General features: G+C 43.3%; 3 protein-coding genes across 3 annotated transcripts in view; 2 read left to right on the forward strand and 1 right to left on the reverse strand.

Moving 5' to 3' along the window:
* Positions 1-29,709: 29,709 nt before the first annotated feature.
* LOC126997559 (uncharacterized) lies at positions 29,710-90,406 on the forward strand. The gene is made up of 9 exons (XM_050858727.1): positions 29,710-29,934; positions 47,231-47,524; positions 47,936-48,119; positions 65,356-65,560; positions 83,627-83,878; positions 84,011-84,758; positions 84,896-85,135; positions 85,277-85,507; positions 85,623-90,406. Exons 2-9 carry the CDS (start codon positions 47,237-47,239, stop codon positions 85,857-85,859), a joined length of 2,385 nt encoding a protein of 794 aa, XP_050714684.1. The 5' UTR covers positions 29,710-29,934; positions 47,231-47,236; the 3' UTR covers positions 85,860-90,406.
* Positions 90,407-122,894: 32,488 nt separating this feature from the next.
* LOC126997562 (uncharacterized) lies at positions 122,895-133,385 on the forward strand. Its single transcript, XM_050858732.1, has 4 exons — positions 122,895-123,033; positions 127,967-128,087; positions 132,022-132,265; positions 132,887-133,385. The coding sequence occupies exons 1-4, from the start codon at positions 123,028-123,030 to the stop codon at positions 132,915-132,917; spliced, it is 402 nt and encodes a 133-aa protein (XP_050714689.1). The 5' UTR covers positions 122,895-123,027; the 3' UTR covers positions 132,918-133,385.
* Positions 133,386-133,738: 353 nt separating this feature from the next.
* Positions 133,739-144,179, reverse strand: part of LOC126997560 (haloalkane dehalogenase-like) — a 15,094-nt gene continuing 4,653 nt past the window's right edge. Inside the window, exons 2-5 of the mRNA XM_050858728.1 lie at positions 139,265-139,353; positions 137,083-137,296; positions 136,679-136,902; positions 133,739-136,359 (exon numbers count right to left, since the gene is read on the reverse strand). Of these exons, the coding sequence (XP_050714685.1) occupies positions 135,745-136,359; positions 136,679-136,902; positions 137,083-137,296 (1,053 nt within the window). The 5' untranslated portion in view covers positions 139,265-139,353 and the 3' untranslated portion in view covers positions 133,739-135,744. The remainder of the gene's footprint in view (positions 136,360-136,678; positions 136,903-137,082; positions 137,297-139,264; positions 139,354-144,179) is intronic.

Consider the following 144,179-nt stretch of genomic DNA (forward strand, 5'->3'; position numbering starts at 1 on the left):
GTTAAAAGCAGAGAACGAGAAGAAGTTAAAAAGCACTACGAGAAAGAAGAGAACAGGAGATAAGAAAAAGTACAATGAGGAAAAGGAGAAACCGAAGAGGAGATAAAGATGGGTAGAAACTGAGAACGAGGAGAAGTTAAAAAAGCACTACGAGAAAGAAGAGATAAAGGAGATAAGGAAGGTTAGAAGCGAATTATGAAGGGGATTAATAATGTCAAGAGGAAGTAAGGAGAAAAATACCGTAACACATAAAACTAATAGGAAGTGGAGATGAAAATGAATAAAAAAGAAGATGAGGTCACTGAGTAAATTTCACGGGCAGGAGAGAAAACTGGTGGAGGAGAGCAAACCGTGAGCAGAGAAGACGCTGGTAATGCAAGCAGAGAAACGAACAGAGAGACAGACAGAGAGGCTGGCGGACATGAAGACAGGCAGGTAAGCGAAAACGTAAGAAAGGTGAGGAAAGACTGATGGAAAGAAAACAAATGTGGGCTCAGTCAAGCAGCCAGACCAACAATTTGCAAACAGCCAGGCAAAGAGGTGAGTAAGCAAGTTCCCCTGACAAATAAGGGAAAGAAATGGCATAATGCACCCCTCACACTGCCAGGTAAGTTGAAAGGTAAGGAAGGCGAGGAAAGACTGATGGAAAGAAAACAAATGAGGGTTCAGTCAAGCAGCCGGACCAACAATTTGCAAACAGGCAGGCAAAGAGGTGAGTAAACAAGTTCCCCTGACAAATAAAGGGAAAAATGGTATAATGAACCCCACACTCAGCCACACATCAGCTTCAGAGTCCACAGCCTTTTTTCCTTACTTATCACCAAAGAAACAGCGGACACCCAGCAGCCTTCACACCCATTTTTTGACCCAACTGCCGTGGCGAGGATACTGTTAGGAAAGGAGTACAAAATAAAGCAACCAATTCAGACTTTGAAGCAAGAACACACAAAAAAGAATTAACAGGGAAGAGTGTGAGAGAATTACCTGAAACTGCCACACACAGTCACACAGCAGCGCACGAGTCCAAAGCATTCTTCTTCCATTCACCAAAGAAATGTTAGAACCCAGTAGCAGCTTTTTCACGTCGTTTTTTCCACCTTACTTCAACGGCGAGGATACTGGTTAGGAAAGGAGTGCAAATTTAAAGAAACCAATCCTAATTTTGGAGTCCACCGGTTTTTGTTCTATTCACCCAAGAAATATAAGACCCCAGTAGCACCCTTTTTATGTCGTTTTTCCACCTTACTTCAGCAACAAAGATACGGGTTGGAAAAGGAGTTAGAAAATAAAGAAAACAATCCTAACTTTGGAGCCACAAAACGCAAGAAAATTAAGATGAGAAGAACGTAAGAGAATTAACTGAAGACTTATGTAAAAAAAAAAGAAGAAAATGCTGATAAAGAAGAAAAGAAGAATAATGAAAAACTGGAAGAAGCAGATATTTTGTTGCTGGCATTTTCTTTTTTTTCTCCTATTATAAGCAACATACATCGGGGGTTACCTTATCTTTTACTTTTCACATAGGCTTTGGTCTGTGTCTTTATCACCGTAAACAAAATATACTAAAAAACACACATTATATTTCCATCCTTCACAACGTCACGCCAAACAAGGAGTACAAAGTTGTTCAAGGAATGAGGAAGACAGGGAAAGAGAAGAGATGGATGGCTGAAAAAGGAGAAAACTGGCTAAGGAAATGAATAGAAAATAAGTGACTGGAATACATCTGAAACTAAACGAGGAGAAACGACGATGGTGAACAAAAAGACAGAGAAAACATGCACAAATAAAATGAGGAAGCCAGGGAAAAAGAGAAGAGATGGATGGTTTAAAAAAAGGCGAAAACTGGCAAAGGAAATTAAGAAAATGAGTGACTGGAATACATCTGAAACTAAAAGAGAGAAGAACCGACGATGATGAACACAAGAAAATAAAATGAGAAAGAAGGAAATAAAGAAGAGATGGAGGTTGAAAAATAAAAGTCGAAAACTGGCTATAAGGAAATGAAAAAAAAAGAATGATTGGAATACATCTGAAACTGAAAGAGGAGAAACGATGATGGTGAACACAAAGACAAGGAAAACAAGCGCAAATAAAATGAAGAAGACAGGGGGAAAAAAAGAGATGAAGGATGAAATAAAAGGCGAAAACTGGCTAAGAAAATGAAAAAAATGAGTAACTACAAGACATCTGAAACTAAACGAGGAGAAACAACGATGAAAACAAGGAAAACAAGCACAAATAAATGAAGCAGAAGAGTAAAAAAATATGAGGGAGGTAAATAAAATAAAGAAAACAAAATATAAACGAAAAAACACATGCTATTTCCATCCTTCACAAATGTCACGAAATACGAGGGGGATCAAACTTCAGAGACCATCCGTGGCCTTCAATTACTGTGTCTCCGTCAATATACTCCCCGAGGGTCCGCGCACGCCGTCGCTGTTGCCCCGTTCAAGCTATTCTCTCGCACACTTAGCGGTGATTTCGGTAATTGGGTTTCCGCCGGCAACTTTAAACTACTATGAAGCGAGTATTAGGTCACCTCGAAAGCTAGATTGGGTTTGCCTGTTTTTGGCGTTTTTCTATAACCTCTCCCATTTTCTTTAGACCGCTTAAGAGTATTTTTCTCGTCTAATGGATCGCATGAGACGTGACTCGATTTGTGGGCCTGAATTAGAGGGAAGTTTAGTGCCGCAGCTTATGAGAGGGAGGCCTTTACTACCTAGCTATTTGCAGAAAGACGTAAAAAACAGCGACTTAAGAGAGGAAACACTCCTACCAATACATCAAGACCTGAAAAATCACGAAAATCTGCAGAAACAAACAAACAAAAAACAAGAAACAATAACCCGGCCGTCAAAGAAATGGAAAAAGGTTCTGGGAAAGGCATTTGGTCAGGCAGGTGGGTGACCGGGCAGGTACGAATTCATCAAAATCAGAAAGAAATCACAAAAGTCTGCAGAAACACAAAATACACCGACCTAAAAAGCAATAAGAGGGAATAAAAGGGAATTAAAGAAGGGAATAGAAGGGAAAAGCATCTAGGAAAGGCATTAGGGCCAGCAGGTGCGTGACCCGGTAGGTTCTAATAAATGAAAACATGAAAAATCGCTAAAATCTGCCAACACACACAAAAAAACATCAACCTAAGAAGCAATAAAAGGAAATCAAAGGGAAGTAAAAAAGGGAATAGAAGGGAAAGGCATTAGGGCAGGTTCTTTTAGATTAAAACATGAAAAATCGCTAAAATCTGCAGAAACACACACACAAAAAAACGTCAACCTAAGAAGCAATAAGAGAGAATAAAAATGTACTGAAAAAAGGGAATAACAGGAATGAGCATCTAGGAAAGGCATTAGGGCAGGCAGGTGGGTGACCCGGCAGGTACCAGTACATCAAACCCTGAAAAATCGCAAAGACATGGAACACGAGACTCCGCGGTAATGAAATCCGAGTTCCCGTTGTGCTTTCGTCGCCGCTGCCCGGGAGGCGGCGAACCAATAACTTATAAACAGGGAACAAAACACGAGTACCGCAATCATCATCTTCGTGACCCAAGCGCCGGCCAAGCCTCTGAATGCGGTATTAACGTTGGGTATACACGGGAAGTTTCTTGTAATGATGACTGGCGGACGGCGGACGTGTGTGTCTAATCGCGGGATAGGGAAGCCGATAGCCCGTGATGCAGCTTTTTCGCCTCCTCGTAATTGCTGTCGCGACGCCGCACTACAAGATTTTATTGCGAGAAAAATGATACCGTGTTCCCCCGATGCCGATGCGATGTACGGTACATAGAAAAAGCCTGAAGGAGGTTCGGAGGATGAGGTGAGCGCCTTGAGAGAACTGAATAGATAGTACACAAAGAGGATCAAAGGCATAATGGGTACTGAAAAATGGTATGATGGAGGAGCCACAGAACAGAAGAGCGTGAAATAGAGACGGCAATTGAAGGACGAGAAGGAAGAGGTTTGGTATGAGGAACTAAGAGGAGAAGGTAAAGAAAAAGTAGAATGAAGAAAAGAAGAAAAAGAAGGAATATCACAAGGGAGGTTAAGGGAAGATCAAAAATAAAGGAGTGGTAAAAATTTGCAAGTAAAAGGAATTCAAAGGAAGGAGTAGGAAGTAAAAGAGGTAAATAAAGACTGAAGGCGAGAACTGGAATGAGGAAATTGATGAAGAGTGGGCGAAGCGAAGACCGCAATGTTGTTCAAGTAATGCGGAAAAGAAGAAAAAAAGAGAGGAATGGTTGAAAAAGTCGAACACTGGCGCAAGTAAATGAAAAAAAACTGAGTAACTGAAAGACATCCGACATTGAAATCAGAGAAATGATGATATGAAAGACGAAGACGAGGAAAACAAGCACAAATAAATGAAGTAGAAATAGGAGAAGATGAGGGAGGTAAATAAAGCAAATAAAACAACAATGGTGAAAAGAATGAGAAGTAGTTTGTGGAGAAGAAAATAGAAATAACAAAAAGGAAAACATGAAACCAGATGAAATAAAACGACATTGAAGAGAATTTGAAACAGCTGCAGTGACTAAAGGAGGAAATGAGAGGAGGAAAAACAAAGAAAGAACAGGAAAAAAGAAAATAACGAAAGATGAAAGGAAAGAGAAGAAAATAGAAATAAAAAAAGGAAAACATGAAACGAGATGAAAAGAAGCGACACTAAAGAGAATATATTAACAATTGCAGTGACATAAGTAGGAAATGAGAGGAGGAAAAAGAAAGAAAGAACAGGAAAAAAGAAAACGAAAAAGGAAAAGAAAGACAAAAAAGATACGGACAAAGAAATAAAATAATGCAAATGATGTGAAAAAAAGATAACAAAAAAAAAGGAAAAATAGATCAGATGCAAAGGACCTTTTTTCATCCTGTTAACTAAGCTGGCAACACTTATATACCTGTAATTTACCTAATGGAAAACCGCAACACAGAAACACACGGACGACCATAAACAGAATAGGAGAGAGGAGAGCCTAAGAGGACGAAGAGTGGAGCAAAAAAAGTACAAAGAGGAATAGGAGATAAAGATGGGTAGAAGCGGAGATCGAGGAGAAGTTAAAAAAAGCACTACGAGAAAGAAGAGAAAAGGAGATAGAGAAGGTTAGAAGCAAATTATGAAGGGGAGGAATAATGTCAAGAGGAAGTAAGGAGAAAAATAACGAAACACATAAAACTATTAGGAAGTGGAGATTAAAAAAACAACAACAACATCGAGCAAGAAGAACGGCAAAAAAGCAAACAAAAAAAAAAAAAGCACCCGGAAGCCTATTTTATGAGCGCTATTTTATTTTGTTAATAGAAATGCCATCTTAATGTTTATGTGATAATGTATTGTACTCTTTTAATTATTCTTATTTGAGTCCTGACATACGAGGAACTTGATAGCCACCTTGTTTGGCTCCTAGAAACCTTATCTCTCTTGATGCGCCAGGAACTTGATATATTCCTTGCTTAACCCTAAAAACCTTATCACTTTAGAGCAAGATTAAGAAGATTTGTTTCCATATAGTTTACAGCGCAACACAAGAACACAGAACCAAGCATTTACTAGGGGCTTCATTTTATTAGCAAGATTAATAATACTTTTTTCGCCATATAGCATTCATAGCGCAACACAAGACCACAAGAACGCCGGGCCAAGCATTTAAGAGGGGCTTCACTTTTTTTTAGCAATATTAATAAGACTTTTTTTCCCCATATTTATAGTTCATAGCACAGCACAAGAACAGAAGAACGCCGAGCCAAGCAAATAAAGAGGGGCTTCATTTTTATTAGCAAGATTGATAAGACATTTTTTTCCCCATATATATAGTTCATAGCGCAACACAAGAACACAAAACCAAGCATTTAAGAGGAGCTTCCCTTTTTTTTTGCAAGATTAATAATACTTTTTTCCCCATACAGTTCATAGCACAGCACAAGAACAGAAGAACGCCGAGCCAAGCAAATAAAGAGGGGCTTCATTTTTATTAGCAAGATTGATAAGACATTTTTTTCCCCATATATATAGTTCATAGCGCGGCACAAGAACACGAGCATCCAGGACCAAGCGTGTGAGAGGGGCTTCATTTTTTTTAGCAAGATTAATAAGACTTTTTCACACATACTTCAAAGCAGAAAACACCGAACCAAGCATTTAAGAGGGGCTTCACTTTTTTTAACAAGATTAATAAGACTTTTTTTCCCCATATAGTTCATAGCGCGGCACAAGACCACGAGCATCGCGGACCAAGCCTGTGAGAGAGGGGCTTCATTTCACGCGTCTTGGCCCGGAGCCGCAAAAAGACAAACAATCCTAACTTATCTCTCCAACGCAGCGCCGAAGAAACAAGCGGAAAAAAAAAAATTAGGTTCGGTATCACGAGGAACACGGAAACAGCTGGATACTGAGTAATTGGGAGCTAAGGATGCGAAGCGATCTTAAGTACCTACCGGTGTGACAGATACGCGTTACATTGATGGGACTTGACGGCGTGAGTTTCGTGAGCGGTGTGTTACGCATTTAAACGTGATATTGGTGGTGGTGTTGTTGGTGGTGGTGACGGTAAAAAAAGTGAAGGTCGAGGAAAAAAGTAAAGGAATGTTCATGAAAAGCCCTATTATATATGATTTGCTATAATATGATACTGAAATAAGATCGCCTCCTCTTCCTTCTCCTCCTCGTCCTCCAACTTCTTCTTCTTCTTCTTCTTTTTTCTTCTTCTTCTTTTTCTTCTTCTTCTTTTTCTTTTTCTTCTTCTTCTTCTTTTTCTTCTTCTTTTTCTTTTTCTTCTTCTTCTTCTTCTTCTTCTTTTTATTTTTCTTCTTCTCTCCTCCTCCTCCTCCTTCTCCTCTTCTTCTTCCTAATTGTACTTGAGTGTCTCTCCCTCTTATTCTTTTTCTAACATCCATCTTCCTTGAACTGAGCAGGAAATAATAAGAACAGCAACGGAGCCGAGACGGGCCATAGAGAATGTGACATATAAGCAGGAAGAGGAAAAAAAGGATGACTGAGATGAAATAACTCGCTTACACACACACACACACACACACACACACACACACACACACACACACACACAAATGATGCAGGCAGGCAGGCAGGCACGCAATCACGCACGCACGTATGCACACACGATAATACACGCAAGCTGTCCCATTTTTTACAGATTTACGAAAATATACCAAATTTCGGAATTAAGTGACAGTAACCCGTCTCTCTCTCTCTCTCTCTCTCTCTCTCTCTCTCTCTTTAATAGGTGGGAAAGGAGGGCGGGTGGATGACAGAGGTTGAGTCCGGAGCAAGCAAGAGGTGAAAGAGTGGATTGGTGGTTGGAAGCAGCGGGATCGTAATGGAGAAGCTGGTGGAAGGCGAGGCAGGAGAGGAAAATCCAGAGCACACGTGTTTCTATGTCTGTCTGTCTCTCCCCCTCCCCCACTCTCTCTCAGTTACACCTTAATTATCTTTAGTAACAGTAGAGGTCACAGTTTTAAGCTCTCCGTAATTTGTCTCTTTCTTGCTTGTTTTCTTTTTCGTTATATTTTCTAAGCCGTTGTTTCTTTCCTGATTGTAAGCTTTCCGTAATTTGTCTCTTTCTTGCTTGTTTTCTTTTTCGTCATAATTTCAAAGTCGTTATCTCTTTCCTGATTGTTACGTCATAATGTCAAAGTCAATGAGTTTTTTTAATTATATTTTCGGAATGTTAATTACCTGGTCTTCGTAACACTGCCTGCACGTGCTGCTCTGATTGGGTTACCTGTACGTACAAGCATCAAATCACCAGGTGAGCGGAGTTAAAAAGAATGAAAAAGAGGAAACATCACATTTTTTTCCACTTCTTTGCTCTTACATCATCATTTACTTCTTGTTATCTCATTATTCGACGTCTTACTGTCTCTCCTCATCCTCTTCTCATTCTTGTTTCTCATTTTCCTCCTCTTCTTTCTTTCTGTTTCTGTTTCTCATTCCTCTCCTCTTCTTCTTCTTGTCTCTGTTTCTCTTTCTCCTCCTCCTCCTCTTTCTCCTGCTTCTGTTTCTCATTCCTCTCCTCTTCTTCTTGTCTATGTTTCTCATTCTCCTCCTCCTCCTCTTTCTCCTGTCTCTATTTCTCACTCTCCTCATCTTCTTTTCTTTTCTGTCTCTATTCCTCATTCTCCTCCTCCTCTTCTTCCTGCTGTCTCTGTTTGTCATTTCTCTCCTCCTCTTCTTCCTGCTGTCTCTGTTTGTCATTTCTCTCCTCCTCTTCTTCCTGCTGTTTCTGTTTCTCATTCTTCTCCTCCTCTTCTTCCTGCTGTTTCTCTTCATCTTTCTCCTCCTCTTTCTTCTCCACCTCCTCCTTCATCTCCTTCTCACGGAACACCTCCTCACACCCTATTCACACCTACTAAGGCCTTTCATCTCCCTAATAAAGCCAGATGTAATGATAATAATACGACATTGATGGATCATGTGAGTGTGTGTTTGTGTTTGTGTGTGTGTGTGTGTGTGTGTGTGTGTGTGTGTGTGTGTGTAGGTGGGTAGGCAGGTAGTCTTCGCCACAACTCATCTCACCTGCGGACGAGAAATCAAGGTGAATCACTCCTAGTTCGACCTCTTCCTTATCTTACTCTCTCCCTTCCTTTCTCCCTTCCTTTCCTTCTGTTTCTTCTCTTCCCCTCTCTCTTTCGTTCTCCCATCCTCCTCCCGTTCTTCTCTTCCTCTTTCCATTCCGTTCTCTCCCTTTCTTCGCTTTCTCTCTCTCACTTTCTTTCCTTCTGTCTTTTCCTCTCTCCCTTCCTTTTTTTCTCTTCCTACTCCTCTCTCCCTTTCCTTCCTCTCTACCTATTCCTCTCTCTTCCTTCCTTCTCATCCTCACTCCCTTCCTCCCTTGGTCTGCTCTCATTTGACACAACGACCTCCTGACACACAAACTTTCTAAAACATTGACATCAATCGCATCAACCCTTTGAGAGAGAAATGAATAGATAGTTAAATAGATATAGAGTACCACTTATTGTATATCTAGGTTGAGAATTGATTAAGAGGAAGTGACATTGAAAGATACAAACCAAATAAGGGGGCTCAATATTTTTTGCCTCCCAAGTATAAGCAACAGGGCCACGAACAACAAGAAAAAAAAATAGCACAGAGTAATCGATTTCCTTAACAAGATTGGGCTAAAAAACATCCCAGAAGAAAGTAAATACGAATGAGACAGAGAGAGAAGATAACACCCATATTAGTGAAACAAGAAAAAAAATAGCACAGAGTAATCGATTTCCTTAACAAGATTGGGATAAAAAACGTCCCAGAAGAAAGTGAATACGAATGAGAGAGAGAGAGAGAGAGAGAGAGAGAGAGAGAGAGAGAGAGAGAGAGAGAGAGAGAGAGAGAGAGAGAGAGAGAGAGAGAGAGAGAGAGAGAGAGAGAGAGAGAGAGAGAGAGAGAGAGAGAGAGAGAGAGAGAGAGAGAGAGAGAGAGAGAGAGAGAGAGAGAATCACACCCATATTAGTAAACAAGAAAAAAGAATAGCCCAGAGTAAACGATTTCCCTAACAAGATTGGGCTAAAAAATGTACCAGAAGAAGGTAAATACGAATGAGAGAGAAAATAACCCCCATATTAGTGAAACAAGACAAAAAGAATAGCCCAGAGTAATCGATTTCCCTAACAAGTTTGAATTAAAAAAACGTCACAGCAGAAGGTAAATACGAAGGTAAATAAGAATGAGAAAAGATAACACCCATATAAGTGAAACAAGAAAAAAAAAGAGCCTAGAGTAATCGATTTCCTTAACACGTTTAGGCTGAAAAATCGTCCCACCAGAAGGTAAATACGAATGAGAGAGAGGAAATAACACCCATATTACTGAGAATTACCTATAACCTAATACATAACTGAGCTTATATTCCAGAGAGGAGTACAGAAGCAGCTAAAGTAAAATACATCACTAAACTCTCGCATTACAGACATACCAATAATCAAGAACAAACTGACACTTCTTGATTAATAGAGTTTCATTCCTAGCATACCACAGGAGCGTTATCAATACACGACCGTTGCACCGTGATCGAAAAAAACACCCATGAAAAACCGTTTAGCTTTCTCTGTGGCTCTGTTAAAGGTCTCAGAAACACAGATGGATGGATGGAAGTACCGCGGGAGGCTTACGGTAACCAGAGGGAAACAATTCGAGCGACGTGATGCGACATTTTTCCTCATCTTACCTGAGAATTTGAAGATGAGAGGAGGCTGAGGTTACGTTAGTGGGTGGTGGAGGTGGGAGGGGTGGAAGAAGGCAGATGGAGGAGGTGCAAGTGGAAGTGACGATGAGAGGAGGGGGAGGTGGAAAAGGTAGAGGAAGGGAGATGGAGGTGTGGAAGAGACAAGAGGATGCTGAGTGGGTAGTGGAGATGGAAGTGGTAGAGGAAGGGAGATTGAAGTGGAAGGAGGGGTTTGGAGTGGTAGAGGAAGGGGGTGGAAGAGATACTAAAGGGAGGGGTTGTGGAGGTGACGTAACATGTGTAAGGTAGGAGGTGACGGTGAGGTGGGGTACCAAGTGTGTGGTGAGGTGTGTCATGCTCTGGATCGCGCACCTGAAGAGCCAAACGGTCCTCGGGTTGTCTCCTTCGGGCCGGGAATTAACCACCATTACGAGTGTTTCCCAGGCCCTTCCGAGGTGCCGTACGTTGACCGCCAGCCTCCCTCCCTTAGAGATTAATCTGTGGCTGTCTATCTATTTGTCTGTATGTCTGTCTGTATCAGTTCATGTTTCAGTTCATCCGTTCGCCTGTTTCCTCTTTTTCTGGTGAGGCTTTTAGAATGAGACAATTGATATACTATTAAAACTTTTCAAGACATTTTTCTTTCCTGTTCCAATAATGAAAAGCGTGTACGAGTGTGTGAGTGTGTGTGTGTGTGTGTGTGTGTGTGTGTGTGTGTGTGTGTGTGTGTGTGTGTGTGTGTGTGTGTGTGTGTGTGTGAGCGCGCAAACGTGAGTGAGTGCATGTGTTTGTGATTGCACGTGCGAGTTTGTGCATGTATGTTTGAGTTTTTGTGTGTGTGTGTGTGTGTGTGTGTGTGTGTGTGTGTGTGTGTGTGTGTGTGTGTGTGTGTGTGTGTGTGTGTGTGTGTGTGGGGGGGGGGGTGTGCTTGCTCCACAAAATAAGACTAGAAAGGCAATCGCACAGCTGTAACTTCAATCCACCAAATCAATTAACACTTAACAACATAAAAAAAAAAAACGATACTCCAGGATATAAAACAAATTCAACCTGCCATTCGTCCTTCTCATGGTAGCTACACATCACTTGGCTTTCCCTCCCTTTCCTGTCGACACCTAAAACAAAACACAATCCCCTAAAACGAAAGCACAAACATCGGACTCTTTCGACAACATAAATATTCATCGTCAAAACCTTCGGGCGTCACATAAATCATTCGTGAGTCGTGACCTATTTCTGAATGCCTATAAATCGTGGGTCTCAATAGCTTATACTTGGACCCTCAAGACGATCTATAACCTATCTCTATAAGGTAAGCAGGGCCAGGAAGTCACCTCAGTAAATCAGGCTCAGAAAGGAATAGGTATAGAAAGAGATAGAAAGATAGATATGTGGGGAAATAGATATAGATGGACACAGAGATAGATAGATACGCATATAGATAGACAATTAGATAGGTAGATAGACAGATAGATAGATAAATACAGAAAGCCTTATACGAACACACATCAGGTTCCTTTGTATCTTTCTCATTTAAAGTAACTAAAGAAAGATCGATACATATAAGAAGGGACCTTTACCTTATACGCCGACGATGATTAGATAAAAATATTACATAGCGAAACAAGACCAGGCAATAAAGGTGTACAAAGGAAGGCAGTTTGTTATTCCCTTTAGCATCACTGTGTTAGGAGACAATATTAATGGGCCAAAAAAATGAACAAAAAAGAAAGAACAGGGAATACGTAAGATAGGCCTCTCTACCACACACACTCACACTCACACACACACACACACACACACACACACACATACACTCTAGATCGTGACTTCCCATCGTCACTATCATCATTATCGAAATTAGTAACACATTAATCTTAGGTGTGTGCGTGTGCGAGAGAGAGAGAGAGAGAGAGAGAGAGAGAGAGAGAGAGAGAGAGAGAGAGAGAGAGAGAGAGAGAGAGAGAGAGAGAGAGAGAGAGAGAGAGAGAGAGAGAGAGAGAGAGAGAGAGAGAGAGAGAGAGAGAGAGAGAGAGAGAGAGAGAGAGAGAGAGAGAGAGAGAGAGAGAGAGAGAGAGAGAGAGAGAGAGAGAGAGAGATGCTAAAATTTTCCTCCTTGGTTTAATCGTAATATTTAACAGGAGGAGGAGGAGGAGGAGGAGGAGGAGGACCGGATGAGAGGATAGAAGAAAATATGTCCCACGAAACCAGTATTTCAAGCAGCGTTCACAGACTCCCTCCCTCCTCCTCCCTCTCCCTTCCCTCCACCTCTCCCTCCTTTCCTCTCCGTCTTGCACCTCTCACCCGGGCACCCAAGCCTCTACACCACCTCCAAAGCAACGTTTCAGGGGCAACTAAAGGATATTACTTGATTTACGGAACCTCAAGAAATTTAACCCAAGTCTCTATCGGTATTAGGATGTGTTGATTGGTGGGTTAACTTCTGCTGTGATTTGGTTGGTGTTTGGTACTTACACACACACACACACACACACACACACACACACACACACACACACACACACACACACACACACACTTCAGAGGAACATTTGGAAGGTTACCATTCTGCGCTGGAAAAGATTAAAACCTCACTGAGACAATTCCTCCGCCTCCCTATATGGCGTTACCTGGCGGCCCACCTGACGCTATGCCATGTAAATAATGAGCAACAGACACACCTGCAAACCTGCCTCACGGGTCCAGCACAGGTGCTTGCCTTCGTGAGGAACTAAAAGGAAAAAGGAAATGGCCGTCTCTCCAAATAAGTCGTGTTTATGAGAATACTGTAAGCACCTGCGCCGTCTCTTCCTGTGATGTGATAGCGTTTTGTTGTCTTGAGTCGGTGTTTATAGTCGTGTGTTGTCAAATGTGCTGTGCTGTGGGTTTATCAGGAAAAGGAATGCGACTTGATAATAGCTAATGAGATATAATGAGGTCTCTTACACGCGAACAAAAACTAATGACCGATGTAACGATGAAAAATACAAAAAGCAAAATAACACGATACTTCAATGCCCTTTTTACTTCCTTGTGTTACGTTAGTTTGTGACCTGCGCTTTTTTTTTTACAGTAAAGGAAGTAGCTCAAGGGCAAAAAACAAATAATAATAAAATAAAAGATCCCGCAAATCACTGCCCCTATAAAACGAGTTAAGAAGAGTAGCCAAAAGAGAGGTCAAAATCGGGGTTATGTGAATGGGCACTTTCTCGGAGTTCACGCACAAAGCACACGGTTGGGTTACCTGTTTAAGAATAACTGTACTAATGATAAAAGTCGTAAAGAGATATTCACATTAGTCACTTGAAGGGAAGGAGGAAAAATAAATAAGGAATCTCAACCCAACGCTGCCGGAGGTGACATTCTGCCATGCCGGGAAATGTAAACAATGAGTGGAAATATTACAAGATGTGTGTGTGTGTGTGTGTGTGTGTGTGTGTGTGTGTGTGTGTGTGTGTGTGTGTGTGTGTGTGTGTGTGTGTGTGTGTGTGTGTGTGTGTGTGTGTGTGTGTGTGTGTGTGTGTGTTTGCTTTGGAAAATTAAAATACGTGGACTCATAAAACATACAAGACAAAAAGATGTGTTTAGCCGTGGCATGGTGTGGTATCTGTGTGCGTGTGTGCGTGTGTGCGTGTGTGAGGGTCGAGAGGGGTGGGGTAGAAGGGGGGGAGGAGAGGCAGGGTGATACTTGGGTCGTGGGGTGCCGTGAACGAGATCAACCCACGGGAGGGAAGAGTTAAGGAAGGCGTCAAGGTTGTTATTTATCGGGCGTCGGGGAGGCGTTCTCACGAGGCTGAATCTGAATGACGGAACACCTCCCCTCCTCCTCCTCCTCCTCCTCCTCCTCCTGCTCCTCCTTTTCCTTCTCCTGTTTCTTTATTCTCCTGATTCCTACTTCGATCTCTCCTTCTCCGAGTCTATATTTTACATCGCACATCGATTTCCTGATTTTCTACTTTTCTACTCTCCCATTCTCCCAATTTTTATCCTCCTATTGTTACACTGCTTCGTTTACACCTTCTCATCATTATCCTTTTTTTCCCTTCTCCCTCTCCTTGTTTCTTTCTTTTCTTCTCCTTATACGTCGACTACCGCTATATCCTTCATTTCCTCCTTAATTCCCTTTCCTTCTCTCTCTCTCTCTCTCACACACACACACACACAGACACACACACACACACATCCGCTACCACTACCAATACCGAACACAAACTAATCATTTCTCAATCATCGCTTCACCCTCTCGCCTCTTCCTTACTCCCCTCTTAATTCTCTTCCACTTCGACCCTTCCTTCAGGTCTGGGGGCCAATGAAGCGTGGTAGGCGGACAAAAAACCATCACTCATCACGACGTCATGCAAACAAACCCATTCATCTCTCCGTGTTATTTTGAGCCTGACTTTCTATGCCATAACTGTGAGGGCGGGAGAAGGAGGAGGAGGACCAGGAGGAGAAGTGGGGCGGGTCAGAGAGAGAAGAGGTCAAGGGTCATAGATTGCGTGGTAGTCCCGTTGGCCGCTAGAGTTTAGATTGACCCAGCACAGGACGGGAACACAATGGGATCTGACCGCGGGTGTGGCGACCGTCGGTAGGCAAAGGAAGTCAAAGAATGGATGAAAAGGAGAGAAAAAGGAGAGCGAGGTACAGATAGATGAACGGACGGCAGTGTGTATGTGTGTGTGACGTAGGAAGGAATGCATGATAAGATTGAGAGAAAAGGAGAATGAGGAAGTAACGAACGGATTGTGTGTGTTTATGTGTGACTGCGTGTTTGTGTGTGGGGGGAGGGGGGAAGGGGCGGACTCAGGAATACGTGGAATAGCCTAGAGGAAGAGGAAATGTGCGCAAGAGGGAAAAGACGATAAAAAGACATGAAATACAAAGAAGGAAGACGAAGGTAAACGAAATGAGGAGGGAAAAGGTGGATGGTGGAAATGGGAAGAAAAGAAAAACCGCGAAAAATACAGATAAAAGTTAATACATAAAACACATTCTTAAGCTGTTTCTACCTCCATTAAGCACAAACACCATAAACACTTTATAAGTAATTCATTTGTAGTGGTTCTAAATAACTCTCCTTTCCATTTTAGATTATCCGTGGAGTGAAAGGTAGATAGACAAGAATGAAGTGACGGATGCTGTGTTTCTAAGCAATAAACAACAAAAACAAGATAAAACAACAACCAAGAGAGAAAGATAATGAAAAAAAGTTAAAAAAGATACTAATAAAACCGTGAAAGAAGGGAAAACCAAGAGAGGGAGAAAAAATATAAGCGCACGACAGCCTTTTTAAGCGCCAACAAGATATCATGAGAACAGTTATGTATGTGCTTCTGACCCCAGGAAACACCGGTGATGGGAAGTAATGTCAGCACCCCAAAGATTCCGCGAACTGGCCGGCCATACACGGAAACATAACTGTCACGATTCCTCAGAGCATTGTTACCCTGGGCAGACTTTATCGAGACAGACCAAACCCACACCCATCGTTAGTTCGAGTCACGCCGCCGCTATCAACAGAGGCAGACATATAAGGGAAATCAAGTGCCTACAAATTTGGAAGCGAGAGGACTAATCCGTGTGTAAAAGACCAAATGTAAGGTAGTTTGAAGGGGAATGTATGAGGATGTGGAGAGTTTTTGGAGTTTAATTGTGGGACGTCGCTGTGACACGCTTGTTTAGCTACTCCACAATTTTGTTCCGATGTGGGTTCAAGACAGTTTTCTCAGCCACTTGTGTTATCTTACTTAAAAAAGGTAAAAGAATAGTGTTAAAGAAATTCAGCGGTAAAGTAAACAGAGAAAATGAGGAAAGGCAAGCATGAAAAAAATGTGATCAAAGGTAAAAATAGTGAAATGAAAAAGATACAAAGGAATTCGAGGAAACTAGTAATATTTTTTCTCTTCTCCCCCCACACACGCACACGCACGCACACACACACACACACACACACACACACACACACACACACACACGCATACACCGTTCCTTCGTACACCCAGGCATACGGACAGACGGACGGACGGACGGACGGATGGTGACCCAACAAGAAAGAAGGAACCAACATTTCTTTTTTCCTCCTTTCTCATTTTTTCTTCTCTCCCGACACCACACTGCAGCCCCCGCAGCGCCGTGCCCTTCCCCGCGGTGCCCTGCCCTGCCCTGCCCTGCCCTGGCCTTACTTCCCGTCCACTCCGCTAAACCAATACCCGGACGACGGTATGTGTTACTCGACTTTTACAAGATTCCGCAACGACCCCAGTACCCCTTCACCTCACCCCCACCCAGTACTCCCTCACCCCATCCACCCCCAACACCCTTCCTCCACCCAGCCCCCACCTCCACCATGCCCTTATCCCCTCCATTTCCCACACTCTCACACCCACCACTCCTCCACTCCAGCCACCCACACCCCACTTCACCCCACCCACACCCCTTCCACTCCATCACCCTCCACACCATACCAAAATCCTCGAGAGAAAGCTGAGGAAGGGAAACTCTTTTACCTTTCGGCTAATTAAATGAACTTTTTTTTGCAATCAGTCTATCTTGTTTGCCTCTATGTAGATGAGGATGAGAAGGCTTTTACTAATTAATGGTACAATGTTAAGCAAATTTGGTTTCTCCTAGGCCGTATATTCGGGGAGAAAGATTCTGGACACATCTGAGTTAAAATTCCTCGGAGGATTTAAACACTGATCACTGGATACACACACGCTGAAGAAAAAATAACTGTTTGCAACTGTGTGTGCGTCGGTGTTTGTGCGTGTGTGTGTGTGTGTGCAAGCAAGCATAATGTGCGTGGTGCATGTGTGGTTGTTCAATTCGAAGAGTTAATATTCACGGCAGGAAATGCATCGCTGGCCGCGGCTCTCCAGGTGTGGGAACTCGTGACTATTACGAAAACTCAGGTATCGTCTAAAAGCTATTGGTATATTGTTATTCAAGGTGTAGGGAATAGCTATTAATCCTGCTATCGTATCGTCTAAAACCTATTGGTATATTGCTATTCAAGGTGTAGGGAATAGCTATTAATCCTGCTATCGTATCGTCTAAAACCTATTGGTATATTGCTATTCAAGGTGTAGGGAATAGCTATTAATCCTGCTAATATTGTTCTCACACTGATAAATCACGCTAAGTTGTCCCTTCTTTAACTGCATGCCTGACTTCTCCCTTTTTACCTGCTTCTATAATTATATCTATTTGCCTCCCTTCCATCCCTCCTCCCCTCGGCAAAGCGTCTCATTCTCGCCTTGTTTATGTGTTTGGGTGATGCGTGCACGATCTGTGATGCGATACTCTTTATTCCGTTGGTGCATCAACATATCCATAACGGTCTTCATCCCTTGCGCCTGAGGCAAAGGACCCACCACCTAGGAACACCTTACCTTCCTCAAAGTTTCCCAAAAATGGCACCTTGAACTCGTTTGCGTATCCCGTCATAACACACACACCAAACACTTCACTCGCCGGGGCTGGGAAAATATTCGTTTTTGTGCCGCCCTAATCGTTATGGATGATATGCCGACGCACCGACGGAAAAAGGAGCAAACCATCACAGATCTTGCACGCATCAGCCAAACACATAAACAAGGCGAGAAAGAGACGCTTGGCCGAGAGGAGGATGGATGGAAGGGAGGCAAACAGATACACAGAAGCAGAGAAAAATTCAGGAAGGCAGGCATGCAGCGGAGGAAGGGACAAATAGAGAGACAGACAGAGAGATGGACAGGCAGATAACCAGAGATATATAAGCAGGTGAGAAGACAGTCGGACAAGCAGGAAGAAGGACAGGTAGGCATAATAAAACCCGGTGTGAAGTAAAGCAGACCCCCCCCCCCCCCTCTTACGCACACAGACGAGAGTTAGATGAATCTTTACCTGACGTTATGTAATTAGCGGTGACGGAGGTGACCGGAGGGACCGACAGCGAGAGGAGGAGGAAGGAGAGAGAGAAAGAGAGAGGGAGAGAGTGACGCAAGCTCCAGATGTCCGTGTCGTCAGTAAACACAAAGCCACGTACACAACAAGACTCTCCTTATGGTCCTTCGTAATAATCCATAAAAGAACGTAACGGGGCGTCTCTCTCTCTCTCTCTCTCTCTCTCTCTCTCTCTCTCTCTCTCTCTCTCTCTCTCTCTCTCTCTCTCTCTCTCTCTCTCTCTCTCTCTCTCTCTCTCTCTCTTTGCGTTGCTGTGTGTACATACGCGTGTGAGTAATTTCAATGTCGGTCTTCGGACAATATTTGGCGCGTACCTGCCCGGGCGGAAGTGGTTTGCTGACACAGGTAAACAGATCAGGTGTGTGAGGGGGGGCGGAGGTCACGGCTTGGGAAATGGAGACGGTAAAGAGTAGGTAGGTGAAGGGGACGATGGGAATAATGAAGGAAAGGTGGTTGGTGGTTTATAGAGAGGGTAAGGAAGGAAGGTTTGAGAAAGGTAAAGAGATGAAGGTGAAAGGGACGATGAGAATAAGGAAGGGACGGGGAGATGATGGAATTGGCAAGGAAGGTCAGAGTAAAGGGAAGTGAAAAGGACGAAGTGAATAAGGAAGGGAAGGCGATTAATGGAGATGCTAAGAAAGGATGGGACTGATAAAGGTAAGGAGTAAGAATGTAAAAAAGGTATAAAGAAGGAAGGGGTTGATAGAAATGGTATAAAAGTAAGATGTTGAGAAAAGGGTTAAAGCTGGGAAGATAAAGAAGAGTAGGGGACTGACCGATTGATGTATGCATGGTGAGGGTAAGGAACGATGGGGTTGAGGAAGGGGTATGGGACGGAAAACATGGAAGAGTAGGGGATTGACTGATGGGTATCCGCATTGACAAAGGGAAAAGGCAAAGGAAAAGGGACACAGAAAAGAGGCAACAAAAAATATGCTTCTTACTGTACAGAATGTCACCACCAACAGCAAAAGAACACAACTAAGAAAAGGAGGAAGGAAAAAGAGGCGGCTATGAACAGCTGGATCTCAAGAGGCTGGGAATGATAAAAAGAACGAAGGAAACAAAGAAGGGTGTTGATAGAGATGGTAAGGAGGAAGAAGAAAGGCTTGAGAAATGAGGTATGGGACGGAAAATATAGAAGAGTAAGAGATTGACTGATGGAAAGTTGGAAAGTTTCGTTTAGTCGGCGCAACATCTGTGGTCATATCCCGCAGAGAGAGAGAAGGGGAAGGGATTATAGGAGGGAAAAGAACCCAGGAGACGGGACACAACCCCCGATTAATACCTGGTACCCATTCACTGCTGGATGGAAGGGGCGTAGGGTATCGGAAAAGGAAAAAGGCAAACGGAAATGGAGATGGTAAAGATAAAGGGAGTGAAAAGGACGAAGGGAATAAGGAAGAGAAGGTGATTGATGAAGAGGGTAAGGAAGGATGAGGTTGAGAAAGAGAGTGTAGAGGGAATATAAAGAGAAGTATGGATTTCACTGATAGATATATGCATTACCAGGACGGGAAGGCAAAGGGAAATGGAGATGGTAAAGAGAAAGGAGATGAAAAGAATGATAGGAATAAGGAAGGGAAGGTGATTGATGGAGAGGGTAAGGAAGGATGAGGTTGAGAAAGGGGGTGTGGAGGAAATATAAAGAGAAGTATGGATTTCACTGATGGATATATGCATTACCAGGACGGGAAGGGAAAGGGAAAGGAGATAAAAAGGATGATAGGAATAAGGAATGGAAGGTGATTGATGGAGAGAGTAAGGAAAGAAGGGGTTGAGGAAGGGGGCATAGGAGGAAAAAAAAGAAGAGTAGGGATTTCACTGATGGATTTACAAAGGGAACAGACAAAGAAAAATGGAAACGATAAAGATAAGGGAACAGAAAAGGACGGAGGGGAAAAAGAAAGTAAAAGGAGGTTGATGGAGAGGGTAATGGAAGAAGGGGTTGGCAGAGAAGGTAAGGGAGGGAAAATAAAGAAAAATAAGGTTCGTCTGATCATTAAAAGAGCGGGAAGGCAAAAGGGAACGAGTCATTAAATATAATTGTAATCATTGATAGAGGACGAGACGAATAACGGAAGGGAGAAAGAAGGTGAATAAAATAAAGGAATAAGATAATAAACAAAGCAAAAACTCAATCAACCGTGTCCGTAAAAAAATAAAGAAAATAGTCGTTTAAACGCAACCTGAGAAAATAAAAGTGAATAAACAATAAACATGAAAGCCAATATCTTAAAACAAATGCAAGAATTGAAGCATAAAAAAAAACACTGAACTTGACCTGAACATAAAAATTCCGTGGATGAAGAAAACGCAGAACGAAATTAAATGTGTGTGTGTGTGTGTGTGTGTGTGTGTGTGTGTGTGTGTGTGTGTGTGTGTGTGTGTGTGTGTGTGTGTGTGTGTGTGTGTGTGTGTGTGTAAGTTTGTTAGACATGATCTCCTCTTTCTAGAACCATGCTATTAAAACAACGTGTGTGAGTGTGTGTGTGTGTGCGTGTGTGTGTGTGTATTGAGAAACGGTACAGCTTCGTGACAATAATTGACCGTGAACGCCATCTCCATTGTCAACAGCAGGAACCTTTACCCAGCACCGCCCAAACACGCCTCAATCCCTTCATCTTTTCATCCCCTTTACCTGAAATACGTCAATGCTGGATCCGTTACTTCCTTTTCCTCCTTCTAATTCATGAAGTTTACCCCCCTTTTTGCTTCCCGTTCATTCGTGACACCGACAGCCCTTCCTTCAACCCAATGCAGCTACCCTTTACAGCCCTTATGATACCTCTTTTACGGCTTGTCTAATACTGGAAATACAAACGTCACCCCTAATAGCTTTTAACCCTATTCATCTTACCTTAATGTACCTGTAATGCACCTTTTACCCTTATATAATACTTGAAATACATAACGCCATTTCGATGTCTAGTTTGTAACCTTTGGACACTTTATATAACCCGTATTTTACCACCTTCATTTTCTTAACTTTGTCTTTCTTTATCTTCTTTCTTTATCTGTCCTTCACAATACATCATTATTTTAACTTTCCATTACAAGCATCTATACTATTCATCCCCTCCTTCTTCTTCTAACATCATTTATAAACCGTCATCACATCTATACCACCATCGTTTTAACCTTCCATCTAATCTATCCCTACAATAGCACATCAGTCCCTTCTTCTTCTCTCATCATCATCATCATCATTATCATCCACTAGTCAGCATCACATCCACATCCTTTCACCCTCACCTGCATCCACACCACGATTGACGCATATTTTCTGGACCCTTTTTTTATACCATCTACAGGACTGCACATTCTCCAGTCCTTTGCCCCGTCCACACCACGCCGCTTTCCACTCCGTCCCCTTCCATTATCCGACCCTCCTCCACTATACGACCTCCCCCCCTCTTCCTCCTCCTCCTCCTCTATTATCATCTTATCGTCACCTCTTCCCATCCTGAAAACAAGGCAGGCATCTTCCGAACACGTCATTAGTGTCGCCTTGTCGTGATGGTGGCGAGAGATGTCATCGAGATATTCCGACACACACACACACACACACACACACACACACACACACGTAAAAGAGTCGTCTCCCTCTCCGATTACCGACCCTAGCATGCCGCGGAACCATATGGGAGGAAGGAAAGTGGAGTTGTGGTCAGGAAGGGAACGCGAGGGGACAGAACGATTCGTGGTATGTAGGAAGAGTGAGTGCTGTTATGTAGATCGTTTTGTCTGGGAAGGCGAAAGGGCGAAAGGGATGGAATAGACTCTTAGGGAGGGAGAGAGGGAGGACGCAGATGGTAGTAAGGACGGAGGGAAAATAAGAGTGCTGTAGTGGTTAATAGGAAGTATTTAGACGGTTAAGGAGGGAGAGAGAGTGGAAAACCGAAGATAGTAATAAGTACAGGAATAAAAAGGAGGAAGTATTGTAATAGTCGTTGGGGAATAATAAATGCATGTAGCTAATAATGTATGATAGAGGGAAAGGAAAGGAATAAACTGGGAGAGAGTGAATGGAAGTAAACAGTCAAACGTATAGATCGTAAATTAAGAAGAATATATGGCAATAAGATGTATGGCACAAGGAAGGACTGTAAAAATAATGTAGAAATATGTTGATTGTGATACTGAAGGGCGTGTAGGGGAAAGGAAATGGCTGGGGCTTTGAAGAATGGGTAAAAGAGGAGAGAAAGAAAGGAGAGAGGGAAAAAATATTACCGTTTTTTTGTTGTTTGTTCTTGTGCGTCGTGTTTGTTCGGTAATGGAGAAGGATAAAAAGAAAGCAAGAGAAGGAGACAGGGGAGGGAAGAGAAGGAGAAATAATAGAAATGAGAGTGAGGAGCTTGAAGAGAACGAAGAGGAGGAGAAATAAAAAGAAGAGTAACGAAGGAAATGAGAAGAGAAGAAAAGAATCAAAAGGAGCAAGAAAATTATGAATAATGGAGAGGAGGATAAAGAGGAGGATAAAGAGGAAACCAAGAGGGAAGAGAAAGAGGAGCTTGAAGAGGACGATGTGGAGGAGAAATAGAGAGAAGAGTAACGAAGGAAATGAGAAGAAAAGAAAAGAATTAAGAGGAGCAAGAAAATTACGAATAACGGAGAGGAGGATAAAGAGGAGGATAAAGAGGAAATCAAATGGGAAGAGAGTGAGGAGCTTGAAGAGAACGAAGAGTAGGAAAAACAGAAAGGAAAGTAACGAAGGAGATGAGAAACGAGGAGAATTAAGAGGAGGAGGGAGGAAAAGATGAATAAAGGAGAGGAGGATTAAGAGGAAATCAATAGGGAAGAGAGGAAGGAGGATCTTAAAGACAAAAAACGAGTATAATGATGACGATGATAGAGTAAATAATAATAAAAAAACCTTACTTTACATCATCTCCCCCTTTACAAATGCTCTATATAGAAAAATCAATCTTGTAATCTTAGTTCTATACATTTACTACTATACAGTACTTGGAAAGAGAGATAGTCCCTTTAATAACTTACTTTACATCATCTCTCCCCCTTTACAAATGCTCTATATAGAAAAATCAAACTTGTAATCTTAGTGCTATATATTTACTACCATACAGTACTTGGAAAGAGAGATAGTCCCTTTAATGCTCCCCTCCTGCTCTCAAGACTGTACGCCAATATAAACTCCGTGAACTCGCCTTTGTTTCGGGAGTTTTAATGAGAACATGTATTATTTATAGAAGCTTCATGCACAGCGGCACAAACAACACACACACGCACACACACATACACACAACCCCCCCTCCCCCACCACCACCGCCACACTTGTTGATTCAGTAAAAAATGGGAAACGTAAATAAACACTATTGTTCTAACATATTCTTTCTACTTGGGGGATGAATGAGAAGAATTAGCAGCCGTGAACTTGAAAGAGAGAATAAAAAAAGGGGAAAGCAAAACACGGAAGTACGTATATATATCCTATTCCCTTCCATGTCTCTCATTGGTCCCTCTTTCAGATTCAAGCTCGTATTTTCAAACGCCCCGCCGCCTCAGATCCCCCTGTTTGAAAAGCCTCTCGTAGAAGTTACTGGGATTTCCATGGATTGTTTTGTGATTCTAGAGATAGCTTTACACGACTTCGGCCTCTTGAACGGGAGTAAACACCCTTGAAAACCCGGTTAATCTTGAAGCCTCTCGTAGAAATTGCTAGGATTTTCATGGACTTTCGTGATCCTAGAGACAAGTTTTAACGAACTTCCGCATCTTGAACAGAAGTAAACACCCTTGAAAATCCGTTTAATCTTCTCTGTGGCCTTGGGAAATAGCCGGTATGGGAGCCCGATAGGTTTAAGAATATGGACCGAAGAACGATTTGAGTCACAGGCAACAAAAAATATGCTTCAATGACAGACTAGCGTTCTTGTTCTATGGAATGTCACCAGCAGCAGCAAAAGAGCACAACTTAGACCAGGAGGGAGGAAAAAAGAGGCGGCTATGGACAGTTGAATCTCAAGAGGCTGGGAATGAAACGCAGGTTGATATGGAGATGGGAAGATTATGTTAATGAAGAGAGCGAGAGACAGGAAGATTTTTTTAGCCTGTTCTCTTGCACGGCTGCCCAAGAGTGGCGGAGAGTGAGAGTGAACGTCCGCCCGTCATCTGTCATTCTTTCATTTTTATTTTTTTGTTTCCCCTAATTATATATTTTTTTGTACTATTATTTAAATTACGCATCATATTCCCACAATTACTTCTCTTATTTCTTTTTTCCATTGGTTTGTTTCATCTGCCTCTTGTATCCATTATTCTAATTATTCTTTCACTGATGGTCTGTTCAACTTTTCGCTTTCTTAATATTACTTTACTTATGTGTCTGTCAACCCTGCTCTTACTTCCTTTTGCATGTATTGGTAACTGTTCTCCATCTCTTAATCCAGTGCACAGTTTAGTTTCTTCATATTCCTGCTGGTTATCATTTTTCTCAGCCATATTACACGTTATTTTCCTCGCTAATCCTCAGTTTTTCATCCACCATAATTATTTTTTACTTTTTTCTTTACTGTTCTTTCTGTTTCCTCTTCATGCACATATTCCAGGCTGTATCTTCTTCGTGTCCTCTTTCTTTTTTACTCTTTTCTTTAGTTCTCTTTCTGTCTCCTCTTCATGCACACATTCCAGGCTATATTCTTCTTTATTTCCTCTTTTTCTTGTTCTTTTTGTATTACTTTACTTTCTCGGTAACTTTATATACTCCTAATGCATTCCCTTCATCGTCGTTTCAACCTCTCACTGAACGGATTTGTCTTATTCTTCTTCCTGTCCACGTACCAACCGACATGCCTGGTTCTCATCCCTTCTCGCTCTCTCCAATCTTTGTCTTTCATTTAATATCTCAATCAGTATGTTTTTCCCTTATTCCCTTTCTGCCACGTCGATTTCGCCTCTTTCTCCCATAACCTGTCGTCTTGTCCACGTACCAACCGACATGCCAGGTTCTCATCCCTCCTCGCTTTCTCCAGTCTTAGTCATTCCTTTTTCTCACGTTGTTCTCGCTTTTTTCTCCCATAACCTGTCGCTTCCTGTTTCCCGTTCGCTAACCTCCTCCTCCTCCTCCTTCTTCTCCTTATCCTCCATCTCTTCCCTGTCTCCTGTCTTTGCTCCTCCAGCCATCTATAAACTTATCTTCCTCTCTCCTTAATTTTCTGGTTAATCAATTGCATATCAAAACCATTCAATCATGCAAGTTTTTCCTGGCGTAAACCCCAGCAGAAGTTAAAGCACTTAATACCCTGTTGATAGCCAGTCGCTCCGCCCTTCGTACATCGCCACACATCTCTTTATTAACTCTTATTATGACATATTTCTCCTCGTTTTAGCGTGTCATAATCCTATTAGCGAGACCGGGTAAAAACGTGAGAGCTGGGGGCTTCGGAAAATTGGTCCGGATTTATGAACGATTCCTCCTGAAAAACTATGGCCGTAGGGTGTGTTCGTTCATGCAGGCTTCTCTTGGTGGCCGCGGGATATTCATGACTTTGCTGTTTTGCGAGAAGTGCGTGGCGATGTTTCTTGGAAGGCCTCGGTTTTGGTTTGTTTTTTACCGGTTTTTGTTAATTTTTAGTGATGTTAAGTTCATTTTCAGTGATTTTTAGTTAATTTTCATTGAGTTTTAGCTCGTTTTCAGTGTTTTTAGTTAATTTCCAGTGGTTTTTAGTTCATTTTTATTGGTTTTTAGTTAATTTCAGTGGTTTTTAGTTCATTTTACTGGTTTTTAGTTAATTTCAATGGTTTTTAGTTAATTTCAGTGGTCTTTAGTTCATTTTTAGTGATGCTAAGCTCATTTTTTGTGTTTTTTAATTAATTTTCATTGGTTTTCAGTTCATTTGTAGTGGATTTTAGTTCATTTAAGTGGTTTTCAGTTCATTTTCAGTGGTTTTTAATTTCATTTGTAGTGGTTTTGCCCCGCTTCCAAGCTTCATTCTGCTCTCTTTCATCTCCCTTCCTTCTTAACGACCTGCCTTTCTTTCTATGCAACCGAATCACTGCTGAAATTAACTAACTATATTTTTTTTCACATCAAATTCTATATCCTTCGAGAATCATAAACCGTATTCACACCCCTCATTTCCTTTCTGCCTTCACATCTTCCACGAGCGCGGTTATTATCTTCTTTTTATTTCTTCTTATTACGTTCGTGTTCCCTCCAGCCCCCATTTCCGCCAGTTAGCCCTCCTCTCTTTTTTGTTAGTAATTATTGAAAATTCTAAAGCGTCTGTTCTTCCTCCGTTACCTTTCAGAGATTAGATAAGACTTAAATGAGGTGAGCGAAATGGAAGGGTGGAGGTAGAGGGAAACACGGTGGATGGAAGATTGAAGGAATGGAAGAAAAGGAGGAAGAGAATGAATTGGAGATTGAATAGAGGAAGAGATGAGCGGTGTAAGAGGATGAAGAAGCAATGGAAGAAAAGAAAAGATAAAGAAGAAATAAGGAACACCGAATAAGGTAGAAAGAAGGAAAGGAAGAAAGTGAGGAAGGAAATGAACTGGAGATATAGGAGAGAAAGATAACAAGTGTAAGAAGAAAATGAAGAAACAAAGGATAAAAAAATAGAGGTCATGAATATAGTACAAGGAAAAACACAACACATGGAGACAGGGAAAGGGAGGGTGAAAAAGAAACGGAAGGAAAAAACAGGAGGATGAAAGGAAGATGGGAAGTGGGAGAATATAAGTAGAAGGGGAGGGTAGTAGAGGAGAGAGGGAAGGAGGGAGACAAGGGAAGGGAGGGAGAGAAACAGAGGGAGAAACAGAGGGAAGGAGGGAGGGAGGGAGTAATAATAAGCCGCTCACTCGTCGCCTTCGCTTGCATCGGTGGTGAATAAACTTCGGCCCGGAAATGACTACAGAACCGTTACTTATCCTTGGCAGTGACGCTCTCTCAGTCCACGGCCTTGTCCTTCCTCCTCCCACGTCCCCGGCCTTGCCTCCTCCTCCTCCTCCTGCTGCTGCTCCGTCTCCTCCATGTCATCGTCCCTGTTTGCATTTCACCTTATCTCTCTCCTTCTCCTCCTCCTTTTCCTCCTCCTTCTGTGTCTTTTATGTCCTTTTCTTCTTCTGCCACTATTTCATTATCTTCCGTTCTTCTCCTCCTCCTCCTCCTCTTCCTCCTCCTCCTTCTCCTGTGTCTTCTATGTCCCTTTCTTCTTCCGTCACTGTTTCATTCTCTTCCTTTCTGCTTTATATTCGTTTTTCGTTCCTCTCTTATTTTTTCTGGCCGTCACTTATTCACTCCTCCTTTTTTAGATTTTTTTTTGCTTTTCGTTTGTCCTATCTGACTTTACTCTTTCCCCTCTCTCTCTCTCTCTCTCTCTCTCTCTCTCTCTCTCTCTCTCTCTCTCTCTCTCTCTCTCTCTCTCTCTCTCTCTCTCTCTCTCTCTCTCTCTCTCTCTCTCTCTCTCTCTCTCTCGTTATTTCCCTTATTTGCCTTTTCAACACTTTCTTCGTCGCCTGTCGCTGTCCTTGTCCTTCACTGCTGCTTTACTTTATTTTCTTTATCTCTCTTACTATCTTTAAATTTCTTGCATTGACACTCCCTTTCCCCCTCCCATCCTTCTCTCTCTCTCTCTCTCTCTCTCTCTCTCTCTCTCTCTCTCTCTCTCTCTCTCTCTCTCTCTCTCTCTCTCTCTCTCTCTCTCTCTCTCTCTCTCTCTCTCTCTCTCTCTCTCTCTCTCTCTCTCTCTCTCGCGTCCTTCATTTTTCGTACTCCTTCCCATTTTCTCCCTTTTCTTTTCATGTTCTGCCTGTCTCCTCTGCTCTCCTTCTCCTTTGCTTTCTCTCCTTTTTCCCCTTTCCCTGGTTTTCCCCTCCGTTGTGTTAGTCCTCATTTTTCACCATTATCCTTCTTTCTTCTCTTTAGTCGGTCTTAACGGTGATGATGTTCCTACTATCGCATCGACAGTTTCATTTCCTTCTCTCGTATCCTCGTCAGCTTTTCTTTTCTATTTATTTATATTTTTTTAATTGTCCTCTTCCCAAAATCGACCGAATAATGTACTAAATTGCTATGAATCACTGATTATGTTCGTTTTTTCGCTTTCTTTTTCTTTTTCATTTGTTTATCTATTATTATCTATTACTATCAATTGTGTTATTAATACCGCTGTCATGATACATACGCTCATAAGAATCATTATTACTATTATAAATTCAAAAATATTATCATAATGATTTAATAATTATCAATATTATCCTTACTATAATCATAATAATCATCGTTGTTAATTTTTTTTCCCGTTTCCTACTATTGACACTTTCTTACTCTCCTCACCCCGTTTCTATCGTCTCATGTTGTATATTTAAATTTATATTCTTTTACTGCACATATCCTGCGCCTTCACTTCCCCCTGTCAACATCCGTCCCGCCTTCTCTGTATTTAGTGCTGTCATAAAAGCTCAGCATCGTCAGCATGTGAATGAAATATATTTGAGAGTCAGCGTAAGACAGGCCATGACGATGTAAGGCAACATAATTATTTGCTTATATACTTGTAACTTTCATAATAGTAACTCAGACGAAGCTTCGCATGTACGTGTGCGGAGTATGGTGTGGTGTGGTGTGGTGGTGGTGTGTGTGTGTGTGTGTGTGCGCCTGTGCCTCTACTGGCCTCGAGGCACCCGATGTTCTCCTCCCGGCTGCTGGGAGGAGAATGACGAGGCGGCGGCTGGCGGGCTGCTTGTTGAGGCCGCGTGAGGTAGAGTTGCGGGATGTCACATTAACGATCTTCTTTTATCCTGCCTATATCCTTTTGTTGTTCCCTCAGGGCTTCATGCAGACGGGAAGGTCGTAATGAGCGCCGGTGGTTAGAGGGGGGGCAGCAGACGGCCAGCGGTGTTGTAAACGAAGGTAATTCTTGGAGTAAATGAACGTGAGTCACCCTTCCTGCCCCGACGTGCGACCGCTAGCTTCCTTCTCGGGGTGAACGGCCCACGCGTGACACCGGGAACCGTACATAGAGGCTTTCCCGAGGCCCGAAGTACTGGAAAAATCACTCTTATCACCCGCTCACGGCTCAAGAAACGACGGCGCGGTTGCTGGAAGGCGGAAAACCCCGCCTAGCACCGAGGAGCCTTGGCCTTCCCGCTCCCGCCTCTACGGTAGCCGCGCAAACGTCAGCGAGGTGAGATAAGAGCTCCACAAGGGCCATCTTCACCAGGGGCGGCATTACGGGCGAAGATCCTGATGGCGAGCACAAGGAAATCACTCTTACTTAGGGAGTGGTCAGGCGGTGCAGATAAGGTTAGGAGTTCTATCTTCTTACAGGTTCCGATCATCCTTAGGGCCAGGCTTCCCCTCCCGCACGATGGAGTTCACGTAATGCTGAGCTCCGAGGAAGACCGGCGTGGAAGCCTGACTCACGTTACGGCGGAGGAGGCGCTGCATGTCCCTCTAGACTCGAGGCGCACGTGTGATGGGAGGGGGAGGTGCCGCGGCCACCGAGTTCGTTCGTTCGTCAGTGCCTGAAGGTGGTGGTGGTGGTGGTGGTGGTGGGTGGGGGCGTCGCCGAAGACGTTATGAGGCACCGAGTTGAGTCAGAGAGCTTCAGTTGAGTGTGCAGTGCCGAGGTGGAAGGAACTGGCAGGCACACGGCTCTCCCCCTCGACCCTCGTCCTGTGTTGCGCCTCCTTTGCGGACTTAGTTCCTCCCTCGATCACTCCTTGCAGCAGTGCCAAGACCCAGTGACTCGTGTGTGAGACAGAGACAGAGAGAGAGACAGAGTGTGCCAAGAGTGCCTGTAGCCAGTGACACGTGAACCGTTTTGGAAGAGGTAAGAAAGAGTAACAATCTGAGCCTTTATAGTGAATGTGGAGTTAACATGTAATAGTTTTTTTTCTCAACTTCATGATTTTTTTTTTATTGTCCTCTGCGCCTCGTGACACGGAGAATACTGTGATGCCCCGACGCACACTTCCGCCCTTGGCTTGGCTTCGGTTACTTGTGGGTCCCGTGTTTTGTCATTGCGGTTCTCCTCCCGTGGTGACTTTAACGATCTTGTAAATACCGAGCCATTTTCATCCTGGCTTAAAATTGGCCTTCCTTGGATAATGACGTGAGGTCGCCGGGATGCTAGCGGTCACATAAACTAACTTCCAAAGAATAACCAAAATGTCTGCTAAATATCTGCATTTTGACATAATATGAGACTTATAACGGTATGAACTTCAAACGGTAAAACTGGACAAAATAAACCAAGGACCGCGTGTCAAAGAATCATATACAGACGAAGGTTTCCACGCATCCGATCCTCTTCACGGCCAACAAAACGGCGGTTCTCATCCTTACACCGTGACATAATAACGGGAAAAAAGACCTCCATTTCCTGCCCGTAGCATCTCCAAGCACGCGACGCTTTCTCACTAGAACGCCGAAGCTTACGTAGGCAGGAGACCGCATGTTTGTTGTAGGATAACCAGCCAAATATGAGGAGCCAGGTATGAGGAAAAAACTGCGAAAAGACCTGCAACTTCCTCTTAAGGCGAAACTAAAGACAAAGTATACGCTGATAGCTACACGTACTTATGGCAGACGAGACCGCCGCATTAGCATTAAGAACCCTCATTACACTCACACGCACGGTTTGAGGGCACACGTGAGGGAACGGGTTTGTGGGGCAGGCAGAGCAAGACAGAGACGGGCAGGGACGGGCGGGGCGGGGTGGGTCGGCGGCGGCGGGGATCCATTGAGCCGCGAGTCTGGGCCACTGGGTGCTGGAAGGCCACTTGACTCTGACCTCTCGCGACCGGTCTGTGAGTCAGCTTCTTGACCTACGCCAGTGTCTGTCTGCTTCACGAGGAGGGAGGGAGGCGAGAGGTGAAGAATGGGAAGGGAGATGACTAAGCGAGGGGTAAGACGCAATGACGGGGCAGTAAGGTAGAAAGAGGAAGGGAAGTATGAGGTAATGAATGGGAAGGAAAGAGAACGACGGAGGTGTAGGTGATGGGAAGGATGGAGAGCTAGGTGAGAGAAAAGGAATAAGAGAAGAGGAAGAGAGAGAGGAGCTGGGCTAGGTGTGAGGGCGGACGGAAGAAGAGAAAACGAGGAAAAAATTAGGAGAGACAGAACCCGTGTGAAACAAGGAAAAGATTTTGAGTATGAAGAGTAGCGGTAAAAGAGAAAACGAGAACTTGTTAACGGACTGAATATAATAAAATGGCAAACGTCTTAAATAGGCAGAAAAGAACGTAAAAAAAGTAATAAAGTTGTAGAAATGGATAGTATAAAAGCCGTTCAAAAAGGGAATAGAGACAGTGAGCTAAAAAAAAAAAAAAAAAGCAAGTAAGAAAGAAAACGGATTCAGAAACTTCAGAGGTTGGCGCTCAAAGTTCACAACCCAGAGACCACAAGTTCAATCCCCGGACGAAATTGAAACTATCATTCTTTTAACCTTTCCTTTTATATATATCTAACAATTCTAAGGTACCGGGTATAAGTCAGATGTTGGAGCCGTCATTATAGGAAGGCGACGCCCTCTCACACGTACTCCGTCACCTCACTCGCCTGTAACGGCCGAGCATAAGAGGGATTGGCTCTGAGGGGACGGATCTTTCGTTTACAGAGCACCCAAGTTTATAGGTTTAGCATCGGCTGTCTTCCTGTTTGAGTCCCGTTACCCAAAGCAATCGGGCCTTTAAACCAGTATCTTTAAACTTGTGTCTGTTTAAACCTGTGTCCCTTTAACCCTGTGTCTCCAGGCCTGCATGTATGTCACTGACTCCGTGCGTATCGGTTTACTCGGTCCTGTGGCCACTCCTTCGTCCGCTATGTCAACAATGCCTTTTAGAAGACTGTGATTTCACCTTGTATATTTGGAAGCAGCAGGAGGAGGAGGAGGAGGAGGGGTAGGAGGTAGAGGAAGAGGAAGGGACGGGGGTGAGGCTGAAGAAGAGAGAGGGGTGAGGAGGAGACGGAGGCATAAAGCTACTGAATAAACTTATCACGTCCAAAAACTTGCATCTGGCTGGATGTCCCGTTCACTTGACCACTGCAGGAATGAGGCGAGTGAGAGGGGAAGAAGGTAGGGGGAAAGAGGAAGGGGGAAGCAGAGAGGGAAAAAAGGAAAGGTTAACCGCTGAAGGCACGGTAAGAAGGCAGGAAATGAAGCAAAAGATTTAAACAATTTTTTTTTTTTAATCTTAAGAGAAGGTGGAAGAATATACACACAAAGAATGTTCCAAAGTACTGCACGCATTAAAGATTGTTTATGTTAACAAATCATTTCTTAAATAAAATCAACCTCAAAATATTCTTTTAAAGTAATATTTGGAGACATTATAAAGAAGACTTGCCGGCAGGCACTTGTATAAGAAACAAGAACTTCTTTTTCACCGTCTTTCCTCTATAACTAAGTGGATGGGAAGTTCAAGTAACGTGGGAAACAAAGAGAACATGTGATAAAGTAATGAAGATTGATGCATGAGGCAAATATGTCACCTTTAATGAAAAGCAAACACCGGAGAAGGAAAAGATTCCAACTGAATGTAAATGAAACCTTATTAGGAGGCGGGACAACAAAATTGTAAAGATAATTAAACGAGACTTCAACAAGATGGTTGATATATATATATATATATATATATATATATATATATATATATATATATATATATATATATATATATATATATATATATATATATATATATATATATATATATATATATATATATATATATATATATATATATATATATATATATATATATATATATATATATATATATATATATATATATATATATATATATATATATATACTGATCTATCTGCCACTGTGTATTTCTACATGCAGGTGTGTGTGTGTATGTGTGTGTGTACGTGTGTGTGTGTGCGCGCGTGCGCGCTCGTGTGTTTGTGGGCGCGCGCGCTTGTGCCTGTGTGTGTGTGGTCAGGTGACTCGCCGCGAGCCTCCCTCCTCGCCTCCCTCTGAACACACACTCCTAAAGTTCCTTCACACGGTACAAATCCTTACTCATTAGTCCTATTTTCTTCCTGATCAATGCTTGTTACTGTTTTTTTTTTTTTTATTTATATCCTCCCTCTCTACATTTCCAGATAACCGTAACCGGTTTTCTTTCAAATAGAATTGTCGCTCACAGAAAAAAATAACATCGTTTAATCCCTTTCCATTTTTCTTCGTTTTCGCCAATACGATTCCCTTTACCTTGCATGTTTCCTGCTCGCTCACTCGCGTCCTGCCGCTACCATTGCTTTTACTTGCTTTGGCTTCATTTCACCTGTTTTTTCGTCTCACTCATGACCTGACTCTTTTTACTGCTCTTTGTTTTTTGTTTTCTATCTCACGCTCTTTCTGCTATTTTCTTCTTCTCCAGCTCCAGTTCCTTCAGCTCCCCTCCTCCTCCCTTCCTCCTCCTCCTAATTCTCTTTCCCGTCGCTTCGTCCAACACTCCACCACGTAACGCCTCCTCCCGCAGCCTCCAGGTGGCAACTCCTCTGCTCACGTGCAAACAGAATTACCTTGATCGTAATTTATATTAAGTAACAGTTAATTCATTGCCGATAAATATTAAAAGAAAATCTTCCACTGACGATAAATCTAAAATAACAATAAAAAGAAAATGGAAAATTGTATCCTACTAATGTGATTACACTCTAAAAAAAAAAAAAATAAGGAATAATAGTAGTAATAATAATAATAATAATAATAATAATAATAATAATAATAATAATAATAATAATAATAATAATAATAATAATAATGCAAAATAGCAATACTAAAAATAATAACATCAATAAGAAGAAAACAACAAATAAAAACATGAATAAGAATAAGATTAATGACAAAAACAACGAAATAATATATAAAAAATAATGATAACCCAAAATTTATATAAGTGGATCCTGGAGAGAAGAAAACGGAGAAGGCAAAGGAGGAGGAGGAAAAGAAAAAAAGAGGAGAAACAAAAGAAAAAGGAGGAAGGGGAGAAAAACTGAGAAATGTTAATTTTTATACAATAGAAAAATACTGTTACTCGCGAGGTGAGCGTGAATGGTGTGTGTGTGTGTGTGTGTGTGTGTGTGTGTGTGTGTTGAGCCAGAGGTCACACGAACACACACACACACACACACACACACACACACACACACACAGTCACCATCTACACCTATACTCTCACTCACAACTAGCACCATCGCCACCATAATATCAACCACAATAAAAAATACATCACCTAAAACAATACTATTCACCATTCTCATCACGACAATCACCATTACGAGAATATCAACTCCTACATCGACATTCCCCATCACCACCATTTCCATCACTATCGTCACCACCATCACCACACAACGATCTCAAAGGATTCGTATTACCGTTACCAAGGAAAAAAAAGGACGCAGCAAAACCACACTTGTACTGGCGTTCCCAAGCAGAGGTGTGGAAGAGGAGGAGGAGGAGGAGGACGGTGAGGAGGGGGAGGGGAAAGAGGAAGAAGAAGAGGTGGAGGAAGATGATGATGATTTAATGCCTGTGATATGTTAGGTTTAAACGTCTTGGGGGACGGAAGAGAAGAGAGGAGAGGAGAGAGAGAGAGAAGAGAAGAGGTGCGGTGGTGTGTACGCTCGCCTCAAACGAAACATCCCGGGTTCGATTCCAGCGCGAAGTGGAGACAGATGAGTAGTTTACAGTAATCCGCCCCTCTAATTCACCCAACGATATATAAATTACGGGTGCGTGGGTGTGTGGTTTCAGCCGTACCCAGAGATCTGTCACCTGAGTTCCACGGTCCTTCAGAGAGGGTACTGGCTAGCGATAAAGTCCTAGGTTAATGACACACTCGCGGAGAGACGGCGCGTGACTTTCTTGGGCTTAGACTCACGTATTTGAGAGGGAGCTTTGTGGGTTGCTGGCTTGCCTATCGGTCATCTCACTCACGTATCGTTGTAATGATAGGCTTCGGAGGGCGGGAAAAATGGGCCATCATCACCATGGGAAAAATGGGCCTTCGACACTCTTCTCTAATCATAATCTTTTTCTTCATCTTCTTTATCTTTTTTTCTTCCTTTCTTCTTCCTCTTCCTCTTTTTCCTCTTTTTCTTCCTTTCCTTCTTCCTCTTCATCTTTTTTCTTCCTCTCTTCTTCCTCTTCTTTTTCCTCTTTTTCTTCCTTTCCTTCTTCCTCTTCTTCTTCTTCCTCTTCCTCTTCTTTTTCCTGCTCCTTCTCCTCCTCTTCTTCATTAACATCATCATGATCTCTTTTTTTCCTGTTTTTCATTTAATTTATTATATCAACAAATAGAGTCCATTATTCACATCCTTTTATTTTCCAGTATTTTTTTTATTTTCCATTTCTCCCTTCATTCTGCTTTGGAGAACTTCACAAGCTCCTCTCAATTTTCTTTTTCATTCTTAATCACTTCTCTAACTCCTCTCATTTTCCTTTTCATTCGTAAGCACTTCACTAGCTGCTCTCATTCTCAAGCACTTCACAAACTCCTATCATTTACTTTCTCATTCCCTCTTCTCTTCTCGCTCTCTCCTCCGTCATCCCGCCCTTCATCGCTCTCCCACCCTCTGCGTCGAGCCAGCGGGGGTTCTCAGCGGGGACAATCATCGCTCCGTTAAAACTGTAAAATGTTTCGGCCTCTCTCCGATTTGCCCCGGTGGTTTTTACTCTCACTCCAAGAAGGTGGAGAAGGAATCAATTTTCTAGCGCTTCCTATTTCTTTTTTTTATTTACAGACTTTAGATTTCATTGAGTTTTAAGTCTGAATTTTCGAGGTATAAAATTCAAGGGCTTTATCTTTTTGGTAAGATATATATTTCATTTTTTTGTCATTCTCCACATTAGTTTGATATGAATGTGATTTACTCCTAAACTAATTTCAAACTTCCTGTGAGACGTTTTTCATCACATGACTTGCGATCCGTAATGTTAAAACTCTCACTCTCGCTCCCTTACAACGTCAGTAAAGTCCATTCGTTTTACTTCATGTTTAACAGACACAGGTGGAACTAAGATCACCAGAGCATTGATGTTTAAGCTGCCAGAACATAAAATACTCATCGGTACACGTATGACATTCTTCTATTAGCATTCCTCTGGTAGTGCGTGGGAACCAGCCTTCAGATCTATGCACCGAAAATGTGAAAAAAATAATAAACTAAGACATTCAAAGCAATAGTATCTACATTGCACGCCCATAAAATCACTCCTTGGTACACGATAACATATTTTTTTTATTAGCATGCTTCTGATAGTGCGCAGGAACCAGCCTTCAGATCTATGCACCGGAAATGTGAAAAAAATAATAAACTAAGACATTCAAAGCAATAGTATCTACACTGCACGCCCATAAAATTACTCCTTGGTACACGATAACATTTTTTTTTTATTAGTATTCTTCTGACAGTGCGCGGGAACCAGCCTTCAGGTCTATGCACCGAGAACAAATGGGCAAAATAAAAAATGAAGCTGCTTCCTCACCTGTTCGTCGCCACCCACAGCTTGTCATTAAAGTGTCAACACGTCAAGCTTGCAATGTGTTCACAGTTACGTTAATCTAAGCCTTGCAGTAGAACCTGACTGGCAAAGCTCCCCCTCCCACTCCCCTCCCCACCTTCCTCCACCTTCTAGCTCCCCTTTCCCCCTTCCCCCTCCGCCAAAACTAACATTCATCATCCGGAATAAATGTAACCTTCCTGCTCTAGATGGCTATTATGAATTGACAGTCACTCCTTTTTTTCAGTAATTATAATCTAAGTAGGTAAAATCATGTTCTCGCTCTCACTCACTCTCGCTGTCTTTGCTTATCATTCTTTCTTTCTTTCTTTCTTCTCTTCTTTGTGTCTGTCCTTCATCCTCTCTTTCACTCTCGCTCTCTTTACTTTTCTTTCTTTCCCTCTTCCGTTTTTTGTCTATCTTTCATTCTTTTCTTTACTCTCTCTCTCTCTCTCTCTCTCTCTCTCTCTCTCTCTCTCTCTCTCTCTCTCTCTCTCTCTCTCTCTCTCTCTCTCTCTCTCTCTCTCTCTCTCTCTCTCTCAGGTCGTGGGGGTCCCTGGCAGGCACCTCACAGGTTAATTGATTTTATTTTTATTGTGATGGATCAACGTGGTATGCGAGACAGTCTTCCCACACCACCTGACCCCCCCTCCACCACCCCATCCACCTCCCTCCACCCCCTCCACCACCACCAGTCTCAATCATTGCCTTCAGCGGTGGAAAATAATGCAGTGTAATTTTTTACGTTAAGATGGAGGAGCCTGGAGGGTGGAGTAGGTAGAGTTAGACAAGGTGGAGTAAGGGGAGGGAGGGGTGGAGTAGGAGTTAGACGAGGTGGGGTAGGTGGAGTGAGCTGAGGAGGAGGAGGAGGAGGATGTGGTTGGTGACGGTGGTGGGCGCGGGTGGAGAAGTGGATCATGGGTGGTGAGGTATGGCAGGGGTGGAAGATGATGCATTGAGGGTGGAGAGGAAGGGGCGGAGGTGGACGGGGAAGTAAAGAAAGGGGTGTTTAGTCTTTGTGGATGGGTGGGTGGATGGGTGGATGCATGTGAGGGTGTCTGAATGGGTGGCTGACTAGCGAGTGTTGTGGCTGGGTGATTGTATGGTTTGCTGAGTGGCTGTGCTGTATGACTGACTGTATATATAACTAGCTAACTTGATGGCTGGCTGTCTGGCGGTCTGTCTTGTATGGTTGGATGGCTACATGTCGGTGATGTGACGCTCCGGCACTGAAGGTTGTTGTTGCCTTACTTAACGAGGAAACGGAAAGGGAAATCGAAACCCGGAAACCAAAAGGACCTGATATCTTCTCGTTTTTTTTCCCTATTTATTCAAACGCTCTATCCGAATTAATATCACTTTCATTTATTTCCTCTCTACTTGCTTTTATCTATGGAAATGATACGGTTTCCTCTGCTATTGTATCCGTTATTGTTGTTGCCTTACTGAACGAGGAAACGGAAAGGGAAATTAGAACCCGGAGACCAAAGGAACCTGATATCTTCTCGTTTTTTCTCCTATTTATTCAAACGCTCTATCCGAATTAATATCACCTTCATTTATTTCCTCTCTACTTGCTTTCATCTCTGGAAATGATACTGTTTCCTCTGCTAACTGTACCGTGATATTTTCAAAGGACGGTTTCATAATACTCTTAATGGAAAGTATTGAATATTTTTGGTGATGAACGTTATAAATGCACTATAATCTACACCACGCCATTAAAGTAAAATTATAAAGCTACGTATTATTAATGAAAGTTCTTTATAAGGGTCGTATTATGAGACATTTCGCAGCCCAAGAACACGTATTTGACAAGGCTTTCGTAGGAGTTGTGGGCATTTCCAGGGGTAGTTTTATGACCCTGGTGGTAGAGTTTCATCCTTCCTCTGTACCATGAGCATAAAAAGAACACTCATTAGAACCTGACTGATCCCCCCTTCGACCTTTAGATATAGCTGATGTGAATATGCAAAGTGTCTTGCAATACCAGCCTTGATATATTTGCTATGTCTGAATAACCTCTACATGAATGCTTTAGTTTACGTCTCATACCAATGGGCAGAATAGATAATAAGTGTCATGAGCCAAAGATTTGTATCCGTCATTAACATGCAAATCAGAACAGCAAACAATACCATTATGCCAACCAGACAAAGCGTTTCACAAGCTCCCACGACTCATCTTATTAATCAGGCTGGCACGGCGCCCAGAATGTAGATTGATACTTTTTCCCACCCTGTAAGAAAAGCCAGACACCTGGAGGCAGAGACGGCGAGAAGAGTCTGTCCTCACTACCAAACAAGGCAGTGACGATGGACGTGATAATTACGACGACTTTTTTTCCCTCTCTCTCCAGCACACTCTCGTTATTTTCAGCTTCCATTTTTTTTTCATTTTCTCCTCCGTGAAATTTCGAACACCTGTCTCTCTCTCTCTCTCTCTCTCTCTCTCTCTCTCTCTCTCCCTGTCGCCCTGTCTCCCTGCCTGTCAACCTGCCCACCTACCTTTCTACAAAACCTACCTCCTTTCTGTCTACCTGTCTACGTGTTTTGCCTACCTTCCTGTCTTCCAACCTACCTCTCTGCTTCTTTACTTTTCAACCTCTCTGCTTTCTTATTTTCCCTTCTACCTGTCTACCTGCTTTCCTCCTTGTTTTTGTACCTGCTTACCTCCCTGTATTCTAACCTACCTCACTGCTTCTCTACCTTTCAACCTCTCTGCTTTCTTATATTCCCTTCTACCTGTCTACCTGCTTTCCTGCTTGTCTACGTACCTGCTTACCTCCCTGCATTCTAATCTCCCTCACTGCTTCTCTGCCTTTCAACCTCTGCTTTCTTACCTGCTTTTTCCTGTCTACCTGCTTTCAATAATTCATCTTCTTACACGAACTCATCACTCCTCGCCCTCCTCCATCACACTGCTTCATTTATGGCCTCTTTGCTAGTCTCATTAATTCGTGGTTTGCTCCTAATGACATCCATCCCCTGTATTATTATCTCGCCAATCTACATCTTTTTTTGGGGTTCCAGCGGCTTGCATTACGAAAATTGATACCCCGGGGTGTTACTGGGGGTTGTTCTTCTTCCTGTCTCGTATGATCCTCAACGTCTTATGACCTGATATGCAACTGCACCATCTTTCTTCTCTTCCTCCTCTTCTACTTCTTCCTCCTCCTCCTACTCCTACTCTTATTGCTTCTGGTCTTTCACTTCCTCCCCGTCCCTTCCTTCTCCCTTCTAACTGTGCTTCTTTTCGCTATCTTTCTGCAAGGTCGAAGCCATACTGTACCGTGCATATAATAGTGGCTTCTCCGAGGAGGGGAGGAGAGGAGCCTTGCGTGCCTATCCTCAGACACCTAACTGTAGAGCGCCGCGGAAGGGGAGGATACGGAAGGGAAGCGGAGGGGCGACCGGGAAGAGGAAGGAGGGAAAAAGAAAGATGATAATGCGGTTGGTTGCTATAGGGAGGCGGCTGCGAGTGAAGAGAGGAGCTGGAGATGAAAAATTACGAGTTATGGGAAGAGGGAAGCGATGATGAAGGGTTATGAGAAAGGTGAGAAGGAAGTGGCGATAAGACGGATTAGAAGGAGGAGGAAGTGAAGGGAGAGGAAGATAAAGAAATGGTGGTTGAAGAGGAGACAGTAAAAGAATGAGGAGGTGGGAAAATAAGGAAAAAACAACGAGTATCAGAGTAGTGAAGGAAATAGAGCTGAGGGAAAATAAATTATAATGAAAAGAAGGAAAAAATCGAGTATCAGAGTAGTGAAAGAAATAGTTAAGGGAGAAGAAATCATAATGGAAGAAGGAAAAAATCGAGTATCAGAGTAGGGAAAGAAAGTGTTAAGGGAGAAGAAATCATAGTGGAAAAAGGAAGAAAACGAGTATCAGAATAGTGAAAGAAATAGAGTTAAGGGAGGAGAAATCATAATGGAAAAAGGAAGAAAACGAGTATCAGAATAGTGAGTGAAGGGAGGAGAAATCATAATGGAAAAAGGAAGAAAACGAGTATCAGAGTAGTGAAAGAAATAGAGTTAAGGGAGGAGAAATCATAATGGAAAAAGGAAGAAAACGAGTATCAGAGTAGTGAAAGAAATAGAGTTAAGGGAGGAGAAATCATAATGGAAAAAGGAAGAAAACGAGTATCAGAATAGTGAAAGAAATAGAGTTCAGGGAGAAGAAATCATCATGAAAAAAATGACTAATATGGTGTTTGAAGAGGAGAGTGCACGGGAGTATGAGGTTGAGAAATATTTTAAAAAGAACAACGAATACTAGAGGAATAGAGGAAGAAAGAGAGGCAAAGGAGAATAAAGCATAATGGGGAAGAATGATAACTACAGGAAGTGTGAAATAAATTAATAACAAAACGTATAAGAAAGCAGGGAATAAATTTACACTGAAATAAAATAAGTAATGAATCCAACTGTTAGACTTTTACGACCGTCATCAAATTATAATCTAGTTGACCCTTCAAAGGAAAAGACTGATACGTTTTCTTACTTAGTCTTTTTCGCATTTTTCTACTTTACAGTTTTGAAATCTTCCGTCAAAGCACATGTATACGTTTACCCTTACGAACGGTAGTAATAAAAGTGTAATTTCGTTATAGTGGAGACAATGGTAATGATGGAGGTGACAATGATGCCTCTCTCTCTAATGTAATGCATCCTTAATAAATACGTCTATTGTGTGATGCTAAGTACGACTATCTTCCTTTTATCATCCCAATTACATTATCACAATCATTTTCAACTTCTTTTTCTCGCTCCTCCACTTTGTCTTTCCCTCTTCCTCTCTGTCTATCTTACCTTCTTCCTGTATTTACTTATTAACTCATTTCCTCTTTCCTTTATATTTATTTCCACCCTTACATCTATTTGACTGTCCGCCTCTTTGTTTGTTTCCGTCTGCCTGTCTTTCTAAATCTTGTCAGTCGTTCTTTCTACAAACAGTAAGAGATTAAGACCCACAGCTACGAAATTACATGAAGCCGATAACGATGCGCACTCTATTTCATGATCAATTTCTTCTATATATATATTATCCTCCTTACTTAATACACGACTCCTTGTACTTCTTCCTATCCTCTGTCTCCTCCTTCTGCCTCTGTTTACACATTTAAGGGAGTCTAAAACCGAGCATTCATGTAAATTCCTTGACCAAAAACAGGCGGAAGAACCAAAGCAGTGTGACCAGGGAGGGAGGGAAGGGAGGTGGGAAAGGAGGGATAGAGAGGGAAGGAGGGAGGAAAGGAATGAGAGCGGTGAACGGAAAAACGCGAAGAAAATGGTTTGTGGAGAAAATGAAAGAATGAGGCGGAGAAAAACAAGGGGAAAAGGGAGGAAAAAATGGTGATGAAAGAGAGAAGGGGAGAGAGAAGGGGAGGAGGGGAGGAGTAGGAGGGAGTGGAGAAGAAGGAGGAAGAAGAGATACAAGGAACGGGGCTGCGGAAGAACTCTCTCCACCTTCCGGAAGCCGAATGTCCTTCCTCGTCCTTGCGCTTCCTCCTCCTCCTCCTCTTCCTCCTCCTCCTCCTCCTCCTCCTCCTCCTCCTCCTCTTCCTTGCCGTGGTTGGAAGGAGGGGGAGTAAGAAGAGGAGCAAAGGGAGATAGAGGAGGAAGAAGAAGAAGAAGAAGAAAGGGAGAAGACAAACATAGGATGGCCACGGGACAATAGAAGACTCACGACTCCTCTTCCTCCTCCTCCTCCTCCTCCTCCTCCTCCTCCTCCTCCTCCTCCATGTTTGCTGTTCTTTGCGGTTGCCGACGCTTCACAGTTTTCTAAATTACTTCTTAAGCGGTGCTGCTTCCTGCTTCCCCGGTGTGTGTGTGTGTGTGTGTGTGTGTGTGTGTGTGTACGGAGACAAGAAGTGTACACGTAACAAGACGCACACCAGTCACGGTTTCCCTTATCGTTAGTTTGACCTCAGGATCGAGTGTCCTGACCTTGACCTCGCTTGCTCCCTTCCCCCCCCCCACCTCCCCCCCACATCACCACCACACACCAGCTATCTTGGTTTCAAACGTGAGAAGCCAAATCGTTGTAAGAAACAAGGCAAGAAAGATAATATAGGTTTCTTAAGTGTCTAAGTTCATGGTACTTATTATTTATATATTCATTTCAGCCGCAATATGATCCATGATACGAGGGTTTAAATATTTCAAACCTGGCATCTTGTTCTTTGTCTCTCGCGTTATGTTAGCTATTTATATTTCTTTCCGTGATTCTAAGTTATTGACGTTACCTCAAATACATGTTTTAATCAAGGGGAGAATCAACCTTTTCTGTTTCAATCTCATTTATTTTTGGGGGGGAGGCCACAGGAATATCTTTGTTAATGTTTTTTCCCTTTTATTTTCGGTCATTCTCGGTTGCATTTTTTTCCTCTCCGCCGCGTTTGACCAAAAAGGCAAGAAAACACGGATACAGAGGCGAGGGAATGCGCCTCAAAGTCCGCCGACCCGAGTGGCTGTAAAGAAAAAGAAAGAAAAATGAAAAAATGACGAGGAAGCGCGTGCAAAGGTAGACGAATTGCACAAACACACGAACACACACACAAAAAATATGTAAAATAATAAATAAAATAAAATAAAATAAAATAAATAAATAAATAAATAGAAAATATGCATAATGGAGTGAGAGAATACACTGACCCTTTCAGTCTCTCTTATCTTTACATTATTCTTCTAAGTCTCGCCAAAGAAGGAAGATGATGATGATGATGATGATGACGATGAAGCAGAAGATAACTATAAATAAAACGAATAGAAATAAAACAATACCTCTCTCACTCTCTCAAACACACACACACACACACACACACACACACACACACACACACACACACACACACAAACGCGTAAAAAATCATGACCTCTGCCCTCCTGCAAGGCATCCCACCGCAGTCGGACGCGGATAACACACTCGCCTTGCCTCAGTATCGCCCGCGGCCCAGAGGAACATTTTTCTTGCGACATCTGTGACGGCATCTGTTGAACGTGTAGCTCCCCTCACACTTATCCGTCCCTTGTCTGCAGATGTAGTAGTAGTGGTAGTAATGGTAATGGTAGTGGTTGTAGTAGTAGTGTGGTAGTAGTCGTAGAAGTTAGGTTAGTTGATAAAAGACCGTTAATATATGAGTGAATGCAGGAAAGAGAGGATAATTAGATATAGGAATAATATGAAAGACAAGAAAATAGGTGAGTATAGAAGAAAACAATAACGAAGACGAATATGAAAAGAGAAAAAGAGAAAGAAAGAAGGAAGGTGAGATGATGGACAACAAGGTCAAAAATCGCATAAGAATATAAAAAAAAGATAAGAAAAAGGAAATACTAATGATATGTGTGTGTGAGACAGGACAAAGGAAACTGAATGTATATGTTTCCGTGATAAAGTTTGAAGATAGCTTGAAATATCACCACAGCCACCACCGCCACCACTATCACCACCACCATCATCACCACCCTCACCACCACCACCACCACCACTATCACCACCACCACCACCAATATCACCCCCTCCCCCTCCAACTCCTATCACCACCACGAAACTGATAACATACTACGAGATAATGACAAAACGACGAAGACCCTTAATTAAAACAGACAATTGGCAGACTAATTTACTTTTTTTGCATTTATTAGTCATTATGTCCATCTCCTTACCTCATTCCCTTCAAATCTTTACCCTCATTTTTTTTTTAACGGCAGAGGAAACAGTTCAGAGGCAAAAACAAAATTAAGACAAAAAAAGCCCGCTAATCATTGCTCCTATAAAAAGAAGTATGGAGGAGTTGCCTAAAGAGAGGGCAATTTCGGCCCACCCAAAAAATCCATTCCTTATAATTTCCTGGTCATCCCCTTAAGACATTCCTCTCCGGTTGTTCCTTCCAATTAGTCTCCTACAGTCATTCTCCTTCTCAAGTCACTACAATCAAACTAATCAAACCATTCCCCTCAAATCCTTTCTCTAAAACCATTTCCAACGATCTCTTTATTATTTTATCAGACACTTCTCTTAATTAATCTTTCCACTCAAGTCATCCCCCTTGGTCATTTCCTTTAAAGATCATTGTCCTCAATTAGTTTTTTTTATTCCTCCCTTAATCAAACCATTCCCCTCAAATTATTCCCAACGATCTCTTCTTTTTATTAGACACTTCTCTTAATTAGTCTTTCCACTCAACTCATTCTCTTTGGTCATTTCCTTTAAAGATCATTGTCCTCAAGTATTTTTTTTATCCCTCACTTCCCTCTAGTCATTACGTAAGGGAGTAGTCATTAGACCGTTCATTTCCGCCAGTCATTAAATAGCCGTTTCACAACCTCATATTCTTCTTATTCTTTCTAACTGCAACAAAAGACATGTATTTCCCTTCTTCTCACTTCTCTAGCTTAGTCATTTTCTGTCTTCATTTTCCTCTCTTCCATCTGTTCATAATTTGTCACCAAGCAATTATCTTCCCTGCCACTTACTTTCCTCTTCATCTCGTCTGCTCTTAACCTTTCGCCACGCCTTTAACTGTAGTCATTCTGTTCTTTCACTTTCATCTCTTTGTCTCTTCTGTTTTACTTTCCAAACAGTCACCAAGCAATCACTGACTCTCCCACTTACTTTCCTCCTCATTCGTCCGCTTCAAACTCCTTGTCACACCATTATCTACCCTTCATTACGCCGTGGAAGTAACCTAACCCAACCTACCCTACCCTTACCCTACCCTACCTTACAGTAACCTACCCTTATCTAACCTAACCTAAACAAAGCTAAGCCAACCTAACCTAACCTAGCCTTCCTCCATAACCTCGTTTGATCGAAAGCCCTCCTCACACCCTAACTCTTCCCTTTATTATACCGTAGCCCTAACCTAACCTAACTTAATCTTCCCTCCTTATTTGTCTGCTCCAAGCCCTTCGTTACACCCTAACACTCCCCTTGTTACGTCGTGGAAGTAATCTAACTTAACCGTTCTTCGTCATCTCGTCTGCTCCAAACCTCTCTTCACACTCTAACCTTCCCCTCGTTGCGTCGTGGCAGTAACCTAACCAAACCGTCCTTCGTCATCTCGTCTGCTCCAAATCTCTCTTCACACTCTAACCTTCCCCTTGTTACGGCGTGGCAGTCATCTACGCTCCCCACCTCCCTTCTCTTCGCATTACGTCCCTTAGGCGAATGAAACCAAGCCGAAGATTACCCATTACGTTGTCTTGGGAGGGCGTCGAGCAAGGTCACTGCTAAAATATATCGCTGATGCTCAACATAACAGAACGAAAAACTGGATAGGCGAGGAAAATCGAGGTTCTTCTTATCTTGTGGTTGAGAATTACGGGTTTAAAAATGGATGAATTAAAAGCTCGACAGATGTGTTTTATTTTGGATGTAATTACAGATGTTTTTTCTTAGCTTTTCCGGTGTTTTTATCTCGCGCTTTTCAAACTGGCCGTCAACAAAGACTAAGAAAGGCTAAAAAATCATATAAGTGTATTGTGTAAGCCTTCTAACTCCTTTTGATAGCTGTTTTTCACTTTGATTAAGCTTCCTAACTCCTTGGGACGCCTGTTTTCCACCTATAAGTATTTCGTTTAAGCTGCCTAACTCCTTGTGATGGCTGTTTTTTCACCTATAAGTATTTTGTTAAAGCTTCCTAACTCTTTTTATGGCTATTTTTCCTCTTTTTAATCTGTTTCGCCTTTTTGCTGCCCCGTAAGAGCGACTAAGCATTCCTCTCTTGTAAAAAACCGCCTCGAGCCCAAGTTTAGGTGCAAGTGAATGAACCTCAAGTAGGAAGTGTACGTTGGGAGGTATCCCTCTACGTGCTTTTACTTCTGTCCCTTGTTTGTCTTCTCCTCCTCCTTCTCCTTCTCTCCCTCCCTCTCCACCAACACCACCTCCTCCCCTTCTTCCTCCTCCTCCTCCTCCTTCTCCTGGTTATGAGACGAATCAGGACCTAGGCACGGCTGGTTAATGAGAGGGAGAAGGGAAGAGAGTGAGACGTGATGGATTCTCTCTCCCTCTCTTTCTCACTCTCTCTCTTTCTCTTTTTCTCTCTCTATTTATTTATCTACCCGTTCCCTCCTGCTCACTTTCCCTTGCCTCCTCCCTCCCTCCATTCCATCTTCCACCATTCATCTGTCCTCCCCCTTCCACCACTCTTCCTCTTAATGTTAGTCTTATAATAATTAATCTCACTCGCGTATAATTATCTCGCAGTCTTCTTGCACCAGTCACGCACACTTTCCCTTTACAACTGGTGTGCGTTTTCTTATTCAATTCAGGCTGTTGAATAAAAAGTGGATGTTTCTATGTCTGTTTCGTTTTGTTTTACTGTATTAGCGCTTGATATATTTGAAACTCTACGAAAACAAACAAATTTAATCCCTGTTTTTATAATTAAGTGATTTTTTTTGTATGTGCACTTATTCTTATTTCTCAGACTTCTTTTTTACCTGTCACTGACCTTACTGAATCATTTGTGCGGAGAGCAAAAAATAATAATAACAAAAACGTCGCACACAAAAGAATATTCGACTGTCCCAAAAAGCCCCGACGTGAGGCCTTAAGTAGCACCTCCCCTCACGCACTTCCTTCCTCTCCTCCCCCAGCGCCGCATGTTCGTGGTCGTCAGGATGTTGCCCTTCACCGTCGCCCCCTACCTGGCCTGCCTCCTCGTCCTGCTGGCGCCCACCCTCGCCCAGGAGACCGAAGTGCCCCCGCGAGTAACCCCGGACCAGTCAGAGCCAGAGCAGCCCCCCGTCCTCCTCTCCCAGCCTGCATCAGCCCCGCCCGTCCAGACCCCCCGGCCGATCCAGCCCGCCCCTCCGCCTGTCCCTACTTTCATCGACACCTCAGATTTCGAGTCCACTAGCCTGCAGGTCACCGCGTGTCCACCTGAGCAGGTAAGAGAGGTTAAAGGACTGGACTTTCCTCCTTATGTGATTAATTAAGGTCGCATAATCAATTGCAGTTGATTGATCAGATAAATAATTGTGTATTGATTTATCGGAGTATTGCGATGATCCACTTTTCTTGTACTACATAAGCTTTTCTTTATTGATTTTTATTTTGCTGAAGTATTTATCCTGATTGAGAAACTTAAATTCCATACTGACTTCCTATACTTAAAATTCAGTAAGGTTTAATCAGTTTTCTTTCTGAATCAATAACTTTCTTTGTATATTTCGATAACAAGTGTAAAGGATTCAGCCCCCTGCTTTTGCATCCTTATCAATATTAGAAAAGTTAGAGCTTATGTTATCCCCACGATCACCACGCACGCACCCCACCACCGCCTCTCCTCCTTCACTCAGATTTACTTCGAGCTGGTGACCGGCTACGTGTACTCCGCGCCCGCCGACATGCTCGACTCGCAGCCCGGCACTCTCATGCTAACCGACTGCATCGACATGTGCCGCAGAAACCGCTCCTGCATGGCTGTCAACTACGAGACGGGGCTGTGTGTGCTCTTCTCCTCCAACGCCGACATGTACCCCGGTGAGTAGAGTCGCCACTAAAACCTAAAACTACCCGCTACTTTGTGTACGGCAGAGAAAAGCCTAAACGATAGCTAGCGAGAAAATAAGACGCTTTCAAGATAGGAGAATCGATACACCCATGGTCTTAAGTTAGCTAATTCTTTCTTGGCATCTTCCTCCGTTTTATTTTGAGGTAGCGTGTTGCTGGGAGTTTTTCTTTATATTTTTGTTTAGTTTTTGGTCCGCCTCTCTTACTACAAAAAAGGGGGATGTGGTTTGTTCGTCCTTGGGAGAAATGGCAGCCGCTGGGGATGGCTCGAGGGAGGGAATAACTTACACGCTTATTGACGGTAATGATGTGGCCGCCAGGGAGTCTCGAGTGTTGTGGCGGAAGGTTACACTTGAAAGTACCATAATGAGGTACTATTAGCCAAAATGGTAGGGTTTGGAATGCTCTTTTTTTCTTTTCCCTTAGAATACTGAGTGATAAATGCAAGGGAAGTTTATAGTTTTTAGGATAGGGCTGAATTATGCTTAAATATCTCGTCATATACTAGTAGGAAAAAAGGGCTGTGGCTAAGACGCGTTATTTTACTTAAGATGACGAATTAACTATCCACATCTAAGAGAGAAAAAATATACTTATAATGTATCCCGTAATTGACCCCTCTTTCGGCCACTTCTTCGGATTCATTACAGGAGCAGCGAGTAGCGGGCCTTTTTTTATGATCATTTTTTGTGCCCTTGTGCTGTCTCCGCTGTAAAAAAAAATTAGTGGCTGACAAAGACCACAGTTTAGTTTCAGACGCTTGATGTTTTTCACCTTAGAACGAACAGCTTACGCACCAACATGTCTAAAAAGGCAGAGCGGAATAATGGGAAAATAATGAGACCACGAGGTTACAAATTTACGTGCTACAAGTGTGAGGCGGGACAGCTGCTTGCGAGTTATGGCACAGGAATTATGGCTGATGAGGTTCACGTACAGCCTTAGTGAGTTACGAGGTGAGGGTCGCGAGTCGAGCTGCGAAGGAGGCATGACGAAGTGGTGGCCTCTGATGGCGCTGCGGTTAAGTGTTACTGCCTTTGCTTCTCGCCAACGTCAGCTTGTTTAAACCTCGCCTTAGTAAGTATTAGCGATTATGTGGACAGTTTGGCTTTTTAATTCCACTTCTGGGACGGAGTTAAAAGTGTTAGACGTCGTGTTAGTATTTATTAGTCTAGGTGAGCAGTTTAGTTTTTCAATACCACTTCTGGGACGGAATTGGAAGTGCTAGACGTCGTACTAACATTTATTAAGCTAGTTGGACAGTTTTGTTTTTTTCAATCTAAATTCTGGGACGGAGATAAAAGTGTTAGATTCTCAAAGTTAAGTCGACATATCACACTCAGTTGTAAAAATTGATATGAAGAAAATCAACAAAATCAACTGCCCACGCATTGAACACGGGTAAATAAAAGCCCAAATCAGCAATGTCAATGTTAAAATAGACTACGACGTTTAAAAAATCATCTCCATCCGCTCCCTATCCCCAGGCTCACTCTTTCCCCCCTCCTCCTTCTTCCCTCCCGGCTCCTACCTATCTTCTGCATCCTATTCCCCAGACTCTCCCCCACCCCATCCCTTACCTAACTCCCTAACCCATTATCTCCTCCTCCTCCTTCTGCTCCGTCTCCTTCTTCTCCTCCTCTCCCTCTTCTGCCTTCTCCTTCACACAGGTCTTGGTCACGACACGACATGTTAAGTGATTTTCCTCGTTTTTTCATTCGCTGCGAGGAGAATTGAGTGTTACAAAGACGCGAAAAGAGTAGACGAGAAGAGAAGAGGAACCGGATGAAAAAATGCAATGGTTCGTTCTTTAAACACTTCAGGAGTTCGTATTGAAGTTCTTGTTGCTACTGAGTTGATGGTGACGTTTGGTGTTGCTTGTGTTTCTTCTTTACTGTTTCGGCATTTAATTTCTTACGTAACTATTTTATTTCTTTGTCATCGTTTGCTCAACCTGAAGTCGTAGCCTATTCCTTGTATTTTTTCCCTTTTTTTTAATCTATTTCATGCTCTCTTCTCTTCTCTTCTCTTCTCTCTCTCTCTCTCTCTCTCTCTCTCTCTCTCTCTCTCTCTCTCTCTCTCTCTCTCTCTCATCCGTGACCCCCCCCCCCCCTCTTCCCCGGGCCAACACAGCAACCCCTTCTCATCCTGCACGCCTCAGTTCTCCCCGAGCTGTCAACACTTCTCCATCAACCCTTTCATTCCCGCCCTCCTCACTCCTCCTTCCTTTGCACTGCCATTCCCAGCCTCCTCCTTTGCCTCTTCGTGCACCTCTTCTTAACCCTGGTGAGGTATCGCGGTCCCAAAGAGCAACTGCCATTAAATTCTCCCCCTAAAAAAATCATTGACCGATTTTTATTTGTCACGAAAGATTAATTCAAAGCTTCCCAAATATTAGGTGAGATGTTGGTGAACGTTGAGTGAATCTTAATTTTTAACTATTTATTCTACATAATACTAACCTATAGAAAATGGCACGTAAAAAGTATATCGAAATACCCAACGAATCGTGAGTTTCTTGAGTCTGAAATCCTCGTCTAGAAGGATGAAGGTCTTGTGTGTGTAAGTTTCGGGTTCCTGTTCCTCATAGAAGTACAGTTGGTTACGGCATTCTCTTAAGTTCTGTCAAGTTAGCAAAGGGTTTGGCTACGTTGCCTATTAGTCTCAGTAACATATATATAATACACAAGCCAATATATCAATAAATACAAATTTTTAACGTAAAGAATACATTACTTACTTGGTACTGTGATCCACCTCCTCTTCCTACTTTCCTTTCTTCTTTTCCTTTTCTCTCTTCACTGTTCTTTTATTCCTGATCTCTTCACGCTCGCGAAACAAACGCACGCAAAAAACACACACCAAAACAAACGTAATTTAAATACATTCCACATCGGCGCTCCAAAGACGAAATCGGATTTAGTTAAGCGAGGCCTGGGGGAAGGAGGTTGTTGGCTCGGGGTGTAACAAGAGTGGCAAGACGAATGAGTACTCACCCGCCCGTCACGCTGCATGTTGATCTTGGCTCCTCGTCCAAACGTTGACGAGGAGAGCAAACCGCACCACACACACGGCCCGACGAGCCACTGGAAAATAAAGAAGCTTAGGTTTTATGTCCACCGTGTTTGCTGGAGCGGTGGGAGGCGTGTGACAGTCGAAACAAGAGAAACAAAAGCGAGGTGAGAAAAAATTGTAAACATCCAACACTTAACGTTATGCGACAGACGACAGTTACTTAAACAATGCAGATCTTCGTCCGCGGCGTCCACTCAAGTGCACTGTGGCAAGTGACAAATGAAACAAGAGATACAAGAGCAACTTAGGAGTAAAAAGAATAAAGAACAAAAGCCGCAGTGTACTTGAGAGACAACATTTGAAAACAACAATGCAGGTTTAGTGTTAACTGGAGTGCTTGGTGACAAATGGTAAATGTAATGCAGGATAGAAACAAGAAATGATTAAAAAGGAGGATAAACATGTAACAAGAAACACAATATGAAGAATTAACAGAAAATGAGGTAAACAATCGTAATATCAATAAGAGAAAACCAAACAATCGATGCGGTTCGACTTAACACAGAAACGTAGAAAGAAAAACACACAAAGCCTTCCGTAGACTGACATAAGCCCATAAAAAAAATCACGGAAATAACCTGCAAATAAAAACGGGCCATAAAGAGCCGTCAACGCAAGGACCACTGAACGCTAGACGAGTAAGGACCGCATGAAAAAAAAGACAAAAAAAAAATAGACTTCTTTACATCCGGGTTCCGTTGTTACTTTTACGACGCCAACCAGAAACACGCTTTTAATCGAAGGTGAGTCACGAGTATCGAACCAGCACGAAAGAGCAACGAAGAAGACATGAAAAGAAAAGTACGAAACAGTGGAGTGGGAACGAGAGGCGATGGAGGAGGGTGAAGGAGAGGATGAAGAGGTCGAGGAGAAAGAGGAAGGGGAAGCGGAAGACTGATAAGAGGTTCAGAATGAGGTAGAGGTGGAGTGTGGAGGAGAATACGAAAAACCGGCGGAAGTGCAATAGGATGATGACATGAAGGAGGAAGTGGAGGATTGAAAAGTGGAGAAGATGGCGGAAGTGGAAAATGATGAAGGGTTGGAGAAGGAGGAGGTGGAGGTGGAGTAATAGCTGTGGATGGACGGAAGAAAGAGGAAGAGGAAGATTAAGAAAGTGGAGAGAGAAGATGAAGGTAGTGGAAGAGAGAGGAAATAAGGAGAGAGCGAGAGGAAGGAAGGATTCACTCAGAAGGAAGAGCAGGAAGGAAAAATATATGTCCTCCATTTACTTCGGTTTTAAGAGCTTCAAACTATATCATTTAGCAGTTTTTCTTTCTTCCTTTCTTCCTTCACCTCTCCCAAACACTTTTACCTCCATTTCCTTTTCCTGACACTCAACATATCGCATCCCTTCCTCTCACTTTCCTTCTCTTTTTCTCTCCCTCCTCGACTTTGTGGGTCCGTCAACTAGAAATAAAAGGCTTCCGCTCTAAAGCTTTTTTTTTCGGGGCGCAAGGAACGTGATCAAAAATAATGGTTTCTTTGATCTGCAGTGTAATCGTTTGTCTGTCTGCGTCTGTATCCCTAAGCTTCTTTCGCCTCGTTTCTCTCTCTCTCTCTCTCTCTCTCTCTCTCTCTCTCAGTACAGGATTCAATTTAACCTTTCAGTCTCTTCTTCTCAAACACTTCAGACCTTTCTTGTCCTTTCTTTGTAACCTCTTCCTCCTTTTCCTTTTCTTTCTTTGTAACCACTTCCTCCTTTTCCTTTTCATTCTTTTTAATTTCTCTCTGGACACTCTCAAACTCCATAACTTGCTTCTTACCCTACACATTTTGCCTCTTATTAGCTTGCTTTCATTATCCTTTTCTTACCTTTTACATACTTCCACTGCATTACCTCTCTTTTTTAGCCTCTCGTTCTGTTTTCCTTCGTTTGAGCAGCGTAGAGTGATCTTTTTAATTGTTGTTTTGATTTTTTGCCATTCAGCTGCCTCCCTTGCTGTAAAAACCCTTCTCAAGCAGCCCGTTCACAAGTCCTTCACCTGAACATACCTAATCTGGAAGGGCGACCACCTCTCCTCGACTACCCCCTCCCTCGGTGATGCGTTCTCCGGCAAGAAGCGCATCTGTCGCCTCTTTTTCCTCGCGAGCTATTGTGTGTTTCTTTTTATCGTCCTTTCTCCCGGGAGTGCTGAGCGAGGCATGACGATGGGCTGGTGAAGTGAAGATTTGGGCGATTCGCGGAGGAGGAGGAGAATGTGTGTGTGTGTGTGGAAGGGCAGGACACGTGAAGGGAAATAGAGGTTGTAAAAGTGAAACAGAAAAAGACGATAGAGGGTTGCAGCTGATGATATTGATGATGATGATGGTGTGAAGAAGACTCTGTGGTTCTCTCTCTCTCTCTCTCTCTCTCTCTCTCTCTCTCTCTCTCTCTCTCTCTCTCTCTCTCTCTCTCTCTCTCTCTCTCAACTACAAAAGGTAATAATACAGCGAGAGAGAGAGAGAGAGAGAGAGAGAGAGAGAGAGAGAGAGAGAGAGAGAGAGAGAGAGAGAGAGAGAGAGAGGTGAAGGGGGGGGGGGGGTAGAATTACCGTTATGAGCTATGACAGACGGCAGCGGATGGAGGCAGTAACCATCTGCTTGATAGGAGGAGGAGGAGGAGGAGGAGGAGGAGGAGGAGGAGGAGGAGGAGAAAGAGGAGGAGGAGGTAGAAGATGAGGAAGTGGAAGAGTTGAAAAAAACGAAGTACCAGTAGACAGAAAAAGGGAAAATATATGAAGAAAAGAATAGGACATGGGAAAATATGAAGATAATGAGCATGGGATGAGAAGACTTGTTATGCAGAAGTATGGACAGGCAGGAGGAAGAAGAAGAAGAAGAAGAAGAAGAAGAAGAAGAAGAAGAAGAAGAAGAAGAAGAAGAAGAAGAAGAGACGTAAATAGGAGGAGTACGAGGAGGGGAACAAGAAAGAGTAACAGAATGAAAGAAGAACGAGGAAGGAGAATGTACAAGAAGTGAAGAAGAGGGACGCAAAAAGGAAACAAACGAAAAGAGAAGAGGAGGAAAAAGAAACAGTAAGGAGAAGAAGAGTTACAATGGAGATGAACAGTGGATAGTGGGAGTGGTGGTGGTGATGGTGGTGGTGGTGGCGGTGGAGAGGTGCAAACACATACTTAAGAAGACTTAGAGGAGAGGATGATACTTGAGAATGTATACAATGGACTTAGGAAGGGGAGATGAAAGACGAGGAGGAGGAGGAGGAGGAGGACGAACAGAAGAAGAAGGAGGAGAAGAGGGGAAGGAAGAGGGTAATAAAAGAGGAACACATGTAACTACTTAGGTGCGCAATGTGTATATAGAGAGAGATAACAAGAAGTGACTCTGGACAATGAAGAAAGGATAGCGAAAGAGAATGGGAAGTAACGAGACGGAGGTAGACGGCGCAACGAAGAATGGGAGGAAGGAAAGAAAGAGAGAGCAAGGTTGACGCCCGCATAGTATAATAGGTCCATACATATGATAATGAAGGTTATTAGCGACGATAAAGACGGCTTGCGGCGGGTGTAGCGGTAGCAATGGAGGGTGGCAGGGAGAACGTCAGTAGAGGTGTGTATGCTAAACAGCGCGCGTGCTATAATGAGGTGGTGCAGTAACGGCTTGTATGATGATGTAAGATGATAGTGATTCGATGATGGGACTAGAAATATATACGTGTTGATGAGTCTAGTGCCAAGCGAATCTAAATATCGGGAATAATGTTACTAAATTATTCATACTTAAAGCTAAAAGGCAGCAATTAATTAAGATGTGTTTGTTACATTAGAGTAGAAATATATACGTAGTGATAGGTCCAGTGCTAAACGAACCTAAACATATGCAATAATGTTACTAAATAATTCACACTTACTGATAAAAAGGCAGTTATTAATAAAGATGTGCTTGTTAACTTAGAATATATAACTTAAAAAGAAAAAGAAACTAGAAGCACTTTAAAGATTATTGATATATAATTAATATCTGAAGATCGGAATGAACACGTTAATTAATAAAAGTATGAGAAATATCTATAAAAAGTAAAATGAAATAAAGGTTCTGGTTGTCTATGGCAGAAAGCACATTGCCTCAAAGATCATTCAATATATTTCCCTGCGTGTAGAAAAGTCTATGACAATCACCAATTTCCATATAAGTTATTAAGACACTTGAAAAGAAAAAAAAAAAGGCAGAACAAATTGTGACATCCCCGAACAAATGGGTTACAAATCCTTTATCACGCCTGGCATCTTCATTTTCCGATTTCCTTTTTCACGAGTCTTTCTTCTTTCATGTCTTCTCTAATGCGTTACTCTTTTCTCTTCCCAACCGATTATCTCCTACAACCAAAACTCTCATTAACCCAAAAATTCTTCCTTTCCAACCACCATCTTCATTTTTTACTCCTTGGTTCCTCTTGCTGTCTTTCTTGATGCCTCACTCCCTTTCTTCCTCCACTCCCTTCGCCTCCATTACACCCAGAACAGATCACGTCATACAACGAAGAAACTCATTAGCGTAAATGTCTCTCCCGCAGAGCATTTTAATTTCTTTTCCTTCGGCTTCCTTCATACTTTTGTTCAATGGGTAGCTTCTCTTTTTATCTCCAAGTCATGACACTCACGACAGATCATCTATTTCTGGTAAATACTTCGTTAGTGATAAAGTTTTTCGTCTCTTCCACATCATTGCTTCTCTTTCTTCACTTTCTTCTCTTCTCTAATATTTCTTCTCTTTCCTCGTTCTTATTACACTCGTGGTAATAAACAAGCAAAATCTCAATAACTTAAACGTCTTCTCTACAGCATCTTCATTTCCCCTCTCAAGTATCCTTAACGTGATGGCTTTCTTAATGTGGTCTTCACTTTCTTCTCTAATATCTCTTCTCTCTCCTCGTTCTCATTACACTCGAGGCAGATTATCATAAACAAGCAAAAACCTAAATAGCTTAAACGTCTTTCTTCTCGTCTCTAGATCATCTTCACATCCCCTCTCATGTATCCTTAATGTGATGGCTTTCTTAATGTGTCACTCCAGGCCGTCTCCTCATTACACTCCAGGCATCATCTCTAACAACGAAAACTCCCATTACTTTACATTATTTTTAGCTTTCTACATATTTTTCCACTACATTTCCCTTAATGTCTTCCCTGCTGAGACGCTCTCCCCTTCTTCCCTTTCTCGTTGACACTCACAACGGATCATCTCACTCACCCTAAAAAAATCATTAACCTAACCTTCGCACGTTTCCCTTACCCCGCTGTCTCTCTCGCTTGTCATCGTTATTCCACACGCGACCAGGTTCAACGCTTCATTGTCGGCTTCCTGGTGAAAAGGAGAAGCTTCCCTCTTACTTTGCGTCACGTCTTGCGGCTTAATCTTGGTGGAGGCGAGGCGTACGGCGGGTGAGCAAAACACATGGAGACTCAGCGTGAAATGACACTAATACTAGAGGCTGAATGCTCGGCGACGAAGATAAATGACGGAGAAGAAGGATTGAAGCACGATGATGAGGAATGCGGATAGATAGATGGAGAGAGAGACAGACTGAGAGAAAGGGAGAGAGAGAAGAGTGGTTGAGGGTTGGGAGGAGGGAGAAACGGCAAAGGGAGGCTCAAACAGGTTTTTAACATAGAGCAGAGGGCAAGGAAACGATATAATGGTAGGGGAAATGAAGGTTAATTCGACACATAAGGAATTTTCATCCAATTTCGAGATAAAAGAACACGTTAAGCATCCCACTCCCGATAAGATTATAATCAATAGTATCGCTTAGTTTCCTTGTTTTATATCTGAACCCTGCATATTACTGAGGCTTTAACGGGTGAAGGGCAGAGCAGGCAACACGCAAGGGGTGAAAGAACATTACATAACATTACATAACAGTGCACCTCCAACAAAGAGAAGGGCAAAGACCCGGATGCTGCTTGGAAAATGAGGGAATGAAAAAAAAGAACAGAGAAAAGTTAACAATTGAAGAATAAAAAAGGAAAAAGAAGACATTATTTAATTCATGTTTTATAAAGCGATCATTCTTGTGTAAATAAAACTTTTTCCTTCACATCTTCTTGAAAGCACATTTTGCCTCTCATTTTTGTAATCTTAAACATTTTTTTATCATTTTTCTTTTCTTAGTCATACACACAAAAAAATATTACGTTACTTTTCATATCTCACGAAATAGTGTCCTCGATTCACTGTCTCTCGTAGAAACTATCATCCTCGAAATTTATCTACTGTTTCCCTACTATTCCTATCTCTTATCCAGTACTACGCTCTTAATATTCATCTCTTAACGCGTAAACTTTGTCCCTCACTCTCTTATCACTACTCTCTACGTCTTTTTTTTCCATCTCTACATCTCTTTTCATCAACTAATTCACTTCTAATACCACGCTTTTAAAACCTCAATTTCCCCTCACTTCCAACGTACACCACAAACCAATGTATTCAAACCCTTATCACAACTATTACCTTCCACCTCAAACCACTACATTCCTAAGACCACCCTTTCAGGACTGACATTTCGCTTCCTTTCAAGTCAGACCAACAGCAATCAGATCCTCAGCGCAGGAAGTCGTTAGAGCCTCAAACCGTACTTAATGTTGGGTCGTCTATGACCAGACCGAGACGAGGAGCCTTTGAGCCGCCAGCCATCCGGGATCGTCTTTAGAGCCAAATGGGAGAGCACAAAAAAACACCAACTTTAGAGAACAACCACGCCGCACAACACGTCACTTAATCCTTCCTCTGTAACTGTGCTGTCCTTTTCCTCCTCCCCCCCTCCCCCCCTCCTCCTCCTCCTCTTCCTCCTCTCGTTAGTCACCTGCAGCCCCGGACCCTCGCAATTTCGGACGAGCTGATTATCCGGTGATTTCCGTTCGCCATTAAAATCTCCGCAAACAAAGGGATTTAGCGAACCGGAGTCAGGAAGAGGAACAGACGGACTAGGAGGAGAATGAAGAAGAATAGTAGGAAGAGGAGGAGGAGGAGGAGGAGGAATGGAAGGAAGGCTATGAAGAGGAAAAGGAAGAAGAGATGTTTAGGGACTACGTGAGGGAGAAAAAGGCAACTCGTGCGGTGAATTAAAGTTTCGTTGGAAGGTTTCCGTTTCCTCGCTAAATGAGTCGTTCTTAAGTAATTTTCAACGACATTTTTCCCCTTTTTCTTGCTGTTTTTTCTCCTTTATGCTATTTTATCATTTCGTATAGGTTATTCGTTTCCTTTTAACCTTCTTTCCTTTCATACTGCGGTGATATTTCCTTTGTTTCACTGTTAGCTTCGTCCTTTTTCCTCTCTTTTCTTTGTTGCTTTTCATTTCAATTTCCACACATTCATTTATTGCTAATCGGGTTTTTATTTCCTCATTTTTCTTTATTGTTTCACTGTTATCTTCGTCCTTTTTCCTTTCTTTTCTTTGCTGTTTTTTTTCCGCGGTATATCATTTTATTATTTCATTTTCATCTCATCTTCCACACATTCATTTATTCTTAATCGGGTTTTTATTTCCTCATATTTCTTTATTGTTTCACTGTTATCTTCGTCCTTTTTCCTTTCTTTTCTTTGCTTTTTCTTCCCGCTGTATATCATTTTATTATTTCATTTTCATCTCATCTTCCACACATTCATTTATTCTTAATCGAGTTTTTATTTCCTCACTTTTCTTTATTGTTTCACTGTTATCTTCGTCCTTTTTCCTTTCTTTTCTTTGCTTTTTCTTCCCGCTGTATATCATTTTATTATTTCATTTTCATCTCATCTTCCACACATTCATTTATTCTTAATCGAGTTTTTATTTCCTCATATTTCTTTATTTTCTCTTAACTCTTCGAACAAAGGCCGCGGTCACTGATACATTCTTCGTGTGGCCTCATGATGTTTTTTGAGAGCCCAGTCTTTCTTCTTTACCTTTATTTTTATTTCCTGAATTTAAACTCATTTCTCTCAACTCTCCGAACAAAGGCAACGGAGGTTATTTTCGCATCGTGTCCTTAAGAATTTTCCTCGCTCTTTTTTTCCTCTCTCTTCCTTCTTTGGTCGTTGAGGTCATGGACAGTCTTGAGGTCCTGGCTGGCTGGTCGTCGTGATGGCTCTCTTCCTTTCTTCCGGCATTCCTTCGATCTTCTTTCTTCCTTCTCTTTTCCCCTTTTTTATCTCCCTTCTTCATTAACTCCTTCCGCTGGCCTTTGTATTTTTATCATTATTGTCATTATTGGTATTACTGCTGTCATCTGGTCTTCTCGTTCCGTCTCGTAATTCATAACAAAAAAAAAATATATGTGGTGTGGACGCTAAAGGTTGTTGAATATTATATATGGAGCGTTCAATTGCAGGGCAGCACGTAGACACACACAAAAACAACAAATTTCATGGCTCGTTTCAGTTAAATTGTCTGAAAATGGTGCAAATCTTGTGTTTTAGGTTTAAAAGGCGTATCTATCTATTATGCATATTGTATAAAAAACTCATGGTTGATATGGTTTCTCCCTTCTGACTGCACCGCTGGTATGTTCGCCCCCCCCTTTCTCTCTCTCTCTCTCAAACACTTGCTTATATCTTTTTTTTTCCAATGCACGGATGCCTGCGAGCCACTAATATCCTCCTGCTTCAAAGGGCTAATCATGTGCAAGTCTCGTATTTCACAGCTTATTCCATTAACAAAGGCCTGGCAGCATCGCTCTTATTTTTCAAGCCTAAGAGCTAAAGTGTATCAGAGAACACCTAGGAATGCAATAAAATGAAAGTAATATCGAGTTGACAGAAAAAAACATTACTTTCGTATTAAAAAAGGTTATACCATCAGCCCCCGCACTGGTAAATTCTCTAGATAAATGTACAGATGGATCGCTATACACTTACAAGGGAAAGATCGTACATAGAATAAGAAGAATAAGATAAATGGCTATAAACAGACAAACAAATAAGATGCAAAAAAGTACCAAGAGGTTAATGCCCGGTGGAGACAAATATAATAACCTTAAAGTAAAAAAAAACAGCGGGTAGCAATTTTTACGACGAAGGAGTGTGAAATAAAAAAAAATAAAAAAAAACGCGGCCGTGATAATCTTGTTTAGGAGTCGTGGATGGCCCCGTGGGATGAGGAACCGAGAGCCTGAGAGCCGAGCAGACGCCAGACGGTCAACACTCTTTGGGGGGCGAGTGAGCGCGGCAGAACAATTTGCATAATGATCACTGTCGGAAGGAAGCGACGCACTGAGAACGATATTCGAAATTCCAATGAGATTTTAGAGGAAATGGTTATTGCATGTATATAGAATTATTTACTTAGTGTTGATTTATATAAAACATTCAGTGCGTGTGACAAATGATAATGTTGTGCCCAAAAGATTCAGAAAAAAATATTAAACAAAATATCTTAGAAAAATGCGACTGGTAATTTCAACGCGACAATATAAAGTAAGCAACAAGTGACTTCAACGCGGCAGTATAAAGTAAGCAACTATTTCGACACAAAGGACGATACATATTTCTCTTTATTTAATCCACTCATGAATCAATAGCTTTTGTTCTTAAGTTCAATACTCTCCTAAGCTCACACGCACGCACGCGCATACCCACACGCAAACACACACGCGCAGGAGTCAGGAGCGTGATCAGACCATGGTAAATTGCAGGCGAGTAAACCCTTGACCGAGGTGACAAGCTGGCGATAATCATTCTTGTCCTCCTCGTTTTCTTTTTCTTATCCCCAACTCTCGGCCATTAATCTCAGGACACGGATCCCCTGTCAGCTTGGTGTTCTTTTTGGTAATTTACTGCATTTTATGAGCCTCGGGAAGACGTGCGTGCCGGCAACTCGGACATAGCTTTTACATCGCGGTTTTGGATGTATATATATCTTCTAAGCGCGTGCGGGCGAAGATTTATGCTGTCACGGGAATGGTTTGAGGTTTTACAGGTTGAATATGTGAATCGCTCGTGGGTTGTGGTCCTTTTACGTGCACTGGAATGGTGGAATGACGATGATAAATAGGACCAAGGTGTTTTTCAGGAAATTTTATGTAATGTTTCTAGTTATCACGGAAATGGCTTGAGGTTTTACAGGTTGAATATCTGAATTGCTCGTGGGTTGTTGTCCTTTTACTTACACTGGAATGGAATAAAATGCTGAAGAGTATTTTTTTAGATTTTTTTATAGTGTTTCTAGTTATCAGAGGAGTAGCTTGAGGTTTTGCAGGTTAAATATATAAGTCGCTCGTGAGTTTTTTGTCCTTTTTTGACACAGGAATTATGGAATGACGCCAATAAGCAGGATGATGGTAATATTTTTAGGCGATATCTGATAGTGTTTTCATAGTTACCATATACTTACTGCTGGCTTACAAAGGATATATCAACTTGAAATGTTAAAATATAATAAAAAACACGAATATCTCACGAAAAAAAACTTCCACACGCTGAAAATAAAACAGAACTCCACTAAATTCTCCGCGCAAGAAAAATATGATACACATTTTTAGTGATACCATAAAAATAAATATATCACGGAGGAAATGAAGAAGCCATTACGAGGAGGAAAACGTCTATGCTTCCTTGTATCCTCACGTCTTTCTTCTTTTCCTTCCTCTTTCTCCTCCTGCAACTAGTTTCCCATTTTATCCTGACGACCACCTGGAGCTGCCTGACAGATGGGCTTTCAGGTGTCAGTGGCTTGGACGTGACTAGCGGAGAAGCGCCGACGGAGGCACAAACAGGCGATCAGTGACGGCGAGATTAAGATGTAACAGCTAATGGTTGCCGTGAAGAAAGGGAGGAGGTGTGAAGTAAAAATATATATAAAAAAGATTAGGAGAGAATGAGTCAGAGGGAGAACACATACTCGTACAACTTTTTACTATCCTTTTCGCAGTTCTGTTTGTCTTTTATCGTCCTCGACTGGTTCGTTTCATGACTTTGGGGAAGACAAGAACTGGTCCCAAAAGCGGTTTACGTAAATATATACATTAGACCCGGGTAAAAATCTCGTCTCGGCCAAAATACATGAACTTAAGAGAATTAACAAAAGACTGATATGGTTTATTAAGAATTAACAAAATACAGATATATGGTTTACTGAAAGGCGATGATTCGAGAACATGTGGTGAAGGAAACACATAAAAAATTACGAATGGAAAAAGAAAAAAAGATGAGATGAGATACAAGGGAAGGGGGGAGGAAGAGTCGAGGAGGAAGAGGAGGAGAGGAGGAGGAAGAGGGGGAGAGAAGGAGGAACAGGAGGCAAGGAGGAGGGGCATGGCGAATCGCTACGTTCTTCCCGCATTCCAGGCAAGGTGATCCAAGGTTGAGGGGATGAAAAAGACAAAGAAAAAGTAAGACATGAAACCAAAATTGGAAAGGTGAAGAGAGGGGAGAGAGTCACTTAAGAAAACAGTGAGAACCAGAAGAGTGACTTGGAAGCCTTAGGAAAAATTAGTGAGGATGGGCATAGATAATAAAGATAGATAAATTTAGATAGATAGAGTAGAAAAAATCGACCAACAGACGGACATAGAGACCAAAGAAAGACAGACACCACAAATAAAATTACTTACACATTAATAGAAAACCGAACACTCACACACATACACACAAACACACACACACACACACACACACACACACACGCAGGTGCAGTATGACAAAGAAGAAGAACTCGCAACAGAACTACATAAGACCCAGGCATCCGCTAGAGGAGGGAGGGAAGGAAGGGAGAAGGGCGGAGGGGGCACAGGACAGACCCCCCCCACCCACCCACCCCACACACACACACACGCTCGCTCGCTCGCACGGCCACCAGATCACAGCACACTCGCCCCCTTCGGCTACCGCGGGTGATATAGAGCCGTTCGGACCACAAGAACCTGTGGAATGACATTGAAGTGATCATGATGTGCTAATTTCACACCTGGATGAGCTCGACTGGTCCTTGAGGCTACCTGAGCGGCCTCCAGAGACACACGAAGAAACACAGCAGTCAGCACGAGCGATTTGGCAGGGCTCTGACTGATGGGGAGCCTGCACGTCATGGCTTAAGGGGGAAACGTGTCTCGAGTGATATTTCTTGTTACTTGAGTTGTCATCGGAAAGGTTATGATACTGAGCAGAGGCGAAAGAGTCACTGAGCATTAATTTTATCTCGTTACGGTTTTGTTTTCAGTCCGCATTTAATATCTTACGAGCTTTGTTGAAATTTATGTATGTCTGGTGCAACGTTAAAGGCAAAAAGATCAGGGAAGTCACTTAAATAATAATTCGACATCATTACCTTTTGTTTTTATTTCAATCTGCAATTATTATCTTATGAGTAGTGTTGAAATTTGCGGCTAACTGGTACAGAGTTATGGATTAAAAGGTCAACTAGCCTCTTTGAGTTTATGATATCATCGCCTAAGCACTAAATTATTGATGAAAAATATATATGGAAAGCTTTAAGTAATCATGACCGTATTTGTGTTTCGGATCTGAAAACATCTGACAGTTTTACGAATTAGGACGACTTTTCAACATCTGGAGGGGCGTTGAAGTTCACAGGGTCCGAATTCCGGGAGAAGTTACGTTACATAATGGAAATGGGAAGATAATGTTGCCTCATTGTCTCACGCGCCGCAAGGAAGAAGGGAACGAAAAGAAGCGCATCCGAAGGGGGAGGAAAGGGAGATAACAGAGCAAAAAGAGAGCGAGAGAAAGAGAAGAGAACACATCAAAGCGGGGTACAGACGCCACCCTCAACCCAGATTCTATCACACAACAAAGAAAGGAAAGGAAAGAAAAGAAAGGCAAAGAGAAGACAATAGATGAGAAAGAGAAAACAAGAGAAGAAAAACAGAGGTACAAAAGAAAAGAAGAGGAAAGGAAAAGAAGGAACAATAGATCATAAAGAGAAAGCAAGAGAAGAAAAACAGTATTACAAAAGGAAAGAAAAGGAGAGGAAAAGAAGAAACAATAGATGAGAAAGAAAATAACAAGAGAAGAATAACAAAGCTACAGACGATAGATATAAAAAAATAGACAAATAGTTAAGCAGATGGATGGATAGATAGTTAAAAAGAGAAAAATATACAGAGAAATGTGAGAAAAATATTAGGAAAACAGAAGTACAGTGAATAAAGACAAAATAGAACTGGATACATAATTTTCCAAAGGTACAGACTGACAGATAAACAAAAAAATATAGACAAATAGTTAAACAGATAAATGGGTAGATAGTTAAACACAGAGAAGGAAATGTTAAAGGAATATAAAGAAAACAAGAACAGTGAATAATAACAAATAAAACCATATACATTATCTTCTTTCACCTCTGCTTTGGCGCGCTTAGGATAATGGCGGTGGAGGGGAGCAGCACTTGAGGGGTGAAATCGATAAGTGTTGAGTCTATTGTCCGCGAGAGATGATGATGATGATGATGATGGTGTTTATTTTCCTGCCCCTTTGCCCTGCCGAAGGTTACGCCCAAGCACTCAGCTCCCACTAATCTTCTTCCTCCTCCTCCTCTAGTCCTATCTACTCCTTCTCTTCCTCCTTATAATAGTTCTCTTCGCCCTCATCCTCTCCCTTCATCCCATCTTCCTCTTCCACCACCTCCTATTTCTCCCACATTCCTCTTTCTTTCTCCTCCTCCACGTCCTTCTCGATCTCCTACTCCTCCTCCTTCTCCTCGTCTTTCTCTCCTCCCTATCTGTAAAAAAAAGTACCTTACGCCACAGCCATTCCGCTCGCATGCCCTCCCGTCAGTAGCTAACACTTCAGTCACTCAGTCAGCCAATACCTCCGTCAGTCAGTCAGCCAGTCAGCCAATACCTCCGTCACTCAGTCAACCAGTCAGCCAATACCTCCGTCACTCAGTCAACCAGTCAGCCAGTACCTCCGCCACTCAGTCAGCCAGTCAGCCAATACCTTCGTCACTCAGTCAGCCAGTCAGCCAATATTTCTCACTCAGTCAGTCAGCAAGCGATACAGCATCAGTCAGTTAGTCATTGAAAAGGAACAAAATATTTCCTTGCGTCTTTTCCATCATGAGTTATCACCAGAAAAAGCATCTTGCCTCCTTAATGTCATTTGCCTCATAATTCACTTTGAAATTTATACAAGAAATAAAAGTGACCACCGCCATCTGGCCTGACGGACAAAACTAACTTTCTTCTCTCCTTTTCCTCAGGCTCCCTCACGTCCTCCCAGTTCCCGGTGTTCACTCTTTACGTCCAGAAGAATTGCCTCCTCAACGCCCCCGCCTGTGACCGCGCCTGGAGCTTCGAGAGGGTCATGGGCTTCGAGCTGGCCGGCTACGCCAAGAGGAACACCCGAGTCGGCACCCGTCAGGAGTGCGAGATCCTCTGTCTCCAGGAGCAGGACTTCCCTTGCCGGTGAGTAGTCTTAAATAACGTAGCCAGTAGCAGCAATTCACTGCCATGTTTTTTTTTCAGGCCCATGACGATTTTTTTTTTAAAGTGACGATTCACTTCCACCTTTATTTACTTTTTGTCATTTCCAGCGACGATTTATTACCCCAATTTTTCTGTTTACTTTCCTTCCGACAAAGACACTTCTCATTCGTTCTGCAAACCTAAGGGTTATGCTTGTGAGTCACTTCGAATGATATATCTTTCTCCTTTGATTAAAAAAAGTTATTCTTCCAAGAACTGGAAGATTCGATGTCTTGCTTGAGGGTCTCCTCCATGATTTCGATTATTGGTTGAGTCTTCTTCAATTAATGATAAAGTCAACTCGTTCCAACTGGTGTGTTTACGGACGAAAAACCGAATTAGGTAATTAACAAAAAGTAAACATTGTGACTCAGCGTTCCATGTGACGGCGTCTTCCCGACCATCATCAATATCCGCGTGTTTCTGGATCCCAACGTAAAACAGAATTAGAAAAAAAGACTTCTCCTTTAGACCTCACTGTTACAGTGCCTAACAACAAAGTACAGCACCCCTAAGTTTTGACATTTCCTTGACAACTGTTTGTCTTTTTGGGGCATCATGTTGTAGGCATTAATACTGTTTTGTTAAGCCGTGGCCTGCCTCCTCTAAAGGCAAAACAAAAATCCATCTTCACAGCTCCTTCTCACCGCCATTCCTTCCCATCACCACTTCACTAACCCTCTCCTACACCAGCGTCGCTTTTTAACATCAATTCACTGGCCTTTCTTCCACCACCTCCCCCTCAGCACCCTTTCAAAGAGAGGCCACAACAGCTCCCCAAACACGCCTCCTCCCCTTCAAACCCTCGCCGCCCTTAACATAAACACGCCCACTCACTTAGCAGACCAAACACAGCCACAAAGAGAAGACAGATGAGGCGATCAGCCAGACCAACGCCCGAAGGAGTGACAAGAGTGAGGAAAGAAAAATTCCTGACCACAGTCGTGCCAGTGACAGGTTTGGTTACTTGAAGAAAAGTCCGATGGGGTCGCTGAACAGGTGTTTGTACGGTATAGCAAAGGGGGGAGTGCGGTCCGCCTTTAATCGTATAATGATTTGGTAAAGTGATGCGGCAAAGGGCAAAAAAAAATCTGTGGTCATTGTCATTTGCGTCGATCTAAGGTTTGATCACCCGAAGAAAAATCTTTTGAATAAGCTCAATAGGTCTTTTATGGGGGGGCAGAAGGGAGTGTGTGGTCTGCCATTGTTTATATAATGGCATATCAAAGCGAGACGAATGACAAAACATTAAAAAAAAACGAAAGATACTGTTGGTCACTGTCCGTCTGGTCATGTGACAAATTGGTTAACTGCTGTGAAGATTATATGCAAGATGACGTGAGAGAAACAAAGGAAAAGAAAAGGCATATTTTACTGAACTTGACAAAAAGAGGAAACGGATTAAATGGGAATATCACGAAACGTAAAAGAAATACAGGAAAAGACTTTGTAGCTTTCAGACAAATAAAGAGAGATTAAACGTGGTGCTTCAAGATTAAATATTTGCTATGCCTTACGTAAGACCTTAGATGCGATGTAGAAAACCACTCCTTGTCTCCCCTCACAATAACTCTTTAAACAACAATATAACTTCACTATAACCATTACCATTATAAAAAAAAGCTACAAATAATAATGATGATATTAAAAAACGATAAAATTAGTGACAATAATAGAAAATATAATACAGAAACGGACATTACATAAAAAAATAAGTAACATAAAAGCTAACAAGGCCCTCCGTAGTAGTAACAAGGCCAACAAACAAGCCACAAACAGCCACACAAAGGCACCACGCAGAACAATGACGAATGGTGCCGAGATCAAACCGAAGATCACATTACGTTTACTTTATCAACGAGGCGCCATTCACGGGGGACACGTTGCGGGGTGCTTCCTGTTGACCAGCGCGAGCCAGTGCGTGCGTGGGTGGAGGGAGGGGAGGAGAGGGGAGAGAGGGAGGGAGGGAGGAGGAAAAAAACAAAAAGGTGAAGCTAACATGACTCTCACCTGCCCTCCTGCAACGCACCCACGCACACACACCTGCCAAACACACCTGTGGATGGCTGTGTGTGTGTGTGGGGGTGGTTGTGTGGGTGGGGGGTGAAGGGGAGAGTGTGCATGGGTGGGTGGAGGGATTGTATGTGTGAGGGAGGGGCGGTTGTATGTGTGTGTTTGGAGGGGTTGTGTGTGTGTGTGTGTGTGTGTGTGTGTGTGTGTGTGTGTGTGTGTGTGTGTGTGTGTGTGTGTGTGCGAAAGGTCAACGGAATGAGAGCGTGGAGGAGGGGAGGGAGGCATGCAGAGGGAGAGAAACAGAGATGAAAGGAGTTAAGGAAGATAAATAAAGGTAAGGAGAGAGATAACAAGGGAAGGAAAGTCGAGAAAAAGGGCGTGAAGGAGATGATGCACAAGACAGCCAAGCGATAAGGTTAAGTTACACAGGAAGGCAGATAAAACTCATAACAAACAGCTTCCTTGGGGTTCATCTTATTACCATTGTTTTGTCTCCTCCGTCATCTTCTTTATCATTTATTTTTCCTTCGCTGTTTCCTCTCACACACTAATGACCTACAGCTACGCGTTGACCTTCCAAGTAAAATATATTCCACATTTAGTACCTTTTCTACCGTCTAAAAACTCACAAATAACTTTAATATCAGTTTTCAGTTGCCTTTTTCATTCAAATTTTGCTTATTCCTCTTTTTCCTCGTATTCCTCGGTATTCAATTCCTCCTTGATCTCTATTTTAACTTCCTTTTCCTTTTCATCAGCGTTTCCTTTTTCATCCTTCGCCTCTTTTCTTTCTCCAGTTCGTCTTATGTAGTATTTCACTCACCTCATCGTTCGACATCAATATTTTAACTTCTAAGCAATCCCATCTCTTATAAAACCCAAGAACACTAACATATTCCTTTCTTAAAACACCCACCTCCTTAAAACACTTCACTCATCTTTCTACATCAATGTTTTAACTTCTAACAAACTTATCAAATCCAATAACACTCGTATATTCCCTTCTTAAGACAGCCTCCTTCACAATACACTCCACCCATCATTCCACATTCACGTTTTTACCATCCAACAAACTCTACTTCCCATAAAAACCAAAAACCACTAATATATTCCTACCTCAAGACAACCCCCACCACAAAAGACCTCACCAGTAACCTCAAGTACGCACACAAAAAAACGCTAAACTATACGAGAAAGAGAGAGAGGAAGAAGGCACTTTTTAACAATTAGGCTCACGGTAATGCTCGACAGACCTAACATAATAGACCGATCCATCACGCAAGATAAAGAAGGAGTAAGTATGTCCAATTACATGCAAATCACCCTCAACTTAGCATTTTCTTGTAGTACTCAATCAAAGCGTTGGAGTCACATAACGGAACGGGCGAGAGGGCGGAGCTGAGGAGGAGGAGGAGGAGGAGGAGAGAAAAGGTATATGGTAGAAGACTGTGAGGTGGAAAATAAAGAACAAAAGGAGAAAGAAAGAATAAAAAAAACTTGGGGATGAGGAGAATGAGAAAGGAGAGAAGAGGAAGGAGGAGGAAGAGCAGGAGGAGGAGAGAAAGGTATATGGGAAAAGATTACGAGGGGAAAAACAAAGAACAAGAGGAAGAAAGAATAAAGACAATGAGGAGGAGAACACTGAAGAAAGAAGAAACAAAAGAAGCAGACAGGAAAAAACACATTGGCACCGTAAAAGGAAAACAAGAGAAGACGGATCGGACCGGTTGGAGAGAAAACAAAAATAAGATAACGCGGACTGAAGAAGAAAAGCGAGAAAATAAAATGAGAAGAAAAAGATGAGGTGAAGGTCGTGGCTCACAAAAGTCAAACCAAGTCGACGTTCACTACTTTCCCACAGGCTTTGATTCTCTTTTTCTTTACCTCTCCCTCTCCCTCTCTCTCTCCCACCCTCTCTTTCTCTCTCTCTCTCCGTCACCACTCAGCGTACAGACAACAAAAGAAAGGAAAGACTTCTCTCTCTCTCCCTCTTCTTCTCTTTCTCTCTCTGTTCACAAATCACCATAACAAACAACAATGTGAAGGAAGGAAAAGGAGGGAGAAAGAAGAGGTGGATAAAGAACATGCAAAGAGATAGAAAAGAGAGGGAGAGAGGAAGAAGAAGAGGAAGAGGTAGAGAGGAGGAGGAAGACGAAAGAGAGAAGAGGAGAAGATGAGGAGAAAGAGAGAGAGGAAGGCAAAGAGCTAGGAGATAGAAGAGAGAGGGAGAGAGGAAACTGGAGGGAAGAGAGGCATAGAGAGAGAGAGACACAGAGAGAGGAAGAAACCGAGAACGAGGTAGAGAGAACGGGCAAAGATGACGAGAGAAACAGAGAGGGAGAGACGGAAGAAAAGAACCGTAGGAGGGTGGCTTAATGAACATAATAGCGAACATTAGGTACAAGAGCCTGAGGGGGGAACAGGAAGGGTCGGCCTCGTCTCTGATAGTCCCTCCTCAAGGCCCATCTGACTTTCTTTGTTCGGATGATAAGACTGATAGGGACACGAACGAGAGGCTGGAAGTGTATGGGGCGACTCCTGACCTTTTGCCTTGTCTTTGGTGTAATGGATGTTGTTGGTGTTGTTTGTGTGAGAAATAAATGACCACGATTCTTTCCTCGATTCATACTCTTCTTCATTCCTGCTTTCGTCATCCATAATCGTTTACTCTTCTTCGTTCAGTTTTTGCCTCTCCCTTTTTCTTTCTCTTTCTCGTGTTTCTCAGTTCATACTCTTCTTCTTTCCTGCTCTCGTCATTCTCAGTTGCTTACTCCTCTTCGTTCTCAGTTTTTGCCCTCCTCTTTTCTCTCTCTTTCTCGTGTTTCTCATTTCTCATCTTCATCTTGTTTTCTGTTTTTTCTCAGCTTCCTCCTTGTGATCATTGCCTCCCTCATCCTTTACTTCCCTTCATTTTCTATTTCTCAGTCCATCTCTTCGTTTTCTGACTCCTTTTTCTAATACTCTTCGTCCCTCTACTCTACTCCACTCTCTTTAGTTTCTCTACCTTATCTACCTTGTCTACATCCTGCCGCTCCTACTCTTCCTTCTCCTTCTCCTCCTCCTCTTCCTCCTCCTCCTTCACTACCCGACCCGTTGGCGTAGGAAAAACGTGACAGAGCTAAAATAACTGATAAAACTCTTAAAACAACAGCCTGTCATTCTTCGCTTCACTTTCTGGCTGAGTCATGAAATTTTTCACTCACTCACACATACAGACACACACATTTACATACTCCCTCACACACACACACTCACTCCCTTGCTAACTCATTATCCCAAATATTTGAAACGAAGATAACGGAAAAGTCTTCATTATCGTAACTTACGGGTCGCCTATATAATTTGACAGGACTTTCTTCTATGCTTACTTACTCTGTGTTTCTTGAGTCAATCCTTTCGTCCCTCATTCTAGTCTCTCCATTTCTCTCTCTCTCCCTCTGACTCACACCCACTTCTCACTCACTCAGTCAACTCATTTCTTCTTGCACGTCCATTTTTTTCGATATCAAAGACTTACAATAATAAAAAAGAACATGGAGAAGGTTCATTCGCCTTATTGGAGAAAGTTTGAATCCGGGTTTTTCGTATTTCTTTTATTTTCTGGAAACTTTTACGAGGGTTTGTGCATATCAGTGTGTGTCTGTGTGTGTCTGTGTGTGTGTGTGTGTGTGTGTGTGTGTGTGTGTGTGAAATCTATATACCGTTATGTTTATCAGCTGACGAAACACACACACACACACACACACACACACACACACACACACACACACACACACACACGACCCTGGGATGACCTTGAACTTGACCTTGCAATAACCAGCGGCGGATCAGGCGACGAGGAAGAAACTGGGAACCTTTTTTGATGCGGACCAACCGCTGATGATGACCAAGTGCGGACGTCCGTACTATACCTATCTGCGGACCTCCTCGTGTACGCTGCCTTGCCGACCGTATAAGGAAGAAATAATGACCCTCGGGCTGTGGCGCTGACGAACACACACCTGAGCGATGGAAATGACATGCCCCCACCTGTTCCTCTACCTGTTGATTACCGGCGCTGTCACTCAGGTGTTTTATATCAGTTTCTTTTTCTCTTGGTAGTTTTTTGTCGGCTCCCTCACTTGGAAATGTCGCAGGGAGGAGAATTGGGGATGATTGAACACTGCACGACTTCGGGATAGTGGTGTGCGTGTGTGGGAAGGAGACACAGGGAAAGAAAGAGAGATACAGGAAGAGAAAGAGAGATAGAGAAAGAAAGAGAGGCACAGAGAAACAGACACAGAGGAAGAAAGACAGAGAAAAAGAGAGGATATATACCATTAACTCAACCTTTTTTATAATCTGACGAAGAAAACCAGACCATACAAAGATATAATGAGACTAATGAGGAAAAAGAATGTACACGAGAGCTGAAGGGAACGAACCATCAGCCACAGAGGACACGATTTACAGCACGGAAAAAAGGGGTTATGATGGAAGTATTGCGTGATATGGAGGTTACATTTGAGGCAGGTGGGGTGGGCTCTCACGGCTGAGGAAACATAGGTGTAGGCGATAATGCAAGTACAAACAAACACAGGAGGAGCCTCTGATGATGTTTACCGTTGGTGAGTATAGCCCGCAAACATATGAATCTCCAGCTGTCGAGGAAAAGCGGAAACAGAAGTAGGCGTAGAGAATCAGACGGCCAGGAAACTTAGGCAAATGTAATGTATACGTGAGAAGAGTAAGGAGAGAAGGAGAAATAGAAGGAGGGAGAGAGGGAAGGGATGAGATTTGAGTGGGTAGAAGAAAGGTGTAATTTAAGTGTAGGAAATGGGTGGTATACTTAGATACTTAGATAAACAATAGCATGTTGTGTGTGTTTGGGTGTTGAGGGAGGGAGAGAGGAAGAAAATGGATACGAAAGGATGAAATGGAATAAGAAGAAGCATAAGAAAGGAGATGGTAGACAGAAGCAGAAAAGGTAAAAAGAGAAGAGGAAATGAACGAGAAAATGAATACGAAAGGATGTAAAGGAAATTAGGAAAAGTATAAGAAAGGGTAAAATATATAGAAGCAGAAACGGTGAAAAGATAGGAGGAAAAGAACAAGAGGAAGATGATCTGTCTGGAAGAATAATAAGATGAAAACAAAGGAAAGAAAAAGATGGAATGAGAAAAAGGAAAGACAATAAAAATAAAGAAAAAGACACCTTATAAAACACGATATTAGGAAGCAAAGCAACACAAAACAAGGAAAAGAAAAAAATGGAATGAGACAAAGAAAAACAAACAGAAGAAATAAAAACAAAGAAAACAACACCTCATAGAACACAGTATTAGGAAGCAACAAACCACAAAAGTGAAAAAGAGGGACGGTGGAAGTGGTGGTCACGAAGAAAACGGGGAGAGGAGGCAGATTGATGTATGCTCTCCACCGAACCCAAGAGTGACGTAGAAGATTTTTTTTCCCACGCGCTGAACGTGATTACACCTGAACGTAACTGTGTGTTGACCAGTAGAACCGCTACTTTCCCTCACCCCTTCCATTTCCTCCTTTTCTCCCTCTCCTTCCTTCCTTCCTTCTCCTCCCGTTCGTTGTATAAGCCACCCTCTTCCTCTTCCTCCTCATTTATTTTCCTAACTTGTTTCCTCTCTCTCTCTCTTCTTTGTGCTTCCCTATTTTCTTAATCTACTTTTGCGTTTATTTTTCATTCTCCTCCTCCTCCTCCTCCTCTCCCTTCTTCCATGTCTTTTTCTCCCTTCTCCTGCTTCCCTAATTTGGTTCCTTTCTCTCTCTCTTCTCTTTGCAGTCGATTATTTTTTCTGTTTTCTTATTTTCTTAAACTACATTCGCGTTTATTTTTCCTCCTCTTCCTCCTCTTACTTCTTTTTCTTTTTTTTTCTTTGTCTTCCTCTTCCCCTTCGTCCTCCTCCTCCGCTTACTCCATTATTTCCTAAGCCCTGTTATTCTCTTCCTTTAGCTTGGTTCCTTTCTTTCTCTTTTCTCCTTTTTGTAGTCCATTAATTTGTATTCTCTTAACCTACAATCGCGTTTTGGTTTTCTTCTCCTCCACCTCCTCTTTCTTTTTCTTTCTCTTTCTCTTCCTCTTCCTCCTAAACCATGCTATTTTGTTCCTCACTGCCTTTTCTTCATGTTTCATTCTTCACCGACAATCTATTTCACTTCTGTCGTTACTTTCCACTCCCTCCCATTTACAGCAAGACACTTACCCCGCAAAGAGATGCTCAGCAAACACGCGTAGCAGTACCGGGTGCGTGAATCGATCCTTCAACAAACTTCCCTCTCTCCCTTTTTACACAATTTCCTCGTTTTATGTTGCTCTCCAGTTAAACAAACTTATAGCGCACACACACACACACACACACACACACACACACACACACACACACACACACAAAGCGCAGTTAAAAGAAAAGGAAACTATTTGACAGCATAGAGGCAAACTATATACACATGATTCAAACTCGGTCAGCAAAATGTATTACGTTAACACACGGAAACATTTCGGTACTGATTTTTAAAACGATTTTCTGAACTGGAATCGAATAACTATTGCTCTATGATATACAATGCTAAAAAGAAGAGGATAAAATAGTGTATAGTGTGGAGGAAGATAGGAGGAGGCTGAACACCACGGAAGAAATGGCTATGGACCGGCAACAGTGGAGGAGGCTCATATCCCGTCCAACCCCACCATAGGGAATAAATGGACGTTAAACGATGATGCTGATGATGATGATAAAACAGTGTATAACGAGATCTACGAACCGGGTAACGATCACTCTATCCTCGGTAAAGAAGAAAAGCCGTGAAGTGCATCTTGTGGGTTATCCTTCGGGGCGGGGTTACTCAGAGGTCTCGGTAACACTTCAAAACAAGAAGTCTAAATACATCCAAAGAGGTGAGGCAAGCGGTCCTGAGGTGTGAGAACGGGCCGCCTCTTCACCCGACACCTTTTGCGGCTCACCAGGCTTTCTGCTTTAACATTCCCCCGTCCAGGAACCACTAAAACCTAACAGGCCCATTTTCATAGCGTTGCCTGGCGTTTTAGTGCTGCCGCGCCTCAAGTCTGGCGGCCTGTGTTCCGGGAGTCTCGCGTTCTGAGTCACTTTTCCGTTTCCTTCGGGTCGTTTTTCTTTTTTTTTCTCGCTGCGGTGCGTCGGGGTCACGGCGAAACGGTTCTCCTGACCCGGTGACCAACGTACCAGCGACCTCGGCGACGCCCTCAACTCCCTTCCTCTCTCCCTCCCTCAGCCACTTCCACGTCCCTCCGCCTTCCCCCATTACTTACGTACCTACCCCGGTCCATCCCTCCGTCTCCTCTTCCTCCTCCTCGTCATCATTCCCTCCTCCCTCCCTCCCTTCCTTCTTCCAAACTCAAGGACCCGTAACGCCCTTTCCTCACACCTCCTTCGGCCCTCCCTCCTTCCCTCCCTCCTGCCATCTTCTTTCACCTCCCCGTTATTATGCTTTCCTTCTCCTTGCCTTTCCTTCGCTAACGGCCTTCTCTTATCGTCCCTTTATCACTATGTATTTTCTTTCTTCTCTCCTCTCCTCACCACCCCTACCTTTCCTTTTTATCTCTCTATTTCTCTACTTTCCTTTCTGTTTTCCACCTCTCCGTTCTATCCCTAAAGACTCAATAGCTCATATCCCGTTATTTTTTTCTCTCTCTACGATCTCACTATTTTATCTTTTAGTCTCTCCTTTGAAATAGCTCTTCTTCTATCCATCCTTTCATCCGTCCCTCTCTTTCTCTCCTCCTTTACTAGCCTTTCCTTCTCTTCAAACGGAAAGGTTCCTAATAGCCTTTCCCTCCTCTTTCCTCTTCGTTCTTTCCTTCCTCTTTCCTCCTCTTCATCTATCCCTTGTCCACCCTCTTCCCTCTTTCCTCTTCTTCCTCCCTCCATGCCCCTTTCTCCCCCCTTTCCTCCCTTTTCCCGTGTCTTCCTTTTCCTCTTTCCTCCTCTTCCTCCCTTCACCCCCCCCCCTCCTTTCCTCCCTTCACTTAAGAACCAAAAGAGCCTTAACGCCCCTTCCTCCCTTTCCCCGTTTCTGTCTCTCCCTCTTCCAACCTTCCTCTGTTACCTCTTCGACCCCCCCCCCCCCCCACACCGCAGCCCCAGCAGGAAGTGCCCCCCCCCCCTCAGGCCCAGGCGAAGGTGCGTAACGGAGCGGCGTTGCGTTGTGTTGGCGACGGGAGGGTCGTCGACACTATATGGCGGCGGCGGTGGTGGTGGTGGTGATGGTGGTGGTGGTGGTGGTGGTGATGGTGGTGGTGATGGCAGCTGTGCCCTCTTTCTTTCACTGTGTCTATGTCTTTTAAATGTGTGTCTTTCTTTTCCTTGGTGTCTGTTTGGTATGTCTGTCTGTGTATGTCTATCTGTTTTTTGTCTCATTTTCACTGTCTTTCTGTTTCTGTGTGTCTTTCTGTTTGTCTATCCTTGTTCGTTTGTCTGTCTCAACATCTGTCAATCTGTCTGTCTCACCATCTGTCCGTCTGTTTGCAAGCCTCTCCATCTTCTTCAGCCTTCTTCTTCCCATCTTCTCTTTCCCTTTTCCTCTGCTCCTCTTCCTTATTTCAGCTTACACGGACATCTTGCATTTTCATCACTATCTATTCAATGTCTTTCTTTCTTTCAATTTCCACGCTTTTTACTTCCCCTCCGCTTTGTATCCGTCCATCTGCTTCCCGTTTCTTCTCCCTTCTCTCACAGGACGTCTTCTAGCATATCGTTTTCTTGTATGTCGTTCGCTTAAACAGATTCCGCTTCACTTGAGGGGACGTTTTGCTATCCATGGGTGTTGTTTGAGGCTTTATTTAAGTACTCGTCAGCAGCTGTAACCTTCGCCTTCTCATCGATGACATTGCTGTGCTTATTTTTTTTATCGAGGGAGTGACACAACGGGAAAGTGGAGGAGGAGGAGGAGGAGGAGGAGGAGGAGGAGGAGGAGGAGTGTACGACAGAGAGTGAGCTACAAAATTCTATAAAAAAAAATAACACCATGAGAGAAAAAAAAAGAGAACGTGATGGAAGACCGAAATTACAAGGACGTGACCATGACACACACACACACACACACACACACACACACACACACACACACACACACACACACACACACACACACACACATTTTTCTTTCACTCTCAAAAGTCTTGTATTGCTAGAAGCCCTGCAACACCACCACCACCACCATCATCACCATCACCACCACCACTACCGCCACCATCGCAATGACAGCAAAAGGAAACACGTCTTACCTCAACCGCTACGCCTCAACCTGGCAATCAGTCAGTTAGCTCACGAAAAAAAAAGTTATGCAGTTGTTAAAGAAAAGAAAATATCTGAAAACGAAAATAAAGAGAGAAAGAGATAGAGAAAGGAAAGGAAAAGAGAGGGAGAGAGAGATAGAGAGAGAGGGAGATATAGATAGAAAGAAAGGTTGAAAATAAAAAAACTTAGAAATAGAGAATAGAAAAAAAAAGTAGAAAAATATGGTTGTTAAATAATTATTGTGTTCGTGTTTGTTATACTTTTCAAATGAGAGAAAGAGAAAGATAAAGAGAGCGAGCGAGAGAGAGAGAGAGAGAGAGAGAGAGAGAGAGAGAGAGAGAGAGAGAGAGAGAGAGAGAGAGAGAGAGTGTGTTGCGGTGGCTTGGATTCCACTTCCTCTCACTATCTCTTTCCCCTTCGTCACCATTCCTCGTCATCAGGGTCATAATACCTTCGCGAACTGCCTCCCTTTCCTTCCCTCACCATCATCGCTTTCCTGGTCATTATCTTGTCTTCCTTCTCCTCTCCCTCCTCCCTTATGCTTCTGTTCACCTCTCCTTTCCTTTCTGTAATGTCTTCTTTTTGCACATTCTTTATTTTATATTCGTCTTTCTTCTCCTCTTCATATTCACTTGCTTCGTTTCTTTCTCCTTTCCGCATTTCCTCCCTTTTTGCAACGTATCTCTTCTTCGTCTTGTCTTTTTTTTCCTCTTCCTCCTCCCATATGCATCTGTTCAGTTTCGCCTCTCTTTTCTTCTTTCTTTATTATCTCTATTTTGCAACTTCGCTTTCTTTTTCTGATGCTCCTTTTCCTTTTCTCTCTCCTTCCTCCACCACCTTATTTTTCAACCCTCTCCAGTCTTACATCCTCCATTCTCTTTTGGTGTTCAATTTCCTCCAACCTCCTATTTCCATTTCTCCTACTTCTCAATCTCATATTTCTCCTCCTCCATCTTTAACCTCCATTCCTCTATCTCTTCTTTTACAATTTGATTCTTCTTCTCTTTCATTATCCTTTTCACAGTTAAATACATTACTGGTCTACTTCTCATCCACCCAAATAGCTATCTTTTACAATAAGACTTTTTTTATGTATTTATATCCGCTATGCTATCAAGTACACCCTCACTCATCTAATTTGAGTCACTGACAGTCCTAGGCTTTCATTTTATTACATTAAGCACCTCAATCATCGTTATAGCCGCTTCAAGGAGTGTATTTATCGTTTTTATTATTCTGAGTCATGATATCCTTCCCCCGCCACCTTCTCCCTCTCCTTCTCTCCCCCTCTCTCTCTCTCCCACCCAAACTTCGTCTGCTAACACGTAACTCGTTTTCTTTAATTCCTCTGTTTTCTTTCATGGCGTCATTTGCTCCTGTTTTAACTTTTTCGTTCCTCTCCTAATTTTCTCGAGAGCTTCGTTTTTGCTCTGTGTGGGAATTCCAGTTCTTGCGACTATTAATCTTGCTAACACGTACCACCTACACGCTGTCATTCTTTCAGGGCGTTCTATAATCCTGCAATATTCATGGACTTCTCCCGTTCATCTCACGTTCTTTTCGCTCTATTACGTTATATATTTGAGCTCCCCCATCTCACGCTCCTTCGCACCATTACGCCAAGTACGAGTTTTCAAGTTCCTCATTTACTCAACGGTCGCAATTACCACTCGTTATTCCCGCTTTGGGGCATTATCTTTCTTCCTCTAAGAGTCATTCACACTATCAGAGCCGCTTGCCTTGTTGTCTATCACGGCCCAATCACACTTTCTTGCGGTCATTCTTCGGCTCTTCAGTGTAACTTATTCTCCTCGTGTCGTGTTGGCTTCAGTCACGCCCCTGCAGTCTCTCATCTTAGCTAAGCCCCTCTCTCTCTTTCTCCCTCCGTCCCTTACTCCCTCCTGCATCAATTCGACAGTCAGGCCGTTGTAATGCGCCTCCTCCTCCTCCTCCTCCTCCTCCTCCTCCTCCTCCTCCTCCTCCTCCTCCTCCTCCAATTCTGCTTTCTTCTCCCAGGCAGTCACGTCCATCAGGCTGCACTCAGGTTTGCCACATATGTCACTCCCTGCACCCCCCCCCCCCCCACACACACACATACAGGAACTCAGTACAGTTTCGATCAAGAGGTAAGGTTCGGAAAGTGCTGGTTTGCCATACCACTTGTCATTCTTCTCCTCTTCCTCCTTCTCCTCTATATTTTGAGCTTCTTCGTCATTCTCCTTTTACGGTATATCACTTTCCTTCTCTTCCTCCTTCCCTCCTCCTCCTCCTCTTACCGTTTCTCTGCTGTATCACGCTTCCGCAAAGTTGCACGTCACCCTCACACACCAACCTGAGGAACCCATCACGCCGACCCAAGTAAGGACAGAATGGCAGGGTTACCCACTCATCCTCTGCAGTTTTCTTCCATAACTCTCCCCGGCAATCAGTAAACGGGGCAGAGGTCATGCGAGTCTTTTTTGTCTTCGGCTGATGGCATAATTTGACTCCGTGCCTGTCGGGTATTTGCCTTCTTTACTCTTTTTTTCTTTACATGGTTGCCTCCGCGTTGACGGTAGCGCTTACTAATGAGGACCATGTTTGAGGCGGAGGAAGTAATGGCTCTTGTTTATTAATCTCCGGTAATGGCGGGAGCGAAGAGTTGTGACGGAGGTAACGATGAGGCTTCAAGGAGAGAGATGCTTCCGGGAGCGAGGGAGGGAGGGAAAGCTTGCAGGAAAGGAGGCGATGGGTGGCTGGAGCGACGGGACAGTGATGGAAGATGAGGAGTGAGAGATAGGAGGAGGGGAAGAAGTGTGTGATTGAGGAGGAAGAGAAGGAGGAAGAGGAGGAGGAGAGAGAAAAGGAGGTGGATAGCTGGAGTGATGGGACAGTGATGGAAGATGAGGAGTAAGAGGAGGAGATGAAGAGGTGTTTGATACTCCTGCTGAAGAAGAAGCAAGAGAAAGAGTAAGAGGAGGAGTAAGAAGAGAGGAGAAAAAGAAGGGATGATTGGTAATGGGACAGTTATTGAAGATGGGGAGTGAGAGGACGAGAGAAGATTGTGATACTATTATTGAAGAGGGAGAAGGAGGAGGAGGAGGAAGAGAAAGAGTGGGAGGAGGAAGAAGAGGATGTGATGCTACCTGTTCTGTCCACGTTAATAACCCCCCCCAAAAAAAATAGATAAGAGAAACAAGATATATGAATAACTGAAACACTGCAACACAAGACACTTCAATTCAGATTCTAGTGAGCTTTTCCATCCTTAATTCTGTAGTGCTTTTTCTTTATATAAGTGCGCCATATATCGCTAACATTACAGATCAAAATTAACCTTTACCTCTATACTTCCCGCACGTAATTAAACTCCTCCTCTTAGTTTTAATTTTCACTTAACTCAGTTCCGCTAATCGCACTAATTTCCGCTCCTAATTGTATGCGCCCTTTTGGTTTTCTCAGATATATCACGCTGCGTCTTGTAATTTAAGTCTTCCTGCCTCCTGCATCTCCTCTTCTCACCTTCCTCATTACCCATGCATTACTCGGAGGCAAGACTACAAGCTGGCAACGCACGGTTAATCAGTCTCACTCAAGCAAATTAGTTAGGTTAATAGGTCCGCTGGTTAACTCCCTCTTTGCCTGGCTTTCTCCCTTCCTTCACAGCACTCTCTTTCTCTTTCTCCTTTACTTCCTCAACTTTTCTCTTCTGCAAGTCATACCTTCCTACTCCTCACTCCTCGCAGCATCTCATTCTCTCTCAATCCTCCTCCTTCTTTTGCTCCTCCATTCCTCCCTTCCTTCACCTTCTCTTCCTCAACCTTTCACTATTCTGTCGCCTCCTTCCTTCCTCAGCCTCCTTCCCTCTCTCAATCCACTTCCTTCCCTTATTCCTCCATTCCTTCCTTCTTTCACCTTCTCTTCCTCAACCTTCTTCTTCACACCTATTTCTCCATTTCCTTTTTCAGTTCTTTCCATCCTCAACCTCCTTCTTCCCTTTCGCTCTCTCCCTCCTCTGCGTCCACCTCTCCCTCCTCGGGCTCTGTACCTCAGCCCTAATCATGGGAGGAGATGCTCATTACAAAGCAGCCACGGAACAAGAAACAAAGGAAAAACGAAGAGCGAACTGTTGTCTTAAATGCCGAGGATGTACAAGGGGACGAAGAAGAGAGAGAGAAAGAGACAATGAACGAGGGAGAGAAGGTAGGATGGAGGGATCATATGGCGACGAAAGGAAAGGGATGGAAAGAGAAAGGGATGAAGAAGAAGAGGTGGAGAAGAGATATCAATGGAGATGGAGACGAAGCAGAGAGAGAAAGAGAACATGAACGAGGAAGAGCAGGAAGGAAGGAAGGAAGGATCATATGGAGAAGAGGGAAAGGAATGGAAAGAGAAAGGAATGAAGAAGAGGAGGAGGTGGAGAAGAGATATCAATGGAGATGGAGACGAAGCAGAGAGAGAAAGAGAACATGAACGAGGAAGAGCAGGAAGGAAGGAAGGATCATATGGAGAAGAAGGAAAGGAATGGAAAGAAAAAGAGATGCAGAAGAGGAAGTGAAGAAGAGATATCAATGGGGCTGTATTGGTGGTGGTGACGATGGTTGCGGATGGTGGTGGTGGTGGTGGTTGTGGTAATGGTGGTAGTGATTAGCCTCTCTGACCCCCGGGGAAGGAACAGCGAGCAACCTCAAGTCTGGCGTTTACGAGCGAGGAAAAAATGACGCACAAAGACGCTCATTTGTTTTCTAGTTGGACTCCATTCATCCGACGTGCTCCTTCTTCCTCTCCCCCCCCCCTTCCCCCTCCTCCTCCTCCTCCTCCTCCCCCCTTCCTCATTCCTGAAGGTTAATGACGGGTCTGAAGAATGGTGGATATTAATCACTATAGGGAACGGTGTGTGTGTGTGTGTGTGTGTGTGTGTGTGTGTGTGTGTGGTGGGGTGGTGGGGGGGGGGATCGTGTGCGTGTGCGTGTGTGTGTGTGTGTGTGTGTGTGTGTGTGTGTGTGTGTGTGTGTGTATTCGTCGACGCCCATGATCCAGCACAGAAGATCGTCTAAACAATTCATCAAGGGATCAATTAGGAAAGAAAAAAAATATAATGACCCCTCGATTTCAGACTAACTTAATCACATCTTGGTTTGACAGTAAATTTTCTATGGGAAGGGGAAGGTTAGTTTTTTTTTCTTTTCATTTATATTCACTTTTTCATTCGTTTCCTTGTTATCATACACTTATTGTTACAACCTTACAAGCTACACCACCAAACACACGCTTACGTAGATCATGAGTTAAGTAAAATGGACAACGCTTCGACTTCCCAACATGCCAACACTCTAAGGCTTTTTTTACCTAACTTCCTAGACCACATTATCAAGACATTATTTTCGCAGACTTACATATCACACAAACTAACACGTAACTACAGATCACTAGTTAAGTAGAATGGAGAACGAATCCACTTCCCTACATACCAACACTCTAAGGCTATTTTTACCTAACTTGCCATATCACATTATCAAGACATTATTTTCGCAGACTTACATATCTCAGAAATTAACACGTAACTACAGATCATAAGTAGAATGGAGAACGGATCCACTTCCTTGCATACCAACCCTCTAAGGCTTTTCTTTACCTAACTTCCCAGACCACAATATCAAGACATCAGAGGGCGGGGTCGTGAGGGGCGATGGAGACACAAAAACAACCGCTCCTCCTCCCCCCTCCGAGGCCTGACTAATGTTTTCGTAAGAGTCATCGGCCGAATCTGAAGGTTTTGGTTTCCGATCATTCCGTAACAGTTTTTTCCCCCTCGAAGCCGCGTGGGGTTGATCGTCGTGAATGCCGATGGCGTGGCAGAAACGCAGAGAATCAACGTGAATGCTTTTTGTTTGTCTCTCTTCCTCTCTCTCGTCAGAAATAACAATGATTCGTTTTCACAACATTCACTTTTTTTCCATTGCTCGTGCCTCGCCTTCACGCCCTTTATTTATTTCTCCTTTCACACTCTTTATTTCCTCTTTGTTTCATGTCTCCAAAAGGCCCGGGTAATTTTAAGGACAGGGAAGCATTCAAGGTAATACATTCACAGATAGAAAAGACCAAAAAAACTCCCACATTAATCTTTTCTATGACGAATGGCAAAAACGTGTTTAATACTAGTTTTCACCGACCAACCGAGAACGAAAGAGGCCAAGGCAGCAGGAGCCGATAGAGCGGTGTTGATGAACGGTTCTGAGGCGTACGGAATGGCGGGGGACGAGTGTGAAGCGTTACTCGTGGTGGAAAGAGCGAGGAAGCGTCGAGGTGGAACTGACTGACAGGTGGAAGAGAGGGAGGCCTGTTATTCCCGCTGACCCGCAAGGGAGTGGGTGTGAGGCGGCGGCGGGGTGTCCATCAAGCCGTAGAAGTTTTTCAGGAAGGTTCAGGAGCCTCCTCGCCACGCCTTCCTCATCAAAGCCAACTATACATCTTTAGTATTATTCCTGCGGCCGTACACACACACACACACACACACACACACACACACACACACACACACACACACACACACTCACACACCTGCATTGTTTTCGAGTGCTAAGCCATCCTTCCGGCTTCGTTTTGTTTGTTTTCTTCTGACGATATAATTTACTTGACTAAGGGCTAAGAAACGGGGAAAAAAATAATTCCAGCTATAGAGAAAAGGACAAAGGAACTAAAACACGCCCTCAACCTTTCTCTTCCTCAGGTCCGCCAACTTCAACAACTCCACAGGGGACTGCGCCACCTCCGATATGGACAGACACACCGCAGTGGGCACGGGCTCCTTCAGACCATCGGAGAACAGCGACTTCCTGGAGAACAACTGCGTCGATGACCCCGTGAGGCTGTGTGAGTTCCAAAAGATGGAGGGACGCATCCTGAAGACCGTTGACTCCGTGTACCAGGACGTGGTCGGCCTCGAGGAATGCAAGCGACTCTGCCTCACCGCCTCCTTCAGGTAAGGACTCCACCCTCGATAGGCGTCTCCAAACATATCGGTTCCGTGAAGAAAAAAGCTCAATAAAGATGAATAATCACAGATACACTCTGACTGGATTTAAACAAGGTGATATGTTCCTTCTTTCCACAGGTGCCACTCCTTCGACTACGGTGACACCGGAGACAGGGTGTGCCGCCTCTCCCACCACGCCGCCGCCACACTCACTCACATTGAAGAGCCTTACCTGGAAATCCCCGGCTCCTCCACCTACGAGCTCTCCTCCTGCTACAACGTGACCATCGACTGCCGCTCCGGGGATATGGTGGCCAGGGTCAAGACCTCCAAGATCTTCAACGGCAAGATCTACGCCAAGGGCTCGCCGAACACCTGCGTCAATGACATCGAGGACGCTCTGGAGTTTGAACTTAGGATGTCTTACAACGACATTGACTGCGACGTCGAGCGTGAAAGCGTCTCTCGCTACAAGAACGACGTGGTCATCCAGCACCACGACATGATTGTGACCTCGGCTGACCTGGGCCTCATCGTGCACTGCCAGTATGACCTGACCAACAAGAGCGTGAGCAACCGCGTGGACCTGACCGTGGAGGATGACAGAAAGCCGGTGCTGGAGCAGGGCAGCACCGTGGACTCCCCGAACGTGATCATGCGCGTGGCCAACAGGGACGGAAACGACATCACCGACGCCTCCGTGGGTGACATGCTGCAGCTGCGCTTTGAGATCGTGGACAGGAACTCGCCTTATGAGATCTTCGTGCGGGACCTCGTGGCCATGGACGGCAGCAATACCAACAACATCACTCTGCTGGACGGCCGCGGCTGCCCCTCCGAGATCTCCATCTTGAGGCCGCTCGAGAAGGTTGACTTCACTGGAAAGGTAAGCGCTTCACCCTATCTTTGTTGCCTCGCTCAGCAGTCAGACTTTTGCAACACGTCCACTGCTCTCTATCTGGCAACAACAGTTCATTGGTGTGTGTTGGAATGTCTTCATAATCATCGTTTTGTTGCCTCCAGGTTCTCGGGGCTTCTTTCGACGCCTTCAAGTTCCCGACGAACGATGTGGTCCAGTTCCGCGCCCTGGTGACGCCCTGTATCCCCACCTGCGAGCCTGTGGTGTGCGACGTGCTGGACTTCGGCGGCCAGATGAAGCAGGCGGAGAGCTACGGCAGGAAGAAGAGGGAGGCGCTTCCTTACTTCACTGACTTCGGCTCCGCATACAACTTCGCAGAACCAACTGGGCGGTCCATGGCACTGGTAAGATATTTCAGAGAGTCAGACATGAGCACTTCAAAAGCTCAGTAGCAATACAAGTTGGATAAAGGCCTATACAGTGGAGCAAATGATATGCATGACATATCAATGTATCTGACGTGACCTCGTTTTCCCTTTGCACAGGTGAGTCAGCTGGGCAGCAACACCTTCGACGTTGAGGGTCACAGCTTCATGATCAGCCATCCCAGCCACGATGTGAGCCGCCAGAGGAGAGAGGCACCTGAGCAGGAGATTCCCGAGGAGCTTCTCGTTGTTCAGTCCATCAAGATCTCTGACAAGTTTGGCTTCCGCTCGTCACAGATCCAGAGCAGAGAGGGCGCCGCCAACAATCTCGAAAAGGACTTGAACAGTGCCGTGAGTAGCTCTTCCCATTACTATTTCTACTTGTAGTGCCCCTGAATAAGCATAATGTAGTTCATAGGCCTGTACAGTTAGGGTTAACGGAGTGTCATGTCCCTTCTTCACACAGAGCATCGGCGGGCCTGAGGTGGTGATGCAGGAGGACGTGTCAGGCGTGTGCATCAACATGGTGGGCCTTGTGCTGGCCTGCTCCGTGTTCCTCGTGGCCCAGCTGGTCATCATCGTGGCGTGGACGGCAGTGTGGCACCGCCGCCGCCGCAGCAAGCTGGAGGAGCCCCTGAGCCCCGCCACCACCACCGAGTCCCTCCGTCAGCTCTACGACTCCGGCTACCCACGCAGGATCTAGCTCGTCCCCGCTCGTGCCGCTCACGCCCTCACGGGAACCCTCCACTACGTTCTCCGCGTATCGTTTAGGAGAACCGTTACCGATGAGGGCACACAGGATACTCAGACTAGGGACAACAGACCACCATCTCCCCGACAACGACCTGTCTTTGTCCGTCAGGAATCCCTCTACCCCATGGAGGTCTTCTAGCACCGTACCGTCGGTAGCGGGAAAGACGGCGTTTTGTCCTAATTTAAATTGTTAGCCTTGAGGTAAACTAATGATCTAAAGTAATTCTACGTTAATACATAAAGAGGACACAGACTCAGCTCGTTCCGTGAAGCCTTTCCGGCGAACCTCCGCCCCGCGCAGGCGGCCGAGCGACGATCATTTGACGTACAATTACTGACCGGCGTGACCAGAAGGTCTCGCTTGAAACGACTCGATTCACTGTGTAACAGGGCATTTATACCACGTGACACGCTTCATATGTCGAATGACTTATAATTGGGCATTTATACTGCGAGAAGCGTAACACCTTTTCATGATATTTATATATTACGAAGGGCATTATGAGAGTACGGACAAAAGCTCTCGTTCAAAGAAAACTTAGGATTAAGGCTTTTATATAATACTGACATACCTGACACATTCCTAATAACAGTGGCATTACACAACACATGACAACGAATCAACCACGTGGACTGACACTATAGTACACTGAAATCGGTCGAGAGATGCAATATTCGTAGTACCAAGAGACGCTCATACTGTTGCGTCGAGGCCCCGTTGCGAGCAAGGCGCGCGGCGGGCGTGGTGGCGGTGCTTCTGGGAACCTATCGGGGAGCCGGGGCGGGGCGCGAGGGGGCAAAGGGCTGTCTTGGGGGCGTGGTCGGATCAGCACCTGTACATACACCACGCGAAGGAGACGCACAATTGAGGAACTTTTCAACTATCATAAAAAATGCGTGTACTTTCGTAAGCACAGAATGGAGAATCGTCCAGGATACCTTTTGGCAAACTTTATGAAATTCTTGCCACGCAGTACCCAAGAGAAGAAGCGTTTGCCCTCCTCCTCCTTCGCCTCCCCGGCTCGCCTGTGCTTCTGGTGCTGGGACAAAGGGAAACTAAATCAGTAGAAACGGACGACTTCTTGGGGCAGGGCGCGGCGTCGCCTTGACCCCATCGTCCGGAGACACCGAGATCGAGTAGCGATTGACCTTGAACACCCGGCGGCGGAAAAGAGAGAAAGAGAGACGGAAGGATGCGAAAGAATGGAGAAACTGTAAATACCAGACATATCAATCAGCTTCCGTAGTCACCAGGCACGCCGGCCACCGACATATATGTTTCTCTATTAGAAACTAAAGACCCTTCCCTTTGACGTCTTGTAATGGCGACAAGGGACGGCGAGAGGCTGTCTAGCAAAACGAGAAACTGAGTCGCTGGCCGGTAAGCCCTGTGATAGTCGATGTAATTGCTCAAGACTGTTTTTCCTCACCACTAGACTAAATATAACATAGAAGTATACCGCTGACAGCTTGAATAACGCTTGTAGTACGCGCTTGCATAGTCCCCAACCTGGCCGTCTGTGTCACACTCCCTCGTGAGAAAGCTGAAAACTGCTTCGTCTTAAAACAGAAAAGACTCACATTGAGCCAATAGATTTATGTTTCAGGAAGACGAGAATTAAAAGGAAAAACAAGCGAATACGTCACCGGGATGTGTGCACGGCGGTAGCTTTCCTCTGCTTGCTTGCTTGTTACGTGAAGGTTGGCCAGCGAACCGACCCTTCCTAGGCGTGCATGTATCATACGCTTCATCAGCCCTAACACGCATGATCTTCCTATAAACCCTCTGTAGTAGCATCCAATCGCTTGTAAGTAGACGCCGCTCGCTTATACCCGTACTAACCAATCCAAAGTGCATGTATTAATCTCCACTTCATGATATCCATACAACTAAACCCAAAGTGAATAATAATCTTGAATGTTAAGACTACACAACAACCCAGACTATGAAAAGAGTAATCCTAAATGTAACTATGCACAGTATTTTTTTATATTACAACCAAACTTAACTATATTACAACCAATTTAACTTCACCAATAGGATGACAGCAATTGCACCCACTCTAACACGACGAAATCCAGCAACAACTCACCTTTGCATGTAAAATTACCGCCAGTGAAGCATGTCTCGATCATAACATTATCCCACGACCAGAGATTCCACAAAGCAACAGTTCACGTCTCTGACAAAATAAAGAGTAACAACACAAATATATTCCATCAGACGACCATTTAGATTCATAACTCACGACTTACAGGTTCACGCGACTCACCACCGACCACTCCTTAGACTCAGTAGCACCAAGTCACAATGTCCACTCACAGGTTTACTGAACGTTCTCGCAGTACTGACCACGGTTCCCATTAGTAGCCATCATCACCAGCTTACTAACAAATCACCATAAGCTTACTAACCCCATTAAACCACCATTCCCATTAGCAGCCATCATCACCAGCTTACTAACAAATCATCATAAGCTTACTAACTCCCATTGAACCACCATTCCCATTAGCAGCCACCATCACCAGCTTACTAACAAATCATCATAAGCTTACTAACCCCATTAAACCACCATTCCCATTAGTTGCCATAATCACCAGCTTACTAACCCATCATCACAAGCTTACTAACATCATCATATCTGCATTACTTACCCCAATTTAGCATCACCAATCATCGTAATCACTAACATGCTTTTTACTAACCCAACCTCACGCATTACTAACATCATCATATTACTAACAGCATCCCCCCCACCCCCAGTTACTGACCTCACATCGACATTCAGTACACCAATAAGTTACTAATGTCATTATACGCTTTACTAACACACAATTACGTAGAGGACTGAGTAGATTTAGCGCTTCTATGATACCGTTGCACGCACCTCCACCGAGTCACCTGAGATAGTTAATGACTCGACACCTGCGCACAATGTCACATTCTTTACGTTCATTGGGGAGACGATTCCATTTGTTTAGTGTCGGATTGTTAACCATACGTGCGTCTTCGTCTCCCTCTCCCTCTCTCTCTCTCTCTCTCTCTCTCTCTCTCTCTCTCTCTCTCTCTCTCTCAGTACTTGCCGGGTGTTCTTCGTAAAGATCTTGGGTGTCCTAGTTCTTTTTTTCGTTTGATTGAGAATTCGTAAACGCTTTTTTAGATATTCTTTATTTAGGGAAATCTGGACGAAGAAAAGTAACCCAACCGACTATTCTTCTCTTAATGGCGTGTTTCTTTGCGTAGCTGCGTTGAGAAACATTAAATTGCATACATAATCTTAATTACCAGGAACTATAGGATAACTTTTTTTTATACGTATACGTGTGCGTGCTACAAACTACTTGCATTGTTGATTAATTTATTTGTATTGTTGATTAATTTATTCAGTTATTTATTGTTAATTTATTTGATGATTTATAATATATTTACCCATATCATCACCCCTTCCCCCTCCCTTCTTCCTACCTTCCCCCCTCCCCTCCCCTTCCCTCCCGTCCCCTCATCACCCCTTCCCCCATTCCCTAAGATATTTAACGATTTTATTATGTACTTTTTGGCATCGTGATAAATTAATACACCCAAAAAATCGATCAAGTCTTGTTTGTTCCCACGTTTCTTGTTTGCCTTAACCTCCGATGAGGATGAAAAACTGAACAAAAAATATAAAATGAAAAAGTAATTAATGTTTTTTTTTCTTCCGTGCCTCCTCGCTGGCTTTGTTGTAACACTTAAGTTGCCAAGAATTGTTTGTTGTTTTTTATTGACATCCATTGTGTGTCTGTGTGTGTGTGTGTGTGTGTGTGTGTGTGTGTGTGTGTGTGTGTGTGTGTGTGTGTGTGTGTGTGTGTGTGTTTGCGTGTGTGTGTGTATGTGTGTTTAGCTGCATGTCTCTTAGTGTGTGCGTGCGTGTACGTGTGCGAAAGCTTTTAGATGTAACGGGACCACATACTGTAGCTCTGGCCTATTCTGCATGTGTACGTACGTGTGTGTGTGTGTGTGTGTGTGTGTGTGTGTGTGTGTGTGTGTTAGTGTGCTCTTTTTTTGGTGTGTGTGTGTGTTCGTGCGTCTGTGTGGCTTTTTTGTAACACGTGTGGCTGAAAAATGTCTTGACCAGCATTATTATCGGGGTTCTCCACCCTCTGCTAACTCTGTTCTCGAGGCATTAATATAACTTCGTCGCCCAGCCCCGCCCCGCCTCAGATCGCCCCGCACACCGCCACGCCCCTCCTCCCCTCTCCCTCCCTCCCCATGCATGACGCCCACTCCGCCTACAAGTCCGATATCGGTTTTTGTTGAAACTGAAAAATTAATAGAAAAAATGTGGTGAGTGGTGGTTGTGCTGGAGGAGGACGCTACTGTGGTGATGATGGCGGTGGTGGCGGTAATGGTGATTGTGGTGGTGATGGCGGCGGCGACGGAGATTTAGGTTCTAAGTTGTTTTTTTGTTAATTTTTGTTTGTACCAAAGTACACAAATATAACTTGAAAGCTTTTGAATTGTGTTGTTTTATTTACTTGAGTATTAGCCATCTACACCAAAAAAAAAAAAAGTATCCATTTATTTGAATATAAAACCCAGCTTTACTGAATATAACTTGATCTGATTGAATATAAGCAAATAATTCTGCTGATAACAAAGATCCAGTTCCTACATAGATGAGACTGTGACCATGCAAATATGGCTATGGGCTTCAAACACTCAACCGAAGGGATATATGTCTAAGCCCGGTAGATCCCTTTAAAACAGTGTGGGGAGCCTGGCTAGTCACACGATGATTTAACGTCTTGATAATCTCTCTCAGCCAGACTGTTCAATGATATGGTTCGTCCACTCCCTCCAGTAAATCATGCAAATACATATGGATAGAGAATGATAAATAGATTGTTATAGTTATAGTCAGATAAGATAGGTAAAGATGCAGGTAGATATAAATGGATAGATTCATAAAACAGACATGCGAGTAACACAAATCATCCATGCACACCGAGACTCAGTATGCAGGGAAAGGGGAAAGGAGTTTAATCATTATTCATTCCAAAGACATAAACTGCACTATACCTTGACTGACGCATTTAATAGGGAGATGAGGATGAAGTATGTTTAAACCCGAGAAAAATAACCAGGACCCACAGCAACGCGTGCGAGCCAAACAGATTCCAGTTCAAAAAAAGTGATTGAAAAAAAAATGGTTAAACAATCGGGCTATGGATGAATGGTAAATCAAAACAGTCATGGTTAAACAATCGGGCTATGAATGAATGGTAAATCAGAACAGTCATGCAGTAACTGTAAACACGAGTACAGGTTTCCCATGACGAGTCGATAAGCTGATGGACGAGGGAAACAGATGGGTGAGTAAGTGGTTTTCAAGTCGTGCCAGGTGCTGACCAACTGACTCTATATATGAATTACTTGTTCTTTTCACAGTGCCATATATTAGTGGGCCATGGTGATACAGAATAAACAATTGCAATATTACGAAAAAACTGACTGTCATTTGTTTAACCAGACCACGCACAAGCCCCCACCCACACACATACACACGCACACACTGACCTTGCAAGACTTCTGTGGGTAGGAACAGTTATATGGGATCACCTTCTTCCTTCACTCCTTCCTTCCTTCCCTCCTTCATCCCCTCCTTACCTCCCCCCTTCCCTTTCTAACCCCTCATTCATTCACTTACTCCTTGGCAAGTAACAACAGAAAGAGACAGCCAGAGAGGAAAAGAATAAGGGAGGGAAGAAGATATGGAGGGTTAGGAAGAGAGAGAGGGATGAAGAAGATAAGGAGAGGGAGGTTGTTTGGAGGGTGAAGAAAGGGATGGAAAAAAGGGTGATGGAGCGGAAGAAAGTAAGGAAGGAGGAGAGAAAAACGAAGAAAGGGGGGGAAAGAGGAAGGAGTGGAATAAAGGAAGAAAGAAAGGAAGGAAGGAGGAGAGAAAGGTGGAGAGAGAAAAGAAAGGGAAGGAGAGTGGCAGATGATGGGAGGTGGGTGATAAGGAGGTTGTGGGGGGGGGGGTACAAGAGGAAATAGAAAAGAGAGAGAAAGAGAGGGAAGAGGAGAGAGGGAGAGCAAGCTAGACAGGGCAGAAGGGAGGGAAAGGGAGAGAAATAGGAGGAGAAAAAGGGAAAAAAATAGTTACCTGATGACCTTAGAAAGAACAGACAAAGTAGGAGGGAGGGAAGAAGTAGAGAAAGAGAGTAAGAAAAAAAGAAAGAGTGTAGAAAAAGAAAAAATAGTTACTTGATGACCTCGGGAAGAACAGTCACCCAAACAAATTCCCAGAAACCGCTTTGCTTCGACCGTGGGGAGACCGGGACTAATCTGTGGTTTATCTTTGGGCAAATCTGTCTTGCGAGAGGTACCGTGGACACGAGGGTGGGACGCGGGTGGCCTGGGAGAGAGCATGGGAGAGTTCACGCACCGGGCTGTTAGAGGGACGGGAGGGGCAGTGCGCTGGTACGGGGCCGAGGTGGTGGTGGTGGTGACGGTTGTTTGTAGGATCAGTGGTAAGAGGGAAGCAGTTAGTTATGCGTGTGTGTTTAGCTGTACGCTGGGACCGGCTTGTGAGTGTTTGTGAGTCTCTAGGAGAGGAGGGAGAGCGGAGGGAGCGGGAAGAGAGAAAGAGGGAGGAAGGAAGGAGGGAGAGTGAAGGGAGAGAGGAAGGAAGAAAGGAGGGAGAGAAAAGAGACAGAGGGAGGAAGAAATGGGAAAGGAGAAGGGGTTAAAAGGTGGGAGTGTTGATAAGGAGTGGAGTGGATGAAGGGAAGATAAGGAAAGGAAGCGATGGGAAGATAAGGAAAGGAACCGAAGGGAAGGGAAGGAAAGGAAAGGAAGGAAAGAGAAGGAAAGGAGCCGAAGGGAAGAGAAGGGAAGGAACCGAAGGGAAGAGAAGGGAAGGAACCGAAGGGAAGGGAAGGTTAGGAAGAGATGTGTTTTCTTTGTTTTTGAGTGTATGAAAGTGTTTTAACTTTTCATTTTTTCTCTTTCTTTACCCTCTTGCGTAATTATCTATGAAGGGTTGCAGATATGATAATGGTAGTAATAATAATAGTAATGATAACCGTAACATCAATAAGAATAAGAGAAGGTGCAAAAAAAAGAATAAATATAAGAATAAGAATAAGCATAAGAGTATTAATAATAAGACGAAGAGGAAGAAAAAGAAGAAAAGAAGAAAAAGAAGAAGAAAAAGAAGAAAAAGAAGAAGAAAAAGAAGACAGAAGAAGAAGAAGAAGACAAAGAAGAAGAGCAGCAATAATAGATTCATGTTTTTATTCCCGTCATTTTCCTGTTCTTATAAGACAAAACGCTGCACACTTTATTTTTCCTACAAGTTTTTTTGGAAATGATTTATTACAGATAACGTTTCCGTCATCAACATACCGCAATGAGGGGGGAAGAGAGAAAGAGAGAGAGAGCAAGACAACGAAAAAAAAAAATAACGTTCAAAGCTTTCAACAACGTCCTCACCTCCTGTTTATCTTCCTTTCTTCCCCGACTCACGATTCATCATGGAACTGTTTCACCCTCTCGCTCCCTCTTACCGCTACACCCATTTCTCTCTCGCTGCCAAAGACACTTCATTCCCTTCCGTCTATCATTGCTACCTTTCCTTCATCATCAGTCCTCCTCCTTCCGCTCTGCCCGCTTCATCACCGCCTTTCACTCACCATCATCTTCATCACTGTCTTTCACTCACCATCTCCACTCTTCCGTGACTCCATTATTCGTTTTCTCCTTCCTTATTCTCCGCTCTAATCACTGAAGCATTGAGGGACATTGAAAGTAGGAAACAGAGGTCAGTATTGAGGGGGGACTCATCTACGGCATTTCTCTTATGGAATAACCCAACAAGGGACAGTTTTCCAATTTATAACCTAGCATTTCCCCGCCATTGCTTGCGGATAGATGGAATGTTGTTAACTCTCTCTAAACAACAAAAAAGCATCACTACAGACCACCCTCACATCTCCTTCCATCTAAAAATCATCCGTCACAGTTCATCTCCTCCCCGCCTACCACCTGAGCCCCTCACCGCCAATCAACGACCATTAGGAGAGACATCAGAAGCCTATACGTGCGCACTCTACCTGCGGGCTGCCGAAACACCTGACGTGGCCCAGAGCTGGTGCTTTCAACGGTGAGGCGACCAGTCCGGCATTCGACTCAGCCCACCGCTTCCGACCACGCCTAAAGAATGGATGGAGAGGGAAAGGAGGGAGAGGGGAGGGGAGAAAGGGAGGAAGAGAGGGGGGGGTATGGAAGGAAAAGATGGAGGATGAAAGTAGGGAGATGGAAGGAAAAGAGGTAAAGAGGGAAGGGAGAGGGAGGAAGCAAGGAGATGGATGGAGGGAATAAAAAAGAAAAGGAAGGAAGAATGAAAGTTAGTAGGCAAAGCGGAAGGAAGAAAGAAAAGGAAGAGAGAAAATAGAAGGAAAGAAAGGAGAAAGAAGGAAAGCAGGAGTGAGGAGAAAGGAAGAGGATAAAGGAAAGTTAAAGAAAATGAAAGAAAAGTTAAAATTAGTGAGGTAAATTGAGAGGAAGAAAGGAAAGGAAAAACACAATAAAAGGAAAGGAGAAAGAAAAAAAGGAGTTAGAGAGAAAAAGAAGAAGAGTTAGGGAGGAATGACAGAAGAAAGAAAAGGAACAGAGAAAATATAAGGAAAGTAAAAAAAAGAAGAAAAGAAATCGAGATACAAGAAAGCAGTTGAAAAAATATAATGAAAATGACAAGAAGAAATTACAAGAACACACTGAACCTGCCAACAGACCCCCCCGTTACAACAGTTATTTCAGGCGCTAACGACATGAATCAACTTAACGCTCCTTTTTCTCCCTCACCTCCACCTCTTCCTGTTCTTCCTCTCTTTCCTTTCCTTCTCTTCCTTCCCTTTTCATTGTTCTTCCTTTACCTTCTTCCTCAACATCTATTTTTCCTTCCTTCTCTTCCTTCTTCTTCTTCTTCTTCTTCTTCTTCTTCTTTTTCTTCTTCTTCCTCCTTCCACAGTTCACCATCCTCCCTCTACACCTTTTTTTCTTTCCCTCCTCCTCTTAATACCCCTTTTTTTCCTAGCTCTCCCTTTCCTTCCCTTTCCTTCGCTTCCTCCTCCCCGTCTTCATCGTTCCCCATCTACATCTTTCTTTTCCTCGTCCTCTTAGTCACCTTTTCTCCTTTGCTCTCCCTCTCCTTCCCCCTCTTTCTCTTTCCCCTCTCCCTCTTCATCTTCTTTCTCTTCCTCGTTGTCGTTATCCCTTTTTCCTTGTTCTCCTTCTCCTTCCCCTTCCTTCTCTTTCCTTCGCCATCCTCCCTTTTCATCGATCTCCTTCTATGTATATATTTATTTTCCTCGTTCTTTTAACATCTTTTTTTCCCGTGTTCTCCCTCACCTAACCACACATACATCTATCAACTCTCTATGCTCTCCAACACACAAATTCGTACCTACACACCAGGAAAAGAAGATAAAATGGAAAAGAAACCACGTGATAACAGATATGAGGGACCAACCAGACGTCCATTTAGACTCTCCATACACGCAACACTTCACCACAAAAACACTTCGAACCCCGGTGATAAATAATGAACCACAACATGTACATAAAACAAGAGGGCCTCCATGTCACCACCTTGACCACCGCCACCACTACGACCATTACCGTACTTAGAATGTCACCGTTAAAAAAGGGGGGAAGAAGGAGCGAGTGTGTCTGACCGGCCATCACCAGGACCATTAGACTTAGAGAGCACCCATTTGTCAACTCAACCACTCCGCTACTACTCTAACCACCACTACTACTACTACTACTACTACTACCAATACTACTACTACTCCTGCCAGTGCTGCCATTATCATATTTCCCAGCCACGCTCCAGCCGTCAACGCCAACCTCTGAGGTCACCGCAGTCATTAGTCAAGCGTGTGGTTAGGTGAGGGTCGTGTCAGGTGGGTGGGTGGTGTGCTTTCATGGTGGTGGTGATGGTGGTGGTGTTAACAGTAGTAGTAGTAGTAGTAGTAGTAGTAGTAGTAATGCAAATCCACCCACCCCGTCCACCCACACCCACCCACACCCACCCACACCCACCCACACACACACACACACACACACTAAGTGGACAACGGGCTAAGACCAACACGTAAAACACTGAGGGAGACTCCGGTGTTTCTTGTCAGTGTGTTGATGGCAAAGCAAAGAGCCTCTGTTTTAGGGGAGCCCACGACGCACACACACACACACACACACACACACACACACACACACACACACACACACACACACACACACAGTTAGGGGGAGGAAACAGTTTGCGGATGAGTATTTGGAATTATACATATAAAAAAAATTCTGCCAATGACTTGTGTTTATTTTATTTTTGTAGCTTCTTAAGGAAAAAAAAGATCATTGTATAAAATATTTTCTAAACTTTCGGTAAAAAAACATTTACTTGTGACTCATTGAAATCTCTCTTTTCTTTTCTTGTTTTCTTTTTATTTCCTTTCCTTTCCTTTCCTCTTTTCTTGTTTTATTTTCTCTTTTCTTCTCTTTTCTTTTCTTTTCTTTTCTTCTCTCCTTCTTTTTCCTTCTCTTCTATTTTCATTTCTTCTGTTAATCTATTTTTTCTTTTCTTCTTTTTCTTCTTTACTTCTCTTTACTTCTCTCTCTCTCTCTCTCTCTCTCTCTCTCTCTCTCTCTCTCTCTCTCTCTCTCTCTCTCTCTCTCTCTCTCTCTTTATTAGGTCACCTCAAAGCAACCAACGGAACAGTATAATTTTTTTTGACGTGACGGACGAGGGACAGACTGAATTGTCTGCCTCGACAAATGAACTCGTTGAATCTCTTGTTACCTGCTTGCTCTTTTTTCCCACTGAGAACACGAAGTGACTGACGTCCAAACATTATACAGTTATTCTTCTTCTGCTTCCTCCGGCTTTTTCTTCTCCCTGTCCTCATTCTCATCTTATATTTCTCTATTTTTCCCTCCTCCTCCTCTCTTTCTACTCCTCCTCCTCCTCTTCCTCTCTCTCTTTCTCTTATTCGTTATCTCACCTTCTTCCTCTTTCTTCTCTTCTAATTTACGTAAGATTCTGTTCTTTTCTTTCTTTCCATTATTCCCCATTCCTTGTTTTTTTAGCTCATTTCTCTCAATCTCTTCATTATCTAACACATCTTTTTCTTCTTCTTCTCCTTCTCCTTCTTCGCCCTCGCTCGCATCCTCTTCATACTACTCTCAAATATATGTCTTCCTTCCCCATTCTTCTAAATTTTCCACTCGATTCCATTTCTAACACCCTCACGCACCTATTCACTCCTACGTCCCTTTCACAGAACACCCTCGGGCAATACATCGAGCCAAAACCAAGAGAGCTCTTCCATGAACCTCCAATCAGTGACGGCGACCAGCGAAATGCAAGGCCTGGCGTGGGCTGGTGGTGCCGATCATTAGACTGACAGTTAACGAGTCCATCATTGTCAGTCCGCAGGTGTGGGCGCTGGCTCCCTGACTCAGCACGGCATGAAGTGTTTACTCAGCAGGTGTGGCGCCGCTAGCATGTTACTGCCACTGGTAACACAAATCCGTCTCATCACGTCTCATAGCCTCGAACACGCGTCCCCCATGCACTCCCCATCACCTCGCCGCCCATCCCACGGAGAGGAGGAATGCTTGAGGCCGTGAGAGGCGTGGTTTGGTGTCTGTGAAGGCCAGCTGGTGCTCCATCGTTTGCCAGAAGGTGATTTGAGGCTGCGTTGGTTGTTTAGAGGGAATCTGATCTTGAATTGTTTGTTTTGAGAGGATGCGATGCCTTGCTGATGTGTTTTGGTGTCTGTGAAGGCCTCCTGGTGCTCCGATGTTTGCCAGAAGGTGATTTTTTTTTTTTTCCTCCTCTTGAAAGAGTTCAAGTCGTAGGCAGGAGGAAATACAGATGAAGGAAGATTGTTCCAGAGTTTACAGTTCAGAAGAGCAGTCAGCGTGGAAATATCGATAGAAGATAGAGGCAACATTGCGGCGGAATTTAAGAGGTAGAAGACTATCAGTATGAGGAGGAGAGCTGATCACTCTGTCCAGAAGAGCGGGAGAAGAACTGGCGGACAGCCTCGAGGAAGCTGATTTAGTAAGAGATGAGATATGAAGTTTCCAGTTGAGATTTTGAGTTAAGGATAGACCGAGGATGTTTAGTGTTGAGGAAGGTGTAAGCTGGGTGTTGTCAAAGAATAGGGATAGTTGTTTGGAAGATTGTTTTGAGGCGTTGAAGGACACCAGGTTCTTCTTGCCCCAATCGGAAATAATAGTAAGGTCGAATGGATAGGACAGTTCGTTTTGGAAAGAAGATCATCAATGAACGAAGAACAGTGACCGTCTACCACGGCAGAAATAGAACGGTCAGAAAGGAAACTGGAGATAAAGGTACAGAGAAGGATAGAAACCGTAGGAGGGTAGTTTAGATTTGTGCCAGACCCTATCAAAAGCTTTGATAAGGATGACCAAGAGTCAGTTGAACCCATACTGGCGATCAGATAGAAGGTCAGTTGATTCAAGGTAGATGTTGACAGGCAGAGGCGAAAGAGTTTGACCAGGCAGGGTGACAGCACGAGGCACTCCATCAGGTCCATAAGCCTTCTGAGGATTGAGGCCAAACATCATTTTGAAGAATCAAAGTTTGAGAGAAGAGTTCAGCCTTAGAGATAGATGAGACGACTGAGAGTGGAGGAAAGATGAAGAAGTGAAGTTTTTCTATTAATGAAAGAATTTTGGTTAGTCGGAGAATAGATTTGCAGAAATGTAAAGTTCATAATTAGCATTAGTTTGAAGGCTCTGGTATCTTTGTGAGCTACCTCTCTATCATTGACAGCACGAGAACAATAGGCTTGTTCACCAGGATGGTCAGTGAAAGGATGAAAGCCAAAGATGTCGTTGCGCACGTAGGCGCAACATCCAGCTTTGGATTGAAATTTAGGAGGAGATGATGTTCCACAGAATGAAAATTAGAGCGAAGACAATTGAGAAGAAAGAGGTTCGAGGAGTTATCAAGACACCTTGAGCCATTTTGAATTTTGAATTTTGGAAAAAGGTGTGTGGTGTGGATAAAGAGAGGATCTGTCTTTAGACAGCCAAAGATTTGAAGCTGTATTGGTTGTTTTGAGGGACTCTGATCCGGAATTGTTTGACCAAAGAGGATACGATGCTGTTGATTGATAAAAAGTCGATGGCTGGGGCTCTAACGTTTGCCAGAAGGTGATTTGAGGCTGCATCGGTTGTTTTGAGGGAGTCTGATCCTGAACTGTTTGACCAAAGAGAAAACGATGCTTCGCCGATGGATGGAAGTTGATGTCTTACTATCTGAACGGTTTCTGATCCTTTATTGTCTACTTGAACGGGACTTGATGCTTTGCTGTTTGTTTGAAGGACATCTGGTGCCTTTTGGTCTTGCTTGTGGGTCACCTGATGCCTCGAAACCTCTTGAAGTATTTTGAGTGAGAGGTTAGTATATGGGAAATGAAAACCATCCTCTGTATTCCGTTCAACTGATTATACTCGTTCAGCAAATCCGGTAATGCAAATTCTAAGACAAAACGGAAAGTCTACCTTTAAATAAGTTGATTTTTTCACCAGAATATAAAACTGATGAGAAAACGGATACTCTAGGGACTGAAAACCATCCTCTGTATTCCGCTCAACTGCTTCTACTCGTTCAGCAAATCCTGCAATGCAAATTCAATGACATAACGAAAAACTCTACCTCAAAAATAACCTTCTCATTGCCCAAAACGTAAAACTGACGGGAATACAGATACACCAGGTACTATAACATCAATCACTGCCCGAACATGTCACGCTCCACCCGCCGCGCAAAGGTGCCGTCTCGCTCCCCTGAACGCGTGCCCGAAGACTCCCCATAGAGGCTCTCCGTGGCCACGCCGAGCAACACAAATAGTCACCGAGGCATTTAAGGCAGCTCAGCCGACTCCCCGCAGCGCGTCGTGTGGGTGACGTCATTGTCTTGGGTAAATAAAGGAGGAATGAGGAAGAGAGAGAAGTCGGCGAATGAGAGGTGAAAATAGACACAGATATAGAGATGGATAGATAGATAGATATAGATAGATAAGTAGATAGATAGATAGATAGAGATAGACGGCCAGATGAAAAGACACAGATAGATTGTTAGAGAAAAATAAAAAAAACGCTACTACGACTAATATACTGAAGTTTTAAGAGGCAAAAAAAAAAATGGGTACAATTATGAGTGAGTTGTTTGGAAGCTTTATAGTCGTGTGTGTGTGTATGTGTGTGTGTGTGTGTGTGTGTGTGTGTGTGTGTGTGTGTGTGTGTGTGTGTGTTAAAAGGGGGGGGGGGGGTCTAGAAGAACGTGTTTTAGCCCTAAATGTTTTTTTTCTTTCTCTCTAATTGAGTTAGTGTTGCCCCTCCCTTAAACACACACACACACACACACACACACACACACACACACACACACACACACACACACATACCTGGGAAACATTTAGACCTTCCCTCCTACCCCTCCTCCTCCATCTACCTCCTCCTCTTCCTCCTCCATCTACCTCCTCCTCCTCCTCCTCCTCCTCCTCCCCCTCGTCACACACAGGTCTCACCCCCGCGTGGCGTAACGGTGTGTTGTGCCGCGACGAGGCAGTGACCAACCCACTTCTCCCTCCCTCCCTCCCTCTCCTTCCCTCCCTCTCTTACTCCAACTTCGCCTCCCTCATACACTCGTTTCCTTTTCACTCATCTTTTCTGTTCCCCTTCCCTCTCTCTCTCTCTTCCTCTTCCCTTTTATTTCATTAACTTTGTTGTATAGAAAGTCTCATTAGTAAGGAAGCATATATGAATTTTCTGAGTCAAGACCTATAGTAACTGTTTGGGGTTTTGTTAGGTTAGGTTTAATTTTAGGGTATCTTCAAACACATGATTGCCAGCACCTTAAAGTATAAATCAACAAAGAATGACCTCACTTTGTTGTATAGAAAGTCTCATTAGTAAGGAAGCATATATGAATTTTCTGAGTCAAGACCTATGGTAACTGTTTGGGGTTTTGTTAGGTTAGGTTAGGTTAAGTTTAGGGTATTTTCAAACACATGATTGCCAGCACCTTAAAGTATAAATCAACAAAGAATGACCTCACTTTGTTGTATAGAAGGTCTCATTAGTAAGGAGGCATATATGAATTTTCTGAGTCAAGACCTATAGTAACTGTTTGGGTTTTGTTAGGTTAGGTTAGGTTAAAATTAGGGTATCTTCAAACACATGATTGCCAGCACCTTTAGGTATAAATCAACAAAGAATGACCTCACTTTGTTGTATAGAAAGTCTCATTAGTAAGGAAACAAACATGAATTTTCTGAATCAAGACCTATAGTAACTGTTTGGGGTTTTGTTAGTTTAGGTTCGATTAACCGGAGGGCGGCATAAGCCTCAATAGGCGTCACTTAAACAATCCTGCCAGCGCCACCACCGGGCAAAGGGACATTCACTAACAGTCCCCTAAAACTAAAGTCTAAAGAGGCAACAATAACCTCAGCCTAAAAAAAAAGAAAATCCAAAGGCACCACCAAAGGCAAACTTGTAATTTTTTCTCAATTCTCAAAGTTCCCGAAAATTCCCGAAAATTCCCAAAATTCCCATGGAAAGTTTCCCGGTTCAAAATTCCCGGGAATCTTACAACCCTAGAGGAGACGATCTAAGTTTATATATGGACGAGTGGCTTTGCTTCTTACATTTACTCCTCCTCCTCCTCTTCTTTTTCCTCATCCTCACATATCTTTCGCTTCCTCTTTTCCTTCCTTTCCCCTTTCTCCTCTACTAATTTCCTTCACACCTCCCTACATATCCCCACATCCATTTCTACCCTACGTTACGTCTCTTCCTCCTCCTCTTCTTCCTCCTCCTCGTCTCGTTCACTTCCATTCTCCACTTTTTCCTCCTCCACATTTTTCCTTCACACCTGCCTACTTTTCCACCCTCCCTTTCTTCCCTCCTCCTCCTCCTCCTCCCCCTCTTCCTCTTTTCCCTCCTCTTCCTCATTCCCTTCCATTTAACACTTCCTTTGCCCTCCTGGCCCCGTCCTTCCGCCTGTGGGTTGCCGTCTGTACGTGAGGGTGTCTGTCAAGGTTAGGGAAGGTAAGTGGAGTGTCGACAGGAGAAAGGGAAGTGAAGTGATTTGACTGCCAAAAAGATATGAAAATGATATGAAAAGTATGAAATAGTTAGGTTAGGTTAGGGAAAGTATGCAATAGTTAAGTTAGGTTGGGTAATGTAAGATAAGGTAAGGAAAAGTTAGGTTAGGCTTGGGAGAGTATGCAATAGTTAGGTTAGGTTAGGGAAAGTATGCAATAGTTAGGTTAGGTTAGGGAAAGTATGCAATAGTTAGGTTAGGTTAGGTTAGGTAAGATAAGGTAAGGTAAGCAAGAGTTAGGTTAGGCTTGGGAGAGTATGCAATAGTTAGGTTACGTTAGGTAAGGTAAGGAAAGGTAAGGTAAGGTATGCAATAGTTATGTTAGACTAGGGAGAGTATGCAATAGTTAGGTTAGGTTAGGGAAAGTATGCAATAGTTAGGTTAGGTTAGGTTAGGTTAGGTAAGATAAGGTAAGGTATGCAATAGTTAGGTTAGGTTAGGGAAAGTATACAAAAATTAGGTTAGGTTAGTTAAGGTAATGTAAGGTAAGGTAAGCAAGAGTTAGGTTAGACTAGGGAGAGTATGCAATAGTTAGGTTAGGTTAGGGAAATTATGCAATAGTTAGGTTAGGTTAGGTTAGGTAAGGTAAGGTAAGGTATGCAATAGTTAGGTTAGGTTAGGGAAAGTATGCAATAGTTAGGTTAGGTTAGGTAAGGTAAGGTAAGGTAAGGTAAGGTATGCAATAGTTAGGTTAGGTTAGGGAAAGTATGCAATAGTTAGGTAAGGTTAGGAAAGTATGCAATAGTTAGGTAAGGTTAGGAAAGTATGCAATAGTTAGGTAAGGTTAGGGAGGGTAAGGTTAAGGAAGGTAAGGTTTGGAAAAAAAAGTGGAGTGTCGAAGAGAGAAAGGGAAGGGAAGTGATATAAGGGTCTCGTCCAACCCGTCAAACAAGCATGCAATAGAAATACAGTAAACGTAGCTACTTGCACTGACACATGAATAAAGCCACGCTAAATCATTATAGGTAAAAGAAATGATAAGCAAAAATAATTAAGGTGAGAGGAACGGAAGGAGAGAGGGAATGAAAGAGGGAGGGAATTAAAGGAGAGGAATAGAAGGAGAAAGTGAAAAAAGGAAGGAGGGAAGGAAGGAGAGACAAACGGAAGGAGAGGGATGGAAGTAAGGGAAGAGGAACGGAAGGAGAGAGGGAGAGAAGGGGGGAAAGAAGGAAGGAGAGAGAAAGAGAAGGAGGAACCAGAAAGAGCATTCAGTCAAATATTTCTTAGGTACATGAGTGAACGGTACATACTAAAGAGACGAGTGGGGAAGAAAAAAGTTAGGTTAAAGAAGCAGGGAAAGATATATACATTGAAGAAACACGTGATTATGAAAATTATGGGCAATGTTTTCGGTCGTGATAATCTCAAACCACAACGCAAAAAATAGTTACAAAAGAATAACTCTAAATACCAAGACTTCCATCATTCACTACAGCAAACAACACTCTACACAACACAAAGAAAAGTAAAACAAACACACAGTCAAAATTTCAACACTAAGTCATTCACCAAGGAAAAAAGCAACATTACATACATTAAAGTTAAAATAAATAAAAAAATAATACACAGTGACAAGCTTTCTACAACTCAACATTCACCGGTACAAATCATCATTCCACGTAACACAGCACCATTAGAGAGGTTATCTAGGCGACAATAGAACACTCACATTATTGCCATTAGTCTAATATGATCCCGTGCGCCACAATGAAGGAAATGACAAAAAAATGAATGTGCAGACTTCTTCACCGGAGCAAGGCAGCGTTCATACCATAAAACAGCATTAGAGGGACAATCAAGGAAACATTACCGTGCCACCTCTACCCTTGCACGTCATCGGAGTAAAGAGGAGGAGGAGGAGGAGGAGTAAGAACACAGGGTTGGTATTCGCACGTTTCCACCTCTTACATCCACTACTTCCTAAGGCCAAAGAGAAGCTAATCGGGTTCTCATAAGCGGTTTTCCACGTTCAAGTAACAGAAGCTTTACCACACTATCCCCAGGGTCATAAGACTACCCATGGACATGCCCACAACAACTAGAAAAGCCTTGTCAAATGTGTGTTCTTTCCTTGGCCCAAAAAGGAGATTAATCGGGTTCTCATAAGCGGTTTTCCACGTTCAAGTTACAGAAGCCTTACCACACTATCCTCAGGGTCATAAAACTACCCATGGACGTGCCCACCGCAACTAGGAAAGCCTTGTTAGATGTGTGTGTGTGTGTGTGTGTGTGTGTGTGTGTGCTTTCAAAAGGCTAAAAAGGAGATTATTCGGGTTCTCATAAGCGGTTTTTCACGTTCGAGTTACAAAAGCTTTACCACACTATCCCCAGGGTCATAAAACTACCCATGGAAGTGCCCACAACAACTACGAAAGCCTTATCAAACTTGTGTGTGTGCTTTACAATGGCCTAAAAGATTATTCGGGTTGTCATAAGCGGTTTTTCACGTTCATGACACATAAGCTTTACCACACTATCCCCAGGGTCATAAAACTACCCATGAACATGCCCACAACAACTACGAAAGCCTTGTCAAACGTGTGTGTGTGCTTTTCTGATGCCAAAAAGGAGATTAAAAAGTGTTTCCTCACGTTCATAGTATACAAGCCTTACCAAACTATCTCCAGGGTCATAAAACTACCCATGGAGGTGCCCACAACAACTAGGAAAGCCTTGTCAAACGTGTGTGTGTGCTTTTCTGATGCCAAAAAGGAGATTAAAAAGTGTTTCCTCACGTTCATAGTATACAAGCTTTACCAAACTATCTCCAGGGTCATAAAACTACCGATGGAGGTGCCCTCAACAACTACGAAAGCCTTGTCAAACGTGTGTGTGTGTGTGTGTGTGTGTGTGTGTGTGTGTGTGTGTGTGTGTGTGTGTGTGTGTGTGTGTGTGTGTGTGTGTGTGTGCTTTCCAAAGGCCAAAAAAGAGATCAATCGGGTTCTCAAAGCGTTTTTTCACGTTCTTACCATCCCCAGGCTCTTAAAACTACCCATGGACGTGCCCAAAACAACTAGAAAAGCCTTGTTAAACGCGTGTGTGAGCCGGAACACCGAAATGCTTAGAAATATGACCCCACGACTCCTCCCTCACGACCACTTTCCCAGCAATCTCGTGAAAATGACACTAACTACCTGACGTTGGGACACGGAAAAGGCCGCAGAGAGTCGCTTATCACTTGGCGTTACAAGGGAATGGCAGCCGTGTGACGTTTAACTCCTGTAGGAATTTTTTACGTGTTTGTTTCTCGTGCGTCTAATTGTTTCTTGCTGGAAGTTGTTGTTTTTGTTTGTGTGTGTGTGTGTGTGTGTGTGTGTGTGTGTGTGTTTGTGTGTTGGTTACTTGTGGTAGGGTTAGCATTTTTTAACCTAAGAATATATGACTGACTGCTCCCACTGGTTCCTCCTTCTCTTTCTCTCTCCTTCCTTCTTTCCCTCCTTCATTCCCTCCCTCCCTCTCTCCTTCCTTTCCTCTCCCATTGCTTTCCTCCCTCCTTCCTTCTTTCCCTCCTTTCCACCCTATCTCCTTCCGTTCCTCTCCCTTTACTTCCCTCTCTCCTTCCTTCTTTCCTTCCTTCCCTTCCTCCTCCTTTCCTTCCTTCATTTCCTCTCTCCGTCCGTTCCTCTTCCCTTACTTTCCTCCCTCCTTCATTCATTCACCCCTTCCCTTCCTTCCTCTCTCCTTCCCTCCCTCCTTCCATCCCTCTCCCCTTCCTTCCTTCCTTTCCTTCCTTCCTTCTCTCACTGCCTGCTCTCCTCCGTTTCCGTGGCAGATAAGAAAGGAAGAAAACGGGAAAGGGTGAGAGATAATAGGAGAGTAATATTTAGAAAGGGAAGACTACACCATGTAACATAGGTATAGGTAATGCTACGCGTGGCCTCTGTGCTCAGCTCAGTCACATTAACGCTTGAGCCTGTAATGTACATCTGTTAACTGACTCAATTGTTCCATCCACAATATGAAAACAAAAACTACTCATGGATAAAAGTACAAAAGAAAAAAGAAAAGTGGTGCAGAGGGAGAGTTAGGAAATAGAGAAGAAAAGTGAGAGAGGTCGTTGTGGTCTACGTACCTACTCGAGAGGGAAAAACGAGGAAAAGAAAAGTGGGAAGTGGTGATGGCGGACTTACAGGTTAACCGAAGGGGGAAAGGAAGCAAGAGTTGTCATTGTTTTTCTTTTTACAGTAAGGAGGCAACTCAAGGGCATTAAAAAAGGAAACAATAATGAAAAAAAAACCCGCTACTCACTATTCATAAAAAGAGTAAAGAGGAGTGGCCAAAAGAGAGGTCAATGTGGAGACTTGAAACTGGTATCCACGTTCAGTAGTGACAATGATGATGATAATGATGATAATGATAGTAATAATAATAATGATAGTAAAGTAGTAATCATAAATAAAACCTTGAAAATGATATCCATGCTCAGTAGTAACAATGATAATAATAATAATAATAATAATAATAATAATAATAATAATAATAATAATAATAATAATAATAATAATAATAATAATAATAATAATAATAATAATAATAATAATAATAATAATGATGATGATGATGATGATGATGATGATGATGATGATGATGATGATGATGATGATGATGATGATGATGATGATGATGATGATGATGATGATGATGATGATGATGATGATGATGATGATGATGATGATGATGATGATGATGATGATGATGATGATGATGATGATGATGATAATAATAATAATAATAATAATAATAATAATAATAATAATAATAATAATAATAATAATAATAATAATAATAATAATAATAATAATAATAATAATAATAATAATAATAAAAATAGTAATAATAGCAACAAAAGATAAAAATAACTACCAATATAAGTACTTAGATTTAACAGCAATGCTTCTTTTAATTTTTTTTTTCTGTTTGTCGTCATTGCTAAAAGTATGTCTCAATCACTTCTTTTATTATTTTCTTTTATCTACCTGTCTTCCGTCAAGCGATCCAATTCCTTTCCCCACTCACACAGATCCAGGTGTTCTAACGCTTCTTTTTAATTAACGGTGTGGAGCATTTTCTTTTTTTTAGTTCGAGAATCACGTCTGCTTCAGTAACAATTAGCTCTTTTTTTGGTCCCACAATGCTCCCACTTCATACAGCTTATATATATCTTTCGTTTTCATTCTTTTAGTTTATGTTCCTCCTCCTCAGCCTCCTCCTTCTCCTCCTCCTCCTCTTTAACGGCCACGACTGATTGTTTGGGCGATGCGGTCAGGTGATTAAGAGTTACTGTGTCCGTGAGCGCGAAGTAGACCAGGTACAGTCTTGGCCCACATCGCAATCAATGGAGCCTCATGGATTATCACGACCCCGGCCTCGGTACGGTTCTGCTTAAGGTAACATGCATTCAAGCACTCGGCCCTGCAGCTTTATCATGCGCGTGGAAGAGGAGTGAACAACTTACATGGGGGAGATTGGTGTTAGGAGATTGTTAGTGGGGGAAATATAGTTACAACGAAAGGGGGTAAGTCAGAACGAAATTGGGTATGTAAGAAGAAAAATTGGTAAGTAGGAAGTGGGTGGGTAGGAAGAACAGTTGGTAGGTAGAAAAAAAACGGGTAGGCAGAGAAAAAAACTTGGTAGGAAAGAAATTCGGTAGGTAGGAAAAGAAAACTGGGTACAAATAGCAAGAAAACGGAGTAGATAGGAAAAAAATGGCAGGTAAGCAAACTGGAGGAGAAGGAGATGGCAGAAGAAGACGAGAGACATGGCAAAGGGGAGTGTGATGGGGATGGGGAGTCTGAGAGGGGGAGGAGGCGCTAGTCCGAGTGACCAGCCGTTCGTCGTTCCCGTGAGATGCGTTGCTCCGCCGCTGGTCTTTCGGGCCCTCAAGAGCCACCAGCAGCGGGCGGGTTCACAGCTTTCCCAGTCACTAGGGCGTGGCGGCAACGGCGGCAACGGAGGCAGCAGCTATGGACTAGGAGGAGGAGGAGGAGGAGGAGGAGGAGGAGGAGGAGGGATGGAAAAGTAGCATCAGGTGGAGGAGATAGAGGTGGAAAATGGAATGAGGAGGAAGAGGAAGAAGACGGACAGAAAAGAGGAGAAATGGAAAAAAAAAGAGGAGGAGGAGGAGGAGGAGGAGGGATGGGAAAGAAGGATCAGATGGAGGATATAAACGTAGAAAATGGAAAGAGGAGGAAAAATAAAAGAAGGGGAAGGAGGAGAAATGGAAGAAATGGAAGAAGGAGGAGAAGGACGAGGAGCAGAAACTGAAGATGTAAGAGAAACAAGAGGAGCAAGGGCAGTAGCAAAAGGTACAAAAAAAGAAAAAAGAAGAGGAGGAGGAGGAGGAGGTAAAGATGTAAGCGGAAGAGGAGGAGGAAGCGTACCAAATATTCTATAGTGTGGGAACCTAAGAGGGGTGACTGAGTGGATAGTACTCGTAACAGCCGTATGGGAACCGTCACGCAGGAACACGAAATAACACAAGGCAACGCGAGGCTTCCCCAGGGCGTGACTCCTCTAAAAAGTACTCGGTCTACTGCGACGAAACACACACATAGGAATCAAGGAAGTGGAGGAGATGGTGGCTGCCGTTTCAATCAGTTCCCGCACTACATTTCGAGGGGTCACTGCGTTGGATTGACTTGTAGTGGTGGTGTAACAGTAGTGGTAGGGATGATGGGGATGTGTGTGGTGGTACAATTCTTTCAGATGGAAATACATAAAGAAAATACAGAACGGAAATACAGAAATACAAAAGGAAATACTGAAAAAAAGGAAATACTGAAATACAAAAGGATATACAGAAATACAAAAGGATATACAGAAATACAAAAGGAAATACAGAAATACAAAAGGAAATACAGAAATACAAAAGGAAATACAGAAAGGAAATACAGAAATACAAAAGGAAATACAGAAATACAAAAGGAAATACAGAAATACAAAAGGAAATACTGAAAAAAAAGGAAATACTGAAATACAAAAAGATATACAGAAATACAAAAGGAAATACAGAAATACAAAAGGAAATACAGAAATACAAAAGGAAATACAGAAATACAAAAGGAAATACAGAAATACAAAAGGAAATACAGAAATACAAAAGGAAATACAGAAATACAAAAGGAAATGCTAAAAAACAAAAGGAAATACTGAAATACAAAAGGAAATACAGGAAGAAAATACAGATATACATGATAAATACTGAAGGAAATACATAACAAATATACATAGAAAATACAGAAATACAAAAGAAATAGAGAAAGGAATACATAAAGAAAATAGAAAAAATAAAAATAAACCCTCGAGGCATGATTAAAAAGGCTGAAAGTGTGAGTTAAAAAGAGGAAAAAACAGATGGAAAAAATGCAGAGAAGAAAAAATGAAAAAAAAAGTTGCATAACACTAAGGAAATGTTATACTCTGAATACAAAAAAAAAAGACATATCAGTTTGAAAAGAAAATGGTAAGCATAAATAAGTCAATAGCTACAGAAGAAATCCTAAACATGGTGATAATATGAATCCTTAAATATGAAGGAAATAAAGTTAGGTGAGGTTATTATAAGTAAAACAGAAGTTACGAAAAAACGTCAGGAATTCGATACAAGACAGATTAACACGAAGATTAATGCAAAAAATGAAGAGAAGGAGGAGGGAGAGGAAAGAGAGAGGATAAAGAGAGAGAGAAGGAAAAGGAGGGGAGGAACAGCTTTGAAGAGAAAAGCAAACAAGAAATACAAATAAGATAAAAAGAAAGAAAGAAAGAATAAGGAGGGAAGGCAAGCAATGAACATCTAACAGTTAATTCTCTCTCTCTCTCTCTCTCTCTCTCTCTCTCTCTCTCTCTCTCTCTCGTCACACAAACACACACACACAAAAGCAGTTAAATTCACACTAATTTTCCCACAGCACTCTCAATGCCTCTCCCCCTCCCCCCTTCTCCTCTTCTCTCCTCTCCCTCCATCCTTCTCTTTCTACTTCTTTCTTCTTCTATGCTTCTCTTTCTTGACCCTCTTCTCTCCTTCTTCTTTCTACATCTTTCTATTCTTTTTTTTTTAGTTTCTTTACTCTTCTCTCCTCCCTCTCTCTCTCTCTCTCCATCCTTATCTTTCTACTTCCTTCTTTTGTCCCTCTCTTTATTCTCCCTCCTCTTCTCTCCCTTCCTTTTTTCCTCCATCCTTTTCTCTCTACTTGTTCCTATGCCTTTCCCTTTCTCCCTCCTGCTCTCTCCCTCCATCTCCTTCCCTTCTCTCTCTCTCTCTCTCTCTCTCTCTCTCTCTCGTGTACTCGGTGGGAACAGTCGCGGTGGTTTCTTTCATTTCGATTGCCATAAAAACTCGAGTCTTCGTGAACTCTCGATTACTTTTCATTTCACTTCCTTTTCTCTTTCCTTCCATCTTTTCGTGACTCATCGAACCACGCCGCGGGATCACTTTTTTCTTTCATTTCTTTTTCTTTTCCTTGCGGCCAAATCAAAGCCTGCTAATGTAGTGGTCTCGAGCAAAAAAAGAAAAAAAGGAAACGACGGCTTATACTTTTTTGTGCGATACACCCCCCTAAAAAAAAAGAGAGGAAATTGCATGTACACTCCCAGCACGTCAATAACATAAACATTGGTATTTGTATTACCTAAAAACGTTGTCATATTACGGTTGATCACACTATTAATACATGCTCTTCAAAACTGAATAAATAAGGTGTAGCATTGGAATTACTACACATATGGTTTAATCCTGGCGTTCAACACTTGTTTGCGAAGAAGAGGAAAGTGTGAACTACTGTAAGGAAAAAGTGGTTCGTAAGAATAGGCCTGAGATCGAAGGAAAGAAAAGACCAAACAGAAAAACAAAAACTAAGCATTGAACTGACGCGCAGAGGAAAAAAACAGCCTTCCATCATCTATCCTACAAGAACTTAAAAAAAAAAAAATAATAATAAGAGTGACTTGAAAGTTAAACCCAAATTGAATAAAGAAAACACTCCTTCCAAGAAAAAAACTACAAAAAAACGAAGGATTGAACTGACACGCAGAGGAAAAAAAAAGCCTTCCATCATCTATCTTACAAGAACTTAAAAAAAAAAAAATAACAGTGACTTGAAAGTTAAACCCAAATTGAATAAAGAAAACACTCCTTCCAAGAAAAAAAAACTACAAAAAAACGAAGGATTGAACTGACACGCATGGAAAAAAACAGCTTTCCATCATCTATCTTACAAGAACTTAAAAAAAAAATAACAGTGACTTGAAAGTTAAAACCGAACTGAATAAAGAAAACACTCCTACCAAGAAAAAAAATCTACTGAAAAACAAAACAAGAAAAATCCATAACACAAAACAGCAAAAAAAAGGATAGAAACAAAACCGTACAATTAAAAAGAAGACAAATATACAAAACAATACGAAAAACTCAATCTAAAAAACCTCTATACCAAAAAGCCTAAAACTAAAATGAAAAAAAGTGCTTCAACCCTCTCTCCTTCCCCCCTCTCCTACCTCCTCCTCCACCACACCTTACCAAACACACCGGCCTGGCAACCTCATCACGACTCTGTGCGCGGCGTTACTCTCTCACTCTCTCACGGAACCTCACATAACGTGCCCGCGGAAGGCTAAAAGGTCAGACCACACTACGGACGGCGGCGGCTGAGACAGGTGAAAGAAGCGAGCGGAGACGGGGGGGGGAAGTGGAGCTGGAAGGTGGATAAGGGAGGGGAGGGAAGGGGACGATACGGGAAAAGAGGGGAGGGGGAATGAAAGAGGTGGGGAAGGGGGATATGAGAGAAGAAGGGAAGAGAGTTATAGAAGTGGGAAGGGGGATATGGGAAAGGTGGGGAGGGAGGAATGGGAGATAGGAGAAGGGGGACATAGAAAAACGGGGGGGTGTAATGGAGAAGAGGGGATGGACATAGGGAAAAAAAGGGAGGGAGGGGGTTATAGGAGAGGCGGGGAGGGGAGGGGGACATACGGGGACAGGGGCTAGTTATGGGGAGGAGACAGCACAAGGGCACAAAAAAAAGGGAAACAATAAAAAAAAGCCCGCTACTCGCTCCTCCTGTAAAGAATCCGAAGAGGTGGCCGGAAGAGCAGTTACAGAGAGTAAGAGCAGATATAGATAATAAGACTGGCACCGTTATCAAGGGTTTACAGATACTTCCTGGTCCCTCTCCCCTCTACCCCCTCCCTGTACTCGAGTGCCTGCGTGTGTGTAGTTAGTGAAAACACGATAAGGCCAAAAGTTTTAATTGTTGCTTAGCCAGATTTACGTTGGAGGAAATAGAAGCACTATGTATAAGAAGGGGAAGCAAAAGAAATAATACTGAACGGGGGGAAGGGCTGGAAAAGAAGAAAGAAATCGGTAAGGTAAGAAAGGAAAAAGGAAGAGAAAGAAGGGAAATGTTTTGGAGAAGCGTGTGGAAGCAGGCGGGTCAGGCGGCTCAGGTATACGCCGAGACACACAGGTAAAAGCGGGTAAAGAGCTTGCATATTTTGTGTAGTGTTACCTGTCCTGCCGTGATTTACTCTTACTGCATACGTAGATATTGAATTAGATATTTTTTTATATAACTCAATGCCCAGTAGATAGATAACATTCTTTATAAGTTATGTTCTCCTTCAATATGATGAAATTTATTATTATATACTGGAAATCTTGTTCTTATTTACATTGAACTAGAAATGTGGTCAATCAAATATTTACTTAGTGGCTTACTGAGTGTGTGTGGGGGGGGGGATGGGGGGGCGGGGGAGGTATCTGGTGAGGAGTTAGAAAATGTCAACTTGCTGTTTTACTCTACGGCGCCTCACACCAGACTCCACCGTTCGGGCTTGGAAAATGGTGAGTGATATGCATTTAATAGGTGGGCGTGGTCACGATGCAAACCTATTTTTAGCGTGGGAGAAAGTGGCCGCTACGTGTTATGGCTCTTTAGGAAATGCGTTTTTTTTGGGGGGTCAACTTACACACTTTAAAACTTTCTCCTCGTTATTTTCTTATGTTGGAGGGATAGTTACCTGAATAAGCTCGAGACTTTCACTGGTTCCTACGAAATATCTTGAACATCCAATTTATTTACTTACTTATCTTTTATTTTTTTAAGGTTAGAAGATTGATTACCTGTTAGATAGTTATATTAAGTTAGATAGTTAGATGTAAGATTGTTATTTATTTACTCACTTATCTTTTATTTTTTTAAGGTTAGAAGATTAATTACCCACCCAAAATTGACCTCTCTTTTGGCTACTCTTTACTTTTTACTGTTGTGGGAGCAGCAAGTAGCGGGCTTTTTTTTTGTACTCTTCTTGTTGCCCTTGAGCCGCTTCCTTTGATGCAAAAAAAAAAAATGTTAGATAGTTATATTAGGTTAGATAGATAGATGTAAGATTGTTAGATTAAGACTTATGGTTCTCACAAAATTACTTGAACACCCTATAACTAAACAGCTCTCTCGTCATCATACCTTTAATTGTAACTGAAATATATATCCTAGGACCAAGAAAGTAAGAATGCCAATTGCACAAAAGAAAATCGGTGAATAAGACTAGAAAAAAAAAAACGATGAAATAAATGTTAAAAAAATAATATCTATGTCTAAACGAGATGCACGATTTAATAAGGGGATTTATAGTTATCCTCGACAAAATAGAAAAGGGAAAGATCTAACTAGAGCGAGTATACGTAGATTATACTCGTTAGCCTTTGAAGGGCGAATATCAGGTGGTAAAATAAAGGTGAGAATTGGCGAGAAAGAAAACGAAATACTTTGAGGGAGACTAAAATGCTGCGCCGGGAGAGAAATCTGTGGGTAACGATCCACAAAAATAATATAAAAATAACACTTTCACATATAATTACAGTACCTCACCTCCCATATATACCCACAAAATTAAGAAAAATAAACAATAAACGTACATATTAACACTTTTACATATAACTACACTCCCTCACCTCCCACATATACCCACAAAATTAAGAAAAATAAACAAAAAACGTACATATTAACACTTTTACATACAACTACTCCCTCACCTCCCATATACACCCACAAAAAAAAACATTAACACTTTTACATATAACTATACTCCCTCACCTCCCATATATACCCCAAAAATAAGAAAAATAAACAAAAAATACATAAATCAATCCTCTCATAAGCAACTACAGTCCCTCACCTCCCAAACCACAACTAAGCAATGACCAATAAATGAGAAATATAAAAACCAAACCAAAATTAAACACACTGATAATACTTAGTTATGACCCTCCCTCTCTCACTCTCTCTCTCTCCTTTCACATCCCACCCCACGTGCACATTCGTTATTTTCACCAAAACCTACTTTTTCGACGAGGCATGAGACAAAATTCTTACTTTCCCTACCGACGCCTTACTAACACGACCATCCCTGCCTCCCTCACTCCCTCTCCTTGTCTCTCTCTCTCTCTCTCTCTCTCTGCGTCCCTTCATCGCCCCCTCCCGCTTCACCTCCTCCAGCGCCCGCGGCTCCTCCCTGTCACAAGATACATCATTACCAGACGAGGCTCACGACCCCTCCTGTTCACAATATTTTTAAGGCACCTCAGAAATTTGTTCTGAAACTTTAGGATCGTGTGTGTGTGAGAGAGAGAGAGAGAGAGAGAGAGAGAGAGAGAGAGAGAGAGAGAGAGAGAGAGAGTGTGAATAAGTTATGCTACAGCTAAAACTAATGGTAGAACAGCGTGAAGGTAATGGAGCTGCTGAGACATATTACTTTTCTTTTTACTAAGTACCACGTGATTCACCGATAAATAGCTTTTCTTCTGTTTTCTCTCATTTTCCAGTCACGCAGAAAACGAACGCGATTTCTTTTCCACAAAGACCCAAATCTTTTACCAATTTTCATGTTTTATTTTCGTTTCTTTCACTTTTTTTTCTTCAGTTTGCCGTAAAAAAACTTTCCTTCTGTTTTCTCTCATTTTCCTGTCACGCAGAGAAGGAACGCGATTTCTTTTCCACAAACTTCCAAAACTTTTACCAATTTTCATGTGTTATTGTCGTTTCTAGCACTTTTCTTTTTGTTTCAGAATGCCGAAGAAAAAATCAAGGCAAGTAACCGCAGAAGCAACACTCGATACACTTATAATAACAATCAAGAAAACAATATCCTAAAAAGTTTCACGGACACAACCGAAAACAGGTGCGATAAAAATAACAAATGACAGTCGTACTCACCACACACCGTCCGTCGTTGCTTCCGGTGACGCTAGGTGGCGGTGGTGCTGCCGGGGGTGCCATTCTGTTGAAGGGACACGGTAAACATAAACACTGACAGCATTAGAAGACATATCGTCAATCTCATAAAATAATCGCCTCAGTCATTTTTCACAGATTTCCAGGTTTTTGTCTACATCAATTTTTCAACATGTGACGCCCTTTTTTTGTATAATTGCCTTCGTCATTCAGGGTTTGAGTGTTCTAGAATTGGCCTTTTCATTTCTGCCTAAATCTTAAGCCAAATTAGATAATGACGGTTCTTTTCTGATTTCCTTAAACGTAGAAAATAATAACTTAGGCGGTTTGTTTATGAAGGTGACGATATATCTGTGCAAAAGGCAACAATCAATTAGAATGAACCCGAATAAAATGTGTACGGTTAAAATGAATCGTAACAAATGATGAGGCACACGAGGAAGCATTCACTCTGGGCGACTCAGAAACTAAACTGCCTTATATATGAACGTATTAGGGAGTATTAGGGAGTATCATACCACTGCTGAAGTTTAGTGGTATGATTATTAGCAATGGTACGTATGCTATAATATGAAGCAAAACTGTCATTTCTCAATATGGAAAACTTTAGATGCACAAAAAATAACGTCTTGTGCTTTTTCTCCCAAACCAGAAGAAGCAATCAACGGCAAGAAAAAAAAACAATGGTAAAAAAGAACCTTCACCTTCCCTAAAATATTGATCGATGGCTAAAATGAGGCACCATAACAACACAGAGGAGATATGGCCTAAGGTATACACAGTGTCTTGTTTGTTAAGTCAATATTTGCCCTTTCAGGAGCGATATTTCACATTTTATTTCAGTTTGCCAAGAAAAAAATGTCAGCTACCAATTTCCAACACCTTCGCCTACACGTAATACTTGTAGTACAGTTTTTTCCCCATACTTAGCGGAGACCAATATCCAACACCTTCTCCTACATACAATACTTGTATCACACACTTTTTCCCCTTACTAATGTCTACCAATTTTCAACACCTTCGCCTATACATAATACTTGTAACACACGCTTTTTCCCCATATTTAGCGGCTACCAATATCCAACACATTCGCCTATACATAATACTTGTAACACTCACTTTTCCCCCATATTTAGCGGCTACCAACTTCCTTTACCTTCACCTTCATACCTGCACACACTTTCTCTCTCTACGTAGTCCGTGGTGCGGGATTCTACGAACAGAGGATCATAAGCTTAGGGAATGCAACTCGACGCCGTGATAATACGCCCGTTAGCATATGCTCCTCAACACATGCCTGACTCCCAGCTGTTGCTCATATGAAAAAGCTTAGTCTCTCTCTCTCTCTCTCTCTCTCTCTCTCTCTCTCTCTCTCTCTCTCTCTCTCTCTCTCTCTCTCGGCCCGGAAAAAAGTAAAAGTACGCAGCATACACCTATTCTCTGTGTGTGTGTGTGGGGGGGGGGGGGGCGAGAGGGGATTTAAACTGGGGAAAGTTCTTGGGGGGGGATTTAAACTGGGCAAGTTCCTGGGTGGGGGGATTTAAACTGGGGAAAGTTCATGGGGGGGGGGGGGAATGAATATAGCAACCTAAAGAAATGAAAGGGAAAACTAGGAGGAAGGAGAAAGCGATAATAGAGAACTTCGGAATGGATGAATGAGAGAAAAAGAGAGAGGGAAAGAATAAGGATAGAAGAGAATGAAAAGAAGAATGGAAGGCGGGAGGAGGGAAAATTTATAAGTAAGGAAAGAGGCAAAAAAAGAGAGACGGAAGCAAGAAGAGAATATAAAAAGATGAAAGGGAAGTTGAAAGAGAAGAAGAAGAGGATAAGAAAAAGAAAGGAAGGTGGGAAAATTTATAAGTAAGGAAGAAGGCAAAAAAACGAGTGAGGGAACCAAAAAGAGAATATAAAAAAAAAATGAAAAGGAAAGTGAAAGAAAGGAAGAAGAGATATAATTGTCTTGTATCATTGGATTAGAAAAAGTAATCCATCAACGGTCCTGTCAGCACTCACTTCTTCGCGGCGGTAACGTGACGACACAAGTGGATCATGGGAAGTGTCTGTTGTTTGCTGTTAGACGAGACTGTTTACTGTTGACTGTTAGGTGAGACTGTTTGTCCTTCCTATTGACTCTGGTACTGTGTGTCGGCGGACGGAGGGAGGGAGGGAGGAAGGGAAGAGGATGAAAGGAAGGAGGTGAGAGTGGGGAAGGTTTGTAAGCAAGGAGGAAGGGTGAAAAAGAGAGGGAAGGATGTAAGGAGGGAGGGAGGAGAGAAAAGAAGGAGGGGAAAGAGGGAGAGGTTAGGGGGGGAGGCAAGAAGGGAGATAAGGAGGTAGGGAGGGAGGGAAGGATGGAAATAAACAGGAATAAGGAAAGAAAGAGAGAGTAGAGCTATAGGCCTGCTTTCTCTCTCTCTCTCTCTCTCTCTCTCTCTCTCTCTCTCTCTCTCTCTCTCTCTCTCTCTCTCTCTCTCATGCCTCCCGTGACGTCAGGCATTACGTCACGAAACAAGAAAAATAATTAGTCTGAATCAATGAGAGAGAGAGAGAGAGAGAGAGAGAGAGAGAGAGAGAGAGAGAGAGAGAGAGACAAAACGATACACTAGACGAAAGAAAAAAAGAAAAAAAAAAGGAAGGCTGTCTATGGAAGGGTGAATGTGATATAGAGAGGGAGAGGGAAGGGGGGGGGAAGGGGAAGGGGAGGCGAGGGAAGGGAGGGAAGAGGGAAGGAAGGGTGAGGAAAGGGAGTGAAGGGTGGGAGAAGGGAGGGGGAGAGGTGAGAAAAGGGAGGATAAAGGATAAGGGAAGGATGGGTGAAAGGTGAGGGAAGGATGGGTAAAAGATGAGGGAAGGGAGGATGAAGGGTGAGGAAAGGCGGGGTGAAGGGAGGGTGAAGGGAAGAGTAAAAAGTGTGGGAAGAGAATGGGGAAGAGTGAGGGAAGGGAGGAGTGAATGGGAAGGGAATGGAGGGGTGAATGAAGGGTAGGGAGGGTAGGAGGAAGGATAGGGAGGGGAGGGGGAATGATAGGGAGGGGTGGGGGAAGGGTAGGGAGGGGAGGGGGAAGGGTAGGGAGAGGATGGTTGATGTTACGCCCGTGGGTATCGGATGCTCCTCTCAATCATTCACTTTTTTGGGGGTGAGTAAACCTTCATTTTGAGGGGGAGAACCCTTCCTCTCCATCCCCTGGGGCTCCTTGGGCAGGGGAGAATAGGAGAAGGTGAGGGGAGATGAGAGGGGAGGAGGTGGACAACGGGGTGGAAATGATACTGGGGAGAGAGGGAATGGCGGAAAAAAATAGTGTTTGTGGGTGATGGGAGGACGAGTGTGAGATTAGCCATGTAGGGATGGACAAAGGAGGAAACTGAAAGACAAACGGATTAATGTAAAAAAATAATGTGGATGAAGAGAGGTGACGGATGAATGGTTGGCTGTGTAGAGAGAACGACAAAGCAAGGGACAAGCGATAACGGGAATGACTGAAAAAAAAAATGTAGCTGGGAATGAAAGAAGGTGACCAGTAGGAAGCGAATGGAAACGAAAAAGCATGTGATTGAAATAATATAATGAGGCTGGGAATGGAAGAAGGAGACGAGTAATTAAGGGACTATTACACTGGGCAAATTTTCCGTGGATTTTCAGTCAAACCACGATTTCCGCTGGCGTGGTTCTCATATTTCCGTGGTTTTCTGGCGTATCCACGATCTTCCAAAGCTACGGTATTACTCACTATCATCAGCACCAGCAGCAATAACAAGAAACAAATGAGAACCACGCCAGCGGAAATCGTGGTTTGACTGAAGATCCACGGAAAATTTGCCCAGTGTAATGCCCCCTTAAGAAGCGAATGGAAACGAAAAAGCATGTGATTGAAATAATATACTGTTGCTGGGAATGAAAGGAAGCGATGAGTGACAGGTTAGAAGAGAACGGCAAAGAAAGGAACTGAAACGATTAGAGTAAGTTATTCTAAACGACCACATTAAACGATACATTAAAAGCAGACTACGGCAGTTAGGAAAAAAAATATAGCAGACAGGATAGAAGGAGTATGAAGAAAAGTATGTAAGATAATGTGTAAAGTGACGTGACGAGCATATCAACAAAAATACGATAACTGTGAAAAAAAAGTATAATATCTGTTAACAATCCTAACAAGCATTTGTACTAACCACCAATCACCTGCCCCTCTACTACCCCCAAGCCACACACACACACACACACACACACTGACGATAACAATTGAATACTTGTTTATCAACCGTCGATGTGTGTGTGTGTGTGTGTGTGTGTGTGTGTGAAGTGGTGGGGTGGGGAGAGAGAGAGAGAGAGAGAGAGAGAGAGAGAGAGAGAGAGAGAGTCCAACACGACACAGGTTTACCCCGAGCGACAAACACGATTTAACAAGCACTGAATAAAGCGACGGTCGTAATAACATCACCGAAACACACAAATGATCACGCTAATCATTCTAAGCAGGCCCATTAACCTTTATTTACCTCCGATTAACTATTCATTTAGCTTGGCAGGTCTTATTTTGCTGATCTGACTGCTTGCACCTCTGCCGCTGCATTCACCACGCGCTACAAGTCTGAGGTAACGACGCAATTGGTTATATCCTCGTCTTACATGGATTCACACTCCCTTACTCTATTTTACCAGCAGCCGAACATTCACTCGCCTCAACTTTGTATCTTATGAAATCATGTAAAGTATTAAGTTCAACAAGGTCCCATGTGTCATCAGTTTCAATTTTACAGGAGTACTAGTAACCTACCCACACCACCAACTCGTCTTTATGTGTTTTCACCCCCTTACCCTGTTCTCTCGTTTACCTTCAACCAAACACTCATTCACCTGCATTGTGTATCTCATAGCAGACAATCAATCACGTGAAGCAGCCAACCAACGCCTTATCTATCCTCCCAAGTTTGAATTTTAACAGAAGCATTCATACACTCTCACTCCATACTCTATTTTACCTGCAGACAATGAGTAACGTAAAGAAGTCAACCCGCATCGCATCTATCCTCCTCAGTTTGAATTTTACAGAAGAACGAGTCTCGCCTACCCACACCTTCACCTCCTGCATTCGTGCCACCTAAAGGGTCTATTACACTGGGCAAATTTTCCGTGGATCTTCAGTCAGACAACGATTTCCGCTAGCGTGGTTCTCAGTTGTTTGTTGTTATTGCTGCTGATGAAGATGGTGAGTAATACCGTCGTCCTTCAGTGAAATCTACCGTAGCTTTGGAAGATCGTGGACACGTCAGAAAACCACGCAAATATGAGAACCAGGCCAGCGGAAATCGTGGTTTGACTTAAGATCCACGGAAAATTTGCCAAGTGTAATAGCCCCTTAATTACTATGTCCTCTATTTCACCTGCAATCAAACAACACTCACCTGAATTGTGTATCTTCTGGAGGACAGCGAATCACGCAAAGCAACCAGCCAACGAACACCTTTTCTATCCTTCACAGTTTGAATTTTACAGAAGAAACCCACCCACACCTCTTCCAGCATTCATATTCCCTTGCTCTCTTCTTATTTTAACTTCAATTAAAGACTCACCTGAATTGTGTCTCCTCTGGCGGACACCGAATCACGTAAAACAGTATGAATTTTACCGGAATTCACACAAACAGCCGGACATAACTGACTGTCCCTTCCCATCTGTGCCACGGCAACGCTGCCAGATTGTCACACTCAGAACAATGCATTTCCCGATTTCGGACCTTAAACTGCCGATAACGATATGTACTTATAGTTATGGTTAAAAATGTTGATTATTGGTGCTTTTTTTGCGATGGTTATGGGTCAGAAACAGCATAATATAATGTTAGGAATACGGGTGTTTGGCAACTGTGCTCCACCTTTGCTCACCGGCGCACACTTCAGACAGAATTTCGCGGAGACATATTTTCGAGGACAGTTAAACTCCGCACACATATGACTTTTCTTCCTGGTTCGTGTTGCTGTTTTGATATGTGTTGAGGTAAGGGAGCATAGCCTAATGTGACGCTGCGTGATGTTTTGTTGCCCCAGGGTGTGAGGTTCGCAAGTTCGCTAATACAGGGAAACGGTAGCGGTGGTGTTGGTGGCGCGGGTGAGGGTCAGTCATTCGCCATCAACGGAACTAACTTGCTCACTAATAACCCTCATGACTATTCTATCACATTGCGTTGACCCGTAGTTGGTTAGTCAGTGTAATGAGTAAAGTTTAACAATCCATAAGTGTTTGTGAAGGCTTAAAACATTACGTAGAAAGCATATAAGAAACTCTTCAGGCAACGTATCTCACCACGGCGGGCGGACAGTCACTCATCTGTCTCGTCTCGTTTCTATGTTGCTGTTTCATGAATGAGTCCAGAGAAATATCACACTGTAGCGCTTGTGTGGATATAGGGGGTTCTGGTATATCGCCTAACATCACCGCCAATGACACCGGATACAATTTCAAAGCCAACACCACCGTCACTGTCCACCAACACCATCCACTGTCACCATCCACCCCCTTGGTTCATTTTCAACGCCGGTGTGTGGGTGTGTTTGGTGCCGCTCAGCTTGACATCACCGCAGCCAACACCTCGGGCACTGTAGTTAACACCTCACCCCTCGCATGACTTCCAAGTAGATGACATAATAAAGGAAATAAAATACAAGAAATGGCAATGAATACGACACATGGACAATTGATAAACAAAAAGTGATAAGCTGATAAATAACCGATACAGAGAGATTAAAGGATAGGCGTGATGAAAGATTATTACAGAACGTTTACATTTGAATTGAAAGCGAGAGGCACAAGACAGAAATGAATAGAGATGAATAGGCAGGCATTGGTTTAGTAATAGGGTGGTGGGGGAATGGAATAGACTCAGCAGTCACATAGTTAGTGCAGGGACGATAGCTTGTTTTAAGAGTAGACTGGATAGCTACATGGACGAGTATGACAGGTGGTAGTGGGGGGGGAATCTGGAGCTGCCCTGTGTAGCCCATTCGCCCTCTTGCAGTCTCCCTATGTTCTTATGTCATTATGTTCTTATGTTCTTATACAGGCTGCTGCTGATGGTGATGGTGAAATATAAAAATAAAAATCATGTTGATGTTAACGCCATAATGATTGGTTTTTGTTATTAAGTTTACTCTCTCTCTCTCTCTCTCTCTCTCTCTCTCTCTCTCTCTCTCTCTCACACACACACACACACACACACGGGCAGCCTTGGCGATATAGTCCCCACAAAAACCCACGCTTGACAAAATTAAACACGCACCGCATCCCGTGGGCGTGATAAAACACTCCTCTCACCTTCCTTCGGTTCTCTTGCCCTCAAAAAATGCCCCGATAGTCTTCCACATCTCCCCGAAGGACAACAAAAGCAGAGTCACTCGGTCCACGGCGCCGAAAAATACGCTCAAGGCCTCGCAATCCACCAGAGATGATGCGAGGAATGGATATCAAACGGCGGGGGCAAAAGATGACCAATGATTGGCTAATCCCGCAAAGTGGCGTCGGGAGCAAGGGAGGCAGAGGATGAGTGGGTGTGCGCGCGGCTGGGTATATAAAGGAGCGTCTGGAAGCTTGGAGCCACACCGAACTCAGCCTCAAGGACAACAACACAGCCCCTGTCCTTCCACTCCGCCGTCTGCGTGACCACCTGCACCACCGCCACCGCCGCCTCCTCCTCTCTCCACCGCCATGAAAGTAGGTGTTCTCGGCCTGTTCTTGGTGTTGTGTTGTTTTTTCTTCGTTTTCTTTTCTCCGAGCAAAGACTTGTAGAAAAGAAGTGAGCCTTGGAAAAAGAAACGTGACGGCCGATGAAGATTTAGACTTAGTTCAGTATACATAAGATTTGGCACCGAATAGGCTCAGTCATACATACTTTTTCGGCATAAACAAAGCAGTAATCTTCCCAGTCAGGCAATGTGTTCTAAGTATTTTGAGAAGCCGACAATATTTTATCTCACAGTCACGAAGAAACGCACAAAAAACAATAGCCATCAACACTTTTAGTCAACTTTTGTTTCTGCTTTGTAATCTTATACTTCAAATATCTACCTTTGCATTCATCTTTCAATAACCTCAGGCCGCAAGCACCTCTGAACTACCCTTCCCTAAAAATAGTTATACTCGCTGCCTCGTCACATCACTTCACTCATGTCTTTTGTTACCCACACTTCCCCTTACGTATCTTCCTAACAAACTCCTTGACATGCTTCAATCCACAACCCACCTCCCTCCTACCCTCTGTAACCTCTCCCGTAACAAGTTCCTCACTATCTATTATCCCAACACGTCGCCTATTGCTGGTATACACAATATGCACACTGTTCTTCAATGCCTCGCCGACCTTGCCTTACTTAACCCGAATGCAGTCTGCTTGCTATTTCTGGAAGACGTGGATACTCTCGTCCCTGCTGAGCCTGCCTGTGAATGGCCCTAATACCTGAGCTTCGCAGTTCCTCAAGTTTCCGTCGTAATTATCCGTCACTTCGGTAAACAGGGAAACACTCGCGAATGATGACCCGTGTAATTATATGCAAGGATGATTGATGCCTCTCCACTGTTCTGCTAGCATCGTAGCTTCTTGGTAATCACAGGTTCATATGCGAGCCTTCATAACGCACTCTGACACCTTTACTAATTGCTTCTTCATCCTGGACTCAGCACGTTAGTATACCTTCACCTGAGAGTAATTAAGCTCATACTAACCCAATATTTACCTTTCAGCGTCCATATCTCACCCTAGACATGAACTCCTCCGCACTTTTAAATTCACACTGCTCATAACACTCACACTACCTGTACCACTTTACACTATGATCCTCACACTGATACCACACTCACACTATTTCTATCAACCCAAACACTTATATTCACACTTATTCTGCCACTCCATATTATCTTTCTCACACTAATCTTGTTCCTACTACACTATACAACCATCACACTGATTCTACCACTACTCACTCTTTACTGTCATATATTACAATCCTCACACTAGTCTTTCTTCACAGGACACTGCCACTGTCACTCTACCTCCATCACTCTAATTCTACTACTAACTTACCACTTCTACCTCCCTCACACTACTTCTACCTGCCCTAACTACTAATCTCATACTACAACTAACCCACTGCTACCGTCACTCTACCTCTCTCACTCTACTGCTGTCACCCTAAATAACTAGCTACTCATTTCTACCTCCTTCACACTACCTCTACTAACCCTAACTACTAACCTCATACAACCACGACCAACTCACTGCCACCCTCACACTAACATCCACCCACGCCACTACCACCCCACTTCGAGTCCCCTCCCTCCAGCAAGACACCTTCAACTTGTTATTCCCACGTTCGCGTATTCGCCTGAGAGCGGCCGAACACCTGTCTCCCTGATATGAACTTCACGCGCCTCCGCAGAATCTAGTTTAATGACTTTGTTAAGCACTTTCATGACTTATCTTATCCTGGCTCCTGTGCTTTGCCGGGTCCCTTAAGTAGAGGCAAAAAGAGCCCAGTTAAGACTATCAGCCGTTTAGAGTTGCGCTTCTAATGTGTGTGTAGTTTATATTGTGGCGCACGAACCCCCCCCACCCCCACCCCCCCTCTCTCTCTCTCTCTCTCTCTCTCTCTCTCTCTCTCTCTCTCTCTCTCTCTCTCTCTCTCTCTCTCTCTCTCTCTCTCTCTCTCTCTCTCTCTCTCTCTCTCTCTCTCTCTCTCTCTCCTTGTTCCCCAGCCTCCGACACCATTCATCTCCATTCTGATCTTATGTTCCTTTGTCGGTCTGTAATTTGTTTCTCTATCACTTAAGGAGAGGTGATGTTATTGTTGTTACTTATTTATGTCCGTGTCCTTTTGTCATCATCATCCTTTCGTTTTGCTGAGGGGTTGGTTATAATATTTTTTTTTCGTGTACTTTTTGTTTTGTTTTCCTCATTATTTTTTTTAACGAACACAGGTTAGGTCTCGCTTTGATAGAAATGGTTGGTGGTCTGCAGTTACCTTTACACACACACACACACACACACACACACACACACACACACACACACACACACACACACACACATACACACACACACACACACACACACACACACACTAATATGTCGGCTGATGACTAACTCTAGACTTTTATAATCTTAGTTTCTCTCTTCCCTCTCCTCCTCCTCCTTCTCTTCTTGCTCCTACTCCTCCGCCTCCTCTTCCTCTTCCTGTTCTTCCTCCTCCTCCTCCTCTCTACGACTCTTCACCATCCATATTCTGTTTCTACTTTTCCTCTTCTCCCTCCTCCTTCTCCTCCTCCTCCTCCTCTCTGGCAATTAGACTCTCATTTTCCGGTAACAGTGGAAGCGTCTGTCAAACGGGAGACAGAGGGGGAGAGACGCTGTGTATTTGCTGACAGAGGAACCAAAAGACGGGGAGAGAGACAGACAGACAGGCCTTGAGGGGGAGTAGAACGAGGAAGAGGGAAGGTGAGGAGAGAAACTAGAAAATGGGGGTGTAGGGAGTATGGAGAGGAAGAAGAGGAGGAGAGGGAAAGAGATGGTAAGGGAGGGAGTGAAGAGAAGGAAAGGAGAAAATGCGGGAATGAAGGTGAAAATGAGAAACTATAGAATGGGTGTGAATGGAGTAGAGGAGAGGATAAGGAGAGGGAAAGAGAAGACGGTAAGGAAGCAAGGAGTTACTAGTAGAAAGGGAGGAAATGCAGGAGAGAACAGTTATAGAGGGAATAGGGGGAAAAAAATGAGAATGAACGAGGAAGAGGAATAGAAGAATGTATTTAGGGAAGGAGTTAAAGAAGGGAAAGGTGGGAAATCAAGGAGACCATTTTGAAGGTCACGCAGTTCATCTTAAATTCATCCGCTCAAAAAAGAAAAGGAAGGGAAGCTTTATAGACCTCGACTTCTCTCTTATCAATACCTCATTCAGGGATTTCATGGGCGGTCTGTTCACGGAGATTTCTTTTTTCGAATTCACCTTCAGACGATTCCACCTCCGCGCTGATTCAAGTTCAAGGTAGAAAGATGAAAGCATTGATGTATTGCCTCTCATCGCTACTAAACTGAGGATTCTGAGAGGCATATTGGGGACAGGACACTTTTTGGGGATCTTTAGAATTCACGAACGCATAACGCAGAATTAGTTAGCTCACAGCATATTACCTCCCTCTTTCCCTTATTCCTTTTTTTCACTTTCCTCCTTTCTTCCTTCCTTCTGTTTTCCCTCATTCCTCTTTGCACTTTCTCATTCCTCTTTTTCCTTCCTCATTCTAGCCTTTCATTTTTCTTCATTCCCTCTCTCTCCTTCCTTTATCTCTTCTTCCTTCCCTTCTTCTCCCTCTCTTCACTTTCTCTTTCCTTCCTTCCTTCTTCTCCTTTCATACCTTCCTTTCATTCCTCTCTTTCCTTCCTATTTCTAGCCTTTTATGCTTCTTCCTTCCCTTTCTCTCCTTCCTTTATCTCTTCCTCCTTCCCTTCTCCTCCCTCTCTTCACTTTCCCCTTCCTTCCTTCCTTCCTTCGCCTCCATACCTTCCCTTCCCTTTCCCTCCCACTATGCAATATTACTTACTCTCTTGATTGACACCGGCGTATTATTGAACAAAACATCTGATGCACAGTGAAGGCAGCTCCGTTATGATCATGTTGTCTGTTATTCACTGTCAAGGGTACTTCATTTTTCCGTAGACAAGTAATTGAAGATACTCTCTGTCTGTCTGTCTGTGTCCCCCCCCCCCCTCTCTCTCTCTCTCTCTCTCCCTCTAACTTGATAAATGACCGTAGAAAGTCGTTTACCTTCCTGTTACTCTGCAGTGCGACCGACAGACAGACTGACGTATATATAGACAGACAAATGGTAGACCTACACTTCGTCACCCTAATACTGCAACGCCAAGGAATTATTTGTACACACACACCTACACACACCTACACACACACACTCGCCATCCATTCTCCCTCTACATGTATATCCATTTTTTTCCTGCTACATCGCTTCTGAACGCATCTACCTCACACACATATCTATCATTTTCCTAACTCACGTGTCATTGATTTCCTGCTTCTTCCCTCTGTAACTCCTTCCCTCAGTACGTTCTTTCATCCATCTTCCTCGACCATCCTCATTTTTTTTCCCATTTCCCTCTATAACTTCTTTTTTTTCACGCATTCTCTTCCTTCCTTCCTTCTACGTACTAACTCCTTTCTTCCTTACCGTCTTCTCTATCCCTCTCCTTCTTTCTCCATACTCCATACACACCCATATCTAGCTCCTCTCCTCCTTCGATTCATCCTCCTCCTTCCTTTGCATTCTCTCTACTGCTTTCTGCTCCTGTGTCTTTGTTTATTTACGTATCTGCTTCAGCCTCCCCACTTACACAGGCAACTATTATCCCCCCAAAAACTACATTCAAACATACTTTTCCTCCTCCTCCTTCTCCTAAAAGACAACAAACTCCTTCCAAACCTTCAGGCAATCACTATCCTCCACCCTCTTTCCATAGTAGACAACAAAAACTCCTCCCTACACAAACTCATTCCAAACACCCTCGCCATCTCCCGTTTTCTTCCTTCCCTGAGACTCCTGACGAACACCAACACTCACACGCACGCCCTTGTTCCCTCGCCCTCAGATGCCCCGCACGCTGAGCCCCGCCCTGGTCCTCCTCGCCGCCCTCGTTGCAGTCACCGCAGCGCAGGGTTTCTACTCCCAGCGGTACGGCAAGCGCGGCGCCGACACCAGGCAGGTCACAGGTAAGCAAGAACGAACACGGAGCCACACTGACCACCCTCACCTCCTAACCCTTGTCTGTTAACCCTAAAAAGAGGAAGAAAACACGATAGTAAAGTCTGAGCAGGGTAAAAAAATCATCAAGCAAGCCACACTAGTAAGCAGTTAAGCAGGTAATCAGTCACGCTCCTCTAAACACCCCGGCCTGTTATTTTCCTCAACTCTGTCTGCTTACTAAAGAGATTCCAGTACCTTAGAGGAATAACAGAAGCCTAAAATGTGGTCCTAATAAACAGTTAAACAGGTAATCAGTCACGCTCCTCTAAACACCCCGGCCTGTTACTTTCCTCAACTCTGTCTGCTTACTAAAGAGATTCCAGTACCTTAGAGGAATAACAGAAGCCTAAAATGTGGTCCTAACAAACAGCAAACAGATTACAGATAGGAAAGCAAGCATACAGCCACTCACTCCTCCTAACACCTACGTCTGCGAACTTAACTTGCCGTCTATTTAACAAGACAGAGAGAAAAGGTTAATTATTGAATGTCCCCAAAAATTCATCATCATTATTAGAAAGATACGATATTTTAGGTGATTGAATGGAGAGAAATTGTAAAAAAAAAGATCCCCCAAAACATACTAATAGAGATGTGATATTTTAGGTGACTGAATGGATGGAAATTGTAAAGAAAAATGATCCCCCAAAACATACTAATAGAGAGATGTGATATTTTAGGTGACTGAATGGATGGAAATTGTAAAGAAAAAGACCCCCAAAAACATATTAATAGAAATGTGATATTTTAAGGTATTTACGTAAAAATCTTCGCATGTAAATTTGGTGACAATAACACTATCTCTGTTTCCCAAGGACATATTGTTAAGAGATAGACGGTAAAACAAACAGCCACACAGACAGACGAACACCGACGATAACATTAGCGCTCTCCTTCAGGCTGGGAACAATAAAGGAAGGAAAGGTTTATGAAGGTCACCCATTGACGTGGCGGCGAGAGAAACTCAGGCCGAGGATATTAAATAGACGGACCAAAAAAAAGTGAAGGGAAACATCAACAAACCGTAAGCGAATGGCCTTTTTTTGCCTTCCCCTTCCCGGCCCTTCCCTCCTTCACGCCCCTTCGTTCGCCTTCTCCTCCTCCTTCTACTTTACCATTTCCTCCTCTTCCTCCTCCTCCTCTACCTCATTCTCATCCGCCTCCTCCTCGTCCTCCTTCTTTTCCTTTCCTCCTCCTCCTTTTCCTCGTCCTCGTCCTCCTCATCCTTCTTCTCCTGCTCCTCCACCTCCACGACCACCTACTTCTCCCCCTCTTCCTCCTCCTCCACCACCTCCTCCTCGTCTTCGTCCTCTTCTTCCTCTTCTTCCTCGTCCTTTTCTTATTCCTCCTCCTCCTCCTCCTCCTCCTCCCGCTAAGTCCACCTCACACACCCACTCCTACAGACACTAGGAATCGCTATTAATCCGATATTGGGTCACGTGGTGTCGCTAGTTCGGCCCGTCCGCCCGTCAAGGCTAGAGGTCAGATTGGTGTGGCCTTGGCGGACCCATCATAGCGCCCCCAAAACCTATCCACAAGCGTCATTTCCACGAGGCGGCGACTAATTAAAAGCTAAAAAGACCATTAACTACTGACTCATGGCCGATGTTACCGCGAAATGGCCCGATAGGAGGGGGAAAAAAAGCGATACTATAGAAGGGGAAGGAGAGAGAAGGGGAGGGAGGGAAAGAGAAGAGAGAGAGGGAGAGAGGGAGAGAGTGTGGGAATGAGTAAGAAAATGGTGTTGATTGGACAGAGAAAGATCGAAAGAAAGGAATTGAGATGGAATAGGAAAGAAAATTGCACTTATTAAGAAGATAAAGAATGTGATGATGTGCAAAAAAAGAGGAGAAAAAAATTATGAAAAGAATTAAAAGCATTCAAACCTTTAAAACTACTGGACAATCTCTCTCTCTCTCTCTCTCTCTCTCTCTCTCTCTCTCTCTCTCTCTCTCTCTCTCTCTCTCTCTCTCTCTCTCTCTCTCTCTCTCTCTCTCTCTCTCTCTCTCTCTCTCTCTCTCTCTCTCTCTCTCTCTCTCTCTCTCTCTCTTTTCCATTTGATTATTTTGGGGCATAGCCGGAGGAAATTACTGGGAATACCTCCTCCTCCTCCTCCTCCTTCTCCTCCTTCTCCCCTCCCTCTACTTCCTATATTTTCCCTCTCTCTTTCTCTGTATTCCTTCCCGTGTTTCTAACGAGGCAATTTCAGGGAACGGGAAGGTAACAGAGTCTACTTATCCCTTTCGTCTTCGCCCTGTTTCACCTCTACCTTCTCAATCTTTTTTTTTTTTATTCAGACCCTTTTTTTTGTTCCCTGCTCCCATTTTTTTTCTCATCTTTCTTCTCCACTTTCTTCACCTCCAGCTTCGACTTCCACTTCTACTCCTCCTCCACTTTCTTCACTTCTAGATCCTCCTCTTCTTCTTCCACTTTCTTCGCCTTCAGCTCCTCCTCCTTCTTTTCTTAGCACTCCTCTATGTTTTCTTTACTTATTTCAATCTCTTTTTTAACTCACTGCTTCTTCTTTTCCTCCCCCTCTTCCTCCTTCACTTCCTATTTCTGTTTCTCCTATTCTTCTTCCTCTTCCTCTTCTTCCCTTTATAAAAATCGGTCCATGAAAATCCAAGGAGCTTCTACGAGAGGCTTTTTAAAACGGCGTAGTACTGAAGCGCCGATATGTTTAGGAATAGGGGATTCTTTTGCTCTCTTCTATCGTTCAAGATGCAGAAATTGGGTAAAACTAACACTAGGGTCACAAAACGGTCCATGAAAATCCCATAGACTTTTACGAGAGGCTTTTTAAACCGCCGTAGTACTGAGGCGCCGATATGTTTAGAAATAACGGCGGGGTTTTTATGCTCTCTCTTTCTCTTTCCTTCCCTTACCTGCGCGCTAGACACCTTACTGCACAAATTATCTACGGGAGCCCTCACCTGCGCTATCAAATTCCTCCACTTCACATTTTCTTTACACATTGTTACCGTTAAGGGGAGGAAGGTACCTGCTGCCCTCCTATTTTTAGCTGAGAGGGAGGGAGAGAGGGAGGGAGGGAGAGAAGGGAAAGGGGGGAGGGTGAGGGATGGTATCAACTCGACTTCTGATGGAAACAAATTATGATGTTTTTTTCTCCTTTTCTCTCATCCCATCTTTACTCTTTTGCTTCCCTTCTACTCTTCTTCCTATCCCTGCTTCTTGTCTTCGTTCATTTTCTGTTTTCCTTTCCTTTTTCCTCGTTTCCTCTCCTCCTTCATCTCATTTCCTCTGCCTTCTCCTTCCCTCCTTTCCTATCTCTTCTCCCTTCCCCTCCCCTATTCTCCTCCTCTCCTCCATCTTACTTCCTTTCCCCTTGTCTCCCTTCCTCCATCCTACCTCTTCTCCCTTCCCCTCCCTTACCTTCCTATCTTCTCTCCCCTTCTCCATCTTACTTCCTTTCCCCTTGTCTCCCTTTCTTCATTCTGTCTCCTCCCCCCTTCTCCTTCTCTCCTCATTCATATCTCTCCTTCCCTCTCCTCCATCTTACCCCCTCTCCCCTTGTATCCCTTCCTTCATTCTTCCTCCTCTCCCCTCTCCTCCTCCTCCGTCCCACCTCCTCGTACCTTAATGCTTCTGGGTGTCACGTGGGGCATCTAATTATCCTTCTTTCGGGCAGGCAACATGGCCCTTGAGAGCGTCGCGGCCCCTCAGAGGAATTCCAAAGTACGGGGATTTTAATCATGGCGCGCCGACCCCCTTAACCCCAACCGTCACCGCCTTCGTCACGGCTCTCGCGCTCCACTCAGACACCTTTAACACTCATCTTAATTGGGGGAAGACTTGTGTGTGTGTCTGCTCCTCCTCCTCCTTCTCCTCCACTTTCCCCTACGATTAACACCATCCATCACTCGGTTTCTCCTATTACAGAAAGATCCGGCTTCTATGCTAACCGGTACGGACGTTCTCAAGGGGTTCCGGAGATCAAGGTCAGGTCCTCCCGGTTCGTTGGCGGCTCCAGGTACGGCAAGAGATCCGGCGTCCCTGCCCTGAGCGAGGTTCCTGTTCCCGTGGGCGTTGAGAGCGAGGAGGGAGAGCTTGGGGCGCCGCTTCTGGTCGGGGAGTCCGTCGTCTGCCTCCTGGTCGACGTGCCTGACCTCTACCGTTGTCTGAAGTGAGTCCGGCGGTGTTGTGTGTGGTGGTGTTGTTCCTGAAGGCTTTGGTTGGTATTATCAGACATTTTCGCTTTTCATGTCAGCTATTTCTAAACGTCAAAGAGGGGGTCAATCAGATTTTAATGTGTGTTTCCTTAGGTTCACGGTACAGAAAAAGAATCAAACTACCAGCAGGGCCATAAAAGTGATCCTGGAATTGCCCCAAACTCCTCCGAAAGTCTTGTCAAATATTGAACTTGGGCGACGAAATGTTTAGAAATACGGTCCTTTGTCCCGTACTGTTCGCTCTCTGCCTCTTCTTCCTGGTGATGTTGTGATGGCACTTAATCTTGCATACTCTTTTATTGTTTTCCTTTCCACGATGAGTAACTATTCTTCACTTCCGTCATTTTCTCTCTTGTAATTACCTTCATATCATCATTTCCATCTCACACATACCGTCATTCTTCCTTTGGTCACTCTGCACAAACAAACTGAGAGATTGAGAGACGGAGAGAAAAAACAACCTCTACTAAACTTTTACCATATCTTTCCCATACACACACACACACACCACTGCACTTCTTCACATCTCTTACACACATACATGTACTAAGGCCCCTCACATCTCTCCCATACAGAAAACCAGCGTCCGAGGAATCCACCAACTAAACCGTGACGAGAGACTTCAACAAACAGAGGAGGGGCAGCAGGAACTAGAGGAGGAGGAGAAGAGCGATAAGGACAAGGATGACCAGGAGACGGAGGAGGAGCACTGCGCCTTTTGATTCTTGGGAGTGACGAAGTAGCCCGCTCGACAGCCCCACCACGCCACATGCTCGCCCTAACCACAAACTATCTTTCCCGAGTGTCCATATACACATCCATCAAGCTTTCTAATTACAAAGAACGATAAAAGTCTAGGGTCAAATTTCTCTTAATCTATCCATGACGACCAAGCATTCCCAGGGTCAACCTATACTTTGTCTCGAGGCAGAAATTAAAAGAGAAGCTAAATTTTAAAGAATTCAAGCTGAGGGAGAGAAAGAAGGCACTGTATCAAGTTTATAAGGTGTAAATATTTATATATGTACTTAAAACGACGGAGATCATTGCCAAATTAAAAGTTCCTGACCCCTACTACGCTTTTTTTCTTTCTTTCGTGAGTAGAGAATGTGAAATTTGTGAAACTTTTAATATTTTCCCATTAACAACTACTACTACTACTACTACTATTACTACTACAAAACTACATTACTATTTACTACATGGATAAGAAAACAACAGCTACCTCATTTTTTCCTCTCATACAATCGATCTCTCTTAAAAAGCTTATCTATTCTTCATAAGTATATCCTCTTGTCTCTGTTTACCCTTCCTTTTTCTCGAGCGCTGATGTTCCCACACGCGCTCACTCTCTACACCCGTTTTGATATTCATTGCTATTTTTTTTTTTTTACTTTCTATTTTATCCTTTGCCAGTCATGTAATTTCTTAATCTTCTCTTTCCTCTCGGTGTTTTTTTCGTGCTTTCCAGTACTAAATATTCTTCCTTCTATAATCTATTCCTGTATCCTACCTCTTCTCCCTTCCCCTCCTCTACCTTCCTATCGTCTCTCCTATTCTCCTCCCCTCCTCCATCTTACTTCCTTTCCCCTTGTCTTCCTTCCTTCATTCTATCTCCTCTCCCCTTCTCCTTCTCTCCTCCTTCATATCTCTTCTTCCCTCTCGATTTCAAACTCTCATTCAAATTTTTATGAGTTTTTCTTTTCTTTTCCTTTTTCTAGCTCACAAAGATGGCCAATAATAAAAGACATGCATTATCCGAAGATCTCATTAACTAACTTTTATTCTCTCTCTTTTTAACACCTTCGGCTCGCCTCTCACGCGTTTGACCTTCTAATTACGACAGATTACATTCACTCCGCGCAATTGTTCCTCACGATGTTAAACAGTGTTGGGAAATCTGTATCAATGTTTCAGGTCTATTTGTCTTGCTCACTGACTAACTACAAACCACAAACCAGCATTCCGGTCTCTAAAATGACGAGGACGCTGCTGTTAGTCTGTCTGTCTCAGTTGTATTAGTATTAGTGTTAGTCGTAAATGGTAATCGTGTTCTTAATCTCATCTATTTCTGCCAATCTGTTCTTCTTTAGTCTAATTACTTTGCATTAGATTATCTCTTTATCCTGCAATCTGTCTACGTAACTCTCACTCTTTCTCTCTATCTATCTCTCAGTCTATCTCTTTCTCTCTCTCGTTTAGTCTCGCTCTCTCTAACTTTCTCCCTCGAGGCATCTGGGATTGCAAGGTCTAACTATTGAAAACTTGAAGAAGAAAAAGGAGAGGCTGGATAACAAGACTCCGCTGTCATGTGCCGGGATGTGGCGTGGACGGCTGCTACACAAAGATCTGGGGTAGGAATGTATGTTGCTCGTTTTCCTTTGTTACGTCGGTTCAATCATCATTTAGGAACATCTCTTCAACGTTGCCTTTGTTGGGATTCACGTCAAAGTCTGTGGCTACTCGTTCCTCCCTTTTTTTTTCTTCTTTTCTTTATCTTTCTATTTTTACTGAGGAGGGAGCGAGTGACGGATGATGATGATTGGGGGGGGGGGTCCTTTTCCTCCTCCTCCTCCTTCTCTTCCTATCCTTCTTCCTCCTCCTCCTACCACCATGAAAAGAGTCTGCTGTAACTTGGAAATTTGCAATAAAAACTAACCACACGCTTTTCTCCTCTTTGACTTTTCCTGTATCTGGTGGTGGTGGTGGTGGTGGTAGTAGTAGTGGTGGTGGCGGTGGTGATGGTGGTTGTACATAATATTAATGGTCTCTCTCTCTCTCTCTCTCTCTCTCTCTCTCTCTCTCTCTCTCTCTCTCTCTCTCTCTCTCTCTCTCTCTCTCTCTCTCTCTCTCTCTCTCTCTCTCTCTCTCTCTCTCTCTCTCTCTCTCTCTCTCTCTCTCTCCATGGATTCGCCTAATTTACAGCAATATACTTCACTTACTAGGAACACACACACACACACACACACACACACACACACACACGGCATATATTCAGGACAGCTTCGGGTTGCTCAGGTTACAGCTAATATAAACACCTCGATGCCCCAGTCGCCCATACACTTTCCCGGGTGACAGAATGTAGAGCACGGGGCCAATGTACGGGGCCCCCCACACCCGGCGGCGCAACACAGGGAGCTTTGCCGCGACGGTTGTTCAATGTTCATACGCTCCTCGTGGTCGGCTCAGAGTCAACACACCTTATCACATTGTTTGACATGCAGTCTTTGTTTGAACATAGTTAAACCCGTTTGTGTTTACATATTTCCTTACAATAAATATACGTTTTCATAAATAAGCTACATGAGGCGTGTGATGATATGAGTCATAGAAATGAGACGGAAGACGTGACGCACCAGCACCATCACGACTCAAGGATATTGTCCGGTAAAGGCTCGTCCCCCGCAGGCAGGGCCCGGGGCGTGGCGGCGCCTCACTGGTGAGAGTTTGACGCGAGGGTCCGCAGCACGGCGCCGCAGTCCTCCTCGATGAAGGCCACCACGAGGCGTGCTATTAGTGGTCCTTGCTCCTCCTGCAGGAAGTGGCCAGCGTCTTCTATCTCCACCTGGCATGCTTGTGGCAGGACACGTTGCAGAAGGGCTCGTCCAGGCAGGGTGAAAACCTCCCTGTCGCTGTAGCCGAGCAGGGCGGGGCCGTGCCAGGTACTCAGGAAGGCTGCAGCTTTACGCATCTCAATAGCCACGGGGTCATCTTCTGTTAGTGGGATCATGAGGGGCCACCAGGCGGGCCCCGCCTTGTACTGGGATGACGGGTAGGGGGCTCCATACCCGCCAGAGATGACGTCTGACGACGCGTCTGTGGCCACCTTCATCACGGTCTCTACGGGCTGATGGCGGCCCAGCGCGGCCACTACGTTGCGCCAGCCCAGGTAAGCCGCGTGCTCCCAGACGCGAGACAACGAGCTGAACACATCTCCCTGCGGCAGCCACGTGTTGAGCAGCACTACGCGGCGGAAGCGGTGCGGGGCGCGGGCCATGGCGCTGACGCCTGTGGGGCCTCCAAGGTCTTGGCCGAAGAGCGTAACACCCTGCAAGGGGAGCACGGGTTGTATAATCTCACTGTCTGTGTGCACAGTCACGCCTTGGGAGTGTTGCGCATCGTGTGACCGTTAAGGCACACTACTCTGCTGGGCTGTGGAAAGAGTCATCACCCCTAAAATGTCTCCATGCAGTGTATCACCACGCTGCATGTTACCACAATCTCTGTTGCTATACAGTGCTACCTGAAATTAAACCAAAAAGGCAGAGATCGTACTCACCCAGTCACAACTCACAACCCTGGAGACAGTATCACCCTGCATGGGAGTGACGCACCCACCCTTGCCAGGGGCAGCAAGGTCCACTCACCTTTAGATCAAGTTTCTCCAGCAGCAGCAACACGGTGGCCACGTGCAGCTCGTGGGAATAAGCCTCTGGGTTCGTCAGCTTATCGGAGCGTCCGAAGCCGATTTGGTCAAGTGCCACCACACGGTAGCCTGCGTCAAGGAGGCCCGGCACGACCCTGCGATAGAGGAAGGACCAGGCGGGCGTCCCGTGCAGCAGCAACAGCGTCTCAGGTGCGTCACGGGGCCCTGGGAACAAGCAACATGAGATTCAAGCCACAAGCTACGCCTGTGTATGTTATAATATGAACCATCACATCTCCACATGCATATTTCATTCAAGCACACGACAGATCTAACTAAATCCATAAAAATCTCAAGAAAATGTGTCTCATAGAACTTTCTATGTGACGCAAGGCGACGGCCAACCTTCGTCGATGTAGTGGGCCCGGAGCGGCAGTGAGTGACACTCGACCCGCTGGAGGAGGTAGTGAGGCGCCCAAGGGTAGCCGAGTTCGGGCAGCCGCTTGAAGAGGTGATGCGGCGTCCTCACCACTGGCGGCTCCTTCTCCACATACCCTCCAGCCTTGCTCACCGCCGCCGCCACCACCACCACCACCAAGCGTGCGAGGACCCAGCCCATCTGGAACATAGACTCAACGGGTCATATCAACTATTTTGCTGGCCTTCACTTGAAATGATTATGCTGCTTTGTGTCGTGTTTCACATCAGTGGTTTGAACCAGAGTTACCGCTCCTAAAAACATACCCAAGCGAGCACCTCACTTGCCTATAGCAGCTACGGCCAAATTTGTATTTTTTATCTTTACATTCTTTGAACACTATCATTCTGAGGACACCCCTTGATAGCATTTACCTCATTTCATAGTACGATTTCTACTAAGGTACAAGATGATATGAGTACATTTTGGAGTGAACTATACAGGTAAAGGTAAGATGTATCACGAAAATAACTTCCTATGCAGAATATAATGTGGTTAAGATATTAATAAATTCAGAGGTCAGCTTAATAAAATAACAACGTATATTTTAATTACATTTCAAAGTTCTGTAAAAATAATAACGAAAGTAAAGTTACAACATGATAGCTGAACAAAGGATGTGTGGGAAGTGGAGATTACCTAACGATTAACAGAGTGAAAATAGCGGAATATTGTGAATGAGCTCCAAAAACTTTCAAATCAACACGGACCAGGAAATTGGAGCACAATGTCAATCTCCGGTAAAGTGACTCACCAGAATCTATTGTCTCACTGACCCATATAGCTGATGGTACGACACGCAAAAAAGATAAACCATGAAAAGCCCGCGGCGTGGCAGATGTCTGATCCTTGTTTTAGAGACGCGCTTCTTTCATCGACTGGTTTCTCTTACGGTACTTCAGCGGTGAGAGTCAAAAGGAAAGGTGGCTGGCGGGGATTAGGACGGAGAAGGAGGTCGTGGTGCAAGGAAAAGCAGAAAAACACAAGAGGAAAATGACAGAAGGAAAAAATAAGGTAGATTGAAAATAACGGTGACTGGTAGAACTTAGGACGGGAGAGAGGGAGGTGGTTGAAGGAGAGATGCAGCATTGACAGAGGAGATAGAAAATAAATAATGAAAAAAATGAAGAACAACAAGAACAAGAAGAAAACAAGAACCAGAAAGAGTAGGAGGAGGGGGAATAGGAGGAGGAGGAGGAGAAAGAGGAGGAGGAACAAGTTTATGAATGAGGGAAAGTTGCAGAGAATAGGGAGGGGAGGATGTAGAAGCTAAATTTAGGTCAGGATATGTTAGGTATACGAGCCTGTAGCATATAATTTTTTTAGGATACTTTCTCCTGCTTACAGACGAGAGAGAGAGAGAGAGAGAGAGAGAGAGAGAGAGAGAGAGAGAGAGAGAGAGAGAGAGAGAGAGAGGAGGGAGGAGGGTCTCGCATGCACACTCTCCTCGACAATCATCATTCTAGAAGCGTAGTGTGACGTAATTACAATCGTGCCCTCGGAAAAGTTATGTAACCTTTCGATAACGTCTTACCCTCAGAAACTACACGCATTATAGATATTTAACTTTCAACAAACTTTAAATATAAATACAAGACTTCTAAGCACTGCCACCACTTTACGAATAACCGAATTATGTAACAATGAAATGATAAGCGAGAATTGATACGTCTAATCCTCTTCCTTGTGACCTTCTCCTCCATCTTCATTTTACCGCATTCATGATCATTCCCTCTCGTAGATCTCCATTCTTTTCTTAACTGCATTTCCACCTTGCAGAAACTATTAAAACCTTTCCACGATAACTAAGAAACAAAGGTAGTAGAATACATATAGGACAACTGAGGAGCGGTTGATAAAGTAGAAGACGAGATATCGGTATTATTAATTAGACGTATCTGGCTCCCTCTAAGTACGACCATTTCCCAAGGCCACAGAGAAACTTAACCGGATTTTCATGGGGGTGATTAGCCCGTTGAAGATGCAGAAGTCATGTAAAACTGTCACTAGCATCACAGAACAGTCCATGAGAACCCCAGGAACTTCGACGAGAGGCTTTTCAAACAGAACTGAGGCGTCGACACGTAGAAAAATACCGGGTTGACTCACTTGATCTCTCTTCTTTTGTTCCTCTCTCCACGGCGGCTTCCTGTCTCTCCTCACTGCTCGACCCTCCGCGTGAGACTGGCCGCCAACACCTGGTCAGAGAGGCAGAGGAGAACCTTTTGACAGTGAGAGCGGCGAGGGCGAGGGAGGGCGTCAACTTTCACGGTCTTCAGAGATCAGAGAGGAGAATAGCCAAGTCACCCCCTTTAGAACATCTCGTTCGTGGCCTCTTAGAAAATTGAGATTGAATGGACAACTATAAAGAAAGGGGGAAGGGCTGAGAACTGATGATATAGGGATTAAGGACAATGCAGTGATTGAATGGTAACAATGAAGAAAGGAAGAAAGGATGAGTACTGGTGATATTGGGGTTAAGTAGAAAATTGTGATTGAAGGGACAACTAAAGGAAGAAAAAGGGGATATTGGGTTCTAGGACTGGTAGTGTTAAGGCCCTGGTATTTTGTCTCCTACTTAACCAACCGTTCCTCAGTTGTCCTATATGTATTCTAATACCTTTGTTTTTAGTTATCGTGGAAAGGTTTTAATAGTTTCTGCAAGGTGGAAATGCAGTTAATGAAAAGAATGGAGATCTACGAGAGGGAATGATCATGAATGCGGTGAAATAAAGATGAAGGAGAAGGAAGAGGAAGAAAAAACACGAGACCGGGAAAAGAAGGGAGAGAGAGAGAGAGAGAGAGAGAGAGAGAGAGAGAGAGAGAGAGAGAGAAATCAACTGATGTATAAATAAGCATGTCAACATATACAAATTCTCGACAACTTCAACCAGACGCTGTCAAATCATCTTTACCATCGACACACCTGTCTCGTCTGTTACTATTCTCAGCGATAGATTAAAACTTATTCGATAAAAAAAGTGAGTCACTTCAACCCTTCACTTCACAGCCACGCACCCTTCAAGGCCACGGACTAAACTACGCACGATATAGAATTTTCTTATACTCTATACAGCAGCGGCTCCCAAACTTTTTTACATGATGCCACTTTTGACTTCTGTGAAATCCTCACGCCCCCCCCCCCATCCTTTGTTTGTTTATATATATATATATATATATATATATATATATATATATATATATATATATATATATATATATATATATATATATATGTGTGTGTGTGTGTGTGTGTATATATATATATATATATATATATATATATATATATATATATATATATATATATATATATATATATATATATATATATATATATATATATATATATATATGTGTGTGTGTGTGTGTGTGTGTGTGTGTGTGTGTGTGTATTTCTTGCAAAATTGCAATTTTTGACAGACGGAATCGCGCCCCCCTTGTATCCAGCACACGCCTCCCCAGGAGGGCGTGCCCCCCAGTTTGGGAACCACTGCTATACAGTCTTGAAGGATGAGTATTGCACGTGATCGCCTAACTGTGCCACACTGATTTAGTATCGCATTTTTCTCTTATCTTTCCGTCCTTTTTTTTTCACGTATTCGCCTGTAGCGCGGGTAGGCTATCACCAGGGGCCTGGTGGTCGGCCTAAGCCCGTCATGGCGCAGGCAATTTTTATAGTGGCACCAAATCTTTCTCTTCGCTCATTTATTTTTCTCGTTCTGTTCATCCTCCAGCTACTTCAAAGTCTTCCTCCTCTTCCTCCTTCTATTCCTTCTCCTCCTCCTCCTCCTCCAGCGATACAATGACGCGCTAAGAGAATAATGCCACCGTTGGGGTCATGGGCGCGCCTGACAAACTGAGCACGTAACTCGGCCAGGCATCCTTGTCATAGGCCAACATGCTTTCAAGTGCCTGCTAATCCATGTTTCCACGTTTCCCCCTCTCTCCTTGGCCCCGTCCTCTGTTACGTGGCATAACGCACGTATATTCTTCGCTGTGCATCTTATCTCTTATATTTTTTACTTTCTACTCAGTATCGTCCCACTTTACCTCATGCTATCTTTGGCCTTTCCATCTGACTAACACATGATATGATTTCTCGTTAGGCAGGGAGTGGGAGGGGGGGGGGGGGGTAGGAGTGAAGAGTGGTGACGAGCAGCTATCAAGAGTAAAATTCGAATACAATTTTTTTGAGATTAATGTTTAAGGATATTATCGGTCAAATATTAATTCTCTCCAGCTTTGTACATCATAGTGCGATGCAGCAAATATATGATGCTAAATACAGCGTCGCACGTCCTCTTGGTGTGATGTAAAAAGGCACATTGTGAGGGAATTTCATAGATTAAAAAGGGCAAGGAAGTGCTGACCTAACCATACCTCCCTTTCCCTTGACCACATGACCTAACCCGTGGCTGTTCCCGTGTTGACTGTTCGAAGAAAATGGAGTCTAAAAAGGCTGTTCTCAAGCATTGCAGCAGCAGCAGTAAGGTACAGTGGCATCATTAGTAGGTGCAGTAGTACTATCTTCATCACCATTGCCAGCATCAAAAACATCCTTAAAGAAATGTAATAAATATAAATACTTCAATCTCTTGCATCTCCTTGCGTGCGTGTCTGTGTGTGTGTGTGTGTGTGTGTGTGTGTGTGTGTGTGTGTGTGTGTGTGTGTGTGTATGGAGGAGAGAAAAAGGAAACAAGAGAGAAAATGAAAATATGAAAGATTTGAAGAAATTATTTAAAGAAAAAAAGAAAAGAAAAAAATTACTAATACGGAAAAAAGAAAGAATAAAAAAAACAATGACCTTATCTCGTTTACGGGTCACGCTTATCTTCGCCACTCTGCCGCACAAACAGACAACGTAGAGCCTTGCTGGGCTACCTTAGCGACAGCGTTGAGCGTGTGAAGCTTCCCTTGTTGCTCTTGGTGACCAAAGGCTGCCAATAAACGGCACTTCACAAAATTGTCCCTTCTATTGTTCGTAAGACTCTATAGACATGATAACTGCCATTCCCCAATGAGTCGCGAACTGATTTATGCATTCAGCATTGTTTTCGTATCGCATTACAACCTATATTAACATCTTACATTGCCATGGGAAAAATATACAGGGTTTGCTCCTTATACTACTTCTATTTACAAACAAAGCTGTTACGATCTCAGATTTATGATTTTGATAGTTTTTGCTGCCTTCTGGTGGGCCATTATTGATTCCTTAATTGTCAGTGAAGGAAAGAGGGAATTCCCTTGACAAAATCAGCACAGCTCCTCGTGTCTGTATTTTGTTTTGCTTCATGTATTAAATATATAACGGATAAATTGTGTCAACGAGAACTATGCAACTAGTGATATTTATAATTTTGGTTTAGACTTTGATTCCAATAGTTTATGGAAATAATAGATCACGAGTTGTCTGATATTATGAAATAATAAATAACCTCAAAGACAGTAACGACAAGTTTCACACAGTTATGCCTTTTACTGCAGTGCTGTTACACATCTCTCCTGCTATCAAATTTCCCGCAGTAGCCCAAAGTAAGAAAAGGAAAAATAATATTAATACAATCAATTTTAGCTACATTTCTTTCCCATTAATTTCCGCAACCCCTCCCCCTTACCAGCAATAAAACATCAAAACCGAAGGAAGCTCTCGCGCCTCACTTGAACATCTGAAATATCTTACTTTTGAAATGGATGTATCACAACGATACTTTTGCATTTTCTTGATTCTTTACGTCAATGTTAATCTTATCCGAACCCTTGAAATTAAGATCTTACATTTATCTATTAATGAGTGATGCGTGGACGGCCAGTGACACAATAATATACCCACCAACCTTCTTCCCCTTGCTCTACAGGAATACCCACTTGTCTATAAAGATACGACGTAGCAAGATAGGAGAGGATTGCCACATGGGTCTTGAGAGGATTAAGTGCCGTTGGTGTAATGGGTCCTTTTTTGCTTATCACTTGCATCCTTGAGAACCAGTGGCATTGGTAAGTTTGCCAAGGACACAAAAAGAGGAACGCTAATTAGATTGAGTCACAAAATAAGGCAAGGGCGTCTATGTGTGATCCAACAATAGAGTAAAGTTTAGCATCGACAAACGCCGTACTTAAATGGGGAGGGTTACAGCAAAGGAGACAGCACAAGGGCACACACAAAAAAAGAAACAATAAAAAAAAGCCCGCTACTCGCTGCTCCTGTAAGTGTAGGAAAAAAAATCCCTTTGTGTCCAAACCAAATCATATAAAATGTCACTTAAACTGTGAGAGGTAATATGGAGTGCCCAAGAATCACTGTATTACCGTAGGGAACAGAGCGGTACAATAAGTGTCGGTTACAAAAGAGTGGAAACCATCGTTAAAATGTACTAGACGATGGTTAGGACCCACGTTAATTATGTTGTTAAATTTTGGTCCCCATATTACAGAAGGATTAAGTCCCCCGAATCAGTAAAGAGAAGAATGACCTCAATGATCCAAGACTTAGAAACTTGCCATACAAAAGAAGATTAAAGACTGAATCACGCTCTTTGGGAAGGTGTTAACAGTGGTGAGGTAACTGTGGGAGTACACGCTCTTTGGGAAGGTGTTAACAGAGCGGTGAGGTAACTGTGGGTGTATTAAAGTAAAGAGTAAATCACGCTCTTTGGGAAGGTGTTAACAGAGCGGTGAGGTAACTGTGGGTGTATTAAATATAGAGAAGAGGATGGAAAGCGATGACAGTGAGGCGATATATATTAATTAATGTTCTGATGAATACATGCAGGCGGAGGGTAGGAGCTGTGAGAGCGAGTATTACCTTCAGCTTTATCAATTGCCTGCAAGTGGACTTTACTTTCTCCGTCTTGGTTTCATGATTATCTCTCACACAAGTGACTACAGGCGAGTAGAAAAAAAATACAAGGACCCACCCACACACACACCCACACCCACACACACACACACACTCAGTCTTACCCAAAGATCGGTACTGCGAGCTCGGTGCTCTTCCGTAGGGGAACGGCTGGCTGTCTCG

Source organism: Eriocheir sinensis, chromosome 12 (assembly GCF_024679095.1).
Source record: "Eriocheir sinensis breed Jianghai 21 chromosome 12, ASM2467909v1, whole genome shotgun sequence".
NCBI classification, from domain to species: Eukaryota; Metazoa; Arthropoda; class Malacostraca; order Decapoda; family Varunidae; genus Eriocheir; species Eriocheir sinensis.

Bases quoted from the DNA above. Each gene is read 5' to 3' on its own strand.
- LOC126997559 (XM_050858727.1), top strand. From the start codon at position 47,237: ATGTTCGTGGTCGTCAGGATGTTGCCCTTCACCGTCGCCCCCTACCTG. The intron at 84,759-84,895 runs GTAAGCGCTTCA...TGTTGCCTCCAG, and splicing joins AGGTTGACTTCACTGGAAAG to GTTCTCGGGGCTTCTTTCGA. The intron at 85,136-85,276 runs GTAAGATATTTC...CCCTTTGCACAG, and splicing joins CTGGGCGGTCCATGGCACTG to GTGAGTCAGCTGGGCAGCAA.
- LOC126997562 (XM_050858732.1), top strand. The intron at 128,088-132,021 runs GTAAGCAAGAAC...CTCCTATTACAG, and splicing joins CGACACCAGGCAGGTCACAG to AAAGATCCGGCTTCTATGCT. The intron at 132,266-132,886 runs GTGAGTCCGGCG...TCTCCCATACAG, and splicing joins GACCTCTACCGTTGTCTGAA to AAAACCAGCGTCCGAGGAAT.